The sequence below is a fragment of the Cynocephalus volans genome, chromosome 1, assembly GCF_027409185.1.
Source record: "Cynocephalus volans isolate mCynVol1 chromosome 1, mCynVol1.pri, whole genome shotgun sequence".
Classification (NCBI taxonomy): Eukaryota; Metazoa; Chordata; class Mammalia; order Dermoptera; family Cynocephalidae; genus Cynocephalus; species Cynocephalus volans.
Genome location: NC_084460.1, coordinates 135,390,141 through 135,512,036, shown reverse-complemented (window position 1 = coordinate 135,512,036; position 121,896 = coordinate 135,390,141). Strand labels below are relative to the sequence as shown.

At 36.8% G+C, this 121,896-nt stretch overlaps 2 protein-coding genes across 2 annotated transcripts; one reads left to right on the top strand and one right to left on the bottom strand.

The window, feature by feature from the left end:
* Nucleotides 1–5,427: 5,427 nt before the first annotated feature.
* Nucleotides 5,428–6,833, bottom strand: RETNLB (resistin like beta). Its single transcript, XM_063113424.1, is given in 3 exon segments — nucleotides 5,428–5,590; nucleotides 6,177–6,365; nucleotides 6,763–6,833. Coding segments are annotated over 3 exon segments (423 nt in total).
* Nucleotides 6,834–6,930: 97 nt separating this feature from the next.
* On the top strand, nucleotides 6,931–83,544 carry LOC134389873 (T-cell receptor-associated transmembrane adapter 1). Its single transcript, XM_063113310.1, has 9 exons — nucleotides 6,931–7,074; nucleotides 44,518–44,651; nucleotides 46,089–46,151; nucleotides 46,531–46,664; nucleotides 62,378–62,488; nucleotides 69,644–69,680; nucleotides 76,207–76,268; nucleotides 78,742–78,830; nucleotides 83,287–83,544. The coding sequence occupies exons 1-9, from the start codon at nucleotides 6,931–6,933 to the stop codon at nucleotides 83,542–83,544; spliced, it is 1,032 nt and encodes a 343-aa protein (XP_062969380.1).
* The last annotated feature ends 38,352 nt before the right edge of the window (nucleotides 83,545–121,896 follow it).

Below are 121,896 nucleotides of genomic sequence, written 5' to 3'. Positions count from 1 at the left end.
TTTCAGTTATATTTTTTCAGATCCATAATTTCCATTTTTATAACTTCTATTTCTTTGCTGAGATTTTCTAATTTTTAGTTGTCTCAAAGGAATTTGTAATTGCTTGTTTAAGCATTTTTATGATAGTTGCTTTAAAATCATATTCTGATAATTCCAAAATCTGATTCATCTTGGAGTTGGTGTCAGTTGATTATCTTTTCTCACTCAAGTTGTGATTTTTCTGGTTCTTGGTATGACAGGTGATTTTCAATTGTGTCTGGAAATTATGTTAGAAAACTCTGACTTCTATTTAAATCTTTTATTAGAGCAAAGGGTTACCCTGCCTAGGTTTATCAACCAGGTCTTGGCTTGCTTTTGTAGGTTGTGGTTTCAATGAAAATTTAATTTTGAAAGCCTTTGCAGTGGTATTTTGGTATGCTTGGTTTTTCTGGTACAGCTGGAGCTCCCACTGGTTGCTGCTGGTTTTGCTCAAGGGAAAAGAGGGAGTTTCCCAAGGTTGGGCCATTTGGTGCCTACAAGTATGAAAAGAGACCTTCCTGGTATTGCTGCTTATTGTGGCAGGATCCCTCTTGCTAGTATTAATTAGCCCCCTGATGTCTCTTGGTGGGCTGAGGAATCTCAGGCATAGTGGTGAAAAAGAATTATTTTCTTGGTCACTATTATGACTGAGGCTTCCAAATAATACCCCTTGCTGGTGCTGCTGAAATTGTCTAGTGTCACAACCATTCATTCCAGTGGAGAAATGAACCTACCTGGGGCACCTTCCATTGCTAAGTTGGGGTGAGAAAATGCTGGACCTAGATTATCTTCTTCTGTTGGGTGGGAGATTGTGAGACACACTTTCACTATTTTGTTCCTTTAGCCCTGGGGTATCTACTGATTTTCCCTTTCTTTCCTCTGTTCAGAGTTCTCTTTTGGTTGCCTCTTGCATTATTGCCAGGGTTGATAGTGTACTTGGCAAGGAGGAGCAGAGGAAAATATGTGTATGCCATAGAATCCAGATCCGGAAATTCCTTTGGTATTATTTCTGTGTCCCTTTTACTTATTTAACCTTTCCCCTTTAGCTTTATTTCATGATTCCTTAGAAAGATCAGCTCATTGTGTATTGATTCACATTTTAGTTCTTTAACTTAGGTTTGTAATTATTAAAATGTGTGGATGGGGTTTGAAGAAAAAGTGAGTCAAGTATCATGTAATTTATGAGGACTATTTTTGGAGAAAGTTTAAAAAATTTTTTTACATAAAAAAGTAAATAGTTAATTTTCCAAAAATGAGTATGTTTTGCTTCAGAAATGTATCATGAATCAAAGATAACTCTGTGTTGGTTATCAAATAATATTTTGATTTAGTGAGTGACATGGAATATTTAAACAGTAGCAATTAGAACTCCATTCTTAAAAGAGGAATTGGTAAAGAGACATGAAAATCAACTACATTGTGTATTGATAAATTTAAGAAAGTGCTTAAAAAATAAAACTAACTCCATTCTTCTGTCTGAGTCTTTGGAAAAAATGAGCCAATGATGGCTAAATTCCCTACTTCTAATATAACAGCCTTGGAAGTAAGGGATCTTTGAGGAGTTGACATTGGACTGAAAGCCAGGAATACCTCTGGTAGAGAGGGGAGGAGAAACAAACTCTATAAAAGATATGAGAACAGAGTAAAGACTAGAACTGACCCAAACATTGGAAGAAGAATGTCCCAAACAACGTGAATACTATCTATTTGGTTTTTCCATGGCAGAACAGAGACATGAAACATCAGCTTTGGTTAGGCTCTAAGATTAGACTAGATTTTTTTGTAAAATGAAAGATTTCTTAATTTAGTTCAAATTTTCTCTTTCAGGAAACCTTGATTTTAAATACTATATTCTCTCTGAGGATTCAAATAAATCAGTTTTTAGACTCAAATCAAAAAAGACTCAACCTATTCAACAGGTGGCAAAACAAGGAAAAACTATGAGCTAGCTATCCCTGGAAGCAAAAATGTATTGGTTAAATACTTAAAAAAATCTATTACGTCAGTAAACCGTTTTTGACATACTCATAAATTACATATGTGTGTTTTATACAACTTAAACAGCTATCACTATGATTATTAGGACCAATGAACTCTACTTTACTCTTATGGGTAACGATTCTAGTGAGAAGAGACCATACCCAATGTAATTCACCAATGTGTATTTTTGTCTGGAAGTGTAAAATTTTACACAATCAATAACAGCCAATGTGTTATTAACCATTGAATTAACTAGCCACTTGTGCTTATCTTTTTTTTTTTTTTTTTTTTTTTGTGACCGGTAAGGGGATCATAACCCTTGGCTTGGTGTTGCTGCCACCACGCTCAGCCAGTGAGTGCACCGGCCATCCCTATATAGGATCCAAACCCGCAGCCTCGGCGCTCCCAGCGCCGCACTCTCCCGAATGAGCCTCCGGGTCGGCCCCACTTGTGCTTATCTTATTTGCCTTAAAACTCTAGTACTTATTGCTTACATAAGATAAACATGTAATTAAGAGTTGCACTGAGTCTCTTCCCTTTGAAACATGCTGCTTGTCTGTCCTAATTCTGCCAACCGTATGCCAATAAGAGTTCACGATTTCTTCTTTCAGGATTTTCCAGAATTAGTGAAGCCCCTAAGCCTGTGATAAGAGGAAATCTTCCTTCCTCACCTAAGCGCACCCACTCTCATGTCACCTTCGGCTTCCTCAACCTTCTCCTCTCAGCCCTTTGCTCCTGACTCCCCACAAGCACATCCTGACATCCCTACCATTTGTAAACCTTTCTATTCAATTATGGTATCCTCTCTCAGGAATATCCGACTAGTAGAGAACAGCTCTCTTTCTCTGCTGTCTTCTCCTCTCCTCCTGTAAGGATGAGCTCCAGGGCTGATCCAAGTGAATCCTATAAACTTTGCCTTGGTAATTTTTCCACCTTAGTTTCTATTGTTTCTCCCATTATACAAACAACATTGTCTGGTAAGGTTCAAAGTGGGACTCTTCCCATGGGTGTGTGTATTTAATTAGAAGGCTCAGAGATTTCTGGTCACCTTTACTTTTCAAATTAACCTAATTGTAGCATTTGAGGCAGAAAAGACAAGGACATTTGAAGAAACGGAGCTTTCTTAGATTCTCTCAAATTGTACCACTGGTCAGGCAAATAGTTTTCATTGCTTAGGCAAGTACTGTCACTGTGCCTTGTTAAAGAAGCCCACTTTCTGATGTGAAGGGCAAGTTGGATATGCTCTTCTGGATGTTCAGAAAGGCAAATACTTGCATGTATACAGTATATTTGACCAAGAGAAGCAGGAGCTCTGTTATTGGCTCAAAAGATAATTTATCCTTCAGGACTGGGCACATTACTGCCCTACGTGAAATCAGGACTTTGTTACACTGAGAAAAGGGAAATTGAACACTAGGTGGGCAACTAACAATGTCAGCCAGAGCTACAAAATCTGACTTCTGCTTCTGCTGTTGCTAACCTCTCTGGCCTCCATCTTCATCGTCTGGCTTTTCTTTCTCAGAGGTGCCATCTGATGAATGTCTATTTCTCCTACAGACACCTTGAGAATGGGACCAGGGACCCCTGTTAAAACAATGTCTGCTCCTCAATGACCAGGACTGAGGTAAAGGAAGAGCGATAGAAAATGGAAGAGGGAGCTGACATGGACTCAGAACTGGCCTTGGAAATAGACTAATTTGTTCATTACAGCCCATTCATGGGCCAGCCACTATTCTAAGCACTGAGGATTCAATGACGTACAAATTAGACCGGGTCTGATTTTTCATGAATCACATGTTCCAGTGCAGGATGTTATTAATACATGAATAAACAAATAAATATATATTATGAAGTCAAGACTGAGAAGCATATGGGAAACACACACACACACACACACACACACACACACACACACACACACACGGCAAGAGATAGAGCATGATGGAATGGTTTCTCTGAAAAAATATTGAGGAATGACCTGTACATGGGAACCGTGTAACTATCTGGGAAACATGGAGGAGGAAGGGCTGGAGGTGTGAGGAACTTCGAGGAACACCAAGAACACAGTTGTGACTAGGGTGAAGTGAGCGAGGATCAAAAATTAGATCAGAGATACAGCCTGTGGCCAGAGAATGCAGGATTTTGTTGGCCATGATAAATAACTGGGATTTTATTTTTCATGTAACGGAAGTCACCAGAGTGATTTGGACAAGAAAGTGACATGGTCTGCTTTACATTGTAAAAGGCTCACCCCAGCTCCTATAAATAGGAGTATTAACTATTATTACAATGATTAACAGTGAACAATTGAATAGAACATTTATAACAAATTTAATAAATGCTGTAATTAATAAACACAGACAGTATATTTTGGAAATATATTTCTTAAATGAGAGAGATGGAGCTGTTTTTTTTCCCCCCCAAGAAGTTTATATACGCATGGGTGATAGGTATATAAACTAATGAGATAAAATTTAAAAACAATTATATTTCTATTTTTTTGTTTCATAGTTGTCAGTTTTGAGATACTTCTTATAACTAAGTATATAGAAAGGGAAAATGTTTATTGTTGTAATATCACTCAATGTTTGAATTCCTTTTGAATTATTTGTTAAAAATCACACCACGATTTATTATTACAAATTATTTTTGATGGTCTATTGGTTGAAAACTGGATTATGTCCTCCATCAATACTGTGAAGGGCAAAAACTGGAAACATCCCAACTTTTAAAAGGACTTGTTACCCAGTCATGGATCATTCACATGCTCAATACTAGTATCAATTTTTGATCATTCCTTGGTTTGGCATTCTGCAGATTTTTATACTTCAGGATGGTAAACTACGGACAGGTTTAATGCCAGATGAGGCTGTGGTTTTCTTTTGTTTATGGGAGAAAGGTGATAGTAAAGAAAGTCATCTTCATCCAAGCACATCTCAGGCACTTGAGTTTAGAAAAGAGTACATTTACACACTGAAAATCTATTAATTGATGTCTTTAGAACTACACTTGCCTGCCCACACCTTGTAAAGTCTTCCTGCACATAGCTTGGAGCCCACTGTTTTCACTGGTGAGGTCCATAAGGGCATGCTATTTTATTTCTCTGTACCTCATGCCAAGCAACATACCTGGCACTTTCTGTTAAATAATGAGGAAAATAGGGGGCTAGGGTGTCAGTCTGTTTTTCTTATTCTTCCTGTATCTTTCCTGACCACGCATCCCACATGCCCTACTTAGATGTAGTTATTAGAATCCTGGAAACATTTTCTGGCTAGAGGGAGTCCCAAGCTAGGGGCAATAACACCAAAGACATAAACACAGAGAGGTGCAAACTCTGTCTTTATTACCCAAGAAGCAGGGTTGTAACAAATGAAGAGGACAGTCTGAGTCATGTTTCCTCACTGGGATCATGGTTCATCACAGTCATGGTCACAGAATTGGGTTCTCAGCCTTCTCCCTCTCAGGCCACATGTCACAGTGGGCAGTTGTCCAGTCTACCACACTGCACTGGCAGTGGCACGTGGTTTCCCTCTGGACATCCCATGAACCACAGGCGTAGCCACAAGCACAGCCGGTGACAACCATCCCTGCATGGGCACATGAGACACAGACATCAGAGCCCTCCACCACCCACAACTGCCTTTCATCGCCCATGCAGCCCAGGGTAGATTTAGCTTTTGTGGATCTTAAAGCTAATTCAATTTTGGGAGCCCTCATCAAGAAAAATAATATATATATAAAAATTACTAAAACAAATTTAGAGGGCCATGGAAGGGGTTCAAGCAAGTAAAGGATTTGGAAGGTGGGAGTTTTAGTTTCCTTTGATTCATAATAAATTCACCTCTGTGCTGCCCACCTCCTCCCCACCATCAGATTAGGGGAATCGATCGGGAGAGAGAGATGAAGGAAATGACCATGACAGGACAATTGAGGAGAGGAGGGGAAGGTAGATGGGGGCATGAGAGGAAGGAGTAAAAGGAAGAGGCAGAAACCCAAGATCCCTCAGCAGCATCCTTAAGGGAAGTGAGAACAGGGAAGGGATCTCTGGGAGCCAGGAGTTATGACTCAGCCCCAGGGTAATCCTCCCTGAGGTGGGGGAGGTGGAGGAGCTGGGATGGACAGGGGAGGACATGGGGCATCTTATCCCCCATTCCTCCCTGTGGAGTTACTCCGCAGCAGGGCAGGAGGACAGTTTGCCTGGGCTGGTGACGCTGGTACATGAGAGCTTCTTTGTTGGGGTTTACGGAGTATACTCCGAGTAGGATAAGAAGGGGTGCAGCCCATGATCTCTCTCCTGTAATCCACTTCTCTCTCCCATAACCTCCTCTACCTCTGAGGTGTCACCATGTCCACAATCAGGCGACTCACTAGCTTTTAAGGTTTTCTCATTTGAAAAGTGAAAGTAATATTGTACTTACTCCATAAAACGGTTGTGAAAATTAAATGAACTAATCTATGTAGAGCTTTGCATTATACCTGATTCATAACGAGCATTGATAAATTATAGCCACCATCCTTCTTTGCCTCCTCCTCCTCATTGGGGAAACCTGAATTTTCAACCAAGAGTCCAAAGAAGGGAAGGGTAGCGGAGAAAGCTCTGGATAGGAAGGTTGGGCCTGCATGGACTGCTTAGAGAATGGGATCTTGGGATGGGATGGAGGCAAAGGGAGGGTTTAGAAATAGGAGGCCAGAACAAGGGTTGACCTCCCATTTCCCCCTACCCTGTCAGTTACCTAGTCCATCCATAATGGAATCTAAGGAAACTGAGTAGTCCCTGGGATCATCAGCTGGAGAAGGAGGAGGAGGATGCGAAGGAGGCAGGAGGTAGGCTTCATCCTGCAGAAAGCTAGTGTCCTGGGGCTGGCAGGAACGATGGAAAGAAACAGAAATCCCTGAGCTCCAGGGCGGTTGTGAGGGAAAGGAGAAGGAAACATGGATAGTCTCGAGAAAGTAAGAATGGAGGAACAGCAGGGTCAGTACGGGATCTCCTTATATGGTTTGGAGGAGCAGGGAGGGTCACTGCAGAGCACACTCACTCACCAAAAAGTTCCAAAAAGGTCTGCAAGGACTGGCCAGGCAAGGATGTTTTAATACCCTATGGCATTGCCTGTGAACCTTTAACATACAGGTATGCAAACCCATATGAACTCACTCCCAGGACATGTTCAAAGAACTGTGCAGCTGGGCATTGACACATAACCATGATGACCTTTGGTGTGTCCATGACAAACAACAGCTGCCTCTTTCTGGTTCTCTGCCAAGGGGCGTCTTCCTGCCTCTCTGTTCTTCCCAGCCCTCTCATCTTGGCGGTCTGATGAGGCTAGCACCTGGGCCTTCTGTGGTCCACCCCGTATGATAGGCCTCTTATCTGATCCTTCATCAGGAAGAGATTACTTTGTGGTCTGCTGAGTGAGGGCCCTACTTGTCACCTGTTCAGACATGATTTTATTGTCCCTGGCTAATCCCATCTGTAGGAAAGTAACAGAAAGGCTGATTGACCCTCACTTAAAAATAAGAAAGTTTATTTAACCAGAAGCATGATTCTAGAGTCCTTTGGGGACTCAACAGGGTTATTACTAGCCAGATCTTTCCCCCTTCTTTTCTGTCATTCTTAACTCATCTTTTGATCTTGTCTCCTTGATGGTCACAAGGTGACAGGTACCACATCCTCAGCCCAGACCTTAAGCAGGAAGGAAGGGTTGGGGAAAGGCCATTCTCTTAGAAGGCTTTACCTTTTCATTTGAAAGCAGAATTTTTCCTGGAAGCTCAAGAAGATTTCCCCTTAATTTTCATTGTTCAGTTGTGGGTCACATGACCTCCTTTTCCACCACTGTGGCTGGGCAAGCAAATAGGGCTCCACAATCCTTTATCCAAAATCTCTGGGCCTGCATGTTTTTAAGAACTCAGAAGGCTGATTTTGGAAGATAGGACAGTGTATATTCAGTATATTATGTTATACCACCAAGGTGGTCTGGGGCAACATACCGTAATCAAACATTAATAGGTCTGCCACAAAATGTATGAATTTTAATATGGAATAAATCAAGACCATAAAGAGTCTCAGACCAGGCCATGTCAAGTTTTTCTGCCAAATGAATTAAATTAAAATTTAGGGAAATATTTTTGGCCTTCAGAGTCTTTTAGATTTTGGGATAGTGAATAAGGACTGAGGACTTGGGTATGACCAAGAGGAGCAAGAGTGTTGTGATTCACTGTTCGGGATGGGGCATGTGGCCACCACAAATAAATTAAGTTAAAAAGAACAAGATGAGAAGACAGAGAATGGCTGTAGAATGACCATTACTGGAGGCAGGCAGAGCTGGAAAAGCCTGGTTCTCCTTGTTCTGTGGCCAGCCTTTTTGCCCCCTTTCCTAACGATGCCCTCAGAAGATCAGCTATTTCTTTTGTGTATCTCTCTTAGGCAACTTTGACATTGGGACCCAGGGATTTCAGCAAAAAGGCAAGGATGCTTTTTTAATTACCAGATAGGAGTTGAAGAAAAGAAAGAAGAATAGAAAAGAAGGAAGAGTGGAGACTTGGATTTGGTAGAAAAGTTGGGTATATTAATTCATTTGTTAATTCAATGAATATTTGTAGAGCTTCTCTGTAGTACTTTTAGTTCTGGTGGGCAACGTGGAAATGATACTTGTGCTTTCGTGACTGCATTCTAATGGGGGAGATAAATATAAGTGATATACAAATAAGTACATCATATGTCAGATATTGAAAAGTGCCCTGAAGAAAATAAATCAAGACAAGGCAATAGTGTGGTACTGTGCTACTACTGCACATAATGCAGTGTGTTCACAGAGGGCGTCTCAGAAAAGGTAACAATGACCTGACAAAATGAGAGGGTGAGCCATAGGAAAATCTGGGACTAAGAAGAAAATAGGTCTAAGGAGCCTAAGGCAGGGAGATGGTCTGTATGTTGAAGGAAGAGAAATGATGGCAGTGTGGCCAGAATGGAATGAAGTCAGTAAGGGGCAGAGAAGCCAGAAAAGAGGTCAGAGATACAACCAGGGCCCGATTATACACAGCTTGCAAACCAGGGCAAGCACTTTGGGTTTTATTGGAAATTTGACAGGAAATTGTTGGAGTGTTTTGTTCCTGGGAGTGACATGAAATGATTTATGGTTTTATAAAGCTTACTATGGCCATTGTGGAAGAGACAGTGATGGGAAAACAGGTAAGCAGGGACATCAGGAAGCAGGCTTTTACAGATTCTAGGTCTCTGGGGGTGGTTGAGGAAGACTGGGAGTTGGATGGATTTGGGTTACATATAGAAGGTTGAGCCTCCACAGCATTTACTGGTGGATGCAGGTGTAGGAGAAAGAGAAAAGTGAGAGATCCAGGTTTTTGTCCTAAACAACTTACTGAAGAATGATGTTATTTACTGAAATGAGTTTCCCTGAGGAGAGAGTAGATATGATGGGAACTTCAATCATATTTTATTATGGTAAATTTAATATGCTTATCAGACATCCAGGTGGAGCTGTGGCATAAAGAGTTGGGTATAAAAGTTGAGTTCAGGGAAAAGGTTAGAGTCAGAGAAATAAATTTGAGTGTAATCAGTATTCAGGTGGATTTACTAGAAGAGACACCCTAACACAAAAAGATAAATCAGAGTTTTTTTGTTGTTGTTAGGTAAAGAAAGTAATAGGCTGGAAAGTGGTTGACCAGAAGGACATTATAAATGACCTTTAGAAATATGAATTTAGAGATATCATTTAGAAATATAAATTGAGTTGCATTGACTAGTCAGTTTATTGGGAATGACAAGAAAAGAGAAGAGAACAGGATCACGTGAGAGTGCTGTGGAGTTAAAATAAGCCTGGACATAGTGACAACCACCTCTGAGGAATGTTTGCAGTCAGTGGCATGTCTAGTGTACATATTTGACACCCAGAGGAGATCACTTTTTAACACTTCTGTCCATTATATAACAAAATTATTTCAGTAATAATTATGTAATCATTATTCTTGATTCATTCTCTGGTTTTAAAACAAAAAATTTAACTATCAAAAAAGAACAAATTTCAATTTTAGAGATATTTTTTAAATTCAGTACAATATTCTACATGTGAACTAAAATTTGCACTTACAAAACAAGAATGTCAACTTCATGGTTTGTACTTTCTCCCAATTTAAATTTGAAACAATTAAACTTCATGTAGTAATATAGAATCATCAAACTGATGTAATTCAAGTTCTGTTAATTTGTCTTTAGACTCACTGGGCTATACTTGTTTATTTAGAATCTACTGTTTAAATGCGGGAATGTGCAGTAGCCTAGGGATTGGAGACACACACTGTGTGAAGTACATGAAGGATTCCAAACTGCTATTAATTTACTTTAGAGGTGAAGGTGTGTAGCTGAGGCCGAGTATGTAGAGGCCAGCTGTATAACTGGAAGTTCCCTAAATTAACTTCCATGAAAAATACTTTTGTTAAAGGATAAGCAATAAAAATCTGCTAATTTGAAGCTTACGTATGTATTGTTGGAACTCAACAGTAATCACAGAAATTGTTTAGAACTTAAATTAACAAACAGTGTTTGGGGGAGGGGTACTTTACCATTGATATTGTTTAGAATTGCCATGCATGTTGATAATAAAAATCAGATTAACTTCTACTCAGCTTTATTATTATTTTAAAATTCTCTACAGGCAATGGACCCTGCTTCTTTCCAGCACCCCCACCCTTGGTAATCTCTGCTCATGGCCTAGGATCAGTCATCACATCGTAGAGCTTCCATATCAGCATTCCTGAAAAATGTTCAGAAAATCCTACAAAGAGAAAGTGGAAGAAAGGTTTTTGTTCCTCGAAAATTTGTAGATAAACTAAGTCGAATCTTTTTGACATTCTCCTCTCCCCTAGAACTACCTTCGTCCTAAGAGTGCACTCCTTGCCCCGATATGTGGAGGTAACTTTTAAATCTTTCTTATCTCCTTTTCCCATCCAATTTGCCACTAACTATTTTGTATTTTATTTTATATGCATCAAGTTTGAAAAGTTATTAGCATACAACTGTGACTACAAAAAGGGGGACCTAAGCTTGGGTATGAGTAACAGGGAAAGGTAAAGGCGGACAAGATGGGGATGGCGCTGACAAGATCATGGTTGCAGGTTAAGTGAAGGCACAGCTCTGTTTGGCTATGACTTCTCTTGACCAGGGGAGCAGAGTTCTTCAGCGTGGAATGTAGAATTCTGAAGGTGTGTAAGACAGTCCATTGGGTTATATGAAATAAATATCAAAGCTTCTACTTTTATTTGTTTTTTTATTCTTTAATGTTTTCTATTTTTGTATGTTTTATCTTGAACATAATGTGCTATTACCTATTTATAGTTTATAAAGTACATTTGAATGCACATTTAATTTTTAAAAATTGGTGTTGTATCTGAAAAAAAAATAGGAGACTAAGAAAAAATTAAGTTTCTAGTTATGTTTTTGGATAGAGTTGAGTAGCTTTCCAACAAGGCATTGAAGGGCTCATCATGTTTGCTATTCGACAAAACTGAATCTTGTTGATTTATACACTTAAGATATTACAGGCATGTGGATTTTCCAGGAAGTGTACAATGTTTCAGTGAAGTGGTTTACAGGTGATGTAGACAAAGTCCAGATTAGCAGATTCATCCTGGGATCACCAACCATGGGTGAAGATTCCAGGTTCTGATTCAGGAAGAAGATGGGTCCAGGTAGAGATTGGCAGGAACCCCTGTAAGACGGGACAGACCAGTGGAAACTGCTCCATGCCTAAGAGGAGGGTAAAAGATAGTGAGCTACTGAAAGGTCTTTTGGTAATATCACTCCTGCTGTACTCCTACCAGTGGACACTCAGCCAAATCAGGGCACAAAATCATGTGTATTTTTTATCTGATATAAAGATATTTAGAAAAATGTTGGGAGTATATACAATATTATTGTCGTGTTATTATTATATATTATATATTATTGTGTTGCTTTGTTATTATTTTGTTAACAGTATAACAACTGCAGTAGTTTCCTTGGAATGGTTGTAGGAAGGGTGATTTTTATTTTCTTATTTAGAATTATTGATACATTCTGTTTTTTCTATAGTGAAAATGATTTATTTTTCTTATTGTCAAAGGCGTCTGTATAGAAGGAGGCAATGATGGCTAAACCAGTCCTCCATTCCTGCACGTGCCCTTTTGACTTTGCTGCTCCTCTCATCGAGAGATGGAGTCTGAACCCTGAATTTGGTCTGGCCTTGTGACTTGCTTTGGCACATGGACATGGCAGAAGTAAAGTCATGCAACTTTTGAGGCTAGGCCATAAGAAGCCTTGCATGTGTGCAGCTTTTCCTCATTGAGAGAGCACCACTTTTCCAAAGTATCTGCGGATGACCCGAAACAGGGCTCCATCTAGCTCTCATCAGAGTTCATGGATTCTCCATCCTATTGGTGCTATGGAAAGTTCTTGGCAGCATTTCCAAGTCTCTTTCAGAGCTTTCTTACCCAGTGGGCCTTCCGGAGGCAGAATGGAAGGGGGGAAGCTCTCCCTCAATATTCTCAAATCTTTATTTCTTGTCCACAGAAATGAGAAATTCCTCAGGAATACTAGGCAGAAATGGTAAAACTTCTCTGTTAACTCTCTCCTCTAAAGACTGTATGAGGAAATTTCCAAGAAAGCTCAGAAACACTCTGTCCCTAGTGATCCATGAATCTTTAGCAGATTGGAAACTTGAAGATGAGGCCCACGAGTCTGTGTCTCAGGTGTCAGGCTGAGTTCAACGTCAGGGTGTTAGAGCAACCAGGGCCCTTGGAGATGATCTCATTATACCCCATCACTCAAAGGACAATGAAAGACTCGAAAAGATTCAAACCACACTCAAAAGACTGTGATAACCATTGTGGCTTACCTAAGGTTACAAATGAGAAATCACGTAGACATAGAGCTGGGAGTAGAACCCAGGTGTCTCTGCTACACTGTGTTATACTTTGTATGATTTCTCTCTTCTCTAAGCCCTGATGAAATCTACAAGGTGGGGTCTTTGCAAATCTTAGGTACATTTCACGTTTCAGTGGATCATTGGCCATAAAAGAGTGAAGTCAGGTAAGTTATACAGCCAAAAAGTTTTATGCAATATTATAAATATAAAAAAAAAATAAAACAGTGAAGTGATTTCTTTCCCTGGATACAAGACAGAACAAGCACTGGAGAACGGAGGTTGCACAGACTGTTTCAGAGTTTGTGTTCTCTTTAACAAAGCTGTTTTCAAAGCCAGATGTCTGGTGATGAATGTTGACTCTCTTCTCTCCAATTGATATTTATCATAAAACTAAACAGGAGCGTGCAGGGTTTCAGGAAAAGAATTCTGACAACTGCTAGTTTCAATATTCAGTTTTTCACAGTTCATCTCTTCCAAGCATACTCCTCATGGATGTTACACTCACTGACATATTCCTCTGCAATCAGTCTCCATTATTATTATTTTGTCTCTTCCATGCCAAGCCCTGGCCAAGAGCTGAGGCTTCAAAGCTGTGTTAGCAAACAGAAGGGCCATAATTTATTGTCATATGCACAAACCTGGGAGTTGTGCCCATAGATCACAGTCTAGGAGTTAGTTCTGCTCTGAGAGCCCCTCCCCCCTTCCTGCTGCACTTCTACCCTGGAGTTAAGAATTTTCAGCACAAAATTAAGAGAAGAATTAAACCACAGGCTCTTGCTGAAGCTTTCTGACACCAACCAAGATATCTGGGAAGTGACTTCAGTGTTCTGCATTGGCATCAAGTTTGGCACAAGCCTCCATAATGTCTGAGCTTTCCTTAGTCCTGACAGCCTCTGATTTTTGTTGGCTCTCTGAGTTTTCATTCACTTCACTCTTCTGCCAGCAATATAATAGGTATGTTTCTACAAATCTGGCAAGGGCCTAGGATATTTTGAGGGCTGTCACTCTTTGTTGGCATGGAACTCTGACCAACTGCTCTTTGTAGAATCTGGTTTGGAAGTCTGAGCTAAGACTAGAGGTCTGGGCCATACATGGTTTGAGGGCTGGAAAACTGGAGGATGACTATAACCCTTGCTTTTGGAAGGTTTGTAGGGTTTTTTCATTAAGGTGAAGTTCCAAGCATGGCACTTAGACCAGGAGTCAGAATCCTGGAAGTCAGGAGTTGAGCACACCCTGGGACAAAGTGAATGTAAAGCAAGGTTGGGAGCACAGGAAGAAGGTCTAACAATACAAAAGTTGCAAATTTTGGCTAAAGAGCTTGTCCGCACGGTATTTTGAAAAGAATTAAATTAGTTGTCCACATTTAACCATAGGGTATTTCACATTCAAAGCCAGAATCCCTCTCCACTTGAAGCACCTTGTAGGTCTTCAGCCCAGGCCAGGGAAGATTCTTATCTGAAGCTTTCTCTCCAACCACTTAACTCATCCAGAGAAAAATGCCCATCCTAGGTTTGCATTTCTTGGTACTCATTTTCCATTTTTTCTCCATTTGACTAGATAGATTACAAGGGACACAAACTATCCTTTCCTCTGTGTTTTCTTTCAGAGGGGTGGTTCAATAATTAAATCAAGGACCAGTACTCGAGACAAGAAGAATTCCATCTAATACTTCTGATGCTGCCTCTATCCATGCTGTGACATTTTGCTCACCAAATCTTCCCTCCAAATCACACATTTGTACCTGTTGTTGGGGGAAAATAACATTTGAAGCCCACGCTTGGTCTTAGTGTCACCACTTGAAGAAACTAAAACAGGTTTTCTGAACAGATTATTTATTATTTATTATTTTTTTATTGAAACATAATTGATTGTACATATCTGTTGGGTACAGAGTTGGATAGCAAAACCTGTGTGCAATATGTGATGCTCAAATCAGGATAATTAGTATAATCAATATTACACAATGCAATCATTTTTTTGTGGCTGTTTACAAATTTCTTGCTAACCTCCACCTCCCTTTTCCACCTCCCTTTTCCACCTCTAGTAGCCTCAGTTCTGTTCTCTCTTTTGGTTTATTTATTTATTTTTTTATTTTAACTTCTCAATATACATCGTAGTTGATTTTCGTGTCCTTTTACCTGTTCCTCTTTCCCCCTCCTTCTCCGCTCCCCGCCACTGTTCTCTTTTTTGAAAGTTCAGTGAATTACTGTGATTGTTGTACCTTTCTTTTTTTAAAAAAATTATTTGTTTATTTTTTTAGCTCCCACTTATGAGTGAGGACATGCAGTATTTCTCTTTCTAAACAGTTCTTTTAAAAAGGACTCCTTTTTAATATCCCTTACATTTCCATGATAGTTGTCATATTTTTCAGTATCCATTAACATTTTTTTTTTCATATTCATTTATCAAGAAACTAATGTATCGAGTGACTATTAAGGGCCACCAGCAAGACACAGTCTCTGTCTGCCATTGTGGAGCTTATAGTGTAGTGGGAAAGAAAAACACGAAATATTAGACAATGACTCACAGAAATAACTACCTGTTTGCCACTTGTAAGGGATTAGGATGGAAAAGTAGATGGGAATCTCCCCCGTGGAAGTGGCATTTACGTGACATGAGGCTGAGTAGAACTTAGTCTGTGCAAAGGCCCAGAGCAGGAAGCAGCCCCTCCCCCAGAGAGGCTTCCAAACTGAAATGGCCAAACTGGGGTAGGAAGGAGACATTTCACTTAAATCTAAGTTAACTGATTAGGAAACTATTAGACAGGACTGGATTTTTGTGTGTCAATAAAATTGCCTGATGAGTTTACCCTACCAGGTCCTGCTCATTCACTAAGCGTTAGAAAGTATTTTTTGTGTTAAAGATTTGTATTTAGAAGACATTATCTAGTCACCATGCAGAGAATGGATTAGAAGGGAGCAAGAATACATTCAGGGAGACATTTAGGAGTGATCAATAATCTTGGTAAAAGATGATGGAAGTCCGAAGGAAGGAGGGTGCCAGCAGGAGAATTGAAAAGTGAAGACACTTAAGATATAAATATAAACACATAACAAAAACTGCTTTTGAATTTAGTAATAGTTTTATATGTTTGTGTTTATTATACCAGCATCCTCACACATTTGAAAAATAGTAAAATACTTTGTGGTAGTCTGGGTCCTCTGAGCTGCAGCTGCCAAGATAGGATTAAACACATAGGATTTTTCTAGAGGCAACACCCGAGGAAAGGAAATGGGAAGGGGGCAGGGAAGCCTGGCTGAGCCCTGATATCAAAATGCAAGTTGGACCCAGAGTGAAGGAGAGAGGGAGAGAAGATCAGGTGGCAGCATCCTAGCATGCAGTATAGTGTTGAGGGGTCCTTGAACCAAAGTTGGCTCACAAAGTAGGCCCTGTCCGCTAGGAATGGGTCTGCCTTAGTATCCCCACCACACTCAGCCTGGTGGGAAGAGCCTGCGGGAGGCAGAGGCTCAGCTCAATGCGCTGATGGATTTCAAAGAGCAGTAACTGGGGCCCTTAATTTGTAGGAGGAACTCTTGTATCCCTGAAGCCATCATACACTTAAATACATGCATTTTATTTATTCAGGCTGCAGATGGACCCTGAGGATCTCCTGCAGTAGCTCTGAGGTCTCTCATAATTTGTCATAGCTCAGAGACCTAGAAGGAGTTGGGAGATCCTGAAGCAGAGTAGGTGTATCTCCTTTCTCACACTTGCATTTTCCAGCTTCCTGTTTGTCTAGTATTTCTACACATTGTTCTCTGCTATAAATTTTCTCACTTCCGGTATATCAAATTCACAAAAAAGTTCCCTTTGTATTAAAAATTAAGCAATTTTCCTGATTTTCCATCCCCTGACATCCATTCTCATCCTCCTGCTCCCACCTCAGCCCTTCCTTTCTGTATTTCCAGTTTCCAGGCCTGTGTAACCCCTTGTAATTTTCTTCTCTCTCTCTCTCTCTCTGGCTGTGAAATTGTTAAACAAAGTTTAAAAAACATGCTGTCTCATTCCACTAAATATTCAAGCTGCATAACTTCTGTTGGCTTTTCTGGGGCTCTTTAGACTTTTCTCATTGGTAAGTTATGGCATGCTACTCAACAACAGCCTTAAATTCCCAGCACCATCCTTAAATTCAAAATACCCTTTGAGAAATGGCTCATTCAAAGTGTGATTGAAACACATTTTGAGTTGCTTGTCTGGATGCCACATCAGATAGATAGCAACTATTAAACTTTGTACCGCATAAATATGTACAATCAATATGTGCCTATCAAAAAATAAACAAAAAATTACTGATGGATTAAAAAAAAATCTTTGATTCTGTCTCAGATTGTCCTAGTGAAACAAGAGGCTACTTTTATTTCCAGGATCTGTGTTTTCTCATCTTTAAAATGGGCAAATAATAGTTCAAGGGATGTGATGAGGTTTAAGTGGGCTGTGTGCACAAAATTACCATGGAAGCTTGTGTATAGCATTTAGTAAATGTTAATTGCTATTACATCTATTAATAACTTATGTTATTGCATTATCATTTCCTTCCAAATCAAATTTCAATAAGCCAAGCTTTGGCTAATAGGCTGTTGGATTTGAATTGGCTTATTTTGAAGATGAAGAAATAAGCTCTTTTGCATTGTCAAGTTGGTTAGTTTGGTTTGAATGATGAAGCCTCAAAGTGTTATCTTATTCTAGTACGTGTCTAAGGCTGAGATAGTAAATAAATCACACCCAAACTCAGAAAGAAATAATAATCTCATACCCAAACACATTCTTTCTTTTCAGAAATTATTGCTAAAATGCAACGTTCCTGGTCTTTACATTCATGTGGTATAAATTGCAGGAGAGTCTCGTCACATATTTAACTCTCAGTTCCTTCCTCTATGCTTGCAGATTGCTTACTTTGTATTTTTGAGAAGCAAACTTCCTTATTCAGTGTTGGAAATCACAACCATTAACCTGATCGCCATATCAGTTTTCCTGGTGCTGCTCTAGTCCTCCCTTAAAAATTAACTTTATGTCTTATGTATCAGGAACCCCTCATTAAAACCAGACTTTCCTTATTTAGTCATATGCTCCTCTACTTCTCTCAGGCAAATTTTTCTCATACTTAGAGATTTCTCATTGTCATAAGGGAAAAAACAGCAAACGTAGGTGAGAAGGGAAAATATTGATAAAGTCACTTACCGTCCTTCTCAGTCTGCTTCCAGGTTTTGCATTTACACTCTGAATTTGGGCATCCGAGTTCTATCCTAGGTCTTGACTCTGATTCAGAAATGACATCTTTTTCTATTTATTAATACCTTTACTCTACCCATTTGTATTAGTTTCCCAGGGCTGCCGTAGCAAAATTATCACAGATTGGGTGGGTTAAACAACAGAAATTTATTATCCCATAGTCTTGAGGCTAGAAAACTGAGGTCAAGGTGCTGTAGGTCGATGCCCCTTAAGAGCTCTCTCCTCGGCTTATACATGGCTATCTTCTTTGTCTTCACACGTCTTCCCTCTGTGTGTTGTCTGTGTCCTAACCTCATCTTGTAAGGACACTAGTCATATTGGGTTAGGGCTCATCTTAATGACCTTGTGTTTCCTTATTTTTTAAAAGGCCCTATCTCCAGATACCAACAAACTCTGAAGTACTGAGAGTTAAGACTCCAGCATATGAATTTTAGGGGGACACAGTTCAGTCCACAACACCATTTTGGGAAGAAAGCTGGAGGAAATGTGTTTCTATTAAAAATTAGTAGTTGCTATCTATCTGATGTGGCATCCAGACAAGCAACTCAAAGTGTGTATTTGAATAGAGAATCTTTTCTTTGCAATGTATTGTGATAAAATTTTTATGAGACACTTCAATAAAAATATATAAAATTTGTTTTGAATGTAGCAGTACTGTAAAAATAGCAATTTGGATGTCAAAAGGGAAACAACATGGCTCAGGATGGGAAAATAAACTAGAAGAATGTTTTATTTACTGATATAAACATCCTTTCACTGAGATTTCAGTTCTTAGGACTATTTGTGCTAAATAAGTAATATCCTTTAAATTTCAACCGAGGAAGAACTTGTACAGAAATACATGTACTGACAAAGAGATAGTGAGAGGATGCTCTCTTCTGTAAGAAATGTTTTCAGAAACTGAAGAAGATTCCAGATTAGTTTCAAATGAGCTGACATCCTTTCAGCTGCAGGGAAGCTTTTTTTCTGATTGTTTAAAAGGAATCAACATTAGCAAGATATCTAAATATGAAGCTTAATGTCTGCCTCCTCTCATAGAGAAATATTTTGGTATCTCTTTCCCTGACTGGGATATCGCTGTCCTTGCATCTCCCAGGCAAATACCACACAGTCCTCCTGAAGATCATTATTAAAACATCATAAAACCTAAAAAAAAGAAAAGAAAAAAGAGAAAGGACCTCAAAGCTTTAGGCCAACACTCTTCTTGATTTAAAATTATACACAAATGGAGTTTTTAGAAGATTAGTTGAAACTCTTGCAGCACACATTTACTAGAAGATTTGCATTACAGCTCAACTTGTTCTAGAAGATATTGGTCACATTATCATTTATAAAGGTAAAACCACCTCTACCACTCACCATGAAAATGAAGATTTATTGTTTCTTAGGGTAAACAGGTAGGATTTGCATATTGTACAATTATATTTCAGATGGGTGTGTTGGATTCCCAAAAGATAATTGTCACATATTTAAACAAATAGAACATGTAATTCTTGCAAAGTTCTTGTAAAAGTCCTTTGCTTGCTCAAAACTATATCCAATAACTGTTTACCATTGCATCGAGAGCAGCACTGCCCAATAGAACTTTCTGTGATGATGGAAATGTTGTATAAAATCTGTACTATCCAATACACAATATATAAATTCAGAGAAGTAAGACAATCTTGAATGTCTCTTCATTCATTCCTTCCTTCCTTCATCAAACATTTGCTGAGAACCTAGTTTGACCTGGTAATGTGTCCAGGCACTGAGCATGCAATGGTGCACAAGATACAGCTCTTACCTGTTACCTCTCCCCCAGGGTAACAGAGATGCAAAGGATTACTCAAAGCCCATTTCTTCTGAGCAGTGAGAGGCCCCAAAAGGGTTAATTCCAGACAAATCCTTCAAGAGAGAAGAATTCTTGGAAACTAACCCAGAATCAGGTTTTTCTCTCAGTATTTATTGTCCAGGCAAGAAAGTTACAGAAAAGCAACATAGGTGGTTACCAAAAGAACAGTAATATATTTGTCATGGCAACAATCATTAGGTTTAGCTGCACCAAGGACATCTGCCCTTAGAGCCAGCATTTTTGCTGTTTTAGAGTTCTTTATCTGCAACAGAGACTTAAGCCTGGGAAAAGTTTTCTGTCTTTCCCAAGCATAGTATTTCTATGTACAATTCTAAAAAGTTAGGCCCTGTAAAATACATGTACTTTATTAATGTTAGTATCCTCCACATTACCCTCAAAGAACACATGCGCTTATAAGAACATGAGACTGGACAATTACATAACTAGATAATGAGTTGTAGGTTATAGGGTGGTGGTTACAGGGTGCTGATGAAGGGCACAGAGAGACACCTAACCCAGCTGGGTGAGAATGGTCCAGGGTTCAAGACTTGGAATGTACTGTGTACTTCAATTAATTTTTCATAGTAACATGGCCTCATCCCCATTTTACAAATGAGGAAACAGACTCAAAGGATTCTGTGATTCACCCAAATCCACATGAAATCTATCCAGCTAGCTAGATAGATAGATGCAAAAGTCATATGCTTTCTACTGCTGTCCAAAAATGCCAAGCAACACTTCTTTGAAAAAAGCTTTTAAAAATCAACCATCTTCTTCTTGTTGTTATAAAAATAAGGAAGAGATTTTCAAGCAAGATAAGAGCAATGAGGCAACTATACAGCATTCTATGTTAAACTAAATCCACAAATGATTTGTTAGTTAATAGTATATGTAAAGGTATATTATTTGCAGTTGATTAAATTTAATTTTTTGTGATTATTCTATCAAAAACCATAGGTATTATAAACTCGGTTAGAGAGGAGTTTATCTAAGTACTTTAACTTAATTTCTACTCACATAGTACTTCCTGGAAAGTTGAAAGTACCAAGTTTTTTCTATATTTCCTCATGAGAATACTTACTCTGACATTACATCTTAGTCTCTGGTCACAGTCCCTAAATCAGTTGGCTTTCACAGTTTTCCCACCTGTTCATTTTCCATCCCTTCTCTTTTTTTGGCACCTATAATGTCAGAAAAGGAAGAGGACAGGTTTACGTTTCCCTAAACCTCATCCTACGTTTAGGGAAAATGTATACAACTCATCCATTATTTAATTCACTAAATGAGACTAACACTTTGTTAAGATGACTTTTTTTAAGAACTGAGGAAAATGTTCAATTTATCAATACATATGCCAGGAAAGCATCCTTTCTCATCAAACTGGGCATGTGTGCTATGCATTATAATCTGTTACCAAAAATTGTGCAAACGAACTGAATTATTACCAAACATTCATTATTGATTGTGAATTGACCAGAAATCTAATGCAGAATGGGAAGTACCCTTTATAAATATTTGCTGAATGAAAAATCTTAATCTCCATCGCACTTTTCTCTCTTTTTCTCTTTTCTTTTTCCTTCCTTCTTTCCTTTTTTTGTAAAGCCATGCTGAGATTCAATAATTGCTTATGTGTAAAAAAATTACTTTTTCTCTCTCATGTGCTACTTGGGTAAATTTCTGATATCCAGGACATGAAATTTAAGGACAAATTCACTTTGATTCCACCTGACTGCTTTTCCTTCATACTTGTACTACAGAGAAGTAAGTGAGTTTGCGGAGTTCAGTTCTTGAGTTTTGCAAAGCTATATGATGAAAGAATTTATTTAAATACAGATTCTTCTTCAGTGAGTTCTTAGAAATAGAAAGAAATTAATCAAGAATCTATAGTGAAACAGAAACCACGGATAATGAAAACAGTCTTTGAATGGTGGAAATGAAGTTTCTAAGAAAGTAAGATGGGAAGAGAAGGGATGTATAAAGAACAAGCATTTTTATTTTTTTGTCACTTAAAATGTCAGAAAAAGAAGAGGAAAAACAGATTAAGTTTGTGACAGTTTCATCATCTGTGGGGCCACAAACTCAGTGTTGTGGTTATGTAGGAATACTAGCTACATTCATTATTATCTCTCATGGATCAGCAGGTTTGGTGGGCTTAGCTAGAAGTTTCTCATTTGAAGTTGCTCATGCGGTCATAATCAAATGTTGGCGTTTGAAAGCTCAACTGGGCTCAGTGTTCAAGCGGGTTCACTTGCGTTGAGTGCAGTTGGCTGGGAGATTACATGGGGTTGTTGACTGGAGCATTACATGTCCCTTTTCATAAGCTTAAGCTTCCTTCAGCATGGTGGCTGGATTTATATAAAGCGTTTTATAAATGCAAGTACAGTTATGTGTCACTTAACAATGAAGATACATTTTGAGAAATGTGTTAGGCGATTTTTTCATTGTGCGACCATCACTGAGTGTACTTACACATACCTAGATGGTATAGCCTACCGCACACCTAGTCTATATGGTATAGCCTAGGGCTCCTGGGCTGCAAACCTATATGGTATGTTACTATACTCAATAATGTAGGCATTTGTAACGTAATTGTAAGTATTTGTGTCTAAACATACTTAAACATAGAAAAGGTACAATAAAAATACAGTAGTATAATCTTATGTGGCCACTGTCATATATGTGCCTGGTTGTTGACTGAAACGTTGTTATGTGGTGCATGACTGTATTCTAAGAGACTCGGGTGGAAGCTTCAAAGCTTCTTATGATCTCACCTTGAAAATGCATGATATCACTTTCACCACCGTCTTCGGTCAAGTCAGTTAAGGTCACACCAGATTCAAACAAAGGAAAACTGATGGGGAATGCCAAGGTCCCATTGCAGAAGAACATGTGGGAAGGCAAATCTTATTACATCATATTTGGAAAATAGAATTTGTCACAGTCTTCTCTCTGGACACAACATTACACATTCCACTCATGTGCAAAATACAATTACTCCCAAAGTCTCATCAGCTCAAAACCCAGAGCTTGTCATTGATATCAAGTATAGGGTGGTTAAGATTTCTGGGATCTGGGTGTGATGCTCTAAGTCAACCTCATTGTGGACAGACAGTTCTTGGTTTCTAGTTTCTTTATCTCCCCCCACATCATCCCTCACATCACCCCCCACCAGCTTCTAATGTCTGATCTCTCTGAAGATGGCAGTGCAGGTAGGGAGAAAGGTAACGGGACCAGAATGTTCACATCTGATACTGTCCTAAGAATGTTTTGTTCTCTCTGGGCCTGGCAGGTGTTTACTGCTGTCTCTTGCTCTGATTGCAGTTCTTGTTACTGGAACGTGTGTCTCTCACTGACTCACTCTGTCAGTATCTCATTCCCCTCCTAGTCAGTCCTATTGAGTAGGAGTTATAACAAGGAGATGTTTCTGGCCTAGTTTAATTAAATAATGCACAGTTTATTTTACTTCTCCCCAGCCCACTCACATGCTTTAATGAGAGACAAAGAGGTATACTTATTTATGAACAAAGAGAAAGTGTCACCAGCTATCTTCATTCCCAGTTTCCCACCTGTGTTTCCACCATTTCACAGAAGAAACATTCTTTTCCTTGGGAGAGTGTAACATGTACCGGGCATGCAGGAAGTGTTAATGATTTATGCTAGACCACAGCTCAACTCTACAGGGCTCATATTTCCCAACTCTCAAAAAGGTAGAGGAGTGACTTTGGGTTTCGAAGTGTTATCCAAAATAATAACAATAATAATAATAATAATAATAATATATCAGGTTAGCTCCATTGGCTTTGGTGTGTAAACTTTTACACATTTCCCCTCTTCTACTGTTTCCCTGGTTCCTATCACCGAAACAAAGTCTTCATTGATTTCTATCCTCAGTGCTGTATCATCAGACTGGGCTCATCTCTCATTGTCTTATTTCTTCTCGAAGTCCAGGCAGAAGACTGAGGTTCAATTATTACAAACTAAACTACTTTTAATTAATGAAAGTAATTTAATAAATCAGATGAAGTAGAATTTTAAGCCCAAACACTAAGCCAGACAAAGATGACGAATTTATATTCAGAAAATATGCAATCCATCAAGAAGATAAAACAGCGATGAACATTCAGATACTAACATATTTATTTTTATAAAAAAATACATAAAATTAAGAAATGAATTGAAACAAAATAACAATAGGAAAGAAAATACCCACAGATTTGGAGACACTCTGTCAGAGGCTGACATTTCAAGTGAAAAAATAAGAATAATGATAATAATCATGTAAAAGATTTTGAAAACAGTTAACCCAATTGATATAACACCCATAAAAATAGAATTTAGATGCCATGTTCTTTGGTGCCTCTCTGCTTTAAGTCATGCTATTCCCTTAGTCTAGAAAGTCCTTTCCTACCTTCTCCATCTACTCATTTTTAAGTCCTTCTTCAAATGCCAGTTTCTCAGCGATGCCTTCTCCCCAACAAGATTAAGCCCAGCATCTTACATATGCTTATGCCCTAGACTTATTTAACTATACGTTCTAGTATCTCTGGTTATTTCCATGTCTGGTTTCTGGGAAATTATAAGGGTGATAGTCCTAGTCCCATCTTTGCTTCCCCGATGTTTAGCCTATTGTTTGGTGGCTGTCGGTACTCAGAGAATATTTGTTGAAATGAAGGATAGTATGACAATGAGGGTGAGCCCACGTTATCAGTATAAAGTGATAAGAAGCTTCTTTCATCTGTTAAGGCTGAGAAAACAGAGCTGAGACCTCTTGCAGAAAAGCCACAGTCTCCTCAGTGGCATGTCCATTGAGCCAATAGCAGACCCATCTATACTGGGGTGATTTATTCCTTCTCAAGGTAGCAGAATTACCTGAAGTGCTCCGTCATTTTCCATTGAAAGAAACAGCATCAGAAGGCAAAGTCAAAAGCAAACAAGTGGAAAATGTAATGGGTTAAGATGTTTTAAGATTTGGTTGTCAAAGAAAAGGTAAATATAGACCCAACAACAATGCAAAGTGTCATCCCCCTCCTGACTAACACATGGTATCCAGACAAGCCACTTAGGCACGGAGGCACAGACAGCCTCTGCTTCATGTACTGATGTGGTTTGAGGTGTGCCTGCCCACACCCACTTCCCAGCAGCTGTGCTGTGGCAGCCGAGAGTGAGCCTGGCTCCGTGCACTGCTGCCTCTGAGAAAATGCAGCAGAGTGGCCTGGTTGGACATGTGTTAAGCTTAGCCCTTGCGCTTTCACCAGGGCACCTTGAAGCTGGAATGTGGGTGGGGAGTGGTCTCCTGAAGACTTGCAAGTCTTAGCACCCTGGTTTTGGAAGGGTTTCTGAAAGGCAATTTGTCACTGTGAGTAGGAGGGGAGATACTTCTGTGTTTAAGCTGCTTCGTGTCTGATTCAGCCCCCAGATGTGGATACTCACACTTAACCTTCTGATCCCCCTACTTTGTCATGGTGGTGACAGGTGGAAATTTTCATGAAGAATTTTATGAAGAAACTGACATAAAACAAAAAGAAAATCAAGAGGGGAAGCATGATGGTAAAAGGCAGCCAAATAATATTTTAGTTCATTGGTTCATTTAAGAAGTGTTCACAGAGCCTACTTGGGATGAACTCTTCTTAAGGTTCTCTGGGAAGGCCTTTCAGAAAGGGAACCCCAGGTCTGGGTCTTAGTTGATCACCAAATGAGGGAGGGAGGGGGGCAGCACAGTGGTTTTTCCAGGTAGAGCATAAACCATGTACAAAAAGGCATGAAAGAGCATGGTGTACCTACTGGAACAGCAAGGATTTGGTGGTCAGTGAAGTCACAGTGAAACAAGCTGGTGACAGAAGGGAGTTGAAGAATCAGGACATAGCTAAGTCACAGCCTTGGGAAGAGTTTGTTGTTTATCATTTTTCATTCTTCTTTAATTGAGATACAGACTCCCGTGGGAGGCACAAAATGTTATCTATAAGCCATGAAATAATTGTGGTAAATTCTCCTACAGAATTCTCAGGTATATTTGAGTATTTGGGGGATCTTTAATAGTTTTATCATGTGCATGAATAAGAAAAATAATCAGACTAGGATCTTTTCCATGTTAACCAACCTTTCTAAAAATAATCCAGATTATATGCAGTAAGTGATGTAAAAATTTGGTACTCTTGTGTTATTGGGGGTGGGGGGAATATGTACTGTTAGTAGTTTAAGTCAATACAAAAAGTTCACCATGGCTGTGAGTTCAGATCTTGCAAACATCACTAGTTTACGTGGCCAGAGATGATCCAAGAAAAGAATAAGCAGGCTGGTATGTTCGATTTCTTGATGATTCTATGCCTTTTCTTTTTAAACATAGTTTTTTTTTTTTTTTTAATTTTATTTTGTCTATATACATTGTGGCTGATTATTGCTCCCCATCACCAAAACCTCCCTCCCTTCTCCCTCCCCCCTCCCCCCCAACAATGTCCTTTCTGTTTGCAAACATAGTTTTAAAAACTTTTGCAAATGACAATTTATTTTTTATAAATAAGATTCTCATCTTATAAGTCAGTGTCTGTTTATTAGTTTTGGTCACAGTAAAAAGCATTGCCTTTAAAAATTCATTCAACTTCCTGCCACATTTTCTCAATTCTACACATGTACTGATGGTTAAAAAGAGAATTATAACGTAAGGTTGAAACCAATACAAATAAAATAAAATGACAGAAATTCAGAACAACCTGAAACTATTAAGGGTTGTGACAGACATGGCACAGTCTCTGAAGTGGCCCACAGTGAATCTGACCAGAAAGCAAATGATGCATCTATCGCTAAACTTAAACACAGAAGCAAAAGCAGTCCATCTAAAAGGCAGAAAAGAGATTTATATTTTTACCTTAAAACACGAATTTACTTCCTGGGAAATGCAAATGAAATTAAAATGTTATCTTGTGTGAAAAAACCTGAGCAATAATTGTATAAACCAATCACTCCTGAGGTGACATTTAAAAATCAATCAAGTGTAAGCCATTCCAATTCTGGAGACCACACAATCTCACTTGACAGCTAAAAGGTAATCTATATTGCACACAGGTATTGATATTCAGTGCTGCACCCCACAGATATGTACAATCAATTATGTTTCAATTAAAAATAAATAAGTAAATAAAATAAAAGGTAATCCAAAATATTTAATAATTTAATCAGACACTCAGTGGACCACTTTACGAAGGAGTCTATTCTTTTTTATATTTTTATTTTTTAAAGTTTTTTTATTGTGATAAGAGCATTTAACATGAGAGCTATCTTATCAAATTTTTAAGTGTACAATATGGTATTGTTAACGATGGGCACAATGCTGGACAGCTTCTGCAGGATTTATCTTGAGTAACTGAAACTTTATTACCAATGAACAGCAGCTACTTGTTTCCCCCTTCCCGGCCCCTGCCAACCACCACTCTACTTTCTGTTTCTATGAGTTTAAGTATTTTAGATTCCTCATATGAGTGGAACCATGAAGTATTTGTCCTTCTGTGACTGACTTGTTTCACTTTTATAGTGTCCTTCAAGTTCATCCATGTTGTCACAAATGGCAAGATTTCTGTCATTTTAAGGGCTGAGTAATATCCCATTGTACGTATATACCACAATTTCTTTATTCATTCATTGCTTATGGACATTTAGGTTATTTCCGTATCTTGACTATTGTGAATAATGCTGCAGTGAACATGGGAGTGCAGACACCTCTCTGAAATCCTGACTTCAGTTCTTCTGGATGTATACCCAGAAGTGAGATTTTTGGATCATGCGGTAATAACATCTTAAATTTTTTGAGGAATCACCATATTGCTTTCCACAGTGGCTACATCATTTTACATTTCCACCAAGAGTGTATAGAGTTCCCTTTCTCTACACCCTTGTCAACAGTTTTTATCTTTTGGTTTTTGGATAACAGCCATCCTAACAGGTATGAGGTGATATCTCATGCAGTTTGGGTTTTCATTTTTCCGATGATTAGTGATGTTGAGTAACTTTTCATATACCTATTGGCCATCTGCATGTCTTCATCAAAGAAATGTCTATTCAGGTCCTTTGCCCATTTTTAATTGAATTATGTGGGGTTTTTCTGCTGTTGAATTATAGGAATTCCTTCTAATATTTTGGATTACAGTCCCTTATCAGATATATGGATTGAGAATATTTTCTCTCATTCTGTAGGCTGACTTTCACTCTGTTGTTTGTTTCCTTTGCTGTGTAGAAGCTTTTCAATTTGATGTAGTCACATTTACCTTATTTTGATTTTGTTTCATGCGCTTTTTGTGTTATATCCAATAAATCATTGCCAAGCCCAATATCATGAAACTTTCACCTATGTTTTCTTCTAGGAGTTTTATAGTTCCAAGTTTTATGTTTAAATCTTTAATCCACATTGGGTTGATTTTTGTGTGCAGTGTAAAATAAGGGGCTGATTTTATTCTTTTGCATGTGGATATCCAGTTTTTGCAACATCATTTGTTGAAAAGACTGCACTTTCCGAATTGTGTATTCTTGTCACTCTTGTCAAAGATCAGTTGACCATTTATGTGTGGGTTTATTTCTGAGCTTTCTATTCTATCCATCAGTCTATATGTGTGTTTTTATGCCAGTAGCATACTGCTTTATTTACTACAACTATGAAATATATTTTAAATCAGGAAGTGTGTTGCCTTCAGCTTTGTTTTTCTTTCTCAAGACTGTTTTAGCTATTTAGAGTCATTTGTGGTTAGTTACACAAGAATTTCAGGGTTTTTTTTTTTCTATTTATGTGAAAAATTCTATTGAGATTTTGTTAAGGATTGCATTAAATCTGTACATCACTTTGGGTAGTACTGACATCTTAACAATATTGTCTTCCAATCCATGAACATTGAATGTGTTTCCATTTATATGTGTCTTCTTTAATTTGGTTCATAATAATTTGTAGTTTTCATTGTATAAGTCTTTCCCCTCCTCGGTTAAACCAATTCCTAAGTATGTTATTATTTTTGATGCTGTTGTAAATGATATTGCTTTCTTAACTTCCTTTGGGTATAGTTCATTGTTACTGTATAGAAACTCAATGGATTTTTGTATCTTAATTTTGTATCCTGCAACCTTACTGATTTTTTTTTTCAGTTATAACGATTTATTATTTTTTTTGTGGAGTCTTTAGAATTTTCTATATACAAGGTCATGTCATTTGCAAACAGAGATAATTTTACTTCTTTATTTATGAATTGGATGCCTTTTATTTCTTTACCTTACCTAATTAATTTGGCTAGGGCTTCTGGTACTATGTTTAATAGAAGTGGGAAGAGTAAACATCCTTTTCTTGTTCGTGATCTTAGAGAAAAAGCTTTCAGTTTTTCCCATTAACTGTGATGTTAGCTATGGCCTTTTAATACAAGACTTTTACAGTGTTGTGGTAAATTTCTCCCATATCTACTTTGCTGAGAGATTTTTCCTGAAAGGATGTTGTTTTGTCAAATGCTTTTTCTGTATCTATTGGAATAATCATGTGATTTTTTTTTCTTTCAATATGTTAGTGTGGTAGCACATTAATTGATTTATGTATATTGAACCATCTTTGTATGCCAGGGATAAATCTTACTTGGTCATGGGTAAGATCTTTTAATGTGCTGTTGAGCTTGGTTTGCTAGTATTTTGTTGAGGATTTTTACATTTATGTTCATCAGGGATATTGGCTCTTAGTTTTCTTTTCTTATAGTGTCTTTGTTTGGCTTTCATATCACAGTAATATTGGCCTCATAAAATGATTTTGGAAGTGTTCCTCTTCTTCAACTTTCTAGAAGAGTTTTTGTATTAGTTATTCTGTAAGTGTTTGACAGAATTCAGCCATGAAGTGAGCTTTCTTTGTGGGGAGTTTATTTTTTAAAATTTTTTATTTTTTAATTTGCTGCAAAGAAAAATAATATATATATTTTTTTATTTTAATTTATCAATATACAATATACTTGATTTTCATTTCCCTTTACCAATTCCTCGTTTCCTCCCTCCCTCTACCCCTCCCGCCATCAACATCATATCTGTTCACTTGTCTTAACAAGTTCGAGGAATTGTTGTGGTTGTTGTGTCTTCTTCACCCCCCTCCCCCCGTTCATTTGTATATTCACTTATTTATTTTTATTAGCTCCCACAGATTAGTGAGAACATGTGATATTTTTCTTTCTGGCTTATTTCACTTAATACAATTTTCTCTAAGTCCATCCATGTTGCTGAGAATGGTAGTATTTCATTTTTTTTTTTTTTTTATAGCAGAGTAGTATTCCATGGTGTAGATATACCATGTTTTCCTTATCCACTCATCCAATGATGCACATTTAGGCTGGTTCCAACTCTTGGCTATCGTAAATAGCTTTGCAGTAAACATGGGAGTACATGACGATTTCCATTCCTCTGGGTATACACCCAGTGGTTGAATAGCTGGGTCATATGGTTGATCTATCTGTACTTGTTTGAGGAACCTCCATACTGTCTTCCATAAAGGCTGCACCACTTTGCAGTCCCACCAACAGTGTAGGAGGGTTCCTTGTACATATGTAAGTTATACAACATGATGTTTTGATATACATATACGTAGTGAAATTATTGCCACAGTCAAGCAAATTTACATAGCCATCTCTTCATATACTTACCTTGTGTGTGAGTAGTGAGAGCACTTGAAATCTACGTTAGCAAATTTCTAACAATTAATAATATCGTATTGTATTTCAATACGATATTATTAACTATAGTCATCATACTGTACATTAGATATCTAGACTAACTCATCTACATAACTGCAACTTTGTACCATTTGACCAACAACCTCCCATTTCCTCCATCTCCCATCCCTCGTAACCAGTCTTACTCTCTGCTTCTATGTATTTGACATTTTAAGATTTAACAAATAAGTGAGATCATGCAGTATTTTCCTTTTGGTGTCTGGCTTATTTCACTTTGCATAATGCCCTTCAGGTTTATGTATATTGTTACAAGTGTAGGGTTTCCTTTTTAAAAGCTGAATAATATTTTATTGTATATATGAGGGTACTTCAGAAAGTTCATGGAAAGATTCATATTACCTTTTAATTCTACTTTTCCATGAACTTTTTGAAGTACCTTCATAGACCACAATTTCTTTATCTGTTTCCTTAGGGTATATACTCAGAAGAGAAATTGCTGGCTCATATAGTAGCTCTATTTTTACTTTTTGTTTACCATAATGGCTGTCTCAGTTTACCTTCTCTCTAGCAGTACACAAGGGTTCCCTTTTCTCCACCTGCTCACCAACACTTGTTTTATCTTTTTGACAATAGGTATCCTAACATGTGTGAAGTGATATCTCATTATGGTTTTGATTTGCATTTCCATGATGATTAGTAATATTGAGTGCTTCTTCATATACCCGTTAGCCTTTTGTATGTCCTCTTTGGGAAAATGTCTAAATTTAAGTTCACTTTCCATTTTTTAATCAAGTTGTTGGTTTTTTTGCTATTGAGTTTTGTGATTTTCTTGCCTATTTTAGATATTAGTCCCTCATCAGATATATGGTTTGCAAATATTTTTTCCCAAGTCATAGGTTGCCTTTTTATTTTGTTTGTTTCCTTTGGTGTGAAGAAGCTTTTTAGTCTGATATAACCCCATTTGTCTATATTTGCTTTTGTTGCTTATGGTTTAGAAGTGTTCTTTATACAATTTTTGACCAGACCAATGCCTTGGAGTGCTTCCTCTATGTTTTCTTCCAGGAATTTTATAATTTCAAGCCATACATTGAAGTTTTTAATCCATTTTGAGTTGATTTTCGTGTCTGGTGTAAAACAAGGGTGCAATTTCACTCATTTGCATGTGGGTATCCACATCCCGACACCATTTATTGAAAAGGCTATCCTTTCACCGTTGTGTATTTTTGGTACCCTAGTCAGAAATTAGTTGACAGTGTATGCTTGGGTTTATTTCTGGCCCCTGTATTCTGTTCCATTAGTCTATATGTCTGTTTTTATGCCAGTACCATAGTTTTGATTACTGTAGCCTTGTAGTATAGTCTGCAGTCAGGAAGTGTGATGCCTCCCACTTTGTTCTTCTTTTGCAAGATTGCTTTGGCTATTAAGGATATCTGGGCTATGCTAGTTCTTTTCATGCTTCAAGTGAGGTAAGACAGAGCAAGCTTCTGAGGCAGCTTTTTGAAATGCCATGAACATTGAACATCTGCAACCCTCCATCCCCTCAGGAGTTGCAATCTCTCTCAGCATTGAGCTGTTGTGATGCTTGGGGGAGGGATGAGGCAGGTAAAGTAAAATTTGTCTTACCCATTTTAGTGGCCAATCCTGGTTTTGTGTATTTCTGGAGTATTGCAACTTCTTAATTGGATTTTAGACTTCTTATAAAGGTATTTTGTTGCTTGTACAGTTGTTTAATCTGTGTTTTTGTTGGGGAATGGAGGCTGGGACTTCCTATTCTGTCATTTTGCTGATCAGGGAATATATTCTTAAAGTAAACCAAACATTCTTAAAAATCTTCTTTTATCATTATCCTCCCTTCTATATCCTCCATCCAAAATGTATCTGCTCTCTCCAGTTCTCTCTTTCCTATGCTCAAGTTTCCCATTTGAGCTTCCCCAAAACGCACATAACCTCAGCTCTACTTCAGGTTCTTACTTGACAAACCAACTCTGACTTCTTTAGTGTTCCCTCTTCGTCACCCATTTCTTTAGAACTAAAGAGTGTTTAAGAGGTGACTCAAAATGCAAGAACCTTTGAAGTCCCTGGGCAAAGGTGAAAATTGAGAATGTTCATGAATTAATCATTTATTTATTAGTAAAATTACTATTTCTAAACTACAAAAAGAGAAATCTTGATGAGGAGTCATATCATGAAATGCACAATTAAATAAGAAAATAAAACTGCTTGATTTATTTAAAGCTCAGTTTTGGGATCCCTTTGGAAAGCAGACCTCATACAGGAGTAGAAAATCTGATGAAGCACCATGGTATAGATAAGGCTGCATTAAAACAACTAGCTGAGAGGCAGAACTTAACTTTATTTTTATCACACTGCTTAATGAATACACAGACACTAATGATTTGGTCACCTTATGGATTTTTGTTTACTATATTTTCATTAATAACATCTGAAGTCTGGGCCAAATCTACAAAAAAATAGAACTCCGTAAGTGGAAGCTTCTATGGGCACTAAGCCTCCTGCATTAGCAGCAGCACCTTCATTCTTATTCAGGAGACTTTGCCTCCAAGTTTGTCTTTGCATGGTCAACAGAGGGGTAAAAATCATCAATTTAAAATATTACATATGACTTCATTTAAAAATAAAAAGCATTTTTTTTGCAATGATATACATTTTCTTAGCCAAGGAAAGTGGCTTGTCAGAGTTTTTGAACTGAGTGTTGAATTGCTATTTTTCTTCCTTAATAAAGAAGAAGCCATCATGGTAAAGGGTAAAACTGGGAAAGGTATATAAATTCATCTCCCATTTTAAGGATAAATAGTCACTCGCAAATTTAGCTATTTGGTAGGTAAATTTTTTCCAGACTGAATCTTCAGTACATAATTGCAGGTGTGCCCCGTGAGTGTTTAACAGCACAAGGAAAAACAAATGAGACCAAGAAAACATTAAGAGGTGGATAAGAGTTTTGATAACAGACAGTGGATTACCTGGGACTCTTAGTTCCTTCTACAGGGTTAGTATAAAAAATGGATACTACCATGAGTCATCTTTCCTGGCCGAAAAAGTCTTTTGAAAAATATTTCCCTAAAGAATTTTAAAAGAATGATCAATGGGCCAGTTATTAGCAACTCTGTTAGTCTGTCATATTGCACAGGCTACTTGACTTTTCAGTAAAAATGTACAAATCCAAATTTCTACAAACAGTTGCCTGAACTTTGTACTTCAGAATCCTGGGCATCACATCACAGTGATTTTCTTGACCTTCTTTATAACTAGTGAAATAAATATTGTCATGTATATAAACACTTTTTACAAATCTGGTATCTTAAGTTGACATCAGTCAAAGAAAAGTAATTGCCTAAACCCTGAACCCGATACACAATGTTATATCTCTCTTCAATTTGTAACATTCTATTGAACTGAAAACTGATTTCAACAGCATTTTAACCATTAAGCAAGAAGACATGCAGGAAAGTCTTCTGTCTTCCCCTCCCTTCTTTTTAAACAGTATTTTGTATAACAAAACAAATGTAAATATATAATAAAGAGAATGCACTACGTAGCTAAGAACCTGAAAGAAATTTACTATTAAAATGAGCTTTTTAAATTCTGCCCCTAAGCCCTGAGAAATGGAAAACAAATCTATTTCTGCTAAATTTTAAAACTTCTGATCTTTTCAGTTTCCACGTCATGAGAATTAAACTTTTAGTATGATAAGATTTCTTTCTCAAATAACAAACATGAGGCAGAAAAATTTTGTAAGAACTCTATACTCCAACCTAAATTAAATATAATTAAATGAGCACTTGTTAATAAGAATAAGAACAGATTTTTTTTAAAGAAAAAATAAAAGAGAAAGATGTGGAATGATAGTTGACTGAATTCAGCAAAGAAGTCAAAGGCAAAGACAAAATTACAGAGAAATAGAGGCTAAGTTATAGCATATTAAAGGGAGAAAATATTCAATTACAAATTTGATAGACATTGAAAGAAGAAATAAAAACAACTATGAAAGCAAAATTAAAAGAAAACAAAAGATCAAAGAATCAGTATTTGTATAGGTAATAGGCAAAATGTTCTAACATATGTATAACCAAAAACCCTTAAGAAGAAAAATAAAACTATGAAGCCAAATATCTAAAGCTATAATACACACACAAAAATACTTTTCATAAATAAAAAAAGGTCTGCATCTACTTAGTAAACAAACAGACAAAAAAAAACTGAAAACACTGGATATTCAGAAAAATTTACCCAAAGTGAATAACTCTGATATACTTTTCAGGAAAAGTATTAGTCTATATAACAAAAGGGAAAAAATGGATTAAAAAGGTAGGTTACTTAAAAAACCGAGGAAAAAGGAAAGAAAATCAGGGTGACATCAATATTCTCAACAGCTGCATATACGTAAGACAACAGGGGAGTAATATTTTCAAGAAATACAAGGAAAAAAGTATGAGTCAAAGATTTCTTTATTCCAGTTCAGCTCTCTTTTGAGCATCAAAACTATGGAAAAGAAAAGTTTTAAAAATAGAATAATTCAGTGATTATAGTGCTTATGTGCTATACTTTAAAAATCAACCAAAAGATGAACTTTATTCAACCAAGAGAAAACTGAAAATAACTTTGGCAACGGGACATGAGCAATCAGTACATTTAATTTTGAATCCAAGTCTAACACAAACATGAGGGGGAAAAGTATAAAAATAGTACATAAATGCTATAAAAAAGACAACATTGCCGAAATGATACAGCTAAAAAATGAGACATGAAGGGAGAAAGAAGTGGAAAGTAAAATAATTTTACCGATTGCTCCAAATACAATTAAAATCAAAGAATATTATCTAAATGAGATAAACCAAAATGATAGAAACGTAAGTAAGGAAAACAAAGATGAAGAACGTTAGAAAGGGCATTTGTATAAAAATTAACAACTAGGGGGAAAAAATCCTGCTGAAATATGTTATTTTTTAAAAAAGCCACAAACCTGATCATGTAGGAAAAACATACAGTGAATATAACATAAAATAACATGAAAGAGTTGACACCAAACACATTAGTCATATAAATAAATCAAATTGTTTTAATTCCTCATTAAAAGAAAAAGTTTATCAAATTGGCTTATTGGCAAAACCCTGCACCATAGTCAAGAGACACACCTAAAACGAAGTTATTAAGAATTGCTAAAAATAAAGTAATAGGCAAAGTTATTTCAAGTTATATGCAACCAATAAGAAAACAGAATATGAAATGCTATATCAAAAAAGTAAAATCCAGCTCCCCCAAATTTAAATGAGAAGGCAACTTAATTATAACTCTGAAAGATGCAATTCAACACAAAGATATATTTATGCACCAAACAAGATAACAATCACTTTCATGAAGCAAAAACAGGAGATACAAGAGGAAACAGACAAAACACTATTAATAGTAGACTTTAGCCTAACATTCTAAAACCAAGATAGACCATGTGAGCAAAAATATGGGTAATGATACAGGAGGCATAATAAACTGAAGCATATGTGTATATATATTCATATTACATATATTCATATTTAAATCATAGAGATTATACTTTATACTCAAGTACACAACAAGGTTCATGAAAATTGACCACATAGTAAATGACAGAAGAAACTAACAATTTCTACAAGGAGAAATAAAGCAGGTATCATTCTCTTAATACAGTGCAACTAAACTAGAAAACATAACAACAACAAAAAGCCCAGTAGTAAATTTGAAACTCTCTATTCTAAGTGAAAGGGGAATTACAAACCAACACTGTAGAATTTCTAAAAATGAAAATTAAGCATTACTTATCAGAATCTATAGGACAGAAATCAGAGGGTAATTCCTAGTCTTAAATATATGTTTGTTTATAAAGAAAAAGAATCTTAAAAGACTATAAAAGCACAAATATCACCCAGAAGGAAATAAATAATAAAGCATAAATTGATAAGGTAAAAATTTTATATAATAGAACCAATAATTCAAAATAGTGATTTGTTTTTTTAAAACAAATGAAATAGACCAGTTGGCTTAATTAAGGGGGGAAAAAAAAAGGAAAGATACACAAAGAAATGACATTGGGGATTTGCCATTGAGAGAGAGTAAATTTTAAAAAGTAAAAAATACTGTTTTGCAGAATTCTATGTAAATACATTTGAAAATCTAGATGCAATGAATACATTCCTAAAAAATACAATTTTCCAGAATTGATCCTGTTAAAAAGAGAAAGCTTAAACAGAAAGCATATATAATTCTGATACCTAGATTTTGTACTTCATAAAGTATAGTACAAATTTCATGAAGTTAACACACAAAAACAAAAACTACATGCCATACATTTTGAATATTGATGCCAAAATTGGGAAAATACTAGCAAACTGAACTTATCAGCACATTAATAAATGTTATATCATGACCAAGTGGGGTTTATTCCCAGAATACAAGGGTCATTCAATATTTGGGAATTCATTATCTTAATTCACCAGATTAACAGGTCTAATAAAAATTTTTTTTGAGTGTCTTTATATATGCAGAAAGATTTTTGAAAACAAAATGAATATCCATTAACAGTAAAAACACTCCATAAAATAAGAATTATGACACTTTCTTTTAAAAAAAATTTATTTATTTATTATTATTATTTATTTATTTTTCACTCAAAGATGCTGTTGTGGAGCAGCGGGTGGAGGAGAGAGGAGGTGGGTAGGGCAATGGAGGGGTGGGTGGAGGGGTGGGGCTGGCCCACAGCCTACTCCCACTGGCCTTGTTGAGGATGGCCGTCAGGGCATGGCTGAGGCCCACGGCCCCCCCTCAACCAGCTCAAGAGCCTGGGGGATTTCTGGCAGTGGCTCAGCATCACTGGGCTGGATGCGAACATTGGAGGGCATGGCTGAGGCTCTCAGTCCCCCCAATCCCAGCTTGGGGGACCGAGAGGTTTCTGGCTCTTTTAGGTTTTACAGGTGTTTTTTGGTGGTGTTAGACCTCTGCTAGTTAATATCAAAACTTTGCTTCTGATCCGTGGGTGTTTTGTTTTTACTTTCATTTCTGTGTTGGATTATTAGCTACTTCCACCACTTAAACTCTGCACTGGAACTAATTTGTTGTCCTTTCTTTACTTCTAAAATGGGGGAACTTCCTGTGGGGGACCAGCACTTGAGACCTGTGGGTGAGCTAAATTGCTGCTTTGTTGTTGACTCCTGGAGAAGGCTCTTGTGTAGCTCAGGTTTTAATTGTTGACCTTGTAAGCATTTCTAGGTCTTGTGAGGTCTGATGCTCCTGGGTTGTGTGGAAACTCTAGTTTGGGTCTGAGTCTTTTCAGCAAACTGTACCCCCTGAAGTCTATATTCCTGACCAGGCTCAGCTGAATGATCTTGTGCTTACTGGAGGGCAGATCAGCTGTGCATGCTGTGCCCTAGTGTTCCTTCAGTGGGTCCGTCTCCCCCACTCCCTGCACTCCAAACACTTCCCATGGGACGGGCCATGTGCCAGTCCCTTGCAATTACTGACCAGCCTCTGAGTGACTCCTTTTTTCAGTTGTTGTGGCCCCTTGCTTCTATGTGGGTCCATAGGAACCCTGTAAGTGGTCTTGCTGGCCTGGGGGCCACCAGGGCCCTCCTCTCCCCTGCAGCTTCCAAGCAACTTCATACAAAGGACACAGCTGCAGTTTTTGCTGGCTCCTGCTCTGTGTGCTCACCAGGGCCAGGCTTGAAGTGGCCAGGCTTGAAACAGTGGGAGTGGTCCTTTCTTTCTCTCATTATGGCTTCTCCTGCCTTCATGAACTCAGCAGGTTTCTTCTCCTCTTCCCCTGAGCTCTAGCGGCTCCAGCTTGGCTGTCTTTACTTTTTAATTATTGTAAATTGGCCAATATTGGGAGAGAGTGACGCTGGAGACTGTCTATTCTGCCATCTTGATTTTCTCCCTGAGATACTTTCTTAACATAATAAAAAGCATATACTCTGTTACTTAAAGTAACCACTTTTATTTAATGGGTAAACTCTAGAAGCTTTCTCAACAAGGCAAGGATGACCACTATTTTCACTACAATTTAGCAGTGTATTAGAGGCTTTTAACTGTCATATTGCATTTCTTAATGTGCTTGGTTACATGGCTAATGATTTTATAATTATTCCCTAAATTGTACATGTGTGTTTTGTATATTCTTTTGAATATATAGTTCACAATAAAATGCTAAAAATACTACATAAGGAAACCATCTACACATACAGTATTTGTTGTGATTTATGTTCATTTGTACATTTAAGTTTTATGGCTGATGGATATAAAACCTGACATTTTCAGCAAAATAAAGGAAGCACCAAAGATTCAAAACATGCAGCACGATATATAAAATGGTTCTATGGCCTTTTTATTGCTAGCGATAAAAATTTAAATCAGTGGCAGTTGATGTATTGTCAAGAAGAAAAGCATAAACGTTTTTGAGATTTAAGTATCAAACTTTCATCTGCAAAAGACATCCAATGAAAGTTAAACGCAGGTTTCAGGTCTGACATTTAAAAAGCCTGGAGGTCATCACTCCCATCCTTACAACAAGTTGGACAAACTGAAAATCAACATCTTTTCTTGGACCCATCAGAATACTGAGTTTGTAGGGCAAAGCGCCATTCAGAAATCTGAAGAGGCAGGCATATCCAGAGTTACCATGAGATTTTCTTACTGTGATAGAAGCTGCTGAAGACATAAACTGATAGATATACTAAAATGGCAGTTTTGACGAATTGCTGAATGCTGACTGTAGACTCGTGAGAGGAACTCCTGGGGTCCTCAGTTTTAGGGGACATCCTACACTTTTATGAGCTTTACCTTCAAGAAACCCACATTCTCATGGTGAAAATCTGAGAAAGAGTTCCCTGATGCCTCTGGCAGGGGTAGGGGAAGAGTAACTCTTGTGAAAAACACCTGCCTAGAGCCTTCCCCATAACAAAGGCCTACTTCTTATGAGGAAAGGCTTTTTCAGGGTCTTGTTCCAGAGCTGTGGTAGCAACACATTTCTCTCACTCTGGCCTCATCTAGCCTTCCTGCCTCACCTAGGGGAGGGGGCAAAACTGTATGAGAAGAATCACTTGCCAAAGTCACAGGCCAAAGACACAAGCCCATTAAAGTCTGAAATTTAATTGGAAGTTCATGGAATGTTCCTCTTCCCCCACACACCTTATCACCACACCAACAGGATTCCAGTAAAATAGCAGTGTATTACAGCTGAAAGACATGCAAGATACAGATTGTCTCCAAGGAGTACTTATGGAAGCCCAAAGTGAAGATGGGAGACAAAAAATGAGGACACTACAGAAGCTTGAAGCCTCAGTCACTTAATGGCTACAGCAAACCTTAAACAAAGCCCAAGACCTAGCCATATTAACATAAATCCTCATAATGGAGTTCCTATTATCTAATTCAACATATCTGGTTTTCAACAAGGCATGACAAATGGCAAGAAAAAACAGTCTGAAGAGACAAATCTTCAGAATGAGATGCAGATATGACACGTTGAAATTAACAGAAGGAAAATTTAAAATAATTATGATTAATATATTAAGGACTCTAGTGGAAAAAGTAGACAATATGCAAGAACAAATGGGTAGTATAAGCAGAGAGAAGGAAGTGCAAAGGAAGAATTAACAAGAAATTTAAAAAACTTGACATGGCTGAAGAAAGAATCAGTGAGGTAATGGATTAGAGTTGGAGAAATGAGTATGAACTCATATTTACCTTAATATAGACCCAGATGGATACATATAGAAATATTTATAGATATGCATATATACACAGATTAGCATACACACATATAGTTTCTTGCTCTGTCACTTGTCAGAGCCTAGAAGCAATGACATCCCAGTAGCAATGTGCACACCTAGCACCCAGATCTTGATTTCTAATACTGTTCTTCAGTAAAAGGAATCAGGGTCCCTTGGAAAAATGGCTAATTCTAGGGCTGGAGTAGGAAATATACAAGATGAACTGAGAGCACTTTGTAGTGCCAGAAAGTAAAGACGTGCTCAAAACAAACAAACACCACACACACAATGATGGATATGTCAAAGGACATAAGAGCCACTAAAAGAGCTCCAAATGGCCAAAGCTGAAACAATTTTAGCAACAAAATAAAGTAGTATTGGATTAAACCTAAAGTATAAAATAAATATATGAGTCCAAACTGACATAAATAAATGATTAAATAAGTAAACAAATAAATGGGAGAGAGTAGAAAAGTATCCCATGCAGAGGCATCCCAAAGGATTTACGTAGATACTCTGCCCTTAAAAATATGGAGCATAACTTTCCACTGCTTAAACATGGGCTGCGCATAGTGACTTTCTTCCAAATAATACAGTGTGGAAAGAGAAAGAAAAAAAAAGACTAAGTTTGTAGTAGAGAAAATTGACAAACACTACCTCAAACCACGTGATCAAGATTAACAACAGTGCTAAGTTATGTGGATAGTACATTTGATATAATATGATGAGAATGACACTTTATCTCTGTGGTCGTCTTCCCCAAAACATATTACCCCTGTATAGTCGTGAGAAAAACACCAGACAAATCCCAACCGAGGCAGATTTTTCAAAATACTGGGTCAGTACTCACCAAAACTAACAAGGTCATCAAAAACAAGGAAAATCTGAGAAACTGTCAACACTAAGAGAGGCCTAAAGGAGGTATGATCACTAAATGTGATGTGGGATCCTGGGTGGGAACCTGGAATAGAAAAAGGCACCAGGGGAAAATGGAGAAGATAAACTGAGAGGTAAATTTTTAAAAGCACATGACAAAATAAAGTCCTTCACAATATTTAAGGGTAAAATGTGGATAAGACACTATAGAATTTAGGACTGTCTAGGTTTACCAATTTGATTTAGCATCAATTCCATTCTTTTACTACATAAACATTGAGTACCACCTATGTTCATGGAACTCTTTCAGGCATTATGGAGTATCACAAAAATGCATAAGACATAGTCTGTGCTCTAAGGAGATTACATAATACAGGTTAAAGACCATTATATACAATTTCTATGATGTTAACCTTTTCCTACAAATTCAGGGTTTTTTTTTTTTTCCTAATGGAGTCAGTAAATAAATTGGACCTTTGCCTTATGGGGTTTCGCTGGGCAGTGAATTTGTGTATTTCACATATAAGGGAAAAAAGGTGTCAATTTCTTCACAACCACACAATAGCTCAGCTGACATTGACTTAACAGTACTAATTTTTAAATTTTTAAAAATTTATCTGCATTTCCTTACCTGACTGAAATTAGTTTCTCCTTTTTCTTTTGGACATGTTCAGATACATGGCAGTTCTTAAAAGAGCTGTGAAATTCCAATATTTATCCTTAGCCAGGATTCTCAAAGTGATTTATTAGGCTTTTTTTTTTTTTTTGCCTGGAAGGTTTTAAGTGCTTCAATCTGGCAGTTTTTTGATATCGAATGAGGACTTGGATTTCTGAGCATAGTGATATCCTTATGTTGTGATCTCTTCCATCCAGTTTTGATTTTATTAATAATGGGTAATACTGAGCTTTCTGTATAATCACTGACTGCTAACAATTTGTTTTGCTATTTCTAATGTGAAGTTTCACTGATATAAGAAGGATGATGGCAAATGAGAGCAATATATATAAATAACTAGGTTAATATAGCAAGGAAGGACTCTCAAGTATGAATAAAAGTAGGCAAAGGATCCTTTATAAAAATTTAATTCTTTCCATTCTCTCCCTAGTTCTTTAACTGAAAGAATTTGTACCAATGTATGTAAAACACTTCAATAAAACTGAACAAATACCAATTGTACACATAACACTTATATGCTTTTTCCTTTTTCTCTCCTTTTTTTTTTCTAAAAATGTGGATGCTTGAAAATAATCACTTCTTTTTTGTGATAACTGCAGAACTTCCTTGGAAATGATGCCAGTTAAGACTTGGTGGTGGGAAAAAGAGGATTAGGTGTAGGATGGTGATTTCCCACAGGAAATCCATCTTGCAGCTTGTAGTGAAACTGACTTCAAGGGCAGGTTAATGAAATTACAGTTTGCTAAACATCCTAAAACCCATCATTTACCATTTCTAAACAAGATGCAATTATCAGGCAGCTTTATTTTATAACACCAAAAGCACTTAGGTCCATCTCTCGATACTGACATTGCAAATTTATCTCTATATAAAGTGAATAAAAAGTTTTAGAAACTGATTATATGAGGGGTCTTCAAAATTGTTCATGGAAGGATTCATACTCTCTTTAATTCAACTTTTTAAAGTACCCTTGTAGTAGCCTGCTGTGTGTTTAGCAGCATGAAAAACCTCCTTACTCTGGTAAAACCACACAAGTGCTTTTGTTGCATTTATTGTAGATGAAATCATCAGGAAAATACCTTCTCTCAAATTGCACTTGCTATTTAACTCAGCAAATATTTGAGAGAACACTATGTGAAAGTCTGAGTTTGACAGTATGAGTGCTACAAAACCAAATAAACTAAGCCCCTGGTCCTAGACCTGAGAGAATTGATTAAATAGTTTTCAATGGGATATAGGGGAATTGTTATACATGCAAGGTAGGAAAATTATGCCTTTGCTGTTTCTCCATGTTTTTACAAACCCTTATCTTTAGCTCTCAGATGATATTTGTCAACTCTACAAATACCCAGTGTTTGCATTGTCCAAAGCACTCCACTGCAGAGCCACATCCAAGTCCAATATCACGAAGTTCCAAAAATGCCCTCCATCCAAAACTGTTCCTTCCCTTTCATAGCTGATCAAACTCACAGTCACTAGAAGAGCACCAGCTAGTTTATCTCTCCTTATAGAATACTTCAGCCAAATCTATCTAAACATACTTAGTTAGCTGTTCTACAGGGCAGTTTCCACTGGGGATTGTAAAACCAGTGTTGACTGTTTTAGTTCTGGTGTTAACAACAACAATCTGGCTGAGTCTCTAAGGCAGTTGTTCTGGGTGAGTAGGGTAGTGGGTTGGGAAAATCTCAGAAAGGTGTCCCTTTGATTTTTGAAATCTTTTACTCATATTAAGATAGTGCTAGTCACATTTCTGACAAATGGACAGTCCTGTGAAATCAAGTCTTGTCCCATGCTTTCCAGAGTCATCACTCAATGAATATTTGTTGAATGAATAAATACATGCATGAATGTATACAGAGAACAAATTGTTGACCTCTAGGAAGTACAATCACAGAATGTTCGTTATTATCTTATGCATTTTAGGCTGTTTTGAAGGAAGAACACTGTATTTGCTGTGGGAAATTTATCTTAGACATGAAGGTAAATAATTGAATGCTATCCAGGAAAGTTGGCTATAATGGTTACTTTGTTAAGTCAACAAATATTTGATGAACACTTACTATGTGCAGCTACTTTCTAGGCATTGGGAAAGCAGAGCTGAAGAAGATTGATAGGAGCCTGACTTCCTAAAGCTTCGAGTCTTATGGATGCAAGTAGACAATAAACCAAAACTTAAGCAAAATAATTTCTATTTTAATGCGCTATATGGAAAACAGTAGAATATCATAGAATGGAGTGTATTGGGGGAAAGAGTGTTCTACTTTACTTAGGGTTATAAAAGAAGGCCTTTCTGAATATTTGAGTTTGACCTGAGTCATTGAGAAGATGGAAGAAGCTTCATAAACAGCTTACCCTCTCTAAACAGAGGGGTGGGCAAGTGCTGGAGGCAATAAAGAGTTTATTTTGATCTAGGAGGGGTTGGCAAACTTTTCTTCTAAAGGGCTTTGAAGGCTATATGTTCTCTGTTACAACAACTCAACTCTGCTATTGCAGCACAAAAGCAGCCATAGGTGATACATAAGTGAATGAATGTGGCTACGTTCCAATAAGATTTTATTTGAAAAAATAGGTGATAGGGTCAACTTGCCTCGCGGGCTGTAGTTTGCCAACCCCTGCTCTAGAGTATAGTGCAAATGCAGCAGCGTTAAAGGTTGAAATTGGAGAACTGTGCAGGGTCCAGACCATGTGGAGACTTACGGGATCGTAAGGAGTTGGGATTTTATTCTTAGTGCAACGCAAAGACACTGAGAACTCCCATTAAGCAAGGGAGTGAATAGATCTGATTTAGTTTTTAAAATATTATTCTAGAGGTTGTGTAGGGAAAGGATCATCAAGCTCAAACGTAGAAGTGAGAAGGCTATTTGCTGTAGTCTGGGTAAGGGATGACGACGTTGGCCTGGAGGGGGCAGCAGAGAGATGGTGCGGAGATGAGATGCGCCAAGGAATGAAGTAGTGACGATGGTGCTATTATGAAGATGGGGAAGAAATAAAATGCTCAGATTTTCAGAGTTTTAATTTGACAGGTCTGTAAGATATCCTGTGTGACCCTTCAGAAGAATACTTGAACAAATAACTACAAGTAAGCATCGACCACGTGAAAGAGCGAAGCATCACTAGTATCCAGTCATTCTAGCCACACCAGTATGGCTTTGGAGGGAATGTACCAAAGCCCCTCTTGGAAGATCATGACCTACATAGATGCCAGGCTGTAAAGCTACATAATCAAACGTAACTCAGGACTTTTGTAAAACTGGCCACAGACACACTTCCTTTGTCAAAAGAGAACGCCTTCTTCAGCGTAGGAAGCTGCATACTTTTACCTCATGTCTCTGTTTCTGCAATGTCAATAAGCAAATTGCCACAGCAGAGAAAGGGCAGGCAGATAAAAATAACTAGTGTAGAGAGACACAGGATGTTAGTTGTGACCAGCAAAGAATGCTGTGAATGTGCTGCTACACATGCTGTTGGGCTTTGACCACATCCTAACACACGGCTCAACACAGCAATATGTCACAGCTTCAGTAATCTAGGCACATGCGTGAGAAAAAAGTAACTGCATTTTATGCCACAGAAAATTGCCGCAGAAAAAGATCACAGAAATAAGGAACAAGTTAATAAACTATGGATCAGCACACAAGCTAAATAATGTTTCCCAATTCATTCCATATTAGCATATGAATTTTTAATAGGTATTTTGGGTCAAATATATTTAAAAAGCATTTTTTTTTCTAAAGCATAAACCTTTTTGAAATAGGTTTATTTATGGCAGAACATCTTAATGCTAATCATTAGTACCAATAATGCTAATATGCAATATGAATCCCCAGGAGGGTATAATATTTAATGTTTACAAATATAAGTTTGAAAACACACCACAGTTTGGTAAATACACACACACTGCACATACCTATATATTTTAATAAAATACTCAATATAGTCATCATCCTATTTTATCTAGGATTAGTTTGGATTATGATTTGCTGCAAGTAACAGAATATCCAATTTTAGCTACTTAAACAATAAGGAGTTATTTTCCTTAAAGAGCAAGAAGCCTGGAGGTAGGTTTATGGCTTTATTCAACAGCTCAGCAATGTCAGAACAAACTCAGAAATGCTCTTAACCTTTCTCTCTCGGTTGTAGATGGCTGCTGCAGCTCCAGGTTACCATAGCTGTGTTAGAGAAAGAGAAAGAGGAGAGGCAAGGGTATGTCAGCTTCTGTTCCTTTCAATAAGAAAAACAAAATATTTTTCAGAATCCTTGTAGCAGACATTTTCTTGGGTCCTTTTATCTAGAATTGGGCCATAGAACCACATTGAACTGCTGCAGAGGGTGGCAGGGCAGGGGGAGGCTTTAGAAAATCAGAGAATAGGATTCTTATAATTGGTTTAGCTGCCCATGTTCCATGTGGGCTGGGCACATCACTGCTTCAAACAAATTAGACCATAGGGAGAAACTGGATCTTGACTAGGCAACTAATAGCATCTGCTATATAGACTTCGTTACAAGACAGACTTAATATACCTCATTTGTTATTTTTAAACTGTGATGAACACTGTAATATACTGCTCAGATCCCCCTTCAGGAATGAAGGACTGATTATCCGGTTGCTGGGAGGGTTGCTTGAAGACAGGCCTCAACCTATCAGCTCTCTTCAAGTATTGCCTCAATTGACGAAGTCACCTTACCAAGGACATGACCCTTTCCAAGGGCATGAGAGTGTGTTATTTTAATCCTTTTAATTTTTTGAGACTTGTTTTATGGACTGCCATACAGTCAATGCTGAAATTGTTTAATGTGTGCTTAAAAATAATGTGTATTTTGCTGTTGCTATTGAAGTACTGTTTAAATGTTAATTAGGTCCTGTAAGTTGGCAGTGTTGTTCATGACTTTTATAACCTTACTAGTTTTCTCTCTAGTTCTGTCAGTTACTGAAACAGGAGTGGCTAAATCTTCAATTAATTCTATTGTATCTTTTATTTCTCCATAAATTCTGTCAGTTTTTGCTTCATTTTGGAGGGGTGGTTCTGTTGTTTGGAACATATATATCTATAACTGTTATATTTTTCTGATGTATTGACCTTGTTATGATTAGGATACATTACCAAAAACATCACCCTTAGCAATATTCTTTGTCTATTTTGTCTCATATAAATATAGCCATTCCAACTCAGTTATTGTTATTGTTATTGTGTACTTGCATATCTTTTCTCTTTCTTTTACTCTCACCTATTTTTGTCTTTAAATTTAAAGTGTGTCTTTAACAGACAAATAGTAAGGTCTCGATTTTTTATCCATTCTACCTCTGCCTTTTGATTGGGGTGTTAAATCCATTTAAGTTTAACATAATTATTGATGTAGTTAAGTTTACATCTGCTGTTTTGGTATTTGTATTTTATATATCTCATGTCTTTTTTTTCCCCCACTATTTCTCCATTACTGTCTTCTTTTTTTTACACAAGTACTTTTTGAATATCATTTTAATTCCTTTGTTTATACTTTGGCTGCATTTTTAAAATTTTTTATCAGTTATTTTAGGGATGACAATATCTATCTATAACTTTCACAGTTCACTTAAAATTAGTACTGACTTAATTTTAATAAAAGAGCAAATTAGTACCAATAAATCTCCATTTCATCTTATCCTATTCCTTTGTGTTATTATTGTCATAGATATAAAATCTTCATGTATATTATAAACTGAACAATACTGTGCTATAATTATTGCTTTAAACAATCTTCTGATTTTAAAGAAATTAAGAAAGGAAAAGAAAAAAATTACATGCACAAACACACACAAACTTGCACACACACACACACACACACACAGTCTTTTTATTTACTCACATGTTTCTGGTGATCTTTATTTCCTTCTGTGAATCTGAGTTACCAGCTGGTGTCATATCCATCAACCCGAAGGACTTCCCTTTACTTTATGTATATCATTTGCTCTCTCTTCCCTCTTCTTTCTGTGCATGTATTTGGAAGTTGATTGTGAGTTGCCGAGATTATGCCCCTTTATCTCTAAATCCTTAGTGTGTATTTCCTGAGATCAAGACTTTTTTATTTCATAACTACAGTACTATCATAAAATTCAGAAAATTTAACATTGGTACAATACTGTTACCTACCTGACTGTTCTATATTTAAATTTTAGCAATTGTCCCAGTAACATCTTTTACAGCTATTTTCCCCCCATAGCCCTGGATCCAATGTAAGATCACTCTTTGTCTTTACTTGTCGTGTCTTCTTAGTCTGCTTTAATCTGAAACATTTAATCAGCATTTGTTTGTTATTCTTGACCTTGATTTTTTGAGCTACATGGGTCAGTAATTTTTGTAGCATGACTGTCAGTTTGGGCATGACTGACACTTTTTGATTGATTAAAGTTTCTCAATTTTCATAGAATACCAGAAAAAATGTACTGTAAAAGGAGATATATGATTTTGGTTGGTTCCATTACTGGTAACACTAACTTTGATACTTAGTTAAGGTTCCATCTGCTATGTTTCTCTACCATGAAGTTAATAGTTTTCCTTTTAAATTAATAAATAATTTGTAAGGAGACATTTTGAGACTAGGTTAATATCTCTTTGTTCATCAATAATTCATGTACTAGTTTAGCATCTACTAACAATATTTTTCTAAATCATTTATTAATTTGATAGTTACAAAATGGTGCATTTTCTAATTCCATCATTTCTTTTATGATTATTAGCTAGTGTGTATTCTAAAAATTTCCCCTATCATTTGTTTGTTTGTTTGCTTGTCTATCAACATGGACTCATACATTTTTAATTTTTTTTCTATCTCAGTACTTTTATAGTGAGATTTATCAAAGCATACTTTAGATATAGTAAAAATTCATCATTTAAAATTTTTCCCCCCAAAATTTCCTTTTTGCCTTTTGCAGTCACTTCTTTCCCCAGTCTTTAACCTCCAAACCTACTGATCTCATTTCTGTTTCTATTTTATTTCAATTTCTGATTTTTTGTTGCTAGTATTAAGAAATAAAATTAATATTTTTGTATATTAATCTTGTATCTTGAAACTCTGCTACACTTGCTAATTATCTACCAGATAATTTTGTAGATTTCATAGAATAATGTCATCTGTAAGCCAATTTTACTTTCTTATTTCTAATTCATGTGCATTTAACTTCTTTTCTTATTGCTTGGGCTAGAACCTACAGTAAAATGTTGAATTAAAGTGCTGAGAGTGGATATTCTTTCCTTGTGCCTATTTTAAGGGGAAAGCATTTAGTATTTCACAATTAAGAATGATGTAAGTTGTAGGTTTTTTGTAAGTACTCTTAATTATGTTGAGGAAGTTCTTTCATATTCCTAATTAGAGTTTTATTTCTATTTTAGTTAGAAATGCATGTTGAGATTTTGCAAAATCATTTTTCTACCTTCTGTTGAGATGATCAGTTTTTTGTTTGTTTTCAGTCTGTTAATCTGATGACTTACATTGATTGACTTTCTAATATTAAATCATCTTTGTATTCCTGGGATAAACCCTGCTCAGTTGTAATAAATTATCCTTTTAATATATTGCTGGATTATACTTGCTAAAATTTTGTTATGGATTTTTTCTATCTATGTTTATGAGGAATAATTTGTCTGTAATTTTCTTGTAATACCTTTATCTGATTTTGTTACCAGGGTAATATTAACAACATAAACATCTAATACTTATTGTGTGTTTTATATCTACCAGACACTGTTCAAAGTAATTTACATTTATTTTCAAACTTTTGTTTTGATGTAATTTCAGATTTTACAAAATGATTGCAAGAATAGTACAAAATATTCTCATTTACTGTTAGATTCCTCAAATGTTAAATATATATCACATTGGCCTTATTATTTTCTTGTTCTTTCTCTGAGTTTTTTTTCTTTAAAGATTCATACATTTTTTAGGCCTGCTGGTTGGCTCAGCAGGTTAGTGTGCAGCCTTGTAACACCAAGGTCTACGGGTTTGGATTCCCATACTGGCCAGACATACACACACACACACACACACACACACACACACACACACACACAAAAAAAACCAAAAACAGCAAACAAAAAAACCCCTGTAGAGATTCATATATATTTTTAAAATTCTGATAAATTTTTATGGATAGTTCGCTTTATTATATCCTCACTTTCATTAGTTTTATTCAATATCTAAATAAATGTTATCCTTTGTTTTGTTCTACTATGCATGACCAGACTGACATCATTTAGGACATCTCAGGTATTATTTTAGGGCCCATTAAATTATACTAATAAATTTAGATTAAAATGTCAAAAAAATGCTCTTACTCTTTTGTGCTCTGGAAGATGAGTCTATGTATAGAATTGTGAAGTCTATATCTGGCGAACAGATAGCACCTATCTAAAATTAAGTTCATTCTCTGTACCCCTTACTCAAATATTTATCACTCTAATTCCATTCTCTGTTCTTCTTTATTCCTCTTTGAGACATGGAGCTGACTTCTATGGACTACATCATTGGGGCTGCTTTTCCCTCTGAGTATTGGGTTCGGCTAATGAGGAAAATGGGTGGAAGACTGGAGGACAGAAGAGAGCAAAATTGGGATGTTTTCCCCACAGCTCGCTTCTTACCTGGTCATGCCACAGCAATGGCTGCGTGTGTGTATGTCTGTCGGTCTGTGTGTCTGTGTGTTTGCAAACCACAGCTTCTGTCAGGCATAGCTACATATCTCACTGGGTTCCAGTCACTTATACTCCTCTAATACTTTCAAGCGTAGGTGGTTGTGGTGGTTAATTCTAGGTGTCAACTTGATTACATTAAGGAATACCAAGAAACCTGGTAGGGCTATCTTTTTAGATGTGCCCATGAGAATGTTTCTAGCAAAGATTAGTATGAGAGCCTGAGTGGATTGGATGGGAACGACCCACCCTCAATCTGCTGGAGGCCCGGAGAGAACAAAAACTGAGGAAAAAGGTGAACCTCTTTCTCTATCCGCTAGAGCTAGGATAAACTGTGCTCTCCTGTACATGGACTTCAGAGCTCGAGACTTGCCAGCTTTTGGGTTCCAGTGGTACCATTGGCTTCCTTGGTTCTGAGGCCTTTGGACTTGGACTGCAGCACACTACCGGCATCCCATTTGCAGATGGCCTATCGTGGGACTCCTCAGCCTTCCCAATTGCATGAGCCAATTCCCCTAATTAATCCCCTCTTATATATTTCTAAACATATCCTATTGGTTCTGTCTCTCTGGAGAACCCTGACTAACACAGTGGTCATCTGCTCTCTCTACTGGTAACCCAGAAATGCTTCACTTTCCCTTGTGCTTCCTGTTAGTCCTGCCTGTACCTTTGTAAATAGTCCTTTATTCAACTCATTAAACTACCCCCTTTGACTCCTATCATCTGCTTCCAGCCCGGACCCTGACTGCAGCATCACTTCCTGATGTTCCTGCTTCTGCTCTATGTTCCTAGGCCCTGGGCCCCTCCAACTAGAACTTGCCTTCTCCTAGAAATAGTCTAGCACTACATCTGTCATTTTGATCAAAATTTAATCTACTGCATTTATTTGGTGGAGGATCCATAGAGCTAGACTCACTGTATAAACTTCTGAGATGCCAATTGTGTTACTTATTTTAGGACAGTTGAATTCTAAGAACTCATTCCTTTTTAATCTCAACAAAACCATCTCTAATTATGAAAATTTTTATTCAGGTGGTAAAGTTGATATTATCACAGTTTCTCTCAAGTAAGCCAAGCCCTGAATGTAGAAGGAGGCCAGAAGGTAAAAGCCAGTTTAACAGGAACAAAAAGTTGCTTGATCTAGTGTTTCCTAAAATACATACTTCAGAACAATAGTCCTGAAAAATTCTTTAAAAATAAAGGAATGTGACTCATATGCAATAATTTTTTGAAATATACTGCATAATACATCCTCATCTTGAGAGGAGAAATTGCATATTAGCTAACTAAAGCTATGAGAAGTCCTACAGCAAATAGACTTGTTTTAATTTGTTCACACCAAATGCATTTCAAATAAGAACAAAATTTATCATAATGCTTTAGCTTTGCTAATACTCTCTCTAAGGCATCACCTAGAAGTCAGTGTAATATGGCAAATTGTTTCCTAGAAATCTTGGATACTTAAGTCTCTCACATGTGGAAAATAGACTGTGCGTACAATTAGACATTTTTCTCTACTGTTTCTAAATTTCTATTATATAATCTTTTATTTTAACGTTTGATTTTCTAAGAATTCTGGTCCTGTAAGGCACAATAAGTGTAATAAAAAGATCCAAAAACCTTATGCCAAATCTGTGCGTTCTTCTATTGCTTTTTTTTTTTTTTTCTTTTCCAGCTGTGTAATTATGTTTTCTGGAGGATCTTATAGTCTAAACTCAATGAAAATGTGAATCATCAATATAGTCTAATGAGATGCAATTGTAACTGTTTAATTAATTTTGAACAATTCCATATTTTAAAACAGCATAATTGGAAACACAGGGGTCCCTCCCTTCCATTTTCTAATAAAGTTGTTTGCTCATTTTATACTATCTTTAGTATAACTAAAGAATGATTCACCAGAAATAAAGAAAAATTACATGAAGAGATAAGATGTTTCTATAAAACAAAGGTATTCTAAAGGGTCTTTAAAATAAAGAAGCATCTTTTATTCTGACTATAAAAGTAGTGCATGTTATTGTAAATAATTTCAACAATAAATCCTTTTGTAAATATATTGCAATACCTATTCTTAACAGCTTGGAACCCCTTGGACTTAAAGTATATGTATATACACACATACACATACACACACAGATGTAAATAAATAGACTATAGCGATTAATTACAAAAATGATAGATGATCATAAAAAAAGAGTTTTGAAAAACTGGGTCACTCTCTATGCTGTGTGACCCATTTTTCTGAGTGTGGAACTCTGAATGGCAGGTGTGATTTTGATATGTTTTTCAGTTTTTTTGGCAACAAACCTCAATTTTGTTTGCCTTAAAATTCTCATTTTATGACAGGTACCCATCAACCGCCCCCCCCCCCAAATTTCCTATGACATTTCTAACTCTTCAAGCTTATCAGGACATTTCTGCTTAGTATAGTTATCTTTTAAACTTCATTTTGGTAACCCATCTCATTAAAAAGTACAACAGAGGCCTCATGTTTATTTATTAGTTGAACATAGCTCATAGCTCATAAGCCATCATTCAAATCCCATAGACATTTTCATAGTCTGATAATGTCTCCATGTGCTCAGCCATCTATATTTAATGAAAAGCTATCTTTTTTCTGGCAAATTTCAAACATCTGTGGAGCTATCTGATGCACAGGCACAGGCGTTCTGTGTGCCCTTGGACAATTTTGTCATATCTTCCAACTCCATAAATCTATGGAACGGGGAACATTGTAATGCAGATCACTTTTCAAAAATGTTATAATCATTAGATATTGTGAAGTGGTTCAGATTTATTAGCCTAAGTTTTTACTGCTTTGGAGATATCAATCATGTGTTTAGGATGTACATTAACTCTTTTAAGCCATTAGGTAATCACTTAGCATGTACTACAGGCTCCTTTATTGACATGAAACAGGAATCAACCTTCCTGGGTCCCTGCCTATCTCCCCCACTCTTGTCTTCCCCAGCTCCCCAGCTCCCTGCAGACTTGTCTATTAGAGTCTGAGGCACGGAAGTTCTTAGCCAGCTGGTGTCCCAGGGAGTAGGTTTGGTTTGGGTCTCTCTTCCTGTTGGGCTGTTCTGAGAGGTACACCTCCTGGGCTAACCAAGGAATTTCTGCATTTTTGCCAGAGTCATTCTTGCTGAGTTTGACTTTCTCTGCACTCACAGCCAGTTACTGAACTCTTATTTTTTTTCTGGAATTACACTTTATGGATCATCCAGACTGGGGTATCTTCCTTCCTTCTTTCCCCATCCTCTTCAATGTTTTTGTTCTAACAAGGAGATGCTGTCAGCTATATTTCCTGTCTTGAGACCCTTTCTCTCTCCAGTGTTCTCTGTATGCTTCAGTTGACATAAGTGGGCATCTACTTTGCCCATATTCCAAGGTCTTGCTTCAGTAACTCATGCAGTTCCCTCTTGGGCCTGAAGCTTCTACCCTCCTTGTCAGTTACCCTCTTCCCTCACCAAAGCCCAACCCCTCAAGGCCACCCCACGACTGGCCCTTTCCTGTTAAGCTGATGTCTTAGGTGTCCAAACCTGCCTGGATGTCTGCAATTCAGCTCTCAGCAGTCTCTATCTCTGTGTTCCATCTAATTCTGGGACTGATTCATTGTTGTCCTCTGGTCCCTACATGAACCTGATACTGGTGTTCCCTCAAATTCTTCGTCTGTAGTCACCAGGCCTGCTACACAGAACCTGTCACCCTGCTAATGGATGGTTGCCGAACAGAGTTCTCTGGCCAAATAAGTTTAGAAAAGATTCATAAAAAGATGATTTGGGTTTTCTTTTTGCAGGACTTACCTAAGCCTTTAGTACTCATATACTAACATGCATCTATAGAGGTAAAAATAATACACAGCTTTTCCAAATATATTTATTGAAGGAGCATTTGTTTTTTAAGCATTTCTCAAAGACCTAGTGTCCTATGAAACATATTTTGAAAATGCTTTTTAAGGAAGATTAGACTAGGAATCTCCATGGTCTCTTTCAGTTTTATAGATTCTGATTCAATGATTCACAAGAAATATTTTGGGGAAAGTGATTGGAGTGGAAAAATGTTAATGTTTTACCAACTCTGCCCAAAGAACAAAGAAAACACTGTATTTTGCTTACTATAGGAGTTGTTTTCTACAATGGGACAAAGAGAAAGCAGAAGGCTCTACCATTATTTTATTAATTCAATCATTGTAAGAATATTTATTGAGACCTAGAATGTGCCAGGCTTAAATCTTGGTTCTGGAGTTTTAATGATGGGTTAGATCAATTCTACCCCACATATATATGAGTTTCTCAAAGCATTGTCCAAAATATTTATTTTAAAATAACCAGGGGTGCTCGTTAAAATGCAGATTTCAGGGCTTCTTCCCCAGGTATTCTGATCCAGTAGGGCCCAGGATTTTTAACTAATGCATTTTAAACTAGTGCCACATAGCATATTTATGCACACTAGCATTTAAGAGCTTCTGACATTGAGACTCTGGGATGGTGGTTGAGAACTGGAGCTTGTTGTCAAGCTGCTCTAGGTTAGACAGAGGCACTCACAGTGACTGGGATGAGGGTTGGCAGGCCATAAGATAAGCACCTAGTCTCCTGGTGGGATAATGTACAGAAGGCAACTGATGCATAGTAAGAGCTCAGAAAGGGTTAATCCCCTTTCCTCCATCATGTTTGGAAGAAAATGCAACAAGTGGCTGAGCATGCCCAAGGGTTGCTTACTGTTCCCTCCTCAGGTTAGTACATTTCATTTTGTTTCCATGTGAGTTCACTTGTGGGGAGATACCTCGATCCTTTCTAGAGATATGAAAGATCAATCCTAGTTTAATTCATACCTTGATTTGATTATTTCTTTTTGAATTAGACTCGAGTATTGGTAAATATTCAAATACCAGAGTATGGAGGCTTGTGGGATTTTTCTTCCCACATTACATGACAGTTTTAGTCAACTGGTTTCAGGTCAAAACTCTAGAGGCGTCCATCACCACATTTCCTGTTTGTAACTGAACAAAGTACACACAAAAGATTTTAAGAGACAGAAGCGGAAAAAAAAAAACCCGGAGACACCGATAAAGATAAGTTTTCTGCCCTGCTGCTTCGAACATAACATAACAGAGCAATTTTACTTAGGAAAAAAAGTTCGTGAGAGCATTTTAAATCATACATTTGCCTTATGGCTACATAAGGATTTCTCTGAAAAAAGAAGCATGTCAGGTAAGTGGCATTTTTAATTACTTTGTTCAGTTCCTATGCCTAAAAAATTCGCTTAGTAATTTCCAAGTCCTCACAAAAAGTTCCTTAATATTTGGAAGGTAAATTAGTTAACACAATTATTTTGAAAATGTGAGATAACCTTTATTATGATTCTAATATATTTTGAAATATATTGATGAGTTTGACTATTTTATCTTGAAAGAAAGAAAGCGGGCAGTTTTCTAATGTAAAGCTAGTTGTAGCTGTTCAGTAAAAGTTCATTGATAATTATGCCATTTGAAGTACATGTTCTTTTTAAGGAAGCTTTGTTAACTATACAGAGTCCTCTTTAATTCAGTTTAGATGTAGAGCAGGATAGGCGTCACTGCACTCTCAGAAACTACAGTATGTTCCCAGCAGTCGATCCAATTGTCAACATAAACAGAGATGACAATTTTGAAAAGGCCAGTGACAATTCAGTCGCTTAAGCAATAGTTGTGAGGGTTGAATCCACACCAGTTCACTCTTGTGACTCCGTGTTGATGGTCCATTCCTCCTATATTCTTCTGTGTGCTTTTAATTTTTTAATAAACAACTTTTTGTTATAAGAGAAAACACACTCATTATACGAAGTGGGAGACCTGTGAAAATTATATTAAAATTTTTTTTTTAAATCTTACATATTTCCCCTAACCTTAAAAACATAAAATATTAAGTTGTATTGCCTTCCAATTTTTATTTCTATACTTTCTACATAGTTTGCTTTTCATAACTAAAACAATAATGTACATAAAATTATCTATCCAGATTTTTCCCCTAAGATAACAAAACCATTTCCCTTTTTATTACAACTTCTGCCTACTCATTTTAAATAAATGCACAAAGTGACATCTATTGGGCTGTAGTCATGTGTTTACTTAGTCATTTGTTTATTGTTGGACATTTTTTGTTGTATCTAGTTTTTTAATATATTAAATGATGGAAAGATGAACAATTCCATCACTTTTTTGTATTAAAGTTTATTTTCTTAGGAAAGAGTTCTAGAATTGAAATTACCAAATGAGAGGTTATGAACGTTTTAAGTCTCATTATTGCCAAATTGCTTTTCCAAGAGTGGTGCCAATTCAATTTCCTCCCAGTGGTGTTTCTTCTTAACAGGCTGGTCTCCTTTAAAAGAACCTCTACTACTTTCATAAGTGCGACATGAAGACCCATTGTTTAATATGCATTACTTTGATTATAGTAAGGTTGAAAATTTTTGCATGGGTTTTTTAACTGCTCATAATTCTATCATTCATGAATTGTCTGATTATATCTTTTTGCCTAATTATTCTTACAGTACTTTTAATATCAATTTATATGAGCCATTTACAGAGTGAAGATATGACATATCATAATTTCTGTGAATTTGCTTCCCAGTGTTTTGTTTGAGGGATTTTAAAATCAATTGATTGTATGAATCACACAGGGACCATAAGCTGATATACGATTTTACACCCCTCCTTTTCTTTCCCAGTTCATAGGTTAGCAAAGAACCCCTTTCACTTGTGCCTGCAAGAAAGGGACATAGCAGTACTATGAACAGTTGTGGGCTGATGATGGGGAACTTGGGAAGAGTGAAAAGGCTCTAGGCAGTGAACATGACGTTCAACTATTTCTAAATTCTAAATTTAGAAGGGCTATGAAAAAATTTTCTCCATAGAGTTTTGAAGTTCAGATTTCTCCTTAAGGTGTAATATTGGAGCTCCTCCATTTTCAATTGAGAGATGTTTGACAATTCCACAGAAGAGATACGAATACAAAGTATTTGCCCTTAAAGCCTCATAGATCTTAAAAGCCTAAACAAGACAAAACTTAACATGAAAGAAGAGAATCAGATGATAGATTTTTTATTTAGATAAAAAGAAAATAATTTGAACACACAAAAAAGCAAAATTATGTCTAGGTAAGTAAAACACTGTATGAAAAGAAAACCCCAAATCTCTTTCCTTTTTTCCTACCCACATGCCTGTAGTAACTACATCATCAATAAATGTGCTGGTATCATAATTCCTGCTGTGTTTCTGCACTCACATAAAATCAATATTAGCTGAATTGAATGGTGGAACAATTCCCATGGGTTATCATTAATTTAGTTTAAACAGTGGCTCACAATTTAGTCTATACATTGTGTTTTTTTTAAAAAAAAGGGTTATCATTGTCTTTATTCAGTTTTGTTTTCCTTTGAACCTCAATAACTTTTTGAGAACAATGAAAGCCTTTCTCTTAGAGACTAGGTAGGACTAAGTTATGGATCATCTTTTAAACTCAGATATTCTTTAAAAATGGGTCAAAGACAATGTTTCATCATTTAATTTAGGTAATATGTGGCAGTGATTTTAAAGAAAAGTCAATCCAGGGAAGATTGTCACTCAAAGATTGAAGCTCTGAGAAATAAATGCCCACAAACTGCTAGTTAATAATAGATATCATTACTGGGCACTTTTCCAGGCTTTTTGATTTTATTTAGTTTTCTCAGCATTCTGAATTAAAAGGAGGAGAGGAAAAATTAGTAGGCCTTCTTGAAACATTAAAAGTAACACAATAGTTAAAGAATTGTGTTGGATGGAAGATTCCACACAACCACACCACCTTCAGAGAGTCTTACCAAGGTGCTTCTCTAATAGGAAACAGTAAGTTTATACATTATATATATAATGGAGTCACTAAAGACAGATAGAGAGCTTCATCTACAGCAGGGATTTTGGCAGCACTTCAATCTTAACAGGACATCTGAAGTTTACCAATCTCAACTAAAGTTTAATTATAAAACCAACAGGAATCCAGCACTGGAGAAGTCATCCCACATTCTCTTAAAATCTGCCCTCCACCTCACTCCTGTGTGTACACTTTCTTCAATTAAATTAAGTAAGCAATGATTGGGAGGAATTGTGATGTGCTAGAAATAGGTGGCCTTGATGTCACACAGAAGAAGCCCTGAGCTCCAGTTTTACAACTGGCTTAGCGAGCTTTAGTGATCCACGTGCCGCAGTCACAGGACTACTGAGTGGTCACATTCTCTTTCTTCACACTGTTTGAAAATAGACATCCAGAGCCACCCGGTACTGCTGTTTTTGCTCTCCCCGACACACACCACTCACTTCTCAAATAAGCCTCTGTTTGTAATAGACACTCATTTAAGGTCAGTGGATTACAGATTTTGCATTAAAAACAGTATGTTGTTTACCTGAAAGCCTGGCACTGATCGGAGACCCCCCTCTTGTGCTAACATCTATGATTCTAATGTCTTCTATTGACAAGGATGATGGGGCTGCAGGGGGGTGGCTGGGCTGTGGGTGTAGTGATGATGAACCACGTTCAAAAAATCATCAAGCATGTGCCTTGGTCAGCACCAAACCATCATTGTGTTAAGAAAACCTCATTTTATGAGAAGACTCGTAGATAATAATATCACTACTTTTCTTTGAAACTTCTGGGTGTCTGAAATAAACATACACATTCACTGAATGCAAAGAGATGTTCACTGCTCTAACATTAAGAGAAGCAATGTACTATATACTGTAAACTCATACACTTGTCTCAGTTAAAGACAGCCTGAAATAGAAGCATTTAAGGTTTTATATTTATTGCTTTTTCTACTGTTAATTGTTTAAGTAAAGACTCCTGTATGAATCAAATCTGCCAGCAGAATGACATTATATTTGCTTAGCTGGGTTTACTTCCAGAGCACATGTAATTGTGAATTCTGAATACAGTGCCCGTCAATTACTGTTGGCTTTGAGGGAGTCAGAGGTCTTATAATTAAACCCACCACTATTAGCCCCTGGCATTTGAAATCTAGATAGAAACTTAAATCATGATTTTCCTAGCTGTCCTTGCCTCCCTAATAATTTCTCAAGCCCTTTGGCTTTTTAACAGTGTAGCTAAAATTATGTTGTGTGGGAGTTCTTTTCAAATTGATAAAAGCTATGTAAATGAAAGTAATTACAATCAGTGAATAACGATATTAAAGATTGTATTTCTGGGCAAGAGTTTTTAAGCACTTTGTGCATCCAATATTATAAAAGCCACAGGGGTATGGAAATGTTTATATTGCATATGGAGAATTACTGGGTAAGGGAAGGTATGAAGTCGTGTGTAAGTGTGCATGTGTGTGTGTGAACATTTATATGGATCTGCCATTCAAGCTGAAAATTCCATATTCAGCTACTCAATATTTTCACTTCTCATGAGTGTGTTTTGTTTTTTTTCACAATGTGTTTTTTTTTGTTGTTGTTGTCAGTCAAAAAATTATGAATGATATTAAGACTGCCAGGAAATACAAAGCTTCTACATGAAAACATTTCTGTTTAAAACTCAGATCACATTACAAAAAAAAAAAAAAATCTTGAAAAACAGAATTGTTAGGATTTATAGACTCCTAAAATCAGAAAAAAACTAGAGATCATGCTAAACTACTCCATATACAGGCCTAAACAGCTGCCACATGTTAGAATTTAGCTTGTGTTTTAAAAGGCTGCCAAATGGTTATGTGAGACACATTTACTGTTACAGTAAATGATAAAACACAGCCCTAAAGGAATGTGTAATGTGGCCCAAGTTCTTGCCTTATTGTTGCTAACATATTTCATGATAATTATTAGGAATTTCCTTAAAGCCTTTAGTGTGAACTGTAGAATTGAAACAGTGATTTGGTTGTTTCTTTGTAGGTGACAGCTTGAATAGTCTTTTGTTCTCTGCTATAGACCTCCCAATTAATTTGGTTAAAAATACTAAGTTGAGGGGGGGCTAATTTATTCATCATGAGAAGTAGTAAACATTAGTAGACAAATTTTTCTGGTATTAAAAGAGATGCAAACTAGTTCAAACTAAAGCAATGTATATTCATACATAATGTCAATAAGTGATATGCAAATTGTGTGCATATATGTACGTGTATGTCTATATCATAAATACATATGCATATATACGTTTATATATTTAACCATTTGTATGCCTTAACCATGCTCACTTACAAAGCAAAGATGCCAACTCAACCCACTGAGGGCAATTAAACAAACACTGAAGCGTCAATAAGTATTCAAAGAAAATAATTAACAACTCAAATGTCAAATTTGACACACATGAAATCAGTAAAATAGAGCAGCACAAAGACATTTTGGGTTAGAGAGTCTTCATTTGATGCTTTGAAGACCAATTAGAGAAGCAAAGCTAATTTCCTCTCTATTAAGTGTTTGTATGTTCTGTTTATTGTGTTTAATGTAATGGTATTTGGATACCTTTGAAAGGACTTAAATCGTCTCTGATTGTGGGTAGTCACATAGAGAGGTGGACTATGAAGAAATAGCTTCTCTATTACATCTATTTTCACATTTCTAATTATGTGTTTAACAGATGAGCCCAACAAAGCAGAGTTTCTTGAGGGCAAGAATTCTGTTTTCTTTATCTTTGATTCTCTAGCATAGGGCATAGTTCCTGGCACAGAAGAGATGTCTAATTGATACTGGCTGAATAAATAAATATATCATAATGTAGAATCACAAGTTACTTTGCTGGGGTCAACATATGATGTGGGTCCTATGGGGATATCATTGCTAAGATAACTAGCCTGATATATAAATTACATATATAATTTTATATATAATATATTTTATATTTTTATAAATAATTGGACTAATTATCTTAGAAGTTACTCGTATATGTGTAAAGAAAGCTGTAAATACGCAAGGGCAACTGACAGGTAACATCCTACAAAATTCCTTTTATGGCTCAGGAATGAAAAGAAAGGTCTTCACAGAGAGGAAAGAGAAGCATAAACAACCTTCCATATCCACTCATGGGGTCTACATAATAAGAGAGAAGCTCCCTATGGCCAGTCTTCACAAAACTAGGTTACTATGATTCCAGAATTATGTTTTATCCCAACACACAGTATCCTCTACTACTGGGATTAATAGAAGAGAACAAGTGGTTATCTGTAAATAAGAAAAACATGTGTGATTATAGTCTGAGAATTTAAAAAAGAGGGCTGGCCCCGTGGTGCACTTGGGAGAGTGCGGCGCTTGGGAGTTCGGATCCTATATAGGGATGGCCGGTGCGCTCACTGGCTGAGCGCGGTGCAGACAACACCAAGCCAAGGGTTGTGATCCCCTTACCGGTCACAAAAAAAAGACAAAAAAAAAAAAAAAGAAAAAAAAGAAGAATTTAAAAAAGGAGAAAAGTATAGCAATTTATGATTCTTGGTAATTTGGATGTTCTTGATTTCTGAACCAAGGTTTTTACAGTCAGTCCCTACTTGTCCCCTTTTAGTGGAATACATCTTTAATATTCCATTTCTTTAACACTAAGAATGTGGGCAACTTGCTTCCTTTTGCTGATGCTGAATTCAGGGACTAATCACAAATATCCACTCTGAAATCTGTAAGAAATCTTTGGTTGCCAATGTTAATTAATTTCCTGGCAAAGATTTTGTCCTCTATTATGAATAAATGCAATGGTTTTAAGTGTGGGAATAGACAGACCAAAACAAATGGGAAAGCAGCTATTAGATTATGGGTGTGTCTACTTTTATTTCTAGGAAACTCTGGATGCCCCTTTTTTCTCTGGGGACTTCTAGTCTTCTTGGGTTTGGCTCTGGTTATATCACTGATCTTCAATATTTCCCACTGGGTGGAAAAGCAGCGACGAGGTAAGACATTTTGACAAATAGCCATAGAGTACCTACTTGAATGTAAGTGTGAAGTCACTGAAAACCTACAGAAGTAGACAATTTTGTTCTCTTAATGTAAGAATGCAATCATTTTAGAATGTGAAAAAAACCCCTCATTTAGCTTTATCTCTGCCTGAGGGTGCAGAGTTGGGAAGGCTTATCCTGGTAAACATGTTTTTCCTCCTCCAATGGAACAACCCATGAATGGTAGTCTATCCTGGAGCAGCCATCCAGGTTCCCTCTGATGCGTGATGAGAAAAGTGAAGACTGCTCTTTAAGATTCCACTCAAGCACACGCAATTGTCTCAGGATCAGCCAGGCCCTCCAAAGTGCCACAGACATGGGTGGGGTCAGGAGGGGACTGGAAAAGCAATAGCCTGAACCATGGGTTTGTTATCAAACCCTTCCAGGGTCTAGGAGGGTAAGTCAAGAGTATCTGCTGCTATTAACTTTTCTTTATCAGCAAGCTGGGCAGCAGTTTTAACCATGTGGCTTTTACTGGCACGTACCATGACTGAAATAGTGAAAAGCCCAGCAACTGGCACAGCCTTTGTATGCTGTAGGCATTCAACACATGCATGTTGAATACATGATGGATTGTTGGAAGAACGAAAGCTCGACTCCTTCCAGGAAGTGCCTCAATATCTTAGAGCCTAAAAAATCTTAGTGGCAGAACATTTAAGTGATAAGAAAAGAGTAGAAAAGAAAGGGTAAATGCATTTTTTTAACAGATGAAAAGAAATAAAATTAAGTAAAGAAAATTAAGTTAGACTCATGTTCAAGAAAAATTGCATGAAGCCAATTTAGAACAATGGTCAGACTGCAAGGAAAGCCCTTGATCTTCTTACAAGTATCTTCTTAAGTGTTCATAAGGCTAATATAAAATATGAAGAATAAGGCACTAGCATCATGCAGATTTGAGAAAAAAGGTGAGAGGCACTAGAAAACGAAGAGGCATAGCTAAAGTCACATATCTATTCAATAGCAAAATCAAGGATAAGTGCCCAGTTTTTCTAATTCTTTGTCCAAAATGGTTGGACAGAGTACATGCTACATTTATATTGTTGATCAAATGTCTTGCCAGAAACCCAACCCTCCTTTAGGATCTCTTTTATATCAATTCTATGGTAGAATTGATATAAAATTCAATTCTAAGGTGAGCTTCCAGGCAAGCAATGCTACTTCATTAGCAATATGTTCAGAAGTTATTTTTAAAATCAAATATATTTTCAAACAAACAAGTAAGTCAGATGTGTAAGTGATTCATTATGAGAAATCTTCTACAACATTTCCTTCTATAAAAAAAAAAATGAGCTAAGAATAGCACTTTTCTTTATACAATGGTTTTAACTTACTATATTTTATTTTCTCTATTAAGAAATTTAATAAATGCAGATATTATCATCATCTGAGTTAGAGAAAGGTAAATTGAGAACTAGAGAGGTGAAATAATTTATGGTGGAAACTACAATAAGAATAATCATCTGAATTAGTACCTTACTCTTCCATTGATTCCAGTGGTTCTCTTAAGATTTTTGTGGTGTCAGGTAACAAGTTGATTGACATGCTTAACTTGAGCCCAATTGTCTATCTTCAATTCCATTTAGTAAATTTGACCTATTTACTATCAACCAAAATAGGCGTTTTTTCATTCCTATGATTGCATTGAGTTGTACTGAATATAAACGTTAAGAACCATTTTTTAACGGGATGATCAAGATCAGGACTTGTCCTATTTTACTGACCTACTACTGCTGCCTCAGAAGTATAGACTGTAATAGCCTTTTACAACTCAATGTGAACAGGTTTTACAATTCTCATTTTTGGTAGTTTATGCATTGGAATTTATTTATTAATATCCATATAATTTTGCCACTACACAAAATGCTTTGTAAAATATTTGCTTATGATGATAAGTTGACCACTGCTAAAAGATAGCAGCCCAACTGCAAAAAGCAGTATCTTTTCATTTTGCTTTTTCAGGGCAGATTTCTTCTTTGTTTTTTTCTTTTGAATTGTACAAACTCTTACTGCCCCCAGGCATGCCATAAATGACTGTGTTGTCTAAAAGTAGTGTGCTGGGAAAGAACAATATTTTTTAAAAACAGAAAACAATAAATTGCATCCATTGGTATACTTTTTCAAATCAATTTCAGTTCTCCCAATTGTTTTTAACAGCATAACTTTTTAAGTCAACCTGCTGTGAATTAGAATCCTGCTTTCTATAATTAGCTGGAAGAACTTGTACAAGTAACATGGGCTTCTCTGAGTCTCATTTTCTTTATATTTATCTATGTGTGGAAAATACCATATAGGCCATAAGGTTCTTGTGAGAACTATATACAGTATATACCTTAGTACAGTGCCGGGGACTTAGTCGGTCAGTCCTGGACCTGGTATAGCCCACATCACAATACTTGGTGGCTCTGGTGCTTCCTTCCCTCCCTCCACAAATAGTTATTAAGGGGCTACTATGACCACATGGTATCCCATTCCATTTTAATGTCTGATATATCAGTGAACATTGGTTCCCCTGCCTTCTTCGCTGCTTCCACCATTCCTATGCCCACTAGGTTCTCCCCAGCTCCCACTTCACTTCCTGACCCTTTCTCTATTTTATTTAACAGGTAGATACGATACCCTGAACTTTAGTGGTAACTTGTATTCAGGTAGATCACATTCAAGTTCATTTCAGAGTTTTCTGTAGGCATTCATGGAATTGGTTCTAAACATTAGCCTATCACAAATCATTTTATTTGAGCAGTAATGTTCTCTCCTTAGGTGCAGCACACAGCCCCTTGCCCTTTATTTGTGTGCAAACCCGAGATTGGCCTTGGAGCAGCGTTCATCAGTGCTGCATGAATGCCCTTTGTTCTCAACCCACCTCCCCCTTTCTTTCTGCAGCCCTTTCTCAACTGCCCTAACTTCTGAATCTTTTCCCAAGTACTGGCACTCTGCCATCCTTTCCAATTCTTTCTCACCCAGAGAGATTCCAAGTTCAGAATTAGCTCTGAAAACTGTTTGACTTCTCCCTGCCTTGTTTCTCCTGGACAGAGAGACTAGAAGAGATTCTATCATATCAGCCAGCTTTTCTGCCACTAGGTCTGTGAAAGCAATACCCCTATATCTGGCCTCCTGCAACTTGTTATGTTTGCATCTTTGTGCTACTCTTTTTTGCACTCTTTGTGGCTAAGAAACCTGCAAGATATGACTCTGCTTTGGTGAACAGCCAGTGAATAAGTTTTGCTGGTGTATTAAATAGTTTACAAAAGAAAATCTCCATCCCAGCAACAATACAATATCTGCACATTCAATCAGATAGACAAGATAAGCCTCTCCTTGATGTTCTCTGTAGCAGCAAGGTACAAGCTTGGAAATGTTTTCTTCTCTTCAAAATAAATCTTTCATTTTTATGTGATTCTTTGTCCAAATCTGTTCTTTAGGAGGATTACATTTATTTCTTTTTCTGATAGGAATGTATTAGCTTTATCCTCCTTTAAATCCAAAGAATATTCTTTTTTTTTTTTTTTTTTTTTTTTTTTTTTTTTGGGGCTGCTCAAACCTTTATTTTTTTTATTTATTTATTTTTTTTTTATTTTTTTTTTTAAAATTTTATTTTGTCGATATACATTGTAGCTGATTAATGCTCCCCATCACCAAAACCTCCCACCCTTCTCCCTCCCCCCCTCCCCCCCAACCATGTCCTTTCTGTTTTATCCGACTCTTCCTCTCTGTTTTGAGAAGGATAAACAAGTGTATGGTTTGCTCAGATGTCAAAGTCCTATCTGTAGACCTCCTACTTACTAGAAAATTATGGCACATTTTCCACATTTTCACATTGAAAATGCATCAGAGAGATTTTATTATGGAGTTTAAACCATGTGCTGTTGTTTCTTGTAGAATATTGTGCATAGAAGGGTGAACACTCTAAAGAGGAAAACATGAAAGCAAATACGTTTGTGTCACACCCTCTCAACTATGAACCTCACCGCAGGTGTTTGTTTCTGAATCATAGGAGAGGATTATGAAAACACACCCAGCTCACACACAATCCTGTACACTTCACTACTTTGCAGAAACGTGCACACTTTTTTATTTTGCTAAGTATTATTGAAATGACTAGGCAGAATTTAAATCATGCCATTTATTTTAAAATAAACTTAAGAGCCCTCGTGACAGACAGCTTGCTGACCTTTATTCTTAGATGTAACCTCTGAACTTTTCATTCTACTCCCTATTTAAAGAGATCATATTCTATTAACCTTCTTCTAGGAGAGATTTTAAAACTAAAATCACCCAAGTACTGATTGTCCAGCTCTAGATTACACATTTAAATTCCAAGAGAAGCGTGGAATGAAGTGTCCCTGAACTTTTTAAGTCCCCTTTCAAGATGCTTCTTCAATATAGTTGGTCTGATATGTAATGTCCTCTACCCATTACTTATTTTCTTCTTTTTCACATTGTTTAGTTCTCTTTCCTTCCATCTAAGCATCACATTATTATATTGTATCCTTTAGATAGTTGCTTCTATTCCCTTTTCTTCACAAAGTTTTTGGTCTTATTTTTTGTTTTTTTAATCTGCTGATAATGCATCCAGCTATATTTCCTGTCTATAGAGCTATCATTTTACACATGACATTAGTATACTTTCCAGGCACCAACATTAATACTTCAAGCACTTCCAACTGAAAAATTCATGTTATCTGTTAAAAATACTAGTCTGTTTAGGGAAATAATTTTACTCCATATCTGTTTTTTCTTATTCTAATTAAGCAATGACACTATTTTTTTGGCTTCTAATTCTTTGTTTATTTTTACTATTTAAAAAAAAATTAACATTCAACTGATGAAAATTTTCTTGCCACAGATGAGATTTTTATTCCAAATCAAACTTTACCTATACATCTTTTAATTTTAAAATACCATCTTAATAATATTAGCCTGCTTTCAGCTAACTCATTTAATGAAGAAACTTCCCAACTCAAATAAACACAAATTGTGGCTTGTTATATGATATAGATTTAGAATGCATAATATTAATTGCTGTCATTTTACAAAATGTTCTTACAGAAATTATCTCATTTATTTCCCAAATCTATTCCATGATATAGGCGTTATCATCCCTACTTTGTGGATAAACTGAGAATCAAAGTTGTAAAGTAATTTGCATGTTGTTACATGGCAAATGCATTTCAAAGCTGGTACCAAAACCAGTGTCTACTGATTTTAAACCCTGAATTTGTTTCGTGATTCATCGGGATACAGTCTGACTAAATTCTTGTGCATACACTTTATTTCTAGCCAAATCTGAAAAATAATGGTCTGAGAATAACAATATTCTTCCTGTAGGAAGAAATCAATGCATACTTTATATCACATCTTATTTTCCAGTTCATAATTTTCTGGTCTATATTAACTAATTTTTTGTCTTAATGCTTATTGATATTATTTACATGTCTCAAGTCTTCTGATATTGCTGGACTTCCAATTTATGGCTACTGTGCAGAATCTTTTAGACCTTTAGGCTTTTTCCAGCATTTGTGTGCATTCATATTCACAGGACTAGAGTGAAAGCAGCTGAAAATAATGGCATCTTTTATATGCAGTTCATGGTGGGATATTTCCTGTGGGCTAGAAGAAGTGTTTTTCTGACATACCCCAAATGGACTACATTAATCACTTTTTGTCCCAAAGCAGCTTAGTGTATACGCTCTGCAAAAACTTTCCTCATTTGGTCCTTCACGTAATTCTTCCAAATACATTGACATTTGACATGCCCATTTTATGCTCCAATGTGATTATTTTCATAAATTGCTCCACTAATTTAATAGTTAATAACCTCTCTGGAGAATAACTCAATTTTGTCACACGTAAATCTAACTAAAAATAATCTTTGTAGTTGTTTGGTACTTATGCAATTATTTGAAAATTTTATTGCTAGTTCCTTACCAACACAGGTTTTTCATGTTAAAGTTGAAAGATAATGGTTCACTTACTATTGTGTCTGGGTCATTGTCAGAGACTCAGATAATACTGTCCTTTGTTTTTATAAAAATAGCTTTTGCAAGGTTTTGACTTTTATTAAATGCCAAGTGAAGTAATAAGCAATTCAAATGTAATAAAGATCATACAATGTATGTTCATTCAGCTCAACATCAAAGAACATGTATTGATGAATGGGTAATACAGATTTCTTCATAATATTGGTCTTAATTACCAAAACTGTACACTGAATAACCTTAATTTCCTCAATAATTTATTATTAATCTATTGTCTTCACTAAAAATATTTCTTAAAATTATATTTTCCAATATCTGTTAAATGCCTGTATTTAGAAGTAAAACTACTTCCTTTTAGGTTCAACAGCAGGTTACTTACTGAGATTTGGCACATAATTTTTTTCATAGTTTTATTGTCCTATATCATATCTTTGATAAATCTTGTCTCTGCAGACCAAAGAGAACTATTTCTTTTAGAAGCCAGTCTCCTGTTGCGATTAATTTCAGAGACTGTTTCCCATCTTTTCCCAGGTCTCTTCTCTCTACACCCTCATGTCTACTTACATCATGTAGATGAAATGAAATCATGACCAGAGCTACTTGTTTAATGTCATTTTTATGTTCTTGCTCACATGCCAAGAAATGTTAACACTTTAAAAATAGACAGATAGATAGATAAGAAAAAGAAAAGAACTGTCTCCTTGGAATTTTTTTTTTTTTTTGTAAGGAAGAAAAGCCTATTCAAAACAAAGAGGGAAACTTACCAGAAGAATGCAGAGGTGTTTCATGGAACCTAAAGATGTATAGCCATGCCTCACATGGACTGGGACCACAAGGGAGGCAGGAACGATGGGTCCAGTGTCCTCTGCTTAATGTTTCCTGTGTATAAAATGGCTACATATCCAAGCTCTACATTGCTTCCTACCTGAACTGTTTCCATCCCAAATCACCAACAGTTGATCTGATTGGCCCAAATAGGAGGTTTTATCCCTCGTTGGATCATCGGTGGCCCATGGGATTTGATCAAAGATGTTAACTGACATTGAGTCTAAGCTCCCCTCAGAACACTCTGTAAAAGATTTAGCAAATGTTTTTCAAAATTTCTTTTAATTTGTCTATTTTCAATATCTTTCAGATAAAGTGTACAGATACTCTGATGACTACATTCCCAGGTATGTTGAAACTGAGTCATGTCTTATGATTTCAAACTAGTAAGGGGAAGTCATAATGCTATGTTGCTTATAGATTAGGCTCAGGGATATTGCGCTTGGGTTACAATAAAACGGACAGTGGGTTTTAATGACTTTTACTCCCATCTGGTGGTTAGAAGCCATAACATTGTTGTCTTCTCTAGTTATTCACACATGCTGAGTCAATGAGAGAGCTGAGTGAAAGATGAAATCCGACTCTAACCTGGCATCTACAGAATTTTCAATAATCTCAGAAGCGATATCCTCGATTATGATTCAGACCAGATTGTAAAAGTGCAGTCTCATTATATATAAAATTGTGCTGCACTTTAGAATCCCAAGTAGAAAGAAATATGGCAATACCTAATAAAATTTAAGATATGTGTACATACGTACATATATATATATACACACACACACACACACACATATATATACACACACACAAAAAGATGCTTAGTGGTGTACTGTTTGTAAGGGTAATGTCAATCAGTAGGAAAATCATGATGAATCCATACTCTAAATAATATAAAGTTATATATATAATTTATTATCTTTAATGCTTACTAAGTTTTAGAGAAACTAATATACTAAGATACTTTCTTAAAAAAGAAACTTTAGGGCATAAATCATAGTAAAAAAATTAAAAGCATATATATATAAAGATAATTTCCCAGAGAGCTCTTCAAGACCTTTTTAAATGGTAGACTGAAAGGTCTCTGAAAAAAACAAGGCTTTCTCACTGGGTAGGATGAGATTATATGTCTTTTTGGCCTCTAAATGGTTTTTTTTGTTTGTTTGTTTTTTGGGTTTCTTTGTTTGTTTTTTTAAATTCTTCTTCATGTGAAAATGTTTCTGGCAGATCAGGACCTGGGCTGCAGGCAGACACCTGCCCCCCATCTTTATTTTTATGACTTCTCTTAACATTGGATTCTCTAACATGAGATAATTTTCAAGTCCTTAGTTCAAATCAAGAGTGATTTGCTGATCACTCTTTTGTTTGCTACAACAAACAGCACGACAAAGAAAATCCTATATAAGCACATTAGGAGCAGCTAATCCCTTTGATGATTGATCTGATACTTGTCACTTGAAGAGCAATTAAGATGCAATGTGATAGAAAGTCTTGTGATTTGACCATTTGGCTAAAGACCAGATCAGTGATTTGGGAACTAGAATGGCAGGAGTCAGAGGGAAAATTGGTAAAATACCCATCTCAAAGCAAGCAGGCTCTTAGCTACAGGGCAAATATGGAAAAAGAAGCTGGTTCTTTTAGAACATTTATTCATTCAATAAACATTTATTCAACAAATGGTCACTGTGCTAGGCAATTGCAAAACAAGTTCACTGTTCACAAACCCCAAGGAGGACTCCCGCTGCATGGAGGATAACAACCACCAGGAACAGGAGTCTGAACTCTTCAGCCCACGTTGTCTTGGGTTCTGCATTTACTACTTGCCTGAGTCTGGTGAGACGGAACACTTACACACACAAGCAATTGTGTATGAAGTGAGTTTGTTACTTACAGATAGGCAGCGAGGGACAACAGAAGCCTAGGATTCTCTGTGAGCTGTTTCCCCAGGGCCCAGGAAAGCTGCCCCAGGTAGATGGAATCTCGTGTGCATATGCTGCACTTGCACTGCTTATGAAGGGCCCCAGAAAGCAGCCCACCTTGGGTTTTATACCTGAGGGGCAACATGACATGCTGGACTAAAGCAGCAAAGGACATTCTGTTTCTACAGGAGACTAGAACAGAGCTTGGGCTGCTCCAGCCAGTTCCTCTTTATCCCAGGATGTTGCATTCCCTGCACATTCTACTGTTATTCTTGAGAACTACAAACAAGAAAGGGAGGTGAACTGGGTTGTCCCAAGGCCACCCAAAAAACTCCTGCAACAATAGAGATACAAAGATGGAAAGACACAGATTTTTCCCTCAAGAATTTAATAATCTACTTTTTATTGTAATAAATCTCCATTTAGGCAAAATTTGAATCTATGATGCTGATTTTATCTATAAAAAGGGGTTGGTATGCTAATTCACGAGTTTATGCGTATACTTCATAACTTTTCTATTTCTCTTGACTATGTGTTTTGGGAACAAAAATCACTTCTGTAGGGGGGCATGGAGGCTTCCGGCAAAACCGAACAATCATAAAACTATCTCCAGGCATTAAAATTTAGAACATGAAAACTGAGCAAGTGGAAATAAGGTCTATCTTTCTTAGGTGGGGCTAGGCTAGTGTTACTGAAAATTCTTTAGTTCCGGAATGGTTCGTGGCTAGGTAGTAGGGAGGGAAGCTTTCATCACACTGGGATCTCACTGCACTCTCGTCCTGCTCCTGCTCAGTATCAGTTTAGTTGGGAAACTATGCATGCTGCTGGAGGGGAAAGAAACTATTTATCTGAGAACAATGTAGCACCTAAATCTAAAAGAACGTCTAATACACAATTCCTGGTATTTACCCTTGTGCCACTTTATTTTTTTATTTAAGATATAATTCTACACAATTCTTGGTTTTTTGATTTGTGTTAGGAGAACAGTGCAGTGGAAATATCATGGATTTGAGATCCAGAAAAATCAAACCCCTGTAATTAGTAGATCGTAGTACTAGTAGTGGGTTTTAATCAAACTCTTGTAATTAATAGATTTGTAGTCTTAGGAAAGTGATTACACATCGGTAAACTTCAGTTTTATCATCTGAAAAATACAGATTATAATATAATATTTTACTTACAAAGGTTAGTAGATGTTGCTTTATTGGATGAAAATTAAGGTCTAAGAAAATTCCTGCCCACTTGCAGTATATTCACCCCCTAATGCAGGAAAGCAATTCAGGTGTACAATTACTTTCAGCTTATCATGACTTTTTAGTTTTCAGTTTCTCTCAAGAAGCTTAGGACAAATTCCCAGCACCTTTTTATGGTTTGCTCCTTGGTGGCACTGGAGATGATTTTATCCCAAATCACTATCTCAGTTCAGCTACTCTTCTACCTTAAGGTGAATTCTTGAGCTCTGCTGGGTGGGGACCCTCTTCATTTCCCTTCTTTGCTAAATTTCCTAACTAAATATAACAAGTGCCTTGGAGCAGATCTTTAGTCTCAACCGTCCTCTGAGGTCAGGATTGAGAATCTCAGGATTCTCAAGTGGGTGTGCAGAGGAGGTCCTCACCATGACCCTGACACATGTGTAACTAAGGTGTTTCTAAGTTTTCCAGCCTCTTATTTGTTTATTTTCATGTACAAATAACCATAACCCAAGCTCCCAGCCTCTGTAACTGCAAGAAGTCTAGTCCCCTTCCTAAGTATTTATAGAAATTCCTGAGAGGTGCTTTTATGTTCCAAAAATCTTATCTTCAGTTGCCCCTTCAGTTGCCTCAGTCACCCTGAGCTCTGTGTCACTGCCCAAGCATTCTCTCCCTTTCTCTTTAAAAATCATGCTCGTGGTTCTTTCCAGTCTCCTTTCCCCCAAACTTTTACAGAATACCCTTCTTTCTAAGTGCTCCAACATACTGGCAATATAAGCTCATTGTGTTGAACAGACTTTACAGTGAAATGGGCGTATTAGAGAGGAACTTGAACACTGATTAAGAGAATGAAAATTTAGTGTTAAGTATCATGGCTCTCACAGTCCACTAAACATCCCCTTCACAAGCAGTGCTACTGGATTCACTCCTCAGTCTCACAACATGTTTCTGGGGTTTACATACTGCTCCCCTGGATCAGGATTCTCTCTTCTGCCCTCCCACCCCAAGTTCAAGACACCTGCACCTATGTCACTGTTCCTGACAAAGAAAGCAGAAATTTAGTAATCATATACTCAGGAGCTCATCACTCTAGCTTCTTTCCCTCATCTCTCCTGCATCATGACTTTTTCTCTCCCTTTTGTATTATTCCCATCAGTATGTAAACAGACCGTATTGTCCATACCTTAAAAAAACAAAAACAAAAACACTCCCTTGATACTAGATTGTCCTACATCAACCTCACCCTTGCTCTACCCCCTTTACAACAAAACTTGAAAGATCCATCTGCATTCTGTCCAGCTTTGCTGGCTTCTCTTTCTCTTGTTCTTTTCTTTCTTGAACCCACTCTGTCCAATCTTCTGTCTTCACCAATCCACTGACTCAGTACAATAGGAATCAACTAATTTAATATTCTAGTTTCGTAAGTAAGACAATTAGAACTTAGAAAATTTAAGTTCAAGGTCATCCAGGTACAAGTAATGATTTTTTAAGAAACTAAGTGCTATTTAAATGACTCAGATCATGAAGTATTTGAGGATTTTTTTTAAAAAAAGGACTTCACAATAAAATATTAATGTATGAATACAAATTTAAAAAATAGGGACTGGAGAAAATATAAGTGAAAACACAAAATTTGGACCATAGTAAAAAATACAATGAACAGTTTCTTAAATTTTGGAGTGTCAGTAAATGTCCTTGTTGGTTAGAGGATCATTTTGGACAATGGAGAGTCTGATCTGTCCAAAAACTCAGAGATACACTAGCCTCCCAGATATGGGCTCATTTATTAATTCACTTTGAAAAGTAATTAATCTTTCACATAAAACATTGCCAAACATTTGTTCTTGAAGTTTATTACATATTTGCGACAGGCTGGAGTTTTTTGGCATTGCTAAGTAAAAATACACTTAATTTGTTTGTTAGGCAACTGCTTCTGAATAATAGTTTATTTGAGATGATTAATCATTTGAGACCTGTCGCTAGACACAGGACACTGCATTATAAATCACATCTTATTTTAATTCATAGAGAATAAAATGATATACATTTTTTGGACATGATTGATCATTTGCAGGTTGTATCTGCTATCCATGTGGGCTAGGAAAATGGATGGATTGTCTTATTAAAAATTCTTCACCTTTTGCTATTATATTCTCTGCATAGCCAGAGAAAAACTATGAGCAAGGACTACTCTGTATCCTAATATTAAGCTGTATTGAACCACCAGATGGAAAGAAAGGTTACAGATGAGTTCCTCTTTATCAGATAAGCAGAATACATGCCAGTATCTAGACTTCTCAAGCTATTTCATACAGGTATCATTTGAACTGTTATTTAAGGACACCAAGTTACCATTTACATATCCTGTGTCTTTTTTCAGAAGCATGGGGAGTGATATAGGTGTTATGCCTTGAGATAAGAGTTTTTTTTTTCTTTTGATGCAATTCCATCCAGCTTCCAGTGACATGTAATCTTAAAGTTAAAGCAGTTGGTACTATATTAATAAATGCTACTTTCACCGCTTTATATGCTCCTCTGTTCCCAGCCTGCCACTGTGAAAGCTAATTACTAGGGCATCATCAATGGTAGGATAACATTGGTAGGATGACAATCTGGTGACAATGGTAGGATGTCTACTATAATTCTAACAGCATTACTCACATGAGGCTGGAAGAAATTTAATCAAATAACAAGTCAAATAACTGTGTATTCTTGTCAATTCTCTTAACTCAGAGAGACAGAACTGTGGTCCCAGTATGGTCTCCTAGACCGTTTCCCTGTAGCCTTTGAATTGTATCACCTTTTGCATGACTTCCTCATAATATGGACAGAGAATGGGGCTTTAGGACCAAACTTGCATTACAGTTCTAGCACTGCCAGATACAATGTGTCCTTGAATAATTTAATTCACCTCTATGAATTGCAAACTCCTTACTATAAGCACAATAGAAATAAAAATATACATCTCATAGGATTGTCTTGATTGTCTTGAATGAGGACTGGCATAGAAGAAAGATTTCATAAGTGGTAGTTATTACTGATATTACAAAAAGCATACAGGAAATAAATTAATAGGTCTAAATCTCAGGCTTCTCCTCTGTAAAGTGGGGAATAACAATAATATTTTTGCAAAGTTTCCCTGGGCCTTTGGTATAATGTACGTAAAACACTTTACCCAGCATCTAGTCATAATAGATGACCAATCATTTTGTTGCATCTGCCAATCTGAGCCTGCAATACTTACTTAGTAAACATAGTTTAAAGGGACTGTTCAGAGTTGTATTTTGGATAAAGAAAGAGGCAGTACAGTGTAAAGTTAGGAGCACAGATAATGCAGGTTTTAATCCCACCTTTACTATTTACTAGTTTTGTGACCTTGAGCAAATTATGTAACCTCTGTGTGCCTCAGATTTCTTATCTGTAAAATGGGGATAATATGCTGCCTACCTGTTGGGATTGTTGTGAGAATTGAATGAACAAATATATGAAATGCACTTTAAGTAGTAACTAATACACGGTAAGTACTGAGTAAGTTCTTGTTATCTTTGTTCCCTGCAAGAAGGTCCGAAACCTAACTTAAAATGTATACACACACACACACGCATGCATGCATGTGTGCATTCACTCACACACATGTGAACCCATTGGTTGAGGCTGAGCAAGATTGTGGAACATTTTGCTCAATACTGAGTTTAGCTGACAAACTAGTTATGAACTATTGTAAAGAAGACTCTAATAAGGTAAATTATTTTTCTTTATTATAGGGCTGATGAATATTATATTGAAGACACACCAGTTTATGGTAATTTAAATAATATAAGCCCAGGTAAGTTTTACTTTTTCATAAATTAAATTTATTGATAAATTAAGTAAACTCCACGAATTCCACAAAGAATTTGAAGTGGCTTACTTTTTAGGCATCACAATCACGAATATCCCAATGGTAAACATACATTCAAGTACATTTAGTATCTTATTCAAGATATGTTTGCAAAGCTGTATATTGTAAATTGTATTGCCATGTCAGTGTGAATCAACATCCTGTTTTTCTATACCTCTTCATTTCATTCTAGTAGTAATGAGAATACAGGAAGACTATATTGCCATGAATTTTGAAACACAGAATTCTATGAAATAAAGCTATTTCTAGAACAGAAAATTGTCCACAGAAACAGTGCTTTGTACTCTGTATACAAAAGCAAATCTACAGTGAATAACCTGGCTGGAATAATGAACTCTTTCTCTGCTTTTTGGGGGTTTTTTTTGTTTGTTTGTTTGTTTTGGTTTCCCCTGTTTTAACTATTTCCAAGTAGAAAACATAAAGCTGGATGGATGGCAGGTGGGGGTAAAGAAGAGCTAAATCATCACTGAGTGGTTTATACATTTTTTGTTCTTATGTAACAAGTGCTCTTCAATCACCAACATCTCTTATTACTCGATCCATCCCAACCACCTAAAAACAAAACACCCTAAATTCCTCAAAACTGGCAACCTTGGTCTGATCTCAGGGCTCTGATGAGAGAAGCTGCCACCCTTTCCCTGCAAGCACTTGTTCAGTTCATGATAGGAGACTGTGGGATTAATTCCCATTGACCTCTAAGTCTTGAACACAGAGATTTCCAGTAATGTACTTTATTTATATGAATATCTGTATGCCAAAACAGTATGGAATCCTCCTAAAGTTAGAAATATGAGAATTTTATAAGATTCAAAACTTTATTTAATTTTGTCTTTCCCTCTATTTTAAAGTGTTCTCTACTCTCTGCACTCTAAGGCATCAGAAACTATTTTTCAGGAATATACTATTAAAATAATTTGCCCTCCTCTTTTACTTTACAGAATCATGGTGCCCACCTATAATATTTAAGGATTTAAATTTTTATGTATTCTGGTGGCTCCAACTCTACCCTATCTACAATTTCCATACCTACGTAAGCCAGGTATCACTCCTACAGATTTTGGTTTGTCAAGTCCAGGATAGGGCTTAGGAATCTGCTACTTAGTGAACGTCCCAGGTGACTCTGATGCAGATTTTCCACAAACATGACTTGAGAAACATCACTCTGTGGATACTTTTTCTGTGTTGCTTTTCATAAAGGATTGAATGATTATTGGGTATGTTTTGTTATAGTAAATAAATCTTTTTCTCTCTGGGGTCAAATTGGTGCAATCCACATTTTTGCTGGGTCACTGGCCATCCTATACCTCTACCGCTCTTTTCCTTTTCTTTTAAATAGGCATATCTGGGGAAAGAAAGCTGTAGACAATTCAAGAGGCATGTCCCCACAGGATGAAATGAGTGCAGGTCTACTGGCTGTTGGACAGTGTACAAAATCCCCAAATACTTAGGACCAGTCCTGTGCAGCTCCCGACCTTAGTTAAGACCTTAGTTAAGATCTTAGTTAGCTTAGCTGAGCTGTCCTGTCACTGACTGATGGGACAAAAATCACAATCTAAACCCTCTTTTTCAAAATTAAGACGTTGGGTTTTAAATGCCTTTGAGTAAAACTTCTTACTCATGGAATAAATTATAAAATTGTAATTATTATTATATGTGCACTGAGCTTTATGGCACCATACACCAATTCCAATTATACCTAAATGCAGAGAACACAGTCAGTCCTTTAACTCATGAAATCTCTATAACATCTAAAAGGTAGTTTAAGTTGAGATTGTCATATTATGCAGTGGTATAAAAAATGTGATTATTCTTTATGCTCCTTACCCAACCAATCACTCCCCAACTCCCCTCCTTCGTCCCTCCCTCCTCATATCTCTAGTATTTCTCTTTCTGAAAGTTAAAAGTTATTGTGATCTCTTCTTTCTTTCTTTCTTTCTTTCTTTCTTTCTTTCTTTCTTTCTTTCTTTCTTTCTTTCTTTCTTTCTTTCCTTCCTTCCTTCCTTCCTTCCTTCCTTCCTTCCTTCCTTCCTTCCTTCCTTCCTTCCTTCCTTCCTTCCTTCCATCCTTCTTTCTTAGCATTTACAATTTGTAATAATGAATATGCTAATAAAAATAATAAATATAAATAAAAGAAAAAAAATGATGTGATATAGTCTGTATCCCAAAGACTTTTTTTTTTGGTTTTATCATTAATGCCGTGGGACAAAAGACTTTACTGTCTGATCTGCAGGTAACAGTTTGTGCTTCCTTACCTCTCTGCAACTTTACCAGAAAGACTAGTTAAGTGATTTTTAGGGGTTTCATATTTATAGCTAAATGTTGTTTGGATCATGTATTTTTATTTGTGCCAGCATTTTTCACTTTTCCATTGTCAATCATAATCTAGTGAACTCCCAAGAACCAATGGATGAAAATTGCTATGAACAAATGAAAGCCCAACCAGAGATATCTGTAAATGAGATGCAAGAAGACATCCCATCTGCACAGGTGAGTTTTGTTTTCTGTATCAAGGGTCAAATTCAGTCTAGGTCAAAGCACATATGCATTTTCAAGAACATAAGAGCAGTGCATTCTGAGACATATCAGAAGTAGCCTGTTAGAAATTTTGCAATCTGAATCAGGTGTCAAGTTCTGGGACCTGAGCTCTGTAGGTAAACTCAGAGGCAAGTGAAGTAAACAGACATCCAACCACAGTCAAAAAAGTCAGAACTGTGTAGAATTATAGAAGCAATAGATTTGAAGGCAAAAGTGAGATTTTTCCTAAATAATCAATTAAGCTTTTTCTTTCAGATTGAAAAATTTTTGAGTATCACAGAGATAAATATAAAAGTTGACACATGCATAATTCTCACAAGACCTTCATGTCAGGAATTCATGAGAGAGAAAGAGAGAACTTTAGTTATACGATGAATTAGCTGGATATAAAACATCATACCCCTATTTTACAAGGCAAATGAGCATAAATTTTAATACAAATCTTAAAGCTTAAGTCTTATGGTAAGACATTTTGAAACACACACACAATTTGTATGCAGTTGGTCTGAACAAAAACCCCAGCAGAAACATAAAACTCAAGAAGAGATGGTTAGTTTCTCCCTTTCCTACCACAATCAGTTCAGCCTCCTTAGACATAGCACTGCCTTCATTAAAAGCCATTCATGCTTGTTGGCTTACATGCTACTGAGGTGTCACAAATTTCAGTTAGAATTTCCTAAGCACTTGTTATGCGTTGGGCCTTGTATTATGTGCTTTATATGTATTATCTCCTCGGAGTCCTGTGGGGGAGGAAACAATGTTATTCTCATTTTACAAATGCTTGCAAAGGATGAATAACTTGCCCTAGAGTACTCAGGTACTAAGTAAGGAGAAAGAATCCAAACTTAGTTCTGTCTAACAGAAAACATTCTCTTCTCTAAAATGGGTCACATCTTGGAAACTTCCCATGAAGGTATAATTCTTTACTCCTTATATAAATCCCCTAAGAAATCAGAATCCTTGAAATTTTTATTAAGAAATCAAGATGAGATGAGGTTTGGGCAAAATACAAAGTAACCCTCTGGCAAGCAAATCTGTCATTTGATGTTCAATAATTATAAAATATATTTTGAGACAAAAGGTATGAAAAACTGCATGATATTATATATCTTCTAAGTCTGAGATAATAAAAAGAAAAACTCTCAAAGAAGGTTAAAATATAACCCCACAGTCTGAAACGCAGGGTCACATAAACTTAGTTGTAAAAGAACTGAGAATTCTGACTAGAATTTACTATTTAATATGTAGGAATTATACAGGCCAGCTTTATTTGACCTTCATCTAGTTTTTACTCATGTGGAAATTGTCCAAAGCCCTAAAATGTCTTTAAAAGTCTGCTATTATATAAATTACATATTTAAAGGTACTTCTAAGTAAATTAGTCTTTATTCTATTATTCCCTTATAAATTTAGTTTCACAAATTAGAAGTAATCTCTTTATATTTGCTCAATTCTATTTTATTGATAGTGATAATCATTATCATTAACAACACCACCCAGTTTGCTACTACATACTTTGTTACTCTGGTCAATCACAAAAGCATAAGTGATCTATGATATCACACATAAAACTTGATGGATAAAGTGCTTGTTTGTTGGGAAAAAAATAATCCCCTTACCCTTTGAAAATGATGTGTATGGTTCATAAATTGTAATTTTAGTATCTCAGACTACTATTAACTAGGAAGAGTTAATCAGGAAAACTGTTAATAAATTGAGTCCACAAGAGTTTCCATATTCTAAAAAATTTGAGGGACAAAAGAATGAACTTGTTTCTCTTTCCTTATCTTCATATCCAAATCTCTAATCAATCCTTCCCTCCTATGTCAGAAGCATCCTCTGTCCTTTCCAAAGCCAGCACTCTTACCTGTGCTCTTGACCACTTCTATATCTTTTAGAGTCTTACACCTTCGATTATTTAATTTTTCTCCATTTTCCATTTTTTGTTTAAATGAATCATTATTATTTGTCTATCCATATGCATGAATCTTTCCAGTATTTAAGAATAAAAACAAACAAAACAACAATACCTCACTTCAACTTGTTTTCTCTAATTTCTAAACTGGTTCTTACCTTCCTCTATTGTTTCCATTTCTTTCCATAGATACACATTCTTTTATCCCTGGCTACATGTCTTCCACCCATGCACTCAACTGAAATGCACTCTGGCAATCTCAAGTAACTATTAAATGGACAATTTGTAGTCATTTCTAAGGATTCACGTTCTTTTAAACTCTGCAGGACTTGATGAAGTTGACCAAATGCTACCAGACATGCAAGTTTGGAATACTTCCAGTTATAAGTATAGGAAACAAATTCAAACCACTTCAGCATAAAAGGAAAATTATTGCCTCATATAACTGGGAGATGTGAGGGTATATTTTGTTTTTGAGATGGTTGAATATGAAGGTGCTCACCATTTCTCCTCATGAAGTTACTGACGTTATTCACTCCTATTATTAACAGACTCCTCCATTGAGGCTGTGTAAGCTATCGGAAGCCCCAGATTTTTTCCTCCCAGTCCTAGGGAAAGACACTTTTTCTTTCCTGAATGTGCATGTGTATATCAATCCTAAAGCTCTCATCTAATTGGCTCTTCTGAAGGCACATGCCCATTCCTGGGCCATCCTCTGTTGTGAGGGCGATGGGTAGCAACTGATGGTTGGTCCAGACTAGGTCCCATGCTTAGTCGTGTGCTGAGCTTGGGGTACTGCACTGTAATTGACAGCCTTTCTAGAACTAGATGGAGGAGAGGAATTTTTTAAAGAAAAAAGGGGGAATTTATAAAAAGAAGAGGGATAGAACAAAGTGCTGGACAGACACAAAAGATACCCACTCCTTTGTGTAACTGAGTGCCTTTCAAATTTCACTGACATCTGTCCTGTCTGAGCAAAGGCAACAGAGGTAAAAGCATCAAGTATGTACAGAAAGCAGTGAATACAGAGTTGACGTAAGGAAGTAGTGGGAATCAAAACTAGAAGCATGGAATAGTGTCAGATATGGAAAATCTTGAAGGACAGGATATAAAATTCAGACTTTATTCTAAAATTTGGGGGACAGGATGGTGAAAGTTGTGCCTTACGAAGATAATTTGAAGATAGTTTGTGGGATAAACGGCAGAGGAAAGAGACTAGAGCAAGGACACCATTTAGGCAGCTATTGCAATTTTCCAAAAATGATTATTTTAGGAATAAAAAGAAGCCAGACAAATAAACCAGAGAGGCTGTAAATAAAACCATCTCTTTTGCCTGGTAGAGAATATGAGATATTTCACTTTTAACATGAAAATGAGTGCCAATAGGAAGATATTTACCATGCATTTGGGGTTTTGTTAATCTAAATGTTACTTCCTCACTCTCTGTCCCCACAAATCATAATTTTGGCCTAGTCTTAAAGTTTAACCCCTAATACAGAAATCTTTGGTTTATTCTATGGCTATCCTAAAGTTTTAGCCTGTGACTTCTAATAATTATAATTTTGGACCACCTTACTTTTTGAGGGTAGTTATAACTTCCATATACATTGTCTCTATTAACTAATCCTAAAACCATGAGGTAGGTATTACTACTCTCATTTTATAGGCAAGAAAATTAAGCCTCAGAATAGTCTTTGAAAACTGCCTAAGGTCTTATGACCAGTATATGGGAGAGCTGGGATTCAGTCCTAGGCTTTCTAACACCAAATTCAAGCCTGTTGCTTCCCCAAGTTACCCTAGTCTTCTGTCCTTCTCATCCTAGTATTGACCCAGCCTTAGGCCAGAGAGGATCACCAGACCCTCTTGGATGTGAATGGATACCTCCAAGGCCAGCCTAAAATGATCTCACAGGAAATCTTGGGATAGGCAGATGAGAGGAAAATAATAGAGAAAGATGAGAAATTTAATACTTTCTCAGATGCTAGTCATGTAAGTGAACACTGTTACCTTTATTCTTCTGAATCTTAAAAATGTAGAAAAGTTGGGGACTTTTGTGAGTACCATTAAATAACCACATATTAAGCACATGTAAAGTGAAACTTGTGATTTTTAAAAATTCTTCCTGTCATGTTTGTTCCTACATCAACGAACTAGGGTACTGTTACTTTGTAAAAGCAACATAGGACAAGAGCTGCCTGAGTTGAAGGTGGATGTAGGGACAGGTGAGAGTCCACCTAAAATGTTCATGTGCATTTTGAGTATAAGAAAGAAATAAAAATCCAGGAAAATTTTCATGTAAACATTTTTTTTTCAACTCAAAAGACTTGAGTTGATTATTGTTTTTCTTTCTGTTATCGTGACAAATTTGGCAAAAGAAGGTAACTGAAGCCCAGAAAGAAAATTACTTGTTTTTCATGGGCCATAGAAATTTCCAGAAGTCATCAAAGTTAAAGAACAGGCTAACAAGGAAAAATTAACATATGATTCTTTCAGGCAATGGCTGAAACACAGATGTGCTACGCATCACTTAATCACAGCTTTAAGGGGAAGCGCAGAAAGCCCAGGAAACAGAATCCCTACTTGTCAGACAAGGATGAAGATGAGCAATTACATGCACTGCATACCAGTGTGTCTAAGAGCACTTTGGTGGACCGTTTCTCACCAGAAAACCAGGCAATAGAGGAAAACATTCATGACGACCCTATCAGATTGTTTGGATTGATTCGTGCTAAGAGAGAACCTGTAAGCTAGCTGGACTATGATCTTGCTCAATGATTTGGCAAGAAATCATAGAGATGGTTGTTAAGAAAATAAGATCCCCACATGACACAGAATGACCTGGCAAGGGTGACTATCTTATTTGTTGATGGAATTGTGGCTCACCTTTTATTCAGTGCTTACGTTTATGCACACCAAAGTAATGCCACGAAAATCAGTTATTTGAATTCACTTAAACATGCCTAAGTAGTAAAATGTAAAAAAAAATCCATTTTGCAAATTGAACCTGGTAACAAAGTCACAACTTTACAATAATATCTTATACTCAGAGAAATAAACAAACAAAAAAAATATTTAAGCATGAATGTTTTCTGGAATATGTTGAAAGAAAAATAAAATCCAATAATTAAAAAAAAAAACATTTCTCCTGTCTCACCAATGTGAAACAACCCATAATTGGAAGAAATTTCTGATTGAAAGGTAGACAAGACATTAAAATACATTACTAAGAGAAGTGGGATAATCTTCTCAGGAGGTATTTTTCCCAAATAGATAGCTTCATTAGTATAAAAATTACTGTAATGCATGTTTCTAACAACAATAAACTAATATAAAAAGAATTTAGAAATTCCACAAGCCAGAGATAATCACTATGAGCAACTTTCCATATATCCTTCTAAATATTTTTCTGAGCATGCCCATGTACATATATCAGTTGTTATTTTATTTTATTTTTTACCCAAAAAAGGGTGAGATGATTATTTTACACATATTATTTAAACTTTCGGGGCTGGCTGGTTAGTTAACTTGGTTAGAATGTGGTGCTGATAACATCAAGGTCAAGGTTTCAGCTCCCTTACTGGCAGCCACCCAAAAATAAGTAAATAAATAAAAATGTCAATTGAAGGGCATTTAACTTCTGTTTCCTGCTTTTACAAATAATATTGTAATGGGAATCTTTCCCCATGCATGTCTGAGTACTTGTCTAACTTATTCTTTAGGCAAAATGCCTAGAAAAAGAATTTCTATATTAAAGGTGTTCATATTGTGAATCTCCATAGGATAGATTTTTGAAAGGGGAAAAGTTCCGTCAAAATGTGTATTCAATTTAAATTCTGATAAATGCTCCTAAATTGTCCTCCAAAAAGTTATTGGAAAAACAAAACAAAACAAAAAACCTTCAATAAATGGTGCTGGGAAAATTGGACATTCATATGTAGAAGAATGAAACTAGATCCTCTCGCCATATACCGAAATCAATTCAAAAGGGATTAAAAAATTATATATACATCCTGAAACTATAAAACTTCTAAAAGAAAACATAGGGGAAATACTTTATGAAGTAGGACTGGGCATAGACTTTATGAATATGATACCAAAACCATAGGTAACAACAACAACAAAAAAATAAAGAAATGGGATTATAGCAAACTAAAAAACTTCTGCATAGCAGAAGAAACAATTAACAGAGAAAAAAGACAACCAACAGAGTGGGAGAAAATATTTGTAAAATATGCATCTGACAAAAGATTAATATCCAGAATTTACAAGGAACTCAAACAACTTAACAGTAAAAAAATAATAATAATAACATGATTAAAAAATGAGCAAAGGAGCTGAGTAGGCATTTCTCAAAGGAAGATATTCAAATGGCCAACAGACACATGAAAAAATGCTCAACATCACTCAGCAACAGGGAAATGCAAATCAAAACCACATTGAGATGTCATCTCTCTCCAGTTAGGCTGACTATCATCAAAAGGACAGAAATAACAAATGCTAGTGAGGATGTAGAGAAAGGGGAAAACTCCTACACTCTTGGTGGGACTGTAAAATGGTGTAGCTGTTATGGAGAATGGCAAAGAGTTTGCTCAAACAACCATAGACAGAACTGCCATATGACCCAGCAGTTCCACCACTGGATATACACCCAAAGGAATGGAAGTCATCAGAGACACCTGTACTCCCATGTTTACTGCAGCTCTATTTACAATAGCCAAGAGTTGGAATCAAACTAAATGCCCATCATTGAATGAGTGGATAAGGAAAATGTGGTACATTTATATAATGGAATACTACTCTGTCTTAAAAAAAAAGAATGAAATACTGCTATTCTCAGCAACATAGATGAATTTAGAGAAAACTATGTTAAGTGAAATAAGCCAGGCAAAGAAAGAGAAATATCACATGTCCTCACTTGTATGTGGGAACTAATAAAAAAAGAAAGAAAGAAAAAAAAAAAGGTACAACAATCACAATAATACATTGAACTTTTCTAGGGAAGAGAACAGAGCTGAGGCTGCCAGAGGTGGGAAAGAGGGTGAGCGAGGGAGGAAAGGGAGGAATTGTAAAGGGCCATGAAAATCGATTATATTGTATAATGATGAATATACTAATTATCCTGATTTGAACATCAAAAAGAAACAAATTTTAAAAGTAAATAAATAAAAATAAAAAATGAGTTCTCTGAACCCAGGCAGCTCTACTTGGTGTACCCAAAGACATTCCCACTTTGAAGGACCCATCTATGCAATAATTATCAATAAACTTAGAAGACAGAAAAAAAAAAAAAAGTGAAGCAGGTTTTCCAAATCTCACTGCCTTGGCATGTTTCATGAACTCAGTGTTGACATCTTATTCTTAAGATAAACAATATTAGGTTAGAACTGCTAATTTATTAAGGTATAATCTGCTAGTTCTGAAAAAGCCATTTAGATATTATTAAGAATAGCTAAGCATGAAGCTTTTGCTTCAGGTTGCGCATAGATGCTTTTGGTTCCCGTTGTAATAAGTAACCTATGATTGTGGTTTTGTGTTCTGTTAGAAAAGTACAGCTGTACTTGGAGTGTTCTCCCTCCCTTTTGATACCTCCGTTTTAAACTTTCTTATAAAATGCCTTTGCTAGCAGGAGACTGCAGAACACTTTCCAGCTCTCTTGGCTTGTGTTTCCCAGGTTGATCCTCAAGCTTGGCTTTCAATAAACCTTTAAAAAAATTTTAAAAAAATCTTTCTGTTATCTTTCTCCACTGCGAAGCCATGATTAATTAAGGTTTATAATAAATATCTTCAACTTATCATAGTCTGTATTCAAATGGAGTATTACTTTGGTATAGTGTACCTCTGTTTCTTCCATGCTAGTGTTGTGCTATGGATTTTATATGTTTTACACTGTTATTATTTTTTTCTTGGACTGGTCAATTATCTTTTTAAAAGATTAAAATAATAATAAAAAGTGCCTTTATATTTATTCATGTAGTTAAGTTTCTAGAACTCTTCAATCCTTTGTGTAGAATCAAGCTTCTGTCTAGTATCATTATCCTTCAGCTTGAAGGACTTCCTTTTACATTTATGGTAGTTCAGGTCAACTGTTGATGAATTCTCTTAGCTTTTGTGTATCTGAAAAAGGCTCTATTCGTTTGTTTTTTTTTCTTAAAAGATGACCGGTAAGGGGATCTTAACCCTTGACTTGGTGTTGTTAGCACCACGCTCTCCCAAGTGGGCTCACCGGCCATCCCTATATGGGATCCGAACCCGTGGCCTTAGTGCTATCAGCACCACACTCTACCTACCGAGTGAGCCACGGGCTGGCCAAGGCTTTATTCATTTTTATTTTTGAATATTTTGCTGGGTAGAAAAAAAATTCAAGACTGAATTGACAATGTTTCTTTCAGTAATTTAAAAATACTGCTGCACTGTCTTCTCATTTGCATTGTTTCTGATGAAAAATCTATTGTCATATTTGTTTTTGTCTTCTGTGTGTTCTGTATTGTTTTTCTCTGATTGTTTTAAGATTTTTCCTATCACTGTTTTTTATTTGATTATAATATACCTTAGTTTGTTTTTTTTTCATGTGTCTTGTGTTTGGAATTGTGAACTTCTTTGGATCTGTATGTTTATAGTTTTCATCGAATTAGGGGAAAAAATGAGCACTATTCTTTTAAATATTTTTTTCTGTACCCAGACATGCATGGACAGTGATCAGTGGGGACAGAGTGAAAAGAATACCATAGATAAAACCGGGGACTTGGAAAGCGAGGCACAATCACAAGGGGCAAAAACTAAGAATAAGTACAAGATGGTAAGAATGGAGTTCAAGACTCCATAACGAATCAGGTTTATCAGACAACAACTGTAATAACAATAACTAATGTTTGTTAAGAACTTGCTAAGTACAATACACTGCAATAAGTGCTTACCTATATACCTGATTTAATCACAGAACACCCTAAAAGATAGATACTCTTTACTATTATAATCCTAATTTTATGGATGAAGAAACCAAGATTGATAAAGAATAACTTGCCCAATGTCACACAAATAAATCACAGACTCAGGGTTTGAACACAGACAGTCTAAGTCCAGAACTGGCTGGCTCTGTAGAGTAGCTGCTCCCTAGAGCTGGTTCCAAGTACCCTGGGACCCTATTTTTTTATTATCCCTACACTCTACCTATTTAGTTATAATAGTCTCTCCTTTATTTTAAGTTTTGTGCCTGGGCTTCTGTTATTTAAAATAAAAAAAATGGTAACTAAGGAAAATTGATAAAAAAGTCTTAAAAACAGTGACAGTTTATGTTAGCTTTTATGTACTACGAGTCCAACTATAAGTCCACTTAGAGGACAGTCTGTGAACTTTTATAAAGAGAGAACAGAACTGTGGTTACTAGAGGTGGAAAAGGCGAGGGGAGGTGGAGAAGAAGGGGGGTTAATGAGAAAATGGTTAATGGACACAAAGAATAATTACGTATTGTAATGATGAATAAGCTAAGTATCCTTATCTATCCAAATCCTATCCAATGGATTTGACCATCGCACACTGTACACAATTATTGATAATCAACTTTGTGCCCCAAAGACATGTATAATAAATTATCTTTAAAAAACGAATGACAGTCTGTTTCTTTCAATAAACACTAAGATTTACATCCACCACAAAATTTTTATATTAAAATGTTTTTACAGGTAAATATTTTATTAATGCTACTTGCTTTAAAATGACTTAACTTTTCTTTATCAGTCTTGTAGGGAAAACAATAGAGGTCAGCCCTGCAGTGACTTTGTATGCTAATGTCATGTTCACTCTCCATTAAAGATAAAACCCAAAACTAACTTATAAAAAAAAAAAAAACTTCCAGTGTTAAAGGTAAAACCTAAATTTGTGCCCAATTTTGTCTGTGGAGGATGAGAGTTATCTCGTTTAGAATTAGCAAAACAGTCTACGGCCATACCACCCTGAACGCGCCCGATCTCGTCTGATCTTGGAAGCTAAGCAGGGTCGGGCCTGGTTAGTACTTGGATGGGAGAATTAGCAAAACATTTATGATTTAAACCAGTGGAAAGAGAATGGAATAAGAGTCTCAATCAATAGTGTCCTTGGCCACCTCTGATGCAATGGACAAGTCTGTTAAGATGTCAGAATCCATCATAACACTTGAGAGCTAAGTAGGTCTTTTTTCCATCTACCTTGATTGAGAATGTACTTGGTAGGTTAATTGAAAAAATTTGTTCAAGTGAAGAAAAAATTTTTTAAAAACATAAACATTTTAATTTAAAGTGTATAAACATTTACTCATTAACCTTTTGATGTAGGGCCAAGGCCTTCTCTTGAGAGAAAAGGCCTTGAAATCTTCTCTTCTATCATTAAATTCCATGTCAATTTTCTTGTATAAATATCACTGTCCATAAAATACTATCTACAATCCCAGTTTTAGTTTCTTTAAAGTAAAATGAGAACTTAAAATCATTTGTTATGAAATCTAACTGCAGCATCCCTGTAGATTTTTGGCTTTTTTTCTAAGATTTTCAGTCATTTTACTCCCACCTAAATTGGCAGCAATTTTTTTAGCAAGCCATGCTTAGCTTATTGATTCTTTGCAAATCACTGAACTTAATTAACATAGGGAAAGTTCTGTCTACATTCCTATTTTATTAGGACACACAACAATTAATTACCTTATGTAATTACAATAACAAGTAGAGCTAGTATAATCAAGTTTAGGGACAAACACCTCTGACTCTTGGGAAACGTACAATTCTGGCAATGGGAGAAATTTTGCAGGTGTAGGAGAGTAGTACACTGGCCACAAATGTTTTTCAGGCTGTGGTCAGAGTTCAGTATGTTTATACAGGTAGAAGTCAGATAAAGTTTCTACTTTACAAATCCAAGTCAACTTTATGGAGTGAATTGTTAGAACACTGGAAGGGTCTCTGATACTTACAGACTTTACCACATAAGCAGTAGTAGTAGTACCTAAAAATCTACTACTAGAAAAATTAATTTTTAAATTAAGCATTACTGCATTGTTGTAATCTTTCTACAAAAACATGAGAGAGAAAAAAACTTTTAAGCTAACTGGGGCAAATCAGTTGTTTTCCAATTTCCATTCTTTCTAAATACAGAATTTCAACAGCCTTAATTTCTCCTTAGCTTGACTAAACTTTAGACAGATTTCTTCCTGACTGTATGCCTTGTCTTCCCTTTTCCTAGAGTATTTACTTTTAAAAAATTTGAAATTTCAAATTCTTTCTTTGCTCCTTTTGAAATGTATGTAAGTCTCTTTAAAAGCCTCTTGCCAGTTTGATGACCCAGGGAATGTCTTTCTCAAGAACCTGGGAACCATCTCTTTGAATTGTAAACTTTGAAGGAACATAGTTCAACTATCTCCCAGTGCCACTATTTCCCAGTGGGAAGGCAGAAGCCTAACTTCAGTGAAAGCCTTGTAATGCCACCTCCTGTTATAGAGAGGACAGAATTTCCATTTCTTTTGAGGCCAATTAGCAAACACACTGGCCAACCATTATACCCACCCCAAATCTTAAAAACTCCCCAAGATTTTGTTTCAGTAGAGTTGACTTCAGCCTCTTTCCTCTATTGCAATATTCTTGAATAAAGTCTTCCTTTTTTAACCTTGTCTGGTGTAATTTTTGGTTTAACACCAGATGCATAGCTGCTGGAACATTCCCCTTGCAGCTTGATGTGCCTTCTTTGGCCCTCATTCTCTCTAGTTGGAATAAAGATGTGAAGGCTGAAGTTTGACCAGCTACAGTAAATCACAGGGTAGAACTCGTGCGTTGGACTTCCAGTCAAGATGGCAGAATAGACGGTCCCCAGCATCACTGTCTCCCACAATCAACCAATTTACAACTATTGAAAAGTAACAACTGAAGTTTCAAGATGGCGGCGGCTGCGGCGGCTGGCGCGGAGTAGCTGAGGTGGAAAAGGTGGCCACTGGGCCTCAGGCAGCCGGGAAACTTGTGGACCTTCCTCTGGCCATCTCTTAAGGGAGGACTGCTGCTGCTGGCCGGTCGTGGGGGCTCAACGCCACTTTGCCCCCGGCAGGAGAGGCTGCCTCATTTACAGGCAACAGCTTTGAAGTGTGGAGCAGGAAAAGAACTGATTCTTAGCTGCAAAAGTGAGTCTTGAAACAGGGAACACGGCGCCAGGGCTGCTGTGGATGCAGCCAGGATCCCGGAGGCTGGGGCCGCACTGAAGGCGGCCAGCTGCCCTATTCAGGATTCGAGGTTTCAGGCCGGCATTAAAGAAGACTCCTGGGAGCGCCCGAACGGCGCCGCGACTGAACAGCCAGAGGCGGCAGCGCTGAGAACACGGAAGGCAACAAACCAGAGACAGAGTGAGCGCCCGACCTGGCACAGCACTGTGAGTGATCCCTGGCACAGCTCTGTTCGGGGGGTGGATGCCCACGCGGCTCCCCGCCTGCACCACCAGGCCACTCACTGCCCCGGTGCTGCCTCCATTTTCCCAGGTGTGGGCAGCTCCGCCCTGCTCGGCCATCACTGAGCCCATTTGCTTGGCCTGGCGCGGGGCTTTCCGGACCCTGCGGGCCGACCTCCTCTCCCACTCCCTCCACGGTTCTCTGGCAGGGCTGGGGGTGTGGGGCATCCCGACCAGTTTTGGGAGGGCTAGGAAGTACGGGCGGGCCGACTGTCACTCCACCACACCCTGGACTCCGGCCCCGGTAAACTTCCTGTTACTGGGAGGCAGATACCATCTCTGCGACCACCAGTTTGGAAAAAAGCCTAACGAATTTCTGGTTGGGAATAGTGTGGTAGGAGAGTTCCCAGGTCCGCTTGAACCTGCCAGGGAGCAGGCTGCAGGCGGGCACTAGACTCGGTTTATACCAGGGGGATACAAAGGTGAACAAGACCCGAGAAAGATCTACACAGTGCTACAAAGGCACCCAGAGAGACCGGTCGTCTGTGCCTAGCAGAAACCTGGTAGACTTCCTGGGCGAGGCGGTGCTGAGCAGGGTCTTGAAGGCCCAGCTGATAGACGAGGGGTGCAGAAGACACGCCCCAGCCCAACACAGTGTGCACAGAGGGGGGAGACGTGCGGCCAGGGAGGCGGAGACTCGACAGAAACCACACACCCGGTGGGGTCGCCACTGCACGATCTAACAGCCTGGGCCAGAGCACACGGAACAGGGAGAAGTCCTGTACAGAAAGTGAAAGCTCAACAGAGATCACACACCCTGTGGTACGTGATCCACCAGCCCAGCAGAGTACAAGCTGACCAGAAAGGTGGATCCCCGGAGAAGCCCAAGACCCGAGGCAACCACACACACAAGACACTAGAGGCCAACTGAGCAGTCACGGCGGGAGCCATACCAAATTGGCAACCACAGCAACATCCTAGTTAGTCATTAGTCTTAAACCGGTGGACTGTGAAACCCCCTGCCACAATGAATAAACACCAAAAAAAAGACACCAGAAATACAAAAAATCAAGAAAGTACACCACCAAAAGTTAATAAATCTCATACTCTAGATCCTATAGAACAAGAAGCCCTTGATATAACTGACAAGGAATTTCGAGTGATAATTCTAAGGAAACTGAATGAGATACAAGAAAACTCAGCTAGACATCATGATGAAATGAGGAAAAGTATACAGGATCTGAAAGAGGAAATATACAAGGAAATCAATGTCCTGAAAAAAAATGTAGCAGAACTTGCTGAACTGAAGAAGTTATTCAGCGAAATAAAAAACACAACGGAGAGTTTAACCAGCAGGCTTGTCGAAGTTGAAGAGAGAACCTCTGAACTTGAAGATGGGCTGTTTGAAATAACACAAGCAGACAAAAAGAAAGAAAAAAGAATCAAGGACATGGAAGAAAATCTGAGAGAGATATCAGACAACCTCAAGCGCTCAAATATCCGAGTCATGGGTATTCCAGAAGGGGAGGAAAATGGAGATTCCATTGAAAACATATTCAACAAAATAGTGGCAGAAAACTTCCCAGGTATAGGAAAAATCATAGATCTTCAGATCCAGGAAGCTCAACAATCTCCAAACGTATTCAACCCAAAAAGGCCTTCTCCAAGACATGTCATAGTCAAATTGGCAAAACTCAGAGACAAAGAGAGAATCTTAAAAGCTGCAAGAGAGAAGCATCAAATCACCTATAAGGGAGCCCCAATCAGGTTAACATCAGACTTTTCATCACAAACCCTAAAAGCTAGAAAGGAATGGGATGATATTTTCAAAATACTAAAAGACAAAGATTGCCAGCCAAGAATACTCTACCCTGCAAGGCTATCCTTCCGAAATGAGGGGCAAATAGTATATTTCTCAGACAAACAAAAACTGTGGGAGTTCACTACCACAAGACCACCCTTACAAGAAATCCTCAAGGGAGTACTGGGTTTGGTTCCTGAAAAATAACTACCACTGCCATAAAAACCTAAGAAAAATCTAAACCCGCTAGTACAATAAAAATGGCATTCATGAAGAGAAAACAAGCTAACAAAAACACTATCTACAACCTAAGGAACCAACAAACAAAGAAACCAAACAGTAAATCAGAAAGCAAGGAACAAAAGACACCTAAGACAACCAAACAACCAATAAAATGCTAGGAATAAATCAACACCTTTCAATAACAACTCTTAATGTTAAAGGCTTAAATTCCCCAATTAAAAGACACAGACTGGCTGACTGGATCAAAAAGCAGGACCCAACTATATGCTGCCTACAAGAGACCCACCTCACCCATAAAGATTCACACAGACTAAGAGTGAAAGGATGGAAAAAGATTTACCATGCAAACAGAAAAGAAAAACGAGCTGGAGTGGCTATTCTTATATCTGACAAAATAGACTTTAAACTAAAAACCATAAAAAGAGACAATGAGGGACAATACTTAATGATAAAAGGACTGATCCATCAAGAAGACATAACAATCATAAATATGTACGCACCCAATGTTGGAGCAGCCAGATTTATAAAACAAACTCTATTAGACCTAAAGAAGGAAATAGACACTAATACCATAATAGCAGGGGACCTGAACACTCCACTGTCAATATTAGACAGATCATCTAGGCAAAGAATCAGTAGAGAAACACAAGATCTAAACAAGACTCTAGACCAATTGGAATTGGCAGATATCTACAGAACATTCCACCCAACAACCTCAGAATATTCATTCTTCTCATCAGCACATGGATCATTCTCCAGGATAGATCACATATTAGGTCACAAATCAAGTCTCAATAAATTCAAAAAAATTGGAATTATCCCATGTATCTTCTCAGACCACAATGGATTAAAACTAGAAATTAATAACAAACGAAACTCTGGAAACTATACAAACACATGGAAATTAAACAGCATTCTACTTAATGACATATGGGTCCAAGAAGAAATCAAGCAGGAAATCAAAAAGTTTATTGAAACTAATGAAAACAATGATACATCATACCAAAACCTGTGGGATACTGCAAAAGCAGTATTGAGGGGAAAATTTATTGCATTAAATGCTCACTTCAGAAGAATGGAAAGATGGCAAGCGAACAACCTAACACTTCACCTTAAAGAACTAGAAAAACAAGAACAATCCAATCCTAAAGTTAGCAGACGGAAAGAAATCATTAAGATCAGAGCAGAACTGAATGAAATTGAAAACCAAAAAACAATTCAAAAGATCAACGAATCAAAAAGTTGGTTTTTTGAAAAGATAAATAAAATTGACAAACCATTAGCATGGCTAACAAAAAAAAGAAGAGAGAAGACTCAAATAACAAAAATTAGAAATGAAAAAGGCGATATTACAACTGATTCATCTGAAATACAAGGAATCATTCGAGACTACTATAAACAACTATACGCCAACAAATTTGAAAATCTGGAGGAAATGGATAAATTTCTGGACACACACAAGCTCCCAAAACTGAACCGTGAAGACGTAGAAAATTTGAACAGACCAATAACAATAAAGGAGATTGAAGCTGTTATCAGAAGGCTCCCAACAAAGAAAAGCCCAGGACCAGATGGATTCACAGCAGAATTTTACCAAACATTCAAAGAGGAATTGACACCGATTCTTTACAAACTATTCCAAAAGATTGAAACGGACGCAAATCTCCCAAACTCATTCTATGAAGCAAACATCATCCTGATACCAAAACCAGGTAAAGATATAACCAAAAAAGAAAACTACAGGCCGATATCCTTGATGAATATAGATGCAAAAATCCTCACTAAAATACTAGCAAACAGAATACAGCAACACATACAAAAAATTATTCATCACGATCAAGTGGGATTCATCCCAGGGATGCAAGGTTGGTTCAACATACGCTAATCAATAAATGTGATACACCATATTAATAAACTCAAACACAAGGACCATATGATCATCTCTATAGATGCTGAAAAAGCATTTGATAAAGTTCAGCACTCATTCATGACAAAGACCCTCTATAAGTTAGGTATAGAGGGAAAGTATCTCAACATAATTAAAGCCATATATGCCAAACCCACTGCCAATATCATCCTGAATGGGGAAAAGCTGAAAGCTTTTCCTTTAAGAACAGGCACTAGACAAGGATGCCCACTCTCACCACTCCTATTCAACATAGTGTTGGAAGTACTAGCCAGAGCAATCAGAGAAGAGAAGGAAATAAAGGGCATCCAGATTGGAAAAGATGAAGTCAAACTGTCCCTGTTTGCAGATGACATGATCCTATATATCGAACAGCCTAAAACCTCTACAAAAAAACTGTTGGAATTGATAAATGATTTCAGCACAGTAGCAGGATACAAAATCAACACACAAAAATCAGTAGCATTTCTTTTCTCCAATAGTGAACATGCAGAACGAGAAATCAAGAAAGCCTGCCCATTTACAATAGCCACCAAAAAAATAAAATACTTAGGAATTGAGTTAACCAAGGAGGTGAAAAATCTCTATAATGAGAACTACAAACCACTGCTGAGAGAAATTAGAGAGGATACAAGAAGATGGAAAGATATTCCATGCTCTTGGATTGGAAGAATCAACATAGTGAAAATGTCCATACTACCCAAAGTGATATACAAATTCAATGCAATCCCCATCAAAATTCCAAAGACATTTTTCTCAGAAATGGAAAAAACTATTCAGACATTTATATGGAACAATAAAAGACCACGAATAGCCAAAGCAATGCTGAGCAAAAAAAAGAAAGCTGGAGGCATAACACTACCTGACTTTAAGCTATACTACAAAGCTATAATAACCAAAACAGTATGGTACTGGCATAAAAACAGACACACTGACCAATGGAATAGAATAGAGAATCCAGAAATCAACCCACACACTTACTGCCATCTGATCTTTGACAAAGGCACCAAGCCTATTCACTGGGGAAGGGACTGCCTCTTCAGCAAGTGGTGCTGGGATAACTGGATATCGATATGCAGGAGAATGAAACTAGATCCATACCTCTCACCGTATACTAAAATCAACTCAAAATGGATTAAGGATTTAAATATACACCCTGAGACAATAAAACTTCTTAAAGAAAACATAGGGGAAACACTTCAGGAAATAGGACTGGGCACAGACTTCATGAATACGACCCCAAAAGCACGGGCAACCAAAGGAAAAATAAACAAATGGGATTATATCAAACTAAAAAGCTTCTGCACAGCAAAAGAAACAATTAAAAGAGTTAAAAGACAACCAACAGAGTGGGAGAAAATATTTGCAAAATATACATCTGACAAAGGATTAATATCCAGAATATATAAGGAACTCAAACAACTGTACAAGAAGAAAACAAGCAACCCAATTAAAAAATGGGCAAAAGAGCTAAGTAGGCATTTCTCTAAGGAAGATATCCAAATGGCCAACAGACATATGAAAAAATGCTCAACATCACTCAGCATCCGGGAAATGCAAATCAAAACCACATTGAGATACCATCTAACCCCAGTTAGGATGGCTAAAATCCAAAAGACTATGAACGATAAATGCTGGCGAGGCTGCAGAGAAAAAGGAACTCTCATACATTGTTGGTGGGACTGCAAAATGGTGCAGCCTCTATGGAAAATGGTATGGAGGTTCCTTAAACAATTGCAAATAGATCTACCATACGACCCAGCCATCCCACTGTTGGGAATATACCCAGAGGAATGGAAATCATCAAGTCGAAGGTATACCTGTTCCCCAATGTTCATCGCAGCACTCTTTACAATAGCCAAGAGTTGGAACCAGCCCAAATGCCCATCATCAGATGAGTGGATACGGAAAATGTGGTACATCTACACAATGGAATACTACTCAGCTATAAAAACGAATGAAATACTGCCATTTGCAACAACATGGATGGACCTCGAGAGAATTATATTAAGTGAAACAAGTTAGGCACAGAAAGAGAAATACCACATGTTCTCACTTATTGGAGGGAGCTAAAAATTAATATATAAATTCACACACACACATACACACATACACACACAAACTGGGGGGGGGGAAGAAGATGTAACAACCACAATTATTTGAAGTTGATACAACAAACAAACAGAAAGGACGTGGTTGGGGGGAGGGGGGAGGGAGAAGGGAGGGAGGTTTTGGTAATGGGGAGCATTAATCAGCTACAATGTATATCGACAAAATAAAATTTAAAAAAAAATAATAAAAAAAATAAAAATAAATAAATAAATTCATTAATTAAAAATTAAAAAAAATAAAAATAAATAAATAAATAAATAAATTGGAAAAATAAAAAAAAAGAAAAAAAAAAAAAAAGAAAAGTAACAACTGCCAAGCAGGGGCTGCTATAGCCTGGGGGAAGAGGAGGAGAGACCTTTGGAGTTCATGAAGGCAGGAGAAGCTGCAATGAGAGAAAGAAAGAACCACTCTGACTGTTTTGAGCCCTGTCTACTTCAAGCCTGGCCCTGGTGAGCACACAGAGCAATAGCTGGCAAAAGCTGCAGCTGTGCCCTTTTTATGAAGTTTCTTGAAGGCTGCAGAGAAGAAGGCATCAGTGGCCCCCAGCCAGCAAGACCACTAACAGGGTTCTTGTGGACCAAAGACATGGGAAAAAGGAGACATTCAGAGGCTGGTGAGTCACTGTAAGGGACCAGCACATGGCCCATCCTATGAGAAGTGTTTAGAGTGTGGGCAGTGGGGAAGATGAGCCTACCTGGGGAACATTGGGGCACAGTATGGAGAGCTGGATCTGCCCTCCAATGGGCACAAGATCACTCAGTGGAGACTGGTCAGGACTATAGCACTGCAGGGGGTGCATTTTGCTGAAAAAACTCAGGCCCAGACCAGAGTTTCCACACAACCCAGACCTCACAAGACCTGGAAGTGTTTACAAGGTCAGCAATTAAAACTTGGGCTGCACAAAAAGCCTTCCCCAGTGAATCAGCAGCAAAGCAGCAATTTAGCTCAGCCACAGGGCTCAAGTGCAGGTTCCCACAGGAAGTTCCCCCATTTAGAAATAAGCAAAGGACAACAAATTAGTTCCAGTGCAGAGTTTAAGTAGTGGGGATGACTAATAATCCAACACAGAAGTGAAAGAAAAAAAACAAAAAAACCCACAGATCAGAGACAAAATTTTGATACTGACCAGTAAAGGTCTAACACCACCAACGAACACCTATGAAACCGAGAACCAGAAGCCCCCCAGGCTCCCAAGCTGGGCTGGGGAGAACTGAGGGCCTCAGCCATGCCCCCTTAGGTCCTCATCCAGCCTAGTGACAACCACTGAGCTGCTGCTGGAACTACCCACGGCTCTTGAGCTGGGGTGGGGGGTGGAGGGCCTCATCCATGCCCCTCCGACATCCATATACAGCCCAGCGATGACCACCAGGCAACTGCTGGAAGTGCCCATGGCTTCTGAGCTGGGGGAGGGGGCCAAGGGTCTCATCCATGCCCCTCCAACATCCATATCCAGCCCTGCGATGACCACTGTGCCATGGCCACAAGTGCCCATGGCTCCCAAGCTAGTGTGGGGGTGCTGAGGGTCTCAGCCACAATTCCCCCCATGTCTGCATCCAGCCCGGCCGCAACCACCAGGCCGCTGCCAGAAAGCCCTGGGGCTCCTGAGCCAGGGCGGTGGGGAGCCAAGGGCCTCAGCCACGCTCCCTGAAGTCTTCATCCAGCCCAGTCATGACCGAGCCACAGCCAGAAGCCCGCTGGGCTCCTCTGCCAGGATGAGGGGGTGCCATGGACCTTGACTGTGCCCCCCTCCCACCTTCCTTGCTCTCCCACCCTATCCCCCTCTCCTTTCTCTCTCCTCCTCCACCCCAACTGCTCTGCAACAACATTTTGGAATGTAAAAGAGGTAATAATATTAATAAATAAATAATTTTTTTTAAAAAAAGAATCCATGGGCTGAGGGTGACAAAGAAATGAGATAAAAGGGGGGTAAGTTTCTAACACACGGATCATCACCCCAGCCTTAGATCACCTATCTCCATCCTTCTTTAATATGAGAAAGAAATTTCTGCTTTCTTTAAGCCATCGCTATTTTTAGTATTCTGGTACTTGCTAGAGTACCTAAGCTAACTAATATACCCACAAATATTTTGGTTTTGTTTTTAGTTAATTTTTCTTCAAGTGGTAATAAGAAGTGCTGCAATGGTGTCATTTGGGGTGAAGTGGTATTGGCAGAACGAGATTCATTGGTATTTTTCCATGGATTAAATCTGCTCTATACCACTCAGAGTTTTTTTAAAGATAAAATAAAAGCCAGTTTTCTGTAAGACAAATATTAAAATTTCTCACAAATGCACTTAATTGTTTCCTCTCCATTAAAATTTAGAATACTTTATATATAACTGTGAAAACTAAATTTGTATACAATTATTGGTTACTATATTCACAAACTCATAAGAAATACAATCAAAAGAATAAAATTGCACCCTAAGGAGATCACTTAAAAGAAAATATTTGGTAAGACATTTACAGATACTCTGAATAAATATTAACCTATTTTTAAAAGAACAGAAATTAATCTCTTGGTTATTTACACTTCATCTACTCTCTGAATCTTACTATCAAATTGTTCAGGACAATATCACTTACTATATTTTTAATTGCCAATTCAATATCAGTCTGATCTAATTCACTCAACCTCGGCAGGCCCAGGAACAAAAGGGAAAAGTAAAGTGGTCTGCAGAGTTCAACTCTGGGTACAGATTAGAGAAAAGGAGTGAAGTGGGGCAGTCAGATTCTAACTGGGAGGCAGGAGCTGTAGCCCTTTGTTGTAGGGGACTTAGGAGAGTAGGGAACTCGCTCAGGCCAAGAGTGCTTCAGGGTCATCTACGCTCTAAGTTTCTAAACCTTTGATTACCTTAAGAAACAAATACCTTTGCCTGTGCTTGTTGGCATCTTTTTGCCAATTTTGCCACTCTTGTGACAATAGCACATTCCTCATTTGCAAAATCAGAATGTGGAAGATTAATTCTATATGGCCCTTCTTTCAAAAAAATGCTGTTCATTCCTTGTCCCATTTCTGCAAATAAAAAATGAGGTTTTAGGCTTGCTTTTTACTTTTTCTGCTAAATAATGGAGTTCCTGAGCCTGCCCTTAAAAAAATGCAAGTGTTCACAATGAACAAAAGGAGTCTAAAAGAGCTGATGAGGTGTCCCCTGTCTCCTGAAGTTACAAGATAGGGAGAGTCTTCTGCATCATAAAACAAATTCAAATAGTCTGGTTGGATAAGGTATTAAATTGAGAACATTCACAAGAATATCAGTCTCATTTCCTGTGCTACAAGGAGACGTGCGTGAATATTCATAACTGTTACCAACTTGTTCTGTTCTCTCTGTTAATATAAATTTGTCCTTGGAATTATCATTGTGAGAAAAGATTCTGCTAAGACTTTGAAGTCTTTAAAGATTGTTGCCATGCTCTGTGACAATAACCAACAGAAATCTGCAATTCTGGCTGGTTATCTTACTTGACCTCATAATATTATAGTATTTCACACCTCAGTGCTTTTAAACAATACAAGGGGACTTCAAAAAGTTCATGAAAAAGCTCGTATTATCTTTTATTCTTTTCTTTTTTGTGGCTGGCTGGTATGAGGATCCAAACCCTTGACCTTAGTGTTATAACACCGTGCTCTAACCAGCTGGGCTAACCAGCCAGCCCTGTATTATCTTTTAATTCTATTTTTCCATGAACTTTTTAAAGTACCCTTTATAAATACTTGTAAGATTAGTAGGTCATACCAGAAAAGAATCACTGGCACTTTCTTCTTCTTTGATAGGCATGATAGAAAAAGTTAGCCTGTGACTGAAACTTTTCTTGTTTTAACAAAGATTGAGAGTCAAGCTAATTTATCAGACATAACATCTACTTAAGTTTATCTTACAGAGCTATTATAAGGAACAAGTGAGATTATACAATGTAGAAGTAGACGTTGTGCAAAATGTGAAGGGCTATTATTTTCAACATGATGCCTGAAGGCATTCTTCCTACAAATATTTCTGTGAGTCTACTATGTGCTGGTCATTATTCTAGTGCAATGGCCAACACAGCACCCATTCCACCCTTTTTGCTTTTTTATCGATTACAGTGCCCTGATTTTGCTTATGTACCAAGTACACCCTCACTTGGCCATGTGGCTCATAGGAAAGCGAGTCTTTCCCCCCATGAGGAATGGAAATCGAGAAGGGACATGATCAGTTCAAGGGTATTATAATATGGCCACAGGAAGAAATGGTTTCTCTTTCTCTATCTGAGCACCTTTGCATCTTCTGTGACACCCAGAACTGCTGCACTTACCTTGTTACCAGTTTGAGGATAAAGCCAATGGCAAGACTCTGAGAGCAGAGATGAGAAAGAACACAACAGAAAACTCTTGGAACAGTTCACTCATCCTTTTTCCTCATCCCTCACCCTTGCCTCTTATCCAAGCCCTGTGGATTCTATTTCTATATTCAATTTCATTTTCCTTTTTCCCTTATCCAGGCTTATGGTGGCTCTCACCTACTACAATAGCCCTGTTTCAACATTTTTCAAAAATGTTCTCAAACTTTATTAAGAATTAAAAAATTACCTAGGAGGATTTTGTTAAGAATACAAATATGAGTCACATACTCTAATGATTCTAATTCATTAGTTGTCTTTTGGAGCCTAGAAATCTTCATATTAATTAACAGCTGTGTAATTCTTATAAAATATAATCCTTAATTATCAATTCATAAGCACTAATTTAGATATAAAAGACCAAACTACCTTATCAACACATCTCATGCCTTCCCTGACCCATCCCCAAACTCCTTTCAATTTTTGTTTATTCATGATGTCTCCTATATGTCAACCACACTGGACTACTGGTCTTACCTAAGCATGCCATACATTTTCAAGGCTCTGAGATTGAACTTTCCCTGCCTTAGGTAATCTTTCCCATCCTTGAGATTTAGCTTAAACATCATATACTCTATAAAGCCTCCTTTGACGTGCCCTTTGATAGCATTTTGAAAATTCCTTGTCTCTACAAAAGAACTACAAAATTCCTTGAACTACAAAAGACATTACCTCGTCCTTTATTTAGCATGCTTTATAATATATCAGAGCCATTTTGCATCTCCAGTAAATTATAAACACCTGACAGATGGGATGTTGTTTCATTCATCTGGGTTAAAACAAATTCTCTCCAGAACTTCCAAGACATTGAAATTATTGGGTACATGTTATAATAAAATTCTGTTTAAAGTTTTTAATAATGAAAGAGGGGATTGAAAAATGTAAAGAAGGAAGAACATATTAAAATCGATCAACCAAGCTTTAAAAAAGAGAACTTTTTGAAAGGAAACAGATACATATATAGATATTTGATATTTGAAATTAAATAAGTATATATAATATTTTAAATTAAATAAGTTAGAGTAGCTAGTGGTTAATAGAAACTGAAGAAATTACTCAGCATATAGTATAAAGAGGCAAAGAGATGAAAAACATGAAAAAATGTTAAGAGACCTGAAAGACAGAGTAAGAAGATCTATGCATATATAATTGAGGTTCATAACAGAGAGAATAAAAATAAAATAATAGGGGATTTGCAATATATGAAATAAAATGTTATTAAAACAATACAGATTTAGGAAGTCCAATGAATTCATACCTAGATATCTTATACTGAAATTGCAGAATGCCAAAAACCAAGATCTTAAAAGCAGACAAAGAAAAGTGTCAGATCATTATAAAGAAATTATTAGTCTGACAGTTAACTCCTCAAAGGCAGCAGCAAAAGCCATTTAATAATTGAATAAAAATCTCAAAATGCTGAGACAAAATACTCATCAAGCTAGAAATTGTCTATCCAGCTTAAGTGTCTTCCAAAAACAGGGTTAATGATGTTTTCAGAAAAATAAAAATTGAGAGAGTTCACAACTAACAGAACTACGAGTTTTTAAAAGAACTTCTATGGAGAGATTTCAGGAAGAAGAAAATTGATTCCGGAAAGAAGGTCTGAGTTGCAATAAGCAATACGAGCAGAAAAATCTGACCTTTTGCATAAATTAAAAACAAACATTGACTAAAACTATAAAAATTTTTAATTTTAATTTTAAATAAAATCTTGACCAAAATAACAGATATTTTAGAAGAGGGTAATCAAAGTATTTTAAGATCTTTATATTGTTGAAGATGAATATAAAGACACTTATCATCTTTAGACTACAATTTAAATGTGATTGTTAAGTTTCTAAGATAATCATTGCAAGAGATAGAGTGTAAAACTTCCAAGTAAGTAGAAGGAAACAAAGAGAAAGGGAGAAAAACTCCCAAGTAAAACAAAAACAAAAAACTACAATTTTTCTTCCCCAAAATAAGCATACAAAGAAGAAAGGGAGGATTAAAAACTAAAAAAGAAAAAGAAAATTGATAAAAATCAAAAATTTACAATAAGATGGTAAAAATTATTCCAAATATATCAATAGTTTTAGCCAATCTAAACAGACTAAGCTCTTGATTTAAAAGACAAATGTTATGAAAATGGAGGAAAAATCCACCTATATGTTGCCTACAAGTAATACACCTAAAACATAAAGATACTAAAGTTGAAAAAATATATATTAACCAAATAAAAGAAAGCTGACATTGTGTATTAATGTCAGCCAATTTAACATGAAAACAAAAAGCAGTACTACAGATAAGTAGGGTCTCTGCAATTAATAAAGTTAACATTTACTAGGAATACATAATTCTGATTTGTATGTTCCTACTATCAGGCGTAACCCCCAAATTTACGGAACTGCAAAGAGAAACTATAAGAATAAGAGACTTTAACAAAACTCTCTCTGTAATTAATAGACTAACACGCAAAGAAATCAGTAAGAGTTTGGAAGGTTTGGAAAACACTGTTAACAATCTCGACCCAATGCAACACCTATAAGTTGCTGTGCTCTGGCAAACTGTTACACTATGAAAAAGTTAGAAATCAGTCTAGATCTTAATTCCCTTCAGTGTAGAATAGCTAAGAGTGAGCTGATGTCTTCAGGATATGTTCTTTTAAGAACACATGAAACATCTATGAATATTATTGACCACATGCTAAGCCATAAACTAAGTCTCAATATATATCAAAGAATCAGAATTATGCAGACACGTTCCTTGACAATTAAATTAAATTAAAAAATCAAATTTTAAAAGGTAAGTAAAAGCCCATAAGCTTGGGAATTATAAAGATGCATTTCAAAATAACCCATGAATAAAGAAGAAATAATTAAAGTTAAAACCGAAAGTTAAAACCAAACTATAATACTACCTACTTGTAGGTTACAGTTAAGTGATGATACCTAGAGAGAAACATGTAGCCTTAAATGCTTATGCGAGAAAACAAAAAGGGTGAAAACGGATGCATTGAATATCAGTCATAAAAAGCTGGGAAATAAACACCAATAAGCCAAAATAGAAAAAGAAAGCCAAACAAAAAGAGCAACAATTAATTAAACAGAAAAAGAAAACAAAGAATTAAACCTAAAATTAATTCTTCAAAAAGACTGATCATACTTCCAAACTTCTAGATCAACAGTTTGCAACTGAGGGCAATTTTGCCTCCACACCCTGCCCCTCTTTCCCAGGGGATATTTGGGGGATATCTGGAGATATTTTGTGTCTGGAGACACAATCTGTGGTGGGGGGATGCTAGTGGCACCTAGTGGGAGAGGCTGGGAACGCCGCTAAACATCTTGCAATGCACAGGACAGCCCCTCACAACAAGGAATCATCTAATCCAATATGTCAAGTTTGAGAATTAAAGAGTTTATGAGGATGTCAGATATGAAAATCAATATGCAAAAGGCGATTGCATCGTTACACAACAGTAACAGAGTGCAATTTAAAATAGTTACCACTTATAATATAACTAAAAAAAATTGTGCCTTGATGTAAATCCAGCAAAGATGTGCAAAACTCTATCAAAAGAATTAAAGTTGATATAAATAAATGGGGAAAAAATATTATGTTTGTGGATAACAAAACTCAATGCTGTAAAGATATTGTTTCTTCCCAAATTTATAGACTCAATGTAATTCCAATCTAAATCCCAACAGGCTTTCTCATGAAAGCTGAAAATCTGATTCTAAAATTTATATGGAAGTGTAGAGGGCCAAGAATAGCCAAAATAACTCTTGAAGGGGAAGAATAAAGCTGGGGACACTTGCCCTTCTCAACATCAGATTTATTAGGACACTGTTGTGTTGTTGCAGTGCAGATAAATAAACCAATGATGCAGAATAAAGAGAGCCCAGAAGAGATCCAGAGTAGCACTGGATCAGTGGAGTAGCATCGCAGATCAGTGGAGACATCATGGCTTATTAAATAAGTTATGTTGGCACAATTGCTCAGCCATATGAAACAAAACAAAACAATTCCTCCTTCACGTGGTACACAAAAATCATTTCCAGATGGATTAAGGTCATAACTGTGAAAGACAAAAATATACAATGTTTGGAAGAAAATACGAAAAAAGATCTCTCTGTCCTTGGGGTATGGGAAGATTTTTAAAACAAGGCACAGGGCTGACCCGGTGGCTCACTCAGGAGAGTGCCGGGCTGGGAGCGAAGCGGTGCTCCCGCCAAGAATTCCGATCCTATATAGGGATGGCCGGTGCGCTCACTGGCTGAGCGCGGTGTGGGTGACACCAAGCCAAGGGTTGCGATCCCCTTACCGGTCACGAAAAAGGACAAAAAATAAATAAATAAAATAAAACAAGGCACAGAATTCATAAATCATAGAGGAAAATCTTGATAAACTCAGGATAAAATTAAGAATGTTTCTTTGATAAAGAAACAATAAAAAGAGTGAAACGACAAATTGCAAACTGAAAAAAGGGTCCAGAATATTTTAAAAACTTATTTGAATTAATAAGGAAAAGACAAACAGCCCAGCAGAAAAATGGGCAAAAGGCCATCATGGCCAACGTAATAAATATTTAGTTTACCTAGATGTATCATTTAAAAATTAAAAGACGAGTTACAAACTTGGAGAAGATGTTTCATCTCATATAACAAATAAAGGATTAGAACATCAAGAATTCTCACACATAGGTAAGGGAAAGGCAAACAATATGCTAAAAGGATACACAGAAAGTATGGACAGATTATTCATAAATATATAAACCTCATTAGTAATCAGGAAAAAGTAAATTAAAATAATAAGATACATTTCACACCCTTCAGATCAGCAAGAGCAAAAATGTTATCACCTGACAAGATCCATTTTGGCTGAAATATGAAACAGTTGGAACACATATGTTGCTGGTGGGTTTGTGTCTTTTTACAGATACTTTAAAGAATTATTTGATAATGTACAATTGAAGATGTCTGTTGAAGGAGTGCATAGCCTTTTACAAAGCAATAATACCACTCCTAGGTTTATACCCTAGAGAAAATCCCAAACACAATAAGATTTGTGCAAGAATGTTCACAGCTGCCATGTTTATAAAGAAAAATAAATTGGAAACAGCCTAAAGTCCTATAACAGGGGAATGAATACTGTGAGATGTGAATTCCCATGCCACACAAAGGACTTGCCCAGAACTGTGCTAAGAGATTTGACCGACTTTAGCCTGGTTTTCACCTGCACTAGATCATATCTCTAAAGATTAACCCCAGCCCCTGTGCTGAGTCCTTGCTCAAGAAAAAAGCAATGCTGCCAAATCACAAAATGTACATCGCCCAATCCATCTTGCCAAACCATTGTCAGTAATTCCCCACCTAATTCCCCTTCTGCAATTTTCTATTTCCACATAGCTCCCAGCCATTTTTTTTCATTCTTCCTTTTACTTCCCCATAGTCCCTTTTTGTTTCCTCTCTGTCCTCCTTTTAAAAACCTCAGTCATCTTTGTCTTAGTTGGAGTTGAGCTCAGCTAATACTGGGGTCTTTCTTCCCTACTGCAGTAGTCTGAATAAAATCTGTCTCGAAACTGTTAATAAGTGTCTGGCTTTGTTTTTCTTTGAAAATACAAATATTATATTTTATTTATGTACTGAAATACTGAGCAGTAGTAAAAATGAATAAACTAGAGCTACACTTATCAATATGGATGTATATCACAAATATAATAATATTGAGAAACAAGCAAACTGCAAAAAATATACATGGTATATTTATGTAAAGTTTAAAAACACAAAACTATACTATATATTATTTAGTAATACATACCTAATTAGTAAAAATAAGAAATGAAAGGAAATGATAACACCAGATTCTGGATGGTATTTACCTTTTTGAGGAGAGGAAGCGAAATGCATTCAGAGAGGGTGTACGCAGGGCAGGGGGCTTCAACTATAATGGTTCTGTTTTGTTTCTCACACTAACCGGTGGATATGTAGGTGGCTAATGGTACTGATAAAAATGTACCTTAACCTGACTGGAAGTGCTAACATGTATAAATATACAGGGTGTCAGTCAAAAGGGAGGCAGATGTAGATCAGCACAAAAGCCTAGAAAAAATTACACAGAGTGGCCATCAAAACCATTTCAGAGATAATTTCCTGACACAGGTTCCTGAGTTGCCATTTCCCAGTTACTGGAACTGATGTATCAGGCTAAGGCATACAATGTACTCACTTTGGTCTAACCTCATGCTCATCAAGTGATGTCATCCTTTTGTCTCCTGTATAGATTGTCTATAGGGAGAGAATTTACTGGTCAGGTTCAAATAAGTATCTAGTCCAGTTGCCACTTTTATTTCCAATTTTAAATTAATTGGTGAGTACCTTGACTTCTTAATTAGAATCATGTGGGCTTCTGCAGCATGATTCAGCATCCAAGCCCCGAACCTGCAGATAAGGACTGGGCTCTGAGTCATGGTGAATTTACAAGGAAGGTCATGCTACCTTGAGAGTCTTCTTTATACCTGGACAGTTTGACTTCATTGGTGAAATCCCAACCGAGAAAATCTTTCCATCCGAAGCCTCAGCGGTAACAGTGCCTTGTGTGCCTACATCATTATTTAAAATGTTAGTGTTTGGCTGTTGCTACTATAGTATGATTGGAGGTATTTTTACTTCCTTATCCCATGAAGACAGTCAAGCACTTCTCTTCTGAATCTGAGTTCCTTTGTCTCAAGGGATTGCTTATGGCATTTGGTCTTCGAAATTGAAAATGAAAATTTTAAGTCCCTCCTCCCCCACCCTGGGATACTTCCCTGTCTTCAATTGTTTCTTTGGGAGTTGAATGACAGGCGTGCAAAGAAAGGTTGGTGCTGAGTGGTGAAGAAGCAAGTCTTGAGACAGAGAGAGAGAGGTCAGATTTTTCAAGCATGGGGAGATAATTGCTGTTTAGCTGCTGGGCAACTTGGTGTCTCATTTCTCGTAATTTGTGGCCCGAGGTGTGTTGCAGCCAGAAAGAGGAGAGAAAGGCAAAAACAAAGAGCATGACCCGCTCTGAGCCTTTTGTTTAATGATTGCCGCAGATTCACCACGGCCCATATGGCTCTGAGAGTAAGTAAATTTTAACAAAAATTTATTTGTTAATATTTAACTAAATATTATTAATATTGATATTTAACTAAATATTATTTAACTAAGTATTAAAAAAGCAACATAATAAAACTGACTTTTTAAATGTTGACATTGTGTCCTGATTATTTTACTTGGCTGCTGTTTATCAATATTAGCTTCATTAAAATGATACGAATTTCTGTCTTGAAAATTTTATTGGCCTCATTTTCTATCCAGGATAATTAAACAAGTAAAGATAATTGGGCAAATGAAGATGAAAAAAAACATGGTAATTGCTTGTCATTCTAGTCTCATCAGCAGATAATTCATCTAGTTCAGACATGCTACTATTTAATCTACCTCCTTTCAATTTGGGTAATGTCACACTCTAATCAGGGGAATTAAAAGCTTACTCAGTTATTAAGGAATGTTCCATAAGGTAGAAGGGCAAAAAAAGCTTAGCTATTTATATATGGATTTTGTTTAATAGCACCTGTTTATGCATCACCAACAAAAGGCAAACTCTTCGGCTATACATTTGGAGGTGTTCATTGAAAAGCAAACAAAGGATGCTTAATAATCAATACTTCATGTTCAATAAGGAAAAGGCGAGGATTCTGAAAAAAAGTGAAAACGAAAGGTTCTGTTGAAATTGGTCCCATTTCTCCAAAAGTAAATACACTCATATTAAATCATTCTACTGGTTTGTTGGGCTTTAGTAATTTTATCATGGTTTATTCACAATAGTTTTTCCTTTAACCTTTAGACACAGGAAAAAAGCCCAGTGAACAACATAGTAACAAGCAGCTGTTGGATGTGATAGACATTTCCTAGGAAAGAGAATATGGTTAATATTATTTTTCTCACCTTTTTGTTATGTTTTGAAAGCTGCTTGTCACTGAACAGTTTGTTTATAATGTGTTCATCACGTTATATAAGGAGTGAGAGATTATACAATGAGCCTAATTATGCCCTGTGTTAGAAACAGTTTTTCTCTTAGTAGATTCAGGAAGAGAATTCTTACCAAAAATAAAAAATCCACATTAATTCTGAAATGCCGTTCCTTACCTGTTATGCTGGGCAGCACTTGGTTCTGACATTTTTCCTTCGTTTTTGTACACTTCCAAGAGAGCTCAGAAAAGCACCATAGTGGAGCCAGAAGACCTGAGACACAGAATATCCCCACCCCCTAAGAATTCTCAAGGGTCATGTGGGGTCCCTCCAGGATATACTTCAAAGCAAAAAGCTTTGTCACTTTTCTGACAACCCTTGAAACCCAAGAGGAAAGCCCTTCTGCTTGTCCTATATTGAAATTCAATTGCATTTCAAAAATAAAAGTTAAGCCAAACTATTTGCTACTTATTGCATAGAATCTTAAGTTCATCAGGGAACTAAATCCTTTTCTGGCCAGAATGTCTAAAAGTTCAGGGACCCTTCTGGATAAATGTTAAGCCATGATTCTGTTTCTATTTTCAAGGTGTGGGCTGAGTAGCTTGTATACAGATGTAACAGTGAAAAGAAAGATTTGCAGATTTTAGTTTTAAATCTATAACCCTTTTTACAAATCTACGGAGTTGTCTAGGATATTAGAGAAGAATCTATTCCTCTTTGGGCCTCTGCCTTGTCCACTTGCTGCTGCTGAGAGGACTTCCCTAGGCAATTTGTTCAGCAGGGGTGGCCATAAACTATACCACTTGACCTCTAACTAAACCAAGGGTACTCCATGGCCACTGGCATATAATGACATCTGTCTTAACAGTTTTGTCAAGCCAAAACTTGATGTAAGTTTGCTAGACCAATCAGGTTCAATTTTTCTTTTTAATGTGGAGATTATTGAGAAAACCATATAGTTGGTAGTGGGTCTGGAATAGGAAAGGCAGAAGAAAGCAGAGGGAGAAAGAGTATCTAAGAAATATAGTGGCATAAGACTAGAACAGGGACCTATGTGTAAACACTTCTAAAGAAACATCTAATAGAGTTCATTCTGTGTCACCAGAGCTGCTGTCAGATGACCAGAGCTATTGCTGCATCATGAAATATTTCTGCCTTGATGAGGCCTGAATATGTAGATCATTTATTCATTCAGCAGATACTTATTTAGCACTTACTGTATGTCAGGCACTGTTTTTGATGTGGACATCATGGCAATGAAATAGTAGGCCACACAACATACCCTGTAGGGCTTATACTTTCATGGAGAGTGGCAAAAAAATAAACAAAATAAGTCAATAAATTATATGGTATATTAGAAGGGGAAATTGCTATGGAGAAACTAAAGCAAGAATAGAAAGATGGAGGGTAGAGGGGGTGACAGATGTTGCAGTGTTAACTATGGTAGTTTGGGAAGGTCTCAGAAGTTAACATTTGAGCAAAGATCTGCAGGAGGTGAAGGAATTACCCATGAGGATATCTGGGGCAAGAGTGTTCGAGACAAATAAAAGAAAAAGTTCAATGGTCTTGAATGCCCCACACGTGAGAGGAACACCATGGTTGCATCAGAGTGAGCAAGGGGGAGAAAAGGAGGAAAAGAGGTCAAAAGAGGTAAGGGTGAGTGGACAATGTGTAGGGCCTTGTAAGCCATTTTATGGATTTCTGCTTCTACTCAGAGGGAGATGGGTAGCCCTTGGAAGATTTTCAGCAATGATCAGACTAATGTTTTAATAGGGCCTCTCTGGATTCTGTAATAAATATAAACAGGAGGGGTCAAGGTGGGGACAATCATGAGATTACTGCAATAATTCAGATGAGAGATGGTGGTGGTTTGGACCACAGTGGTAGCAGCAATGAAGGTGAAAAGTGTTTGGATCCTGGGTACGTATTTTGAGTGCATCCATGTTCTTACTTACTTTTTTTTTTTTTATTTACCGAACTCAAGAAGAGAGTATATGTTAAATAAAAAATGCATTAATCAAAAAAAAAATTACTGACTGACTTCTGCTTCAAGTCAAGGAAGATCGAGTAGAAGTACTTGTCCGTATTCCTCCTGCTAAGTGCAACTAGAACTCTAGACATTATATGTAAGAAGAAGACTTGAAAGGTGAAGAGAAGAGGCAGACCAGCTGGGGAACTAGAGATGCAAGAAACAACAAAGTCGGGAGTTTGCTGGATTTTTCTTTTTGCATCATATATCCCAAACCTGCAACTATAGAAGCCAGCAACCTGAAGACACCAATGAGCACAGACAAAAAAGCCTGCTCTCTCTACAAAGGAACAGGAAAGGGGAAGCCTAGCAAGACAGAAAGCTTTAGACAATAACCCCTCTACTTCAGTCTAACATCATAGAGAAAACTGTGGTCATGCTCCCACCCACACAAGCAAAGTTACTGTGGGAGACCAGCCTTCCACACTCACTAAGCTGTAATGAGGCACCCCAGGTCCCCACCAGAGGCATGTCAGTGAAGGCCAAGGAGTGAGGCAGGATTTTCTCTCCAGCCAGTAATGAGGTCTTCATTAGTTAGGGTTCTCCAGAGAGACAGAACCATTAAGACACATGTGTGAATATATGAGAGGGGGTTTATTAGAGGAATTGGTTCACATGGTTATGAAAGCAGAAAAGTTCCATGAGAAGCCTTCTGTCATCTGGATGCCAGTAGTGTGACTCAGTCCAAGTCTGGAAACCTCAAAACCAGGGAAGTCGATGGTGTGATTCTCAGTCTGAGGCCAAAGGCCTGAGAACCAGAAGTTCCACTGGTATAAGTCCTGGAACCCAAAGGCTCATGAGTCTCAAGTTCTGATGTCCACAGACAGGAGAGAAGAGTGTATCCCAGCTCCAGCAGATAGAGAGAGAGATTCTCATGTTCCTGTGTTTTTCTTCTCTCTGGGCCCCCAGTGGATTGTACAGGGCCCATCCATATTGAGGGTGGGTCTTTCCCACCCAGTCCACTAAGGCTTACATGCTAATCTCTTCTGGAAACACTCTCACAGACACAAACAAGATAATGCTTCACCAGCTTTCTAAGCACTCCTTAGTCTAGTCAAGTTAATGCCTAAAATTAACCATCACAAGGTCCCACCATCTATCCCATGGCGGTGTCAGTGGAGATAACATGAGGACCCTGGGCTTCTCACCCAGCTATAATGAGGCATCTTTTCCCTTCATCACTTGGTGGTGGGGGGTGTCAGAGCAGTACTAGTAGAGAGAACACTGAGCACCACCCAGCAGTAATGAGACTCCCTTCCCTCTAGTGTCAGTGCAGACCCCATAAGAAGCAGAAACTCCCACCCAACCCTGCAGTAACAAAGATTTCCCACCCTCAGATGTTAACAGAGGCTGAGTGCGAAGCCCAGACATTTACCTGCATCTAGAAGTAACAAGGCAGTAGAGCTCTGAGGAAAAACAAACAAACAAACAAAAAAACAGTTAAAAAAGAAGTTGAAATAAAACTCAGAGTCTCATAATGTACAAAATACAAAAAATGTTGAGGTTTCAACCCAAAATCGCCATCACACCAAGAACCAGGATGATTTCAACTGAATGAAAACTGTTAATCAGCATGTGCCAACACCAAGTTGACAGAGATGTAACAATGATCTGAAAAAGATTTTAAATAAACCATAATAAAAATGCTTGATGTGCAATTATGAACATGCTTGGAACAAATGAAAAATAGGAAAGCCTCAGCAAAGAAATAAAAGGTATAAAAAAAGAACCAAAGGGAAATTTTAGAACTAAAAACTACAGCAACCAAAATAAAAACTTCACTGATGGGCTCAATAGCAGAATGAGAAGGACAGGAGAATCAGTGAAGTGGAAAATTGAACAATAAAATTACCCAATGTGACCAAAATAGAGGAAATAGACTGAAGAAAAGATGAACAGAGCCTCAGGGATCTGTGGGATTATAACAGAAGATCTAACATTTATGTCATTGGTGTTTTCAAAGCAGAGGAGAAAAAGAATGGGACTGAGAAAGTACTCAAAGAAATAATGGCTAGAAACTTTCTGAATTTGGCAAGAGACATAAACCTGCACATTCAAGAAGCTGACCAAACCACAGAGGACTGACACAGACATCCACGCCTTGAATAGGTATTCAGTTTTGTCAAATGCCTTCTCTGCATTTATTGATATAACGTGATTTTTCTTTTCTTTGGTCTTTTAATATGATGAATTACATTGACTGATGTTCAAATATTAAGCCAGTCTTGCAGCTCTGGAATAAACCACCTTTGTGATGGTGTTATAATTCTTTTAATATATTGCTGAATTCTGATTACTAATATATCATTAAGGTTGTTGCACCTATATTCATGAGGGAAACCAATAACTATGCCAGATTTTCTTTTTAGATATTGAGAAGTTTATCCTAAAAGTTATATGGAAAGGCAAAGTAACTAGCTAAAAAGATTTTGAGAAAGATGAATAGAGAGTAATCAGTCTACCCTGTTTTAATAGTTATTATATAGTTAGGTAATTAAGATGGTGTGACATTGGCAGAATACATTCTAGTATCAATGGAACAGAATAGGGAACCCAGAAGTAGATTAACAGAAATATGCCCAGCTGATTTTTGACAAAGTTGCAAAAATAATTCAATAAAGAAAAGATTGCCTTTTCAGCTATAGATAGATACTGGAGCAATTGGTCATCCATAGGGTTAAAAAAAAAAACAACATTGACTTAAGTCCCATATCTTATATAAAAATTAACTCAAAATAGATCATGGACTTAAATATAAAATATAAAACTACAAAACATTTTTTAAAAATATAAAAGAAAATATTGGGGATATAGAGCTAGTCAAAGACATCTTAGACTTGACATCCAAGGCACTAGCCATAAAAGGAAAAATTGATAAATTAGTTTTTATCAAATTAAAAACTTTGGTCTGTGAAATACCCAGGTTTTGTTAAGAGGATGAAAAGACTAGCTACACACTGAGAAAAAATATTTGTAAAACACATACCGGATAAAAGACTAGTATCTAAAATATGTAAAGAACTCTCCACATATAACAGTTAAAAAAGTCCAGTTGAAAAGTGGGCAAAAGACATGAACAGACATTTTATTAAACAGGATATGCAGATGGCAAATAAGCACATGAAAAGGTGTTCACCATCATTAACCATTAGGGAAATGCAAATTAAAAACCACAAGAAAATATCACTACATACCTATGGAAATGACTAAAATAAAGAATAGTGGCAATACCAAATAATAGCGAGGATGTAAAGACATTGCTCACATACTGCTGATGATTATGTAAAATGGAAAATAGCCTTTCTGAAAAATAGTATTGCAATTTCTTAAAAAAAAAACAAAACACTAAATGTGCAATTACCATGTAATATAGCAATTGCTCCTAGGCATCTATCCCAGGCCTGTACATGAATTTTTATAGCAGTGTTATTCATAATCACCTAAAACTGAAAACAATGCAGATGTCCTTCAATGCGTAAAGGGTTAAGCAAACTGTGCAATATCCATATCAAGGAATACTACTCAGCAGTGAAAAGGAACCAGCCATCGATACATGCAACAACTTGAATGAATCTCCAGAAAATTATGCTGAGTTTTAAAAGCCAGTTGAAAAAGCTTACATATTGCATGATTTCATTTATATAACATTTTTGAAATGTTAAAATTATAGAAATGGAAAACAGGTTAGGGAGGTGGAGGCAGTAGGGAAGGGGGTGAGGTTTTAAAGATGCAACGTGAGGGATGCTTGTGGTGATAGACATATTCTGTAGCTCAACTGTATCCATACAGTACCAATTGTGATATTTTACTGTAGTTTTGACAGATGTTACCATTAGGGAAACTGAGTGAAGGATCTCTGTATTTTTCTTACAACTACATGTGAATCTACAATTATCTCAAAATAAAAAGTTTCATTAAAAAGTAAGTACTACATGAAAATTAATATGAAAAAAGAAATAAAGGGGTGGTATCTGATCTGATTTCAAGGTTTAAGAAGTTGCGCTTTTACCAATATTAGTAAGTAATTGTAATTAATTAAAAATGAAATTAAATTTTTTTCCAAAGAAATTGTTTTCTTCTAGATAATAACAAATATACATGATTCTACTCCCTTGTGCTTTTGCACCAATTCATTGAGAAGTTGTCACAAAAACAAGGAAAGACATTGAAATCTTAGTATACCCTTTCCATGATCTCAAATGTATTCTGAAAATGACCAGACAATGTCCTTTATGTAGACTTAGTTAATAATTGAACTACCATTGTTTGTAAAACCCTGCACTAAATTGGCCTTGCTCTCTTTTGTAGTGTTTGTCAAGAGTTGCAATTTTATACCCGTAACGTAATTTATTTGATTACTAGCTCCTACGGCCTTGGCCAAGAAGGCATCGTCCAGGTCTGGTTTTATTAACGTTGTCTCCTATTGTCTGGAGCAGATAGGTCTACAATGGATGCTTTATGAATTGAAGAATAAATCAATAAATGACTCTCTCTGTCTCTGCCTACTTCATCATACCACTACCCCAGCAAGACAGAGCATCATAGACTTACATTTCCACCTAGGAAATTCACTAGACAGTAGGTTCAGTGGGGGCTATGGTTAGATAGATGTAGATGCGTCTTTACCACTCTACCTCCACTCATAAGGTTAGGAAGTATTCAGCTGTACCTGAGGTGGGGACTGCTGCTACTGTCTCCTGTTCCTGTTAGAAGTGGTTTAAAAAAATGAAACAAAGTTAAAAACAAAACAAAACAAACAAATAAACAAAAAACACCCTTTATATCACTCACTTGAAAATAGTGCAAATGTAAAAAATAACTTTGCACCTGTATTCATCCTTTTCTGTTGCTTATGATAAAATACCTGGAACTGGATAATTTATAAGAAAATGAAATTTATTGCTTATAGTTCAGAGGTTGGGAAGTCCAAAATCTGAGGAACATTTATGTGAGGGTCTTCTTTGGAGGTGACTTCAGCAACACAAGGTGTCACATTGGTGAAATGGCAGAAGCAGAGAAAGACAAACCTCCTCATTCACTCTCTTTTTAAAGCCACCCAAACCACTCCCATTATTCCAAGAATGGATCAATCCATTTGTGAGGGTTCAGTCCTCACAATCCAACCATCTCTCCGAGGCCCCACCATTTAACTACCATAGCAGGATTTCTCACCCTCTTAACATTGTCACTGTGGGTACCAAACCACCAATACATTAAACTTTGGGGGGGCACATTTCAATCCATAATAGTTCATATAATTTGGATTTGGTTAGAGACTTCCTTTTTTTTGAGTTTCCAGGCCATTGGTTTGGTTTTTCTTACAACTTCTTCAGTCAAAAGGTCACCAAAACAAATCACAGAGAAAAAAATTAATCTTCTACTATAGTTCCTGCATTTTAATGTTTCATGATGGTGGAGTGAGCAGGACTGAAGCCATGTTGGTGCCTAAAATCACATGGGCTCTAATAGATTTAAAAGACACAGGATCCCTGCCCCAACTCCTTGGACCCAGAGGGTATTGCCAGCCCGTGCACCCTGGCCAGCCAGGCTTGAGTCCAGCAGAACTGCACAGCAGGGGCCACCGCCCCCTCCCTTCCACTCCTTGGACGCAGAGGGGAGTGCCACATGGGCCCAGCAGAACTGTGCATGCTGGGGGCTCATTCTATGACAGATTCTGGAACAGGACTCAAGGTGGTTTAACATAACCATTACCACACCTACTGTCAAGCAAAGACAATTCACCACCACAGTAGAATCCAGGGCCACTCTACAGCCAGCCTTAGTGTAATATAAGAAGCAAACCATCTTTCAAATGACCAAACATCAAGGAAAAAATACTAGAACTACAAGTAAGCAAGAAGAAATGACACCACCAAAAGAATACAGAAATGCTCCAAAGTCAGACTCCATGGAACAGGGATTCCTTGATATGTCTGAAAAAGAATTCTGAGCAATGATCTTAAGAAAACTTGAAGAAATAAAGGAAGACTCAATTAGAGAACACAATGAAACAAGAAAAAATATCCAGAATATGAAGGAGGAAATCTACAAAGAGATTAATTCCTTAAAAAAGAGCATAGCAGAACTTCTAGAAATGAAAGATTCACTCAGTGAAATGAAAAACACAACTGAAAGCTTGAGCAGCAGGGTAGCACAAGCAGAAGAATTTCAGAGCTTGAAGATGGTTTTTTTGAAATAACTCAGGCAGACAAAAAACAAGAAAAAAGAATTAAAAATAATAAGGAAAATCTAAGAGAGACAGCAGACAACCTCAAGTGCTCTAACATCTGAACTGTGGGTATTCCTGAAGGGGAGGAGAAAGGAAAATGTATTGAAAACCTATTCAAGGAAATAGTAACAGAAAACTTCCCAGGTGTAGGGAAAGATATGAACCTTCAGATCCAGGGAGCTCAAAGATCCCTAAACAGATTCGATCCAAAAAGATCCTCCCCAAGATACATTATAGCTAAATTTTCAAAGCTCAAAGACAAAGAGAGAATTCTAAAAGCAGCAAGAGAAAAGCATCAGGTCACTTATAGGAGAACCCCCATCAAATTAACAGCAGACTTCTCAACCAAAAACTCTATAGGCTAGAAGAAAGTGAAATGATATATTCAAAATACTAAAAGAAAAAAATTGTCGGCCAAGAATTCTTTACCCAGCAAGGCTCTCCTTCAGAGATGAGGAAGAAATAGTATATTTCCCAGACAAATAAAAGTTGTGGGAGTTCACCACCACTTGACCAGCCCTGCAAGAAATTCTCAAGGGAGTCATTCATCTGGAATCTGAATAATGGTGACCACTATCACAAATACACAAGAAAGAGCAAAACCTACTGTTAAAACAAAAATATCAGCAAGAAAGAGAAAGAAGCTAAATCATCCCACCTTAAATTTCCAACTAACATTGAAAAAGAGAAATAAAAGGGGAAATAATGATCAAAAGATATTTAAACCATCTAAGCAAGCAGCAATTAAATGACAGGAATTAATCAACACTTCTCAATAACTACCCTAGATGTGAATGGACTAAACTTCCCATTCAAAAGACAGAGACTGACTGATTGGATTAAAAAACTAGACCCAAGTATATGCTGTCTTCAAGAGACCCACTTCACCTGTAGAGACACATATAGACTAAAAATGAAGGGATAGAAAAAGATATACCATGCAAATGGAAACAAAAGTGAGCAGGAATAGCTATTCTTATATCAGACAAAATAGACTTTAAATCAAAAAACATAAAAGGAGCCAAAGAAGGCCCCTATATAATGATAAAGGAATCTATCCAGCTAGAAGACATAAGTCATAAACATGTATGCACCCAATATCAGAGCACCCAGATATATAAAGCAAACATTCTTAGACCTAAAGAAAGAAATAGGACCTAATACATTAATAGTGGGTGATCTGAACACCCCTCTCTCAGTATGGGACAGATCTTCCAGGCAACAAGTCAACAAAGAGACACAGGATTTAATCTACACCTTAGACCAACTGGACTTGGCACATATATACAGATCATTTCACCCAACAACTTAACAATATACTTTCTTCTCATCAGCTCATGGAACATTCTACAGGATAGACCACATGTTAGGTCAGAAATCTAGTCTCAGCAAATTAAAAAAAAATTGAAATCATTCCAAGTATCTTTTCAGACCACAATGGACTAAAATTGGAGATAAATAATAAGCAAAACTATGGAAACTATACAAATACATGGAAACTAAATAATAGGCTCATGAATGATGTATGGGTCCAAGAAGAAATTAAATGGGAAATCAAAAAATTTCTAGAAACTAATGAAAGTAATGATACATTATACCAAAACCTGTGAGACACTGCAAAAGCAGTACTAAGAGGCAAATTTATTGCAATAAATACTTATTACCTCAAAAGAATGGAAAGACTTCAAATAAATGACCTAACACTACATCTCAAAGAACTTGAAGAACAACAATCCAAACCTAACAGTAGTAGATGGAAAGAAATAATTAAGATCAGAGGAAGACTAAATGAAATAGAGACCCCCAAAACAATGGGAAAGATCAACAAAACAAAAAGTTGGTTTTTTGAGAAGATAAATAAAATAGACAAACCATTAGCTAGATTAACAAAAAAAAGAAGAGAGAAGATCCAAATAAGAAAAATCAAAAATGAAAAGGGAGACATTACAACTGGTACCACAGAAATACAAAGAATCATTAGAGACTATGATAAACAACTGTATGACAACAAATATGAAAATCTGGAAAATATGGATAAGTTTCTAGACATATACAAACTACCCAGACTGAACAAAGAAGAGATAGAAAACCTGAACAGACCAATAACAAGCAATGAGACTGAAGAAGTAATTAGCAATCTTCCAACAAAGAAAATTCCGAGTCTGGATGGTTTTATAGCTGAGTTCTATCAAACTTTTAAAGAGGAGTTAATTCCAATTCTCCTCAAACTATTCCAAGCAATTGAAACAGAAGCTATTCTCCCAAACTCATTCTATGAGGCCAACGTAACTCTGATACCAAACCAGATAAAGACACAACAAAAAAAGAAAATTACAGGCCAATATCCTTGATGAACATAAATGCTAAAACCCCCAACAAAATATTAACAATCAGAATCCAGCAACATATTAAAAAAATTATGCACTATGATCAAGTGGGATTCATCCCAGGGATGCAAGGATGGTTCAACATATGAAAGTTAATAAATTTGATATATCACATCAACAAACACAAGAACAAAGACCATATGATTATCTCAGTAGATGCTGAAAAAGCATTTGACAAAATTCAACATCCCTTAATGATAAAGACTCTCAACAAATTAGATATAGAAGGAAAATATCTCAACACAATAAAACCCATTTATGACAAGACCACCACCAGTATCATTCTGAATGGGGAAAACCTGAGGGCCTTTCCCTTAAGAACAGGAACAAGACAAGGATGCCCATTCCCACCACTTCTATTTAACATAGTACTAGAGGTACTAGCCAGAGCAATCAGGCAAGAGAAAGAAATAAAGGGAATCTAGATTAGAAAAGGTATAGTCAAACTTTTTCTATTTGCAGATGACATGATACTATATATAGAAAAACCTAACGACTCTATCAAAAAACTCCTAGAGCTGGTTAATAACTTCAGTAATGTTGCAGGATACAAAACTAAATGCCCCCAAATCAGATGCATTTATATAGTCAAATAATGAACTAACAGAAAGATAAATAAAGTAGGCCCATTTATAACTGTCATGAAAAATAAAATACCTAGGGATAAATTTAACTAGGGAGGTGAAAGACCTCTACAATGAGAACTACAAACCACTTCTCAAAGACACAAAAAGATGGAAAGATATTCCATGCTCTTGGACTGGAAGAATTAACATTGTGAAAATGTCTATACTACCCAAAGCAATCTACAGATTCAATGCAATCCCATCAAAATATCAATGACATTCTTCACAGAAACAGAAAAAACAATCTTGCCTTTTACATGGAAGAACAAAAGACTCTGAATAGTCAAAGCAATCCTGCACAAAAGAAAATAAAGCCAGAGGCATAACTCTACCTGACTTCAAATTATACTACACAGCTATTGTAACCAAAACAGCAATGGTACTCACATAAAAATAGACATTCATACCAGTGGAGTAGAATTGAGAACCCAGAAATCACCCCTCAGGCTTACAGCCATGATTAAAGACTTAAGTATAAAGACCTGAAACTGTAAAATTACTAGAGAAAATATAGGTGAAACACTTCAGCAAGTAGGTCAGGGCACAGGCTTTATAAACATGAGCCCAAAGCACAAGCAGCAAAAGAAGATATAAACAAATGGGACTATATCAAACTAAAAAGTTTCTGCACAGCAAAGGAAACAATCAACAGAGTGAAATGACAACCTACAGAGTGGGAGAAAATTTTTGCTAACTATGCATCCAACAAGGGATTAATATCCAGAATATATATAGAACTCAAGCAATTATATAGTAAAAAAACAAATAACCCTATTAAAAAGTGGGCAAAGGAGCTGAATAGACATTTTTCAAAGGAAGACGTACAAATGGCCAACAGGTACATGAAAAAATGCTCAACATCACTAGTCATCAGGGAAATGCAAATTAAAACTACATTGAGATACCACCTCACCCCAGTTAGACTGGCTATAATCAAAAAGACGGTGAATAACAAATGCTGGCAATAGTGTGGAGAGAAGGGAATGCTCTTACACTGTTAGAGTGACTGTAAATTTGTACAACCACTA

Excerpts from the sequence above, each read along its gene's own strand:
- LOC134389873 (XM_063113310.1), top strand. The coding sequence starts at position 6,931 with ATGGATAGTCTCGAGAAAGTAAGAATGGAGGAACAGCAGGGTCAGTAC. Across the intron at positions 69,681-76,206 it reads TCTGATGACTACATTCCCAG|GGCTGATGAATATTATATTG; the intron begins GTATGTTGAAAC and ends TCTTTATTATAG. Across the intron at positions 78,831-83,286 it reads AAGACATCCCATCTGCACAG|GCAATGGCTGAAACACAGAT; the intron begins GTGAGTTTTGTT and ends TGATTCTTTCAG.